Here is a 140,512-nt window from a genome sequence, read left to right on the forward strand (position 1 = left end):
AGGCCACACACACACACACACACACACACACAGATATATGCACAGATGCACAGACACACGTTCTCTCAGCCTCTCGCACTCTCTCTAATACACACAAACACACACACACACACACACTTTCCCTCTCTCTCTCTCTCCCTTTGTCCTTTGCGGAGCGGTGATCGCCCCTCCCCTCGTGCCCCTGTGTTCCCCAGGGGAGGCCAAACCTGCTGTGCCATCAGAACCTCATCGCCTCTTTTTCTGCACCCCCCCCCCCCTCCCTCAACCCTAATCTCATCATATCTCACGCACTCGTCTTCCCCGTCATTCCCTCTCCTCTCTTCTCCTCTCTCCTCTCCACTCCTCTCCTCTCCTCTCCTCTCCTCTCCTCTCCTCTCCCCTCTCCTCTCCTCTCCTCTCCTCTCCTCTCCCCTCTCCTCTCCTCTCCTCTCCCCTCTCCTCTCCTCTCCTCTCCTCTCCTCCACCAGGATTAGGGACTATTCAAACTACTCTGTTGATTTCAGTCCTGTGACCTTCCTCAAAAAAAAAAGTCCTCCCTGTTTCTTCAGACAGCCTTATTAATCCGTTTCCCCTCTCCTTTCTCACTTTTCTTTCTGACTATTCAGACGTAATGCCCACTGTCCTGTCAGAAGACTCTGCATAGGAATGAAGCGGGGTGTTTTGTGCCAAAGCGAGGTCATTTCAATGGCAATATGGCTGCCGGTATCTTAATTTTGGCCTAGAATATTCTGCGGCAGCACATTCTCGTCTTCTGTTTCCTTTTGAGTATTTTAAAACACAAAGAAACACGACGTACAGTACAAAACAAATAGGTTTTGTTTCCAGCACTGCTACAGTTCACTGTCCATGAAAATACAATCACATCCTGAAATTTACACGGTTTTAGATCCCAGCTCCAAATCAAATAGGAAACCAAAACAAATGCAAATGAGAGGTTTTTTTTAGTTTTTTTTATTATGATTTCTCACCGAGGCTTTTCGATGTACACCACCTGACTGTATCTCAATATGAATCCATGAAGATGGCTACTGCCTTTGTAAAACCTGAGGGGATTTCAGTATCACGTCTTGACAGCAATTAGTGGCACAATCTGTTTCATGCTTGCTGATATAACTAGGCTCTGGACAGATCTCAACGATACTGGAGCGTTACAATATTCTGTACATCTTAATATTATTCAACTGTGGAAGAGGAGAAACACACGTGATTCAGCCTACAAAATCGACTGTGCTTTTTGAGCAGATATTTCAATCAAAAAAAAATAGATAAACATGATTTTTCACCTTACTGTGGCCTTTCGTGTAACAATCTGGAGTTTTTTTGTGTCCATGGCTTCCTATCTGGGGTGTTAAAGAGATATTTATATCTGTGACGTTTTGGTAAAAAAAAAAAAAGACTAAATAAATGAAAGAAATAAATACACAGAACGCAAAGACAAACGCAAAGACGAATTAGGTTTTAAAGATTCCGCTTGCTCTCTTCTTCAAAGCGAAAAAAAATTCGGACAAATCAAACAAAAGAAAACATATCTGTAACATTCACCAAAGCCTGTGATGCCTGTTTTAAATGATAGATTCTTGTACAAAAACATATGAAATAGCAGAAAAGACTTACAGATAAAAACACAAAATGAAGACAAGAAATGCCTTCAATATTCCGGAGGGGAGGATTTAAAAAAAGTGAAAGAAATGCTTCTTTAAGAAAATGTGTATGTTTTTTATTCAATTTTCTAGTAGTTGCAAACAAAAACTTGGTGTTTTTTCTCTTTGTGTGTCGTGTCGTCTTAATATTTGAATGTATTTTACTGCAGTGCGAATTTGCCAAAGATATCATATCACTTGATTTCTCTCCTTTGTTTTCTTTTATTTTTTGTTCTTGAATTGTGACCAATTTTGTTCAGAAAACTGGAAATAAATGGTGAATTTGATATTATGCTTATTTTTTATATTTCTATTGTTAATATTATTGTTATTTTATTTCCTGGGGTTAATTTTACTGTGAAATATTAAATTGCAGTTTGCTGGATGCATCTCTTCATAACCAGTCTGTGTACCTGTCCATCCGTCCACCCGAGTGACTGTTGTTGGTGAATTATTCCATTTATGTACCTGTAATGTGAAGCTAAGAAGTAATTATTTGTAAATATTTGCCATAATTTTATTGGTCCTTCAGAATAAAAAAATAATTTTTTGGAAGTTCAAAGGTTCTGTGTCCATGCTTAGCTGCTCATGCACACATGCGAACACGCACGCAAACATCCAAACATATGCGTGTGCATTCATGCAGACATACACATACACACATATATTTATGAGAATGCTGTAAATCCAACATTCTTCCACGCCCGGCCTTACACACACACACACACACACACACACACATATACACACACACGCACACACCCCCCTCCTCTTTCTCCTTCTGGGTGAATGGAGCGTCCCAGTGCTGCAGTCTTGGCTGGTGGCCCAGTCCAGGAGGGGGCAGAAGAGTGTGTGTGTGTGTGTGTTTGTGTGTGTGGAAGGGAGAAGGGGAGGGGGTGGGGGGGAGTGATAATAGGACACAAGCCACGACACGGCGACAACACGCCACACACACAGAAAACAGAACATACCCAGCTTGAGACACAGGCCAGCCTGTCCGCAGCTTGGGTGCATGCCCAGGACACCAGAATGGCTGGGCAGTGTGTGTGTGTGTGTGTGTGTGTGTGTGTGTGTGTGTGTGTGTGTACATATGCACAGTTTGGTGCTTTGCCAACTAAAGGCAACCCCGAGGCTCTGGCCTTATCCTGGGAAAATCACAGGGTTGCTGTGTGTGTGTGTGTGTGAGTGTGTGTGAGTGTGTGTTTGTGCACGTGAATGTGTTTCTGAATGCATCCTATTGTGAATCCCATTGTGTTTGTCTGTAACAAAATATAGCATCAGAGAGGAAAAAACATCTTAGTGAAAGTTAGTGATCACAATTTTACTCCATAAAATCTCTATTACGCCCCATTCAAAGTAAGTTTCTGTTTGAAAAGCACTGGCCATGGGCTAGTGGGCTACTGACATGTTGCCATATATTGAGTACAGTCAGTGACAGTGTGATTCTCCCTATGCGTCCACACAGTGACCTCCCCTAACTCACAGATACAGACACCACTCATATGAGGGGTCGACGGTGCTTAAGTTAGTTAGTTAGAAAGCAGCATGACATCTCTGCCCTCTCCACTCTCCTCCCATTGCTCTAGATTACATAACATGACTAGGTACTGACATGTTCTACCCCCCCCCCCCCCGCCCCCTTCCCCCTGCCTCCTCCCCCTCCGCTCCTGGCTTCCTATACAACAGGAGAAGACAGACCACAGTGGTACTTATGGAGGGCAAGAAGTCATGCAAATTAACGTCAGTCAGCATCGGTACTTTTTGGCCCTCCGGAGCCCCTGTAGAGAGGAGGCGCCGGGGCAACTGAGTATAATTGGGCCTCGGCTGATTAGCGGAGAAGGGGTGCTAACATTGAAGAGGGAGACGGGGGATGAGGAAGAGAAGATGTTGAGGAGATGTTCGGAGTGAGAGAGACCAGGGCCTGACGGCCTTTGAATGAGAACAGAGAAGGTGAGAGAGAGAAACTCAGAAAACAGATGGAGTATAGCTTGGATTGCATATTTATGACTTTGGAGAAACATTATTGAAGACGTGCAACAGGCATTTTTATTATGTTTTATTTTTTAGTTCCCTCCTGTATTTATGGATCTTATTATCCAATGCAGTTGTGCCTTTGCTTGATTTTATTTATCGTTTTGAGATGAAATGTTGGTTTAATCAGCACCTTGGATGCTTCTATCACACCTGCACAAATAAGCAATCGCATCTCATCTTTCTGTTTTTAACCATCATACTTCATCACTGTATTTTTTATCACTTTTCTATGATTTATCCCTGTGGAACTCATCTAAATTTAAGAAAATAAACCTACACTATAACTTCTCTGATGGCTACATCAGCAGTCTATCCTCTCTGGCGGTCAAGCTCATCAAAGGCAGAGAAACTATCTGACACACTTACAGCTCAAGAATCTGCTTTGACCTTATCACAGGAGACATTTGGACCTCACAGAATGGGCCTTTACATGCCTCTCATTGCCCTTTACAGCAACGTCCATGTCCACACACACACACACACACACACACACACGCCATGAAGTTACAGAGATGCACTGCACAGTGACAGTGCGCTGTGCTAAAGATGAGCGAGGCATGTACAGAGTGCTCATGTGCTGCGTTTAACTCATTAAAGCCTCCCGGGCGCCAGAAATGACGAGACACGTAGTTCCATGTAGTGTTTTTTTCTCCCTCGGTCCGTCACTCACAATCACTCCCTCACACAGATACTACGTGTAACAAATGTCAGACGTGAGCGCAGTGTGTGTGTGTATGTACGTATGTGTGTGTGTGTGTGTGTGTGTGTGTTGGACCATTGACAGGCATGGAAGCAGCTTGTTGAACTAATAGCCTAACTAATGTGTCTACATTCCCTCCTTCCTCCCTCCCTCCCTGTTTCCTCTGCAAAAACTGACATCTATGAGCAGAGGAGGGGCGAAGGGGGTGTGTGTGGGGGGGGGGGGGGGGGGGGGAGGGAAAAAGAGGAGAGGAGTGGGCTGACAAGCGGCAGACCCTCTCGCCCTCCCGTCTGACTCTCTATCCTCCTCCCCCCCCCCCTTCTCCCAGAGGGTTTGTCTCTGAGGATAGTGCTATGATGAATAGGCCTGTCTCAGCTAACCTAGCAGAGACCAATTAGAGAGAGAGAGAGAGAGAGAGAGAGGATGAAAGATAGAAACAGAAAAACAATGGGAGAAACAGAAACAAAAAGGGAGAGCAATAGACAGAGAGGGGGAATGAGAGAGAGAGAAACAGAGAAAGAAAGTAAGGGCAGATAGGTTAAAACAGAGGTAGGAGGATAGGGGTAAAGTGGAAAGTTGAAGACGATGCATGTTGGGAGACTGTTGTCTGTGTGTGTGTGTGTGTGTGTGTGTGTGTGTGTGTGTGTGTGTGTGTGTGTGTGTGTGTGTGTCTCGGCGAGCTGTCAGTGCTGAGGGAGAGGCAGTGTGAGAGGGGCCTGCCTCTTAAGTCTTAACCTCGTCTGCTGCTGCAGGAGAAGCTTTGACAGCAGAGACACACAAACAGGACCGACCCTCACAAAAACACTCCCTCCTCCTCCCTCCTCCGCCCCTCCCAGGGAAGCTGCCCTCTCTCTCACTGCTGCACTCCTCGCTCCATGTTCCTCTTCTTCTCCACGCTTCCTCTTGATTAGCTTTTTTATCCCCAAACTGAGCTATGAAAAACATTAAACTTGTAATCTGCAACATTTTCATACTATATGTCGCTTTTGCTACTCTCCATCACTGATTGGTAGAATACAGTAGTGATTCAACTCATACCCAGTTCATGAAAGCTTTTACATTTGCTGTTCTAAACACCTGGTGTCTGGTAGGACTTTGCTGGGAAAAATCCTCTGGCGCACAGGAGGTGATGTTTTTTTCTGCTAGCAGCAACAGCGGTTTGTTTGGAATAAACAGAAGAAGAACTGGGTAGTCAACTTGAGCAGTGATAGCCACCATGGCTGAACAAAGAAAGAGCGCCACCTACAGAAACTCAAACTGCATCAACACGAAAAAGACGTCAGTCTGACCACACTGTTTGATTGACAGGTGATCTCTGGGAAGTGCAGTGCAGAAACACCATGGCAATGAGCGCTTAGCAACAAAGATGTTGCTAAAACAAATAAAAAATGTTACCACTATGACATTTTTTCTTGCTTTTGATCTTCCCCTTTCCTCATTGGGAAGGTAACTTCCTACTTCCTTGATAGGACCCTTCCTAATACGGTTCCTTGTTTGACTGAAGGTGAAAGAGAAATAAATCGTTTGAGACAGACAGCCTTCATAGTCTAGTGTAGTGTAGTGTAGTGTAGTGTAGTGTAGTGTAGTCTAGTCAAGTCTAGTGTATTTATATTGCCCTTTATCACAGTCAGGTCTCAAAGGGCTTTACATGCCATCATATACATGTCATATACCATACTACATCATACATATATTCCTCATCATGTGACTGCAGCTATTGTTACACTCCACCAACAGCCAATGTGACCACACTGCTTTTTCAAAACAGATTAAAAGAAATGATAAAATATGCAAGTTAGCTTTGTGTACTTGTTGCCATGTAGTTTTTATATATACAGTGGACACTGCACAATGTTAAATTACTGACCATCAAACTGAGCCTGATGCAGTAGCAACAGTATCGCTAGCTAGCTAAACTAAGCCAAGACGCTCTGATTGGTAAAATTAATTTCAGCAGCATTGCAGAACCAACTGACTGTACTCAAATTAAAGGTAATATGATTCCGTATTGACAATGTTCATAAAACTGAATGAAAACGTTTTTTTATGGTCAGGTTCGGTTTTTAAAACTTTTTGTCAAAGCGGGGACTTTCTTATGCCATTCGCTGATGGCAGTTTCATTCTTCTTCACTGATGTTGCAAGATGTTGTGGGATGTCCTACTCCGCCTGAGGAACCACTGTATGCTTCCTTCAAAATCAAAACAAGGAACCTTAAAAGGATGCTTCCTATGTGTCCTACCAAAATGAGACAGTAGCCTACTACAACTTGAAATTTCCAACATCCTACCTAGAAATGCTACCTAAATAGAAAGCTTCCTGGGGTTTGAGAGACAGAGCCAACATCTTCCCAAATCCCTTGCATATTGTATGTAAAAGAAAACTTTAGTTCCACATGTTGGCCCACACTGGCCTGGGATCAAATCCCGCCAGAGCTTCCTCGCCTCTGTCTGCCAAGCTAATTTCCCCTCTGTCAAAATAAAGAATAAACATTTGAAACATGCTCTGCCCGCTCACAAAATGAGAAAACTCTCTCTCTCTCTCTCTGCATCTATCCTCCTCTCCGTCCTCCAGACTATCTCCAGCCTCCTCTGCCCATCTCTGAGACAATTACAAACATCCAACCCTTCCATTTATCACCAACAATTAAACGGCACGAGCGGCGGCTACTTCATAACCAGAGAGGAGAACTGGAGACGAATGCGAGTGGAATGAAGTAGAGTCAACAGTGAGAAAGAGAGAGGAAGGCTGACAGCACAATTAAGGTTTTTAATTCTCTGCTTGAGTGGGCCGGTCCAGTCTTTATGCTAATTAGGATGCCACGGCCATGTAATAAATCTCTATGATCCAGCCTCATTTCCCTTCTGTCTCTCTTTCTCTCTCTCTGTCTGTCTCTCTCTCTCTCTCTCACACACACACACACACACACACACAAACGCTCACACCAACACAGAAAGTTTACCCCTTACTTTTAAGGTTACACCCTTAGGCTGGAGTGTTATTTAATAGTTTTGATAAGATGTGAAGGCTGCGAGTCCATAGAAGTGTTTGAACGTCTGCACATACTGTTTACTGGTTGGCCGAGCATTTGCTGTCTTGGTTCAACGCCTACCAGTTGTAGTTTCTCTCCCGGTTAACTCCCGTTATTAGTCTTTTTCAGGAATGTGGTTTGCATGCCTCAAGCTGCTGGAATGCACCGTGCATCCACATTTAAAGCCACTGACGCATCGCATGCACAACATTTTCCCTTATCCCTCTCTCTCTCTCTCTCTCTCTCTCTCTCTCTCTGTCTCTCCCTCTCTCTCTCTCTCTCTTATCCCCTCATCTCCATTTGACAGACAAGTCTAATGATAACATCTGTAGATGAAAAGAAAACAGCGCAACAATCCGCAGATAATTGGGGGGCCAGAGTCTAAGAGAAAGAGAGAGAGAGAGAGAGAGAGAATGAGGGAGATAGATAAATGGACAACTGTAGGCTGTTGGTTAAAGTGCTGGCTAGCAGTTATATTTTCACCCTCATTTAGGTCACAAGGACACACACTAATCAACACTTTCTCTCTTGCTTCCCTACCAAAGTGTCACAAAACCAATTTATACACAGAATCTATGTAAAAATCAACCACAGCACACACAGTATGTTCATTAAATAAATGGAGGTAAAGCCCAGTCCACCAAGACACAGAATGAGGTTATTTTTACTCCGACATATACACAGTACAACATCACTTGGTGTTACTCAGCCTTGCTGCGTAACTCTACAGCCGAACATTCTCAGTCCAGTCCTCTCCACTTTCTTCTGCTGGTTCGGCGCCTTCACAACGGCGCCGTCGGCCATTTTGTGCCGAGCGAGGGTCAAAACGGCCACCGCCACCAAGGCCAGGTGGAGCAGGTAGAGGGCCACGTGGAGACAAGTCAGCACTAAGGAGAGACAGAAGGTGGCGACGCACCACGGCCCGGCCAGCAGGAGCAGGACGGAGTTATGGAGAGAGCGGAGGACAAGAGCCGGGGCCGACAGGACGAGCCTGACCAGCGTGGAGGTCAGCCAGGAGTACAGAGACAGAGGAGACAGGAGGAGAGACGCCGCGGTCTCGCTCACAGACGGAGCCTGGACAGCAAGAGAAAACACAAGTGTCTGCTATGGCACATGTAGTTCTTTTTCCATTCTTTATCAATTTTGATCAGCTTACCTCACAAGGGTTTCCGTCCAAGACATCATCAGACGTCTGTGCCTTGCGAAGCCCTGAGAAATGACGAATAGACAGATGCACAGGGAGAGGAACAAAAGGAACAAAAGGATCAGATATGTGATGCAGCTGCTTCACATAACAGCAAGCAAAACTGTTGGTTCATATCACTGCAATGGCACTGCTGTTTAGGAAATGTTAACTTTACTCACACAGGAAAAGAAGAATGAGAGCAATCGCCAGCAAAAGCCTCATTTTCCCCCACCACCTCTACGCTCATGAGCCTGAAACCCCAACAAAACAATTTCTATTCAAGCTTTTACATATGATTGAAGGATACTGTCTGCACACTTTCATTCCTGGATCAAAGAAGTTTATAGAGGAAGTATATCTCAACTCACCCAATGCTGCTGCCAAATCTTTTCCCAGCACACGCCTGTCCTAGCACAAGAGAAAGTCCCACTGTAAAGAGATCAGGGTTGTACACTGCTTGATATTCTGCTAAATTCTCAGCTTTAATTCATTAATCCTCTTGTGGACATTGTGCAAGAAAGACTCTCTTGCTGTAGTTCTCAAACAGGAATGGACTGAACTGCACAGCTTGAGTTTAGGGATTGCGGCGCCCCCTGTTTGTTTGGAGGGGAGAAAAGTCACATAGAAGTCACAGGACAGCATGAGGTTGGCAGGCATTTGTTCAAAGATATATACATTATATGCTTTTATCTGCATGCAAATGAGGGTGGCATCGGGATGCAGCTTCTAGCTTTTCATAGTACCCGTCTATTGACCCAGCCTGGGCCACCAGGTGAGAGGAATCTGGCTCAATTAATGGCTCTATTGATCAATCAGTTAAGGTTAGGGAAGAGAGCCAGTGGTGCTGTGAGGAACAGAGAGGAGAGGAGAAAATGGGACAGAGGAAGAGGTGGGAAAAGAGCAGAGGTGAGAATCTTTGGTACATGTGAGGCGGGTGACAGGTGGCATTTGGTCCAGCTGTTGTCCCCCTGACCCCCCCCCCCCACACACACACACACACACACACACACACACACACTTACTCACACACACGCAAACACACACGCAAACACACACCTCTGATCCACCAACCTCAGCCCAGCAGGAGTCATTACCACCGCTGGAATAATGGGGAGGTTGGGCTGGGGAGGGTGGTTCACTCCTCCACGCCCGACCTTCACCCCCCCATCCTAAATTACCATCCCACCCCCTGCCCCCGCCCCCCAGCCCTCTCAGCCTCCATTAAGGTTAACCCACCTTATTATCACCTCAACCCACCATTACCCTTCTCCTCCCTGCTGAGATGCCAAGGAGAGCCTGCCACAAACAACTGCCGATCAGCCACAACGATATCGCACGATATAAAGTGGCATCATCTCTTCTAATAAATGATAAGAGAACTATATGGGCTTTTTTATTTCATTCTGTTCTGACATTGCAGTCAGCTCTTCACAGCAGTCAATACCCAAAGCAGGCTTCCTAAGGCAATGATCATCATTACTCAGTCATTCAGTCAGTCATAACAATCACGCCCCTACAGCCGTTTCTGCCATAACTATGATCATCCACCATTTCTAGCATCAAAGCTCATTCATTAACCTTCATTGTGGTTATAGTTTAAATTGAGAATATCACAGAATATCCTTGTAGTTCAACGATTCAATGTGTCAACTTTAAAGTATAACATATGGCAAAGCTTTAGCCATATTCCATTCATGAAATATGTGCACTACTGCTGATTACAAAAGATGTTGTTTTTTTTAAGAAGGAAATGCACTGACATGCAGCATGTATCCTTAGAGCTACAGAATCAAAGTGACTGAGGTGATGAAACATTGTAGACATTTGACACCTTTCTCCACTCATTTTACTGGTGGTAAATTTTAACTCAAAGCAATGCTGTTACTGTTGGCTAACCTTAACTATCACTATCAATCTCTGAACTAAAAATGATGGAAATGGGAGCATATAAGGAGTACAGTACAAGACAGAATGGATGGATGGGTGAGGAGTGTAAAAGATTGTTATAGGACTGCTCCAAACTGCTGAATAAAAAAAAATAAAAAAAAGAGATGATGATTTGAAGATTTGATGTCAAGGAAGCGCCTCAATCTTATATGCTCAGAATACTCAGAATGAACTCAGGCACTTTCCATTCACCAGAAACCATTTATTTTGTTCCTTTTACACTGTCAATAGAAATCTTACGCAGGCATACTCACAGACAGACAGACAGACAGACAATTAAAACAGAATAGCACCAACAGATGAGAATTAAAAAGGACACACTTCATAGACAAACATGTAAAAGGGCATGATAGAAGAATTGTAAACACATGTACATAAAAAAAAACAATGACAGTAAATTAGTAATGCTCTGCTTCTTTATAATGTTATTCAATAAAACTCAATACCTACGGGGAAGAATAGTAAGAAATGGAAATATGGTAATAAGCAGCTAGAAGGTAGAAATACTGTTGTTATATTTCTCACACACACACACAGCTAACCAATTCATCCCAGGAGGACTGAGAGAGATCCTGTTCAACATAATGATAATGGAAAGGGAAGTAAAAAGCAACAAATATTCCATGTAAAATCAGATGTATCATACAGGGTCCAGACATGCAATGCAAATACATTTAATACAACATGTATTTTCAGGGATTCTAGGCTGGCCTAAGGACAATTTTAAATACTGGCATTGCAACATGCAGCTAAGAATCTGGGGCACGGCAGCTGAACCTGGATCTGTGCTTTTAGTGTTAATGAAGATGAACATTTCTTCCTGGAGATGAACCAGGAAGTCTAGTGATGAAGAGTGAGTGACTCAGTCACTAACGTGCGGAGACTCTCCAGCACTATCCTATGTCTGAGACTCCACACATCAATCGCTAATCAATCGTCCGTCATCCTTGGACGCAGGACGGGGTGCGACGTCGCAGACAGGAAAAAGCCCGTCCAGACTCTGGAGATAAAGTGACACCGTTATCACCGAAGTGCTGAGCCCGTGTCGCTTAGATACTGGAGGTGGAGAGGATGTCTTCCACCAGGTGCTTGTAGACCCAGGCGTCTCCCTTCAGCCTCTGGCGGCGGACCCCCACCACCTCCGGCCTCTGCAGCAGACACACCTCCAGCTCAAATGCCATGGTCACCTTGCCGAAATCCCCCTGGGTGCGGCACTTCAGGGTGTACCTGGGCACAGGGTGGAGAAACGAAAACATTAGGATGTGTTGGAATATTAATGTGACACACAAGACGAGAGGTAGCATAACATGTTACGATACAGTATGTGAAGCACATTTTAAAAACGCAGAAACGGAGGTGTGGGAGCGGTAGGATTTGAGTAATATACGCTACCAGTCAAAAGTTTGGACACACGCATTTTTCTTTATTTTTTCCAATTGTCACATTTTAGAATAATAATAAAGACATCAAAACTATGAAATAACACAAATGGAATTATGCAGTGACCAAAAAAGTGTTAAATAAAACTATCTTATATTTTAGATTCTTTAAAGTAGCCGCCCTTTGCCTTGATGGAAAGAAATTCACTCATAGGCATCAACTTCACTATTTATATTTGTCTAAGAAGCAAATTTCAAGCATTTAAGCATAAGCTTTAAGATAATGAAATAAATGAAAAACACAGTACATTAAATCAGATGTGTCCAAACATTTGACTGTTAGTGTAGATCACGCACCAAAATGAAATAAACATCACAGAGAAGAGAAATGTGGAGTTTAGCAGGAAACACAATGAGGATGATGATGCGTCTTCTTACCCTTTCTGTGTGAAGTCGACGTGTTTCTCCGGCAAGATGGAGAGGATCTGGTTAAGGACCTGATCTGGGTTGGTCTGACTAGTCAGAGTCACGTTGTACTGGGCCTGGAGGAAGACACAGATACTCATCAGGAATGGTACGATGTGTGTTTGTAACAAAATGCATTTTTTTGAAAGTGTGTTTATGTCAATTTTGCTCAGTTTCCCTGCGCACACCTTGATCTTGCGTGGACCGTCCCGCAGGCCTCGTCTCTTGCTTGGGGTGAGCATGGTGATGACCTTGTCCAGGCCTCTCTCCAGAGAACCGAACATCTTCCCTCCTCTCTTCTTCTGCCCGCTGTCTCCTGTGCCGGCCATGTCCAGAGACCGAGACCTGCGGACCGACCAGAGTCTCACATTCAAACACTTTGAATTGGATTTGATCAAACTGCTCTCCCCTCTCCCTCCTACTACTCCAGCTGCCTTCCCAGTTTCAAGACACGGAAAACAAAAACAGTAACTCTCCACTCTCATGTCCTACACCATCTCTTTCTTTCTCTTTAGGCATTTAGCTGATGCTCTGGTCCAGACTGACTTACTGTGACTGAAGTTCGAGGCTGTTGATGGACACACACTGGCTTTCTGGAATAAAACCTATGACCTTTGAGTTATGGGTCAGTCTGTCTGGCCGTCAGTGTTGACCCCATTCTCCTGCTCACATACTCCTTTTTCTTCTCACTTCACTCCCCTCCTCTTCTTACTCCCTTTCCATCTCCTCAGCCCCTTCCATCTTCCTCCATACATTCTTTTTATCTCTCCTTGCCTTGATCTATTTTTCAATCCCTCCATCCATCCTGCCATGGCCGCACCCCTCCAGGCCACTTACCTTCTCTCAGGACTGAAGGTCAGTATCTCGATATTTCCAGGATCCTTGTTCTCTGCTCTCTTCCGGCTTTGCTCTTTAGAGCCACTGCCTCCACCTGCAACACACACACACACAAACACAAGAATACACACCATATTTGGTTCACAAAGGCTAAATTCAGACATGACACATCACTGATAAAATCATGTTTGTTCATGTTTAAATGTGAAAATGATGGGTATAGGCACGGTCCTTTGCTTGTATGCATGGAACTGGCTGGCTTTGACAATGGAGTCATGGACACAAAGGCTTTGGTGTACACAAAGACAAGTGGTCTCTCACACTCCCACACACACACACACACACAAAAAGAGCCAGGCTTTAGTGGCGAGAGAACACATGTCACTACAGCCCACGTGGGACAGCGAGCAGAGGAAAGAGACAGCTACACCTGTCACAGCACACGCCTAGGGACAGACACACACAAACACACACACAGAGCCCATGGTGTGTGTGTGGACAAGGATGTCAGAGGCGGCATGTCTGCACTGTAGCTTGGAGAACAGAAGGCTGTAAAGAGAGCAGGACCAAGCTTGATTCCAAGGGTTTAACACCAACTAGGTCAGACGAATTGTATTAGCCAGTTTACTGCTGGGTTTATACTGGAAACTAATGAGGCTGGACATGTGGTCAGAGAATTCACATTGACAAATAATTAAGACTTGAACGATTCTCCATTCATATTAGTGTCCTTCATTTATAGATAAGTGAATAGAATTAGCTTCCTGATAATAACCTCACCTTTGAGTTGACAGTGATAAGTGTGTGTGTATGTGTGTATGTGTGTGTGTGTGTGTGTGTGTGTGTGTGTGTGCTTTCAAAGGCGTAATGACAGCTAAATCAGAGAAATATGAGTGGCTTTGGGATAAAAACAGGCCCAATAAATGAGTTTATTACCAGAAGACAATTTACTTGCAAATGTGTGGCATGTGGATGTGGCACTTATGATTATGAGAGCAGAGAGAGCGAGAGAGAGCGAAGAGAGAGAGAGGGAGCTGGAGAGGGGCAGTTGGCTGATGCAAATAATCAAATAGATGGAGAGTGTACTTCCAGCCCTTGTTTGGAACAAATATCAATTAAAAGCCAATTACAATCAATTACAAGTAGGGTTGCAAAGGGGTGGAAAATTTCCGGTAAATTTCCGGAAAGTTTCCGGTAAATTTCCATGGGAAGTTAAGCTGGGGAATTTTGGAAATATTCCAAATTGGAAACTTTCCATGGGAATTATGGGAATTTATGGGAATTAATGGGAATTAACTGGGAATTGAGGGTAATTTAATGGAAAGGTATCATATCCAAGCATAAATATTTGTTTTGTTATAAGCAGACATCCATCCAAAATAATACAATTAAAACAGATTTATTTGTAAGTAGAACTTTATCAAGTGTTAAATATTTTATTGAACAATCAATTCTTTCATTGAAGAACAAAAACATGAATGTTGAGTTGCATGTAGGGGGCGTGGTCTCAATAGCCCTGCAGTAAGCAGTGTGCTATGTGCATGTGATTGAGGAATAGCATAGATATTCAACTGTACTTGCATGATATCTGGTTGTTTTAGTCAGGATTATGCTAAAATATATTTTCCCCAACTATATTTAAGTTCCCTATTAACAGCATACCTTCAATTTAGTAAATTCCTGGTTTATTCCCGTTTATTCCCATAAATTCCCGTTAATTCCCATAAATTCCCGTTAATTCCCATGGAAAGTTTCCAACTTTGAAAATTCCCGGAATTTTGCAACACTAATTACAAGATAGTCATATATGATGAACTATTCAAACTTTTCTATATTTCCTCTCTGCTATTTGTCGAGCAATATTTTCTTACCTTTCGGTGTAACTGCATTGGTTTTGGTGCCACTGACATTTTGAGTGGGGGTGGTCAACACATTCTTGGCGGGCCGTGCATTCTTCTTATTGGTTACAGGAGTTCGGGGAGGAGGCAACGCGAATATCTCAACATCTTTCTCGGGCACAGCAATATTCTCCTTGTTCTCACTGGTTCGCTCCTGCTCTCTGTCCCGCCTCTCCTGCCGGCGGTGTGGTGTTACTCGCTCCCTCTCCAGGTTTGGGCTGTGACCCCACCTTTTCTCCACTGATGGAGATGCCAGTCTCTTTAGGAAGACAGAGATGGGATGAAGGTGAGAGATGATGATGAGTGCATTACCCTGGCTTTTATTCATTCTCTGGCCCCTATCCCGCACCGCTACATGCCTAAACCAAATGTCCTTAAACTCATCTCCAATTCTCACTCTGACTCTTCCCTTACTCTGAATCTGCTCCTGTAAGGGACAGCGAAAACATAAATCTGTCACAAATTCCACAGACCGTGTTTTTGTTGTTGTTGGGGTTTGCGGCTCCGTCCGGCTGACCTCTGACGCCCTGGGGCGAACGATGTGAGAGTGAAACCCAGGGATAGTCGTCGATGTAGTCTGAGCAAAACTCCATGGAACCCAGAACCACGCCGTCCTCATCCTCACTGAAGTGAAGGGCTTGCTTAGGCTAGAAGAAGAGAGTGGGAATAGGAAGATCTCCAACATGTAAGTTCAACCATTTCTTGGCAGCAGAGGCCACAGAATTAAAATTACAGTGGGAGGGTATAAATAAGCAAAGTACAAGGAACACACAAACATCCAGCTGTGACCCAGATAGAGAGCAGAGCATTGTGGGAGTTGTTGTCCCCACCTGTAGTCCCTGGTGCAGTGGGGAGCACGAAGAGGCATCGCAGACCGGTGGTTCAGGCCGCAGGCGGACAGGCTTGCCTCTCTGCTTCTTAGACAGCAGCAGCAGGTAGGTCACTGTGGTCTGGTCGTATCGCCACTGTGGAAGTTAAAAGGTATGAGATTATATACCAAATAAAACTACGTAAAATATTACATTCATACATACAAGTCATAAAACAGGAGGACGTTGCGATGCCACTACAAACACAACAGAACCAATCTATATCAGCAACATAAGATCATCATCAACAAACATGAGACATACAGCGACACATAGCAATGCTACAATTCAAATGCATGCACACACACACCTCCTTGACCAGCTGGGTGGTGCTCTCTCTGGAGCGCTTCATGTTGACAGCCATCTCAGTGATGCAGTCCTCATCTATATGGCCCAGCTGCAACAAAGACAGAGTCAACTTACACAAAATCCAAGACAGAAACGACTTTTCTCAATTTGTATGTGTGAGCAATACGAGTATGAATCTCAGGAAAAAAAAGAATGGTCATATTAAGGCTTATGAAATTGTTTCAGGGAAGTTACTTGTGCGGTGACTGGAGCAAATTAAGGAAACCGCACAAAATGAATTCAGTCTCCACAGTTCAATTTTCCATCTTGAAATTAAGACAGACACAGTGAAGTAACGTACAATAAGTTTGCATACTGCTTTAACAAGGTTAACAGATGGGAGGGTTCTTGTGGTTGTGCATGTCTATATGCATACACATGTGTCTATAACTGTGTGTGTGTACCGGCTGCTTGCTGTGCCACTCCACTGGGCTGCTGTAGTCTTTCATCACCCAGGGATGGTCCAGCAGCTGTCTAACTGTAAGACGACGCTTGGGCTCCACCTATGGGACACACACGGAAACTACAACTCAATATGCAGAGCAAAGCCAACAAACTATATTTAACAATATTTACACACTGTACAAAAAAACAAATAATGTTCCAGTCAAGTAAAATGTTCTAAACCTTTATTGTACATTAAAATGTAATCTCTCTCTCTGTTATAGTGAGTCCATATGACAGATAGACAGGGCCCATCTGACTTCTACTCAATTTTGACTTGTGGGATAAATTTTCTGTAAAAATCTATGGCTGATGAGGGTAAGACATAGGGTAAGCAGAAAGAGTAACAGTGGTATGGAGCCCGGGAGTGGCCATTGGGAGACAAAAAAAGTTATATAGAGTCTACAATTTACTATAATGTGCGCACGTTTTAGTCCATTCATGCGCACGAGATACAATTCTTTCCCTCAATTTTGTTAAACTGTGCAATTTAGGAAAAAATACAACTTAAAAGGTACCTTTTAGGTATTGCAGATAGGCCTAGTAAGGATTTGGTATGTTAATATACATTGTCTGTTTACACTGAATAGACATATCCCCCAAATATTGCAACATATTTAACCACTTAACCTTCAGGCCATGTAAACACAATCAGGTGGCTGCAACACACCCAGGACAGCGCCACATTTAAACATAATCACCAATATGTGCACTGACTCTTTATAAGCTTGTGAAGAGCGCTATTATATACCGAGAGCACGATATCACTTCAAGGGCACACTTTGGCAATTTGTGCGCACGTAAAGAGGAAATCGAGGGAACGAATTGTATCTTGCGCGCACAAAAAAATAAAACGAGAGCGTGAATTGCATATCGAGTGCACGTTACAGTAAATCGTGGCCACGACATAAATTATTTTTCTCCCGATGGGCTCCGTACAGTGGAGAGTGGACTGTGGGGAAAAAAAGAGTAAAACTGAATGACTGATGTACCTGCATCATCTGGTTGAGGAGGAGGACACTACCTGGAGAAAGCCAGCGGGGGTTGTCAAATTTACCTCTCTGAAAAGACAACACATATACACACACACACATATACACACACAATAAAACAGTAATACACACAAGCATAAAGAGACAGATTTAGAGACAGACAGACACCAGGGTTTTCCTTTTTTTACACTGGCTTAATAGGTAATATTCTCTTTGGAGTGCGTTTGATCGTAAGACTGCAAGAGCACAAAATAACCATAAGGAACAGACATGAGACAATTATGAGCCATTTAGAAACACCATGAAATAAATTGCTGCAACGATTAATCGATTAGTTGTCAACTATTAAATGAATCGCCAACTATTTTGATAATCAATTCACCGGTTTGAGTAATTTTTTTAAGAAAAATAAGTCAAAATTCTCTGATTCCAGCTTCTTAAATGTGAATATTTTCTGGTTTCTTTACTCCTCTATGACAGTAAACTGAATATCTTTGGGTTGTGGACAAAACAAGACGTTTGAGGACGTCATCTTGGGCTTTGGGAAACACTGATCGGCATTTTTCACCATTTTCTGACGTTTTATAGACCAAACAACTAATCGATGAATCAACAATGAAAATAATCGTTACTTGCAGCCCTATTATAAATACATTTAATTTATTCAGGAGCCAGATTAAAAAAACAAAACACTTTGCATCTAAGTGATTTGGAGGAAAAAAACGCTTATGTTGGCCTCCAGAGACTTTAATATGCAGGGAAAATGCTGCAAACACAGCATTGCTCTTACCGTAATCTTTCTGTAGAGGACCATGCAGTTGTCGTCATCGAAGGGCAGGTATCCACAGAGCAGAGCAAACAGCAGCACTCCCATACTCCACACATCGGCCTGGAGGTTACACGACAGAGCATCAGCATCATACAGTAATATTTCTCCTGCTGCTTGTACATATTTTAAGTGTTAGATGCAGTGCGGACACACACATACCAGGGATGTGATCAGGACAATGAATCGTAATTAAAATCAAATGGGAGTTGTGCATTTTTAAAAAGAAAAATCATGACACCACACTCTTGAGAGATTTGAAAATTGTAAATGCTGTACAGTTTCAAATGTACAGAGTGCATTTAGGTATGCATCCACAGCGCTCTCTCACCTCTGAGCCAATGTATGTTTTTCCCTGGATGAGTTCAGGAGCGGCGTAGGCGGGGCTCCCGCAACACGTCATCAGCTCATAGCCCAGACCTCCCTAGGAGAGAGGTAACCACGTGATTCGCAGAACACACAAAATACATGCATATACCACACTTATATACTCAATACAGTATGTATGTATATACGTGCTCATATTCAAGTATCTGCCCCTGTCTCTCATCCCCTCTGTGATCACAGACAACAGTTTTGCAGGAAAGGGAGAAACAAAGAATCCAGGCTGTGATTGGTGGGAGGAGGAACGCAGGGGGGAAAGATGTTTTAAATAGAAATTAATTGGAGTGAACTGAAATCCTGCAGAAAAGAACATTATTAGCATCACTGCGGGATGTAGACACATGACTGAGGCTAACGGCTTACAAGTCCAACACACTCACACATAATACACACACAACAAGACAGAGAATGTACCTTAGGTTTGGCACACAAGCCAAAGTCTATGAGCTTCAAGTTCTGGTCCTCGTCTATCAACAGGTTTTCCTAAAGGCCAGAGAGACAAACAACATCAGAACACACACTAGACTCAAAGGTAAACAACGACACAGACAGGTAGACAAACAGAGAAATAACCTTGTAATAATGCATGTATGATGTATGATAGCATCACTCTCTCTCTCTCACGTAGAGAAATTGAATCCTGTCACTCTTCTCGCTCTCTTCCTTTCTCTGTCTCTCTCTATCTCCCATCTCTCACTCACACATGCAAGTGGTGGATGTTTTTACCGGCTTGAGGTCCCTGTGTGCGTAACCCTGGCTGTGGACGTAGGCCAGCGCAGAGACGATCTGCCTGAAAAACATCCTGGTCTCCTCCTCTGACAGGCGGTCCTTCGCTATGATATAGTCAAACAACTCCCCACCAGGACAGTACTGAGAGAGGGGGGAGAAAAGTGATAGGGAGGGAGAGAAAGAGAAACAAACTGAACGTGATATTATCATATTCACACAGGCGTGCTCTCTGTGTGTGTGTGTGTGTGTGTGTGTGTTTTTACCTCCAGCACCATGTAGATCTTCGTGGAGGTCTCTATGACCTGGTATAGACGACAGACGTGCTGATGGCTCAGGTTCTTCATGGCCTCTATCTCCACTTTCACCCGAGGCAGGTCGTCCTGGAGCAGGGGAACAGAGAGATGACGGAGAGAAGAGAGGCAAAGGAAGTTATTTATGATGGCATGATTTTTATATGAGTTTTGGATATATTTGGGTTCCTTGGGAGTATATGAAGATTTAGGCATCCCTGTTCAAATACAAAGATTTATAAGAGGTGCCACAGTCTGAATAGGCAGAGGGATCTCTTGGCGACTCACCCCTAAATCCTTCTTGTCCATGATTTTAATGGCAACCTTCTCTCCCGTCAGGATGTGCCGCCCCAGCTTGACTTTAGCAAAACCTCCTGAAAAAGTAAGGAGGCGCAAGCCACGCATGAGATCTTCTTATTCGGGCCTCAGCGGGCCCAGTAATGTGTGGCGGTGCCATTCTCACTGTTCCTCACTCCAATCTCACTGTTCTCACTGTAGAAATGGCACTGACAGTGTATGTTTTTCCCTCACAGTTTATCTTTGTGTAAAGTAAAGACAGCTTGAATGTTACCTGAGCCAATAGTCTCGTAGACCTCATAATACTTGTGGAGCTCGTCGGCTCCACGGGCGTCCGTCCTTTCTACTGGCATCCTCCTTACTTCAACCACACGATGAAAAACTTCCCTGCGGAGAGAAAAACGTCTTTTTGCAGCAAAATGGCACCCAATTCGCTAAAATACGAAACATAAAGCTCCGTGTTCCACACAAACAGCAGTTTATCATTCGCTAACACCGGCAGGCTAACGTCACGTACTGGAAAATGGTTAACGTTAGTTCGTCACATAAATTGGTCAGCAACAGTCGTTAACTCCACCAAGTAGAGTAAAATAAACTTTTAGCTACAACGAATTGAATGAGACACGTTCCAATACTGGGAACATACCTTGAAATATGTTGGAGTCAGAGGGTAAAGTGCTAAGACGTGTTAAAAAAAACATATGCCACTTCAAACAGACCTCCGGCAGAGATGTTTTGTTACAGAAGTTTGAATTTCCCACTTCGACGTTGACGGTATTTCCTGCTTCCGGTTGTGCGTCATGCATCTCCCTCTGTTGCTGAGCAGCGGTACTGCAGCATATAATATAATATAATATAATATAATATAATATAATATAATATAATATAATATAATATAATATAATATAATATAATATAATATAATATAATATAATATAATATAATGTTTTAAGAGTAGGTATGAATTCTTATATACATTAATAAAAGTCACTGTATTATTAAATATTTTATGTTAAATTAAATATCCTGATTCTAGATGGAGCTATTATTTACAGACTATTACATGTTGAAGTTAAAAATGCCTAAAATTATACAGCTTTGTTTCTCATTATTATTATCTCATTACTACTTTTGAAACATAGTGCAGATTAGATTGTAGAACCATATTAGGCCTATATATGGTTGTTATTATTACTATTAGTAGTAGTAGTTGTAGTAGTAGTAGTATTTGTATTATAACTATATTGCATATGGTTCACTGAAAGGTGTTGGTTAGTGGCAAGATTTACCTGCAAATATTCTTTCATGACCTAAGGGATGACAAGCATCCCGTCTGTTGACATTTGAAAACTGCTCTCCTTGACCCTGTAGGTATGTGGTTGCAGTAACTGACCAGAGTGGTGTGTTTATGGTGTCAGAAGATGTGTGTGTGTCTTCACCTGCACAAAGCCCCCGGTCTGTAATTAGGAAAAAAGGTGAGAGGTGAGCACAGAGACCACTGAGTGTGTGTTAACACGGCCCTGTCTACCTGTCAATCACCTGACCATGTAATCACTGTATGCCATGACTCTCACTGTCACAGTTGTTCTGGTGTGCTGTAAATGCCACAGCAACATCTCTCATACCCTCCCTCCCTTTCTCTCTCATCAATTAGCAGCAGTATATTGGCATTTCTCTCTTTCTTGGTCGCTGTCCTGCATCATCAAGTGACTACACCTGCTAAACTTGAGAGTATCCTCTAAATAGCTAGACATCTGGGTTTTAAAATGCAGACGTCCCGATCATGCACTGAAACCCTAGAACTCAGTGAAAACACTACATCCTGAAGCCGAGCAGGTTAGCCAACACGGACAGGCAGCTGCAGAGGAATCTTAGTGATTGATTGATCGGTGGTTCGCCTGTGTTTCACATGGTCGTTAGGGAAGGACCCGGTCGTTAGGGAAGTAACCGGTGGTTAGGGGATGTCCAGGTGTCATCGGGACGGCAGAACCCCTCATTTGGTTTCTGGGGCAGCTGGCCAGGACGGGACAGAGGGACATCAAACAACCCGCAGCTGGAGGAAGGGAGAAGGGGAAGGACGGGGAGGAGAGGAGAGGGAGAGGAGAAGAGGAGGAACATGGAGAAGAGAGGAAAACAAAGAGGAAAGCAGCAGGAGGTTAGGGGATGTTAGCAATCTTTTCTGTCCATGTTCTTCTCACTTTCCAGCAGCTGCTGAGCCCTCTCATGCTCGTGTTGTTCATTCTCTCTTTCGCCATTTTCTTCTCCTTCCTTTCTTTGTCTGCTTTTTCCATGTGGTCAGTCATAACACACACACACATACACTGATGTCAATTACTGACATGACAGAGAAATACTGGCTAAAGCATGTTTTAAATAGCCACATATGGTTGATCCTCAGGAAAGCAGTGGATAAAATAAAGACTCCTTTGGGCTTAAATAAGATTCCATCTGTAAGGGCTTTTTGATTCCCAAATCTGCATGAGATCACAATTTAACTTTTACAACATATTTTCAACATATTGTAACACCATGTTTAACATATTGTAAGCCAATGGGTGTTCACCCTCTCCATCCTAACTTTTTCAGATGATTAAAAAAGTAAAACTGGTTGTAATGTTTTCAAAAGTAAGTTCTGTTACAGTCGGTGCGTTTAACTGGCCACACAGGCCTTCCAAAACATGGCCTGCCTGTGTTAGTGTGAGGGTTTGCCAGCTAGTTTCATGTATACTAGATCCAGTACTGAATCATAGTCTGACATACTCAAAGTCTGTAGCTAAATGACTACAGTGTAGTTGAGGGTGTCACTGGAGCAAAAGGTACAAAACATGATAATCAAATCATGTGTATAAAACATTATAAACATTTATGTGCTTGTGTGTGTGTGTGTGTGTGTGTGTGTGTGTGTGTGTGCTGCTGTGCGACTTCCACCCAGTCTCAGGGCTTCACAGTATGTGTGCATAATCAGACATGGCAGCTATTAAGCTGTCACAGTGGAAAAACAGACGTTCCAGTCCTACAACGCTCCTCTTGGACAGAATTCCCAGTATTCCCAAACAGACTTGCGGAGGCTCCCAGAATGCCTGTGTCATCGCTGTGTGACTCTCAGAGATTCACTGCAGGGGACCGGCGTCTTAGACTTGGCTGTGTGCCAGAGAGAGAGGGGGGGGGACAAGTATGTGTGTATGGTATGTGTGTTTAGTGTGTGTGAGTGCGCTAGCATGCGGCTTGTGTTGGAGGACTTCAGTGCCTTCCTGCGCTGTGAATCAGCAGCATTGTGTCTGGGGTTCAGGGGGCGCAGAGCCAAACACGCACCCGGAGACAGACACACGGAGGGGACAGACAGGCGAGCAGACAGGCAGAGAAAGGCTGCGCTGGCGTCGGCTCCCTTCGCGGCCTTAGGAAGCTTCACGGAGCTTCGCAGGATCACAGGCCGCTCGTCTCTCGCACATGTTGCTTTCACAGTCAGCCAATCGATTCACCGTATATGGCGGCTGTCGTTCCTGCGACCTCATGGCACTTTATCCGCACACATGTGACCCCTGTATCGGTCTACAACACACGCACACACACACACACACACACACAGAAAGAGAGATTCTTAGAGAAGTCATGAAATTCTCAGTCCCAGCAATTTCACACCAGTAAAGCTGCAAACAGCTGCACCGTCTATCAACGAACACATATTTGGTTAGATTTGCAAAGAATTGTTTCTGGGACCCCATTACACTCCATACACATAATAGGTAGGGAAGAAATACACTGTGCTTCATCACTCCATCAGTGTCTTCACTGCACACCAACACACAAAAGTCACAATCTACAGTGGAAATAGGTTTTGAGATTTACACCTCTCATCTCTCCTCACTCCCCCAACAAGAAACAGTGGAAAGTTATAGAGCCAGCTATGCTACATTGTGTGTTTATGGGGCTAAAACAGACCTCTGCCCAGAACTAAAACATTCAGGCAGGGGAATATATTGCATCCATGTGTGTTTAAACTTCTCCAAATCATTTCTGTCCATACAAATATTACCATTACCTCTCTAGATGAAGCCTGGGGAGCGTGTTTAGTGTGGGGGTTTGACTCCTGGCCAGTGGACTTGCAGTCACTTCTGAATCAATCTGATTGTTCCCCAATATGATATGGTGGTGAACTGAGTCATTATGAAATGGGCATCCTATGGACGTGAATCACTGGCCACGGTCCAGACGCATGTGTTGACATGCTATCAGAGAGAGAGAGAGGGAGGGAGAGAGAGAGAGAGAGAGAGAGAGAGAAAGACAAGGATGTTTGAGGAAAGTCATTGGTAATGAGAGAATATGAGAGAAAGAACATTAGTATGGAGAAGAAAGGAGGGCAGTGGAGAGAAAGAGAATATACTCCTCTCATACATGATGTGATGCGATATTACATCTTTTTATTCCTCCATCTTTGTTTCTCCATCAACTCAGTGTTATTGTGGCATTTCCAGAAATAATTTCACATCTCATATATACATTGCTTATTTCATCTGCATCACTTTGTATCACAATATTCACACCCTCCTTCATTTTCTCCATCAGGAATGAAATGATAAAGGAATCGAAAATTAGTGACAAAGAGGACTTGTGAAGTGAAAGAAAGAGCGAGAAGAGGGCTGTAGAAGTCAGAGAAAGATCAAGAGGGATGTGTGTCCAAAGCTCCACCATCATGCATTCAGATTCAGGCAGAGTGATATTGGTTTTGGATGAGCTTTAGGATACACTACAGGAGGCTGTCCTCATGCCACACATAGACACACACACACACAGACACACACACACACACACAAACACACACACACAGACACACACATCATGAGCTGCCACAACATTCACACTGAGGTGTGAAACGGGTGTGCCCTTCGCTTTGGGACAATTTTTAAAAATGTGTCTCCGATTCTCAGACACTTTCTCCCAGCATGTGTTCTCCTGACATCCCTCCCAAACATTCCCTCTTTTCCTCCCACCCCTCCATCCAACCCCACCTCACACAAACACACACTCCCCGTCAGGCATGCACACACACACACACACACACACATCCCCTCCTCTGTCAGTGTGTGTGTGTGTCAGAGCGTCCTCCTCCCTCAGTCTCTACATGGCTGGGTTGTGGCAGCAGCTCTGCTCTCTGTGGCAGGGTCCAGCTCTAGCGCTCCTGCAGCTCACCCTGCCTCTCTGTCTGCTCCACCCGCCCTCGGGTGCTCTTCCCTGGGATACTGAAGCCAGACCACCCCTTGTGGAGGTAAGACGTCCACATCATCATAAAACAAAAGAAAAGTACAGACTGCTAATATTACTTTTTATATTTAGCCACATGCAAATGTCTTGTAGTTTAGCAGCATGTACAAATGTTCAGAGTTAAGTTAATGTGTCATAAAAATGATGTGATGTGGTAGTTTCAGTGTACTTTAAAATATCATAGTAATATATTAATGATTGGCTGACAGTTGTTGGCTTTGCATAAAAGACATGCTTTGCTGAGTTAAACTCTCATGTCTTGATTAATGAAAGAAATCTCTGTACTTAACATAGCACTTAACTTAAGCTTTATTTATTTGTTTTGCTCCTATGTGAATGAAGGCAGAGTGTAGTGAAACTCCTTTGTCATAATCTGGCAAGGGGGCATTACTGCACACCACAGGCCACCGGCTTGTTTTAGATTAGCTCTGTCTTTCTCCTCAAGCTAACTAATCGCTAACAGATCACATGGAGCTATATCAGATTGTCAATAAAGCATCAAAGGAAACGAACCAGAGCAGCCCATTAAGAAGACGAGACATGAAAAGAGCAGAGGAGGTGAACTCATTTGCAAAATGGAGATCTGTGAAGAGGAGGAGCAGAGGAGGGAGACCAGAGAGGTCCTCAACTCAAACCAACTGTTGGACTGCTCTGACTGAGCTGTGGGCTTTCCTGAAAAGAGAGAAGTGAGATAGTTGGAGAAGAGGATGTGATCCAGCAGAATTTATGATTACACTGTTGAAACAGATGACTGTGATGGTGAAATCATGGTACTGACTGAGTCACGAGAGTGTGGGCATGTACATGTCGGTGCAGATATAGTATCTACCTGTGGCATTGCATGCACATAAATGTGTATATGTGTGTGTTGGCAGGGTTATGAGGTGGTGAAGGGGAATTTCTCTCAGCTTTTCCTCAGCGTGGGCTACCATAAGATAGCAGAGATCCCCGCAGGAGCTCGCAACATCACCATACAGGAGACCATAAAGAGCAGAAACTACCTGGGTACACACACACACACACACACAAATACATTCTGAGCAGTCATACATTTGCAGCAGTTTGATGGATGGACATGGGATTTCCCTCTAGCTCTACGGACCCAAAGTGGCGTCTCCATCGTCAATGGCAACTGGGTGATTGACAGGCCGGGGATCTTCTCTGCTGTGGGAACACAGCTGACGTACCGACGACCCAATGAAATCCGCTCTCGTAGTGGAGAGTCTATCACTGCACCCGGGCCGCTAACAGAGGACCTGCATGTTTACGTGAGATGCAAACTGACAGGCACACACACACACACACACACACACACACACGCAACCCATGCGACTTTTCCTTGTCTCTTGTTCAAACACACAAATGCATACACAAACAATACCAGTCCATGTCATGATATTACCATTATAATTACGTATTTCTGCTCTCTTTCTCTCTCTCTCCCTTTCTCTCACTCTCTTTCTCTCTTTCTCTCTCTCTCCTACAGTTGATCTACCAGCAGCCAGGTCCCAGTGTGCACTATGAGTACAGCATGTCTTCACAAAACACACACCCGAGTCCTGAGCCAGATACACCCTCTGATATACTGTCCCTGGGTCAGTGCACACACAAAGAAACACACACACACATAGACACACACACACTTAAAATGGTATGAGCGAGTGACCCAGTCGACCACAGTGTCATTTTTTTTTCATACTAAATATCCTGCTCTGCCCCTAGGGAGCATAACACATAACAGATGACTCTCTCTCCCTGTATGTGCATGTGCGTGTGTGTGTGTGTGTGTGTGTGTGTGTTCAGTTCAGATCTCAGTGTAGGGTCATAGTAACCCAATACATATCCCTCTTAAAAAATGTCCTTTTGAAAATTTGATTATGATTGAGATATCATTCGATACAAGCAGGTCAGCCAAGCATTGTTCTGGCAGCGCTCTTACCACACACTGAGACGATAATCTGTCACTTGGGCCAGATTTCATTTCATTACCTAATATTTAACCTTCATTAGAAAGATTGCTTGATTTGTGTCTATCGAAGTGGATAAATCATGATATAAAGTTGAGAGATCTCATGAACAAACTCAAAAACCAAAACAAAATGCGTATGCTTTCCTTCCATCCCTCTCTTTTTTAAACCTGCCTCTCTCCTTTTTGCCCCGCCCCCCAAACCTCGCACCTCTTCCTAGTTGAGACAGTAGGTCCAGCCCACACAGGTAAGGATCTGCACCATGGTGACATCACTAGCAATGACATCATCAGGGAGAAGCCCCACCCCAACCAGGTTCCCGCTGACCCCGAGGTGACCTCTGACCCCCGGCCCGCCTACAGCTGGGCCCAGACTGGACACGCAGAGTGCAGCGCCACCTGCGGCTCTGGTGAGGAAACACACATAAACAATAAGGACACAGTATGACAATATCACAGACTGACAGACACACACAAATGCACTAGCTGTTACACACAGAGCAGAGCTTACTGGCAATCAAAAAAAAACAAAACACAGACAGGTAAGTAGATGGGAATATTGATGTTAGATACACCGTGACAATACTGTAAAGTTCAGTAATAAATACTACATCTAATATTTGGACCTCCTACTAGAACTACAGATTAGTATGACACAAAATAGAATTTAGTTTCTGTCAAAATGGTTATGGTACACATACAATCATACATGCAGACAAATACACTCACATGCTCACTGATGTCTTCTTCCTGTGTGTGTGTGTGTGTGTGTGTGTGTGTGTGTGTGTGTGTGTGTGTGTGTGCGCGCTTGCCAGGTAGGCGCCAGGTGCTCTGGGGGTGCGTGGAGACGGTTTCCCTGACCACTGTTCCTGTTGACCTCTGTGACCCCACCCTCCAACCCACAAACCAGGAAGAGGACTGCAACACCCAGCCCTGCCCTGCAGAGTGAGCCACACACACACACACACACACACACATAAAAAGTCCCACACAAATTATTTAACAACTACTCACACCAATAAGATAAGAAAAGCCTGTCGTCACATGTGTATCTGAACATACACACATGCACTTACATTGTATTAGTTCCACATGGAACTGTGACTCGCAGGGTGAAGCGTTCATCACTCACACACATTCCAGCAATAAGCTAGTCACCAGTCACAGTCAATCACACTGACACACTTTGGTGTGGGTTTGGTTTTCATGTCTCGTGGTAAATGCCGCAGCGTGGAGCTTACCGTCGCCAAGATGTGATGCGGTGTCAGAGCATTTATGTTTGGTTGTGAGTCTGTCAGATATTTGGCCTGCAGTGTGATTGATACAATGATCGGCTGTTAGTCTGAAATGTCTCTATGTCCCTGTGGGGAATGGCTCTAGGTGGAATGCGTCAGTAACAGACAGAGATGATTGCAAAACTGAAACTTCAGTAGTAACAGAAGAAGCAGAAACATCTGCAACTACTACAGCACAAATGGGCCGCTTTCACTTGTTCCATTTTACACCCCATTTGATGTAAACTAAATGCTTAATAATGGCCCTTTCACTCTCTGCTTGGTGTGAAAGTTCATTGCTTCATGTAAACACATCTGCAACGCAATGACGAGCTGTGAGCCATTTGTTATCATTATCACCTCTGACCTTCTCGCTGCCGTCTGTGATTGGCTGACAGCTGGGACCTGGGGGAGTGGTCAGAATGCAGCAGGAGGTGTGGGCCGGGCACCCAGCACCGCCAGGTCATCTGCCGCCAGGTCACCCGCATCCACGGCAACGGGACGGAGACAGTGGTTACCGTGGCGCAGGAGCTGTGCGGGCTGTCTGATAGACCAGTAACCAAGTCCTCCTGTCAGCTGAAGATTTGTAGCCAGTGGCAGATACGTTCTGAGTGGAGCCCGGTGAGAAAACACACACACACACATACACACACACCCTAGTAATAGTAGTGTACTGCCCTACTAAGACTAATAGACCTGCAGTTTGAGTGTGTATTATTCCCTGTTCATAGACTATTGTTCACCATGTCCATGCCATATTATTTTATCAATTAGATTTTTCAGTAGTCTCTCTCTCTCTCCCGCCCTCTCTCTCCCCCAGTGTTCGGTGCCATGTGGGGTGGGGCAGCGCAGCAGGGAGGTGGTGTGTGTGAGCGACCAGGGGGACGTGGAGGAGGATGAGGAGTGTAACATGGGCCTGAAGCCAGACACACTGCAGAACTGTGACATGGGAGCCTGTGCGCGCAGCTGGTTCACCTCCCTCTGGAGCCAACAGGTACGACGGAAACTGTGTGTGTGTGTGTGTAGGAGGAGGATGCAACACAACAGAAAACAAAGTGAAATCTTGCTGAATTCTTAGAATGCAATGCCACTGATTACGTGTGTGTGTGTGACATTCCTCAGTGTTCCGCAGAGTGTGGTAAAGGCAATCGAACCCGGACGGCAATGTGTCTGATGGATCATGTGACCGATCTCCCATTGGACAGCTGCGAAGGGGAACGCCCACCTGAAATGACATCATGTGACTCAGGACCGTGCCACAAACGCCTGGAGTGGTATACAGGACCTTGGGGACAGGTAATTAACACACACACGCACACACACACACACACACAAACATACATACACTCATTACCTGCACAGATGCACAAGTATGCACACACCCCATGAAAACAGTGTCCATTTGAAACAACACCTCACATCTGTCTGCGTGTGTGTGTGTGTGTGTCTGCATGCAACAAAGTGTTCTGCAGAGTGTGGGAATGGCACGCAGACCCGGAGCGTGGCTTGTCTTCTCCAGGACGACGGTCGCGTGGAGGTTGCGGACCAGTCAAAATGTTCCCACCTGCCTCAGCCAATCACGTCTCAGCCCTGCCAGCTGAAGCTGTGTGGCATCCAGTGGTATGTCACAGACTGGAGCGCAGTAAGTGACACAAACTCTGTCTCTCTCTCTCATACAAACAGTATCACCACAGACCTAAGTCGATGGCAGTAGAGTACAGTAGAGTGCATACATCCGTCAACACTATGCAGTTGTCAATATATGCCAGTTCCAAGTTGGATTTTCACCAAAAGTTAATACTTTCTTCCATGCCACATTACCAACTTGTATCTGAAATGGGACATCTTCCTTGCCCCATTACCAAACTAAGTTCCATGCAAATCCATTCAGAACTTTTGGAGTTATCCTGCTAACAGACAAACAGGATGAACGGGATGAAAACATAGTCCTCATCCAACTCCGTTGGCAGAGGTAATAACCCATTCTCCTGCTCTCTGACACTTAAAGAAGCCACAGGCATTAACATCAAATGCATCACTTGTTATTCACAGGAGCATTTTACTCATCTTGACCATAATGGACTAGGGGCATAGAGATGATGGCCTCCTGGTTTGGCAAACCAGTGCAAACAGTCCATTGTGTATTTTCATGTAACATTTATGGCATTATACTAGTATTTTAGGTGAAGTTTGGAAGTGTAGTGTGGGACGAGCTGTGGGGACTAAGTGGCATCCAAACAAGACTTTTTTGTGCAGCCGGTCCTCAGATCACATCATGTACACACAATTGTGAACATGTGTGACTGAACTGAACCCGTCTCCATCTCTGCCTCTCCTGACTCTCTCTGTCCCTTCAGTGTTCACGCTCCTGCAACAGTGGCTACCGCGTGCGTGAGGTGCGTTGCCTTACCGACAACATTATCCCAAGTGACCACTGTGACCCCAGTTTGACCCCGGAGAGTCGAGAGGAATGCAACACTCAGCCCTGCGTAGCCGAGATCGGTAAGTCCACCAAGCTGTGTTGTGTTGCGCACTGAGCACTTGAACTTGAGCTTTGGACTTGATCACCTTAAGGTGGCACTTTATTGATCCCCGTCGGGAAATTAGGTATTAGACAATAGGTACACATCTTTTCAGCATTACCCTAAATTTGTACCCAATTATCTGATTGGCTGACAATAGGCCTACATGTAGACTTAGGTGAGTGTCGCTGCCTGGGAGCAGGGATGTTGCTTCTTACACTGTTAAAATGTTTGTATTTTAACATGCTCTGTTAAAATACAACAGCTTTGACATCCAAAATTGCTTGTTCATTTTTGGTATACTTAAACACAAATCTGTTTCAGAAACCACCAGTATGAAATCCAAAACTCACCACGTCACCATTATAACCAGTAAACTAACTTTTAATATGACACGTGATTTTTTAAAATTTGTTCTAGCATGGATAAATTAATAACTCAAACTGGTTACTTGGACTCGAGTACTGAGGACTTTAGACTCGACTCAGACATATCTTTGGTGACTTGGACTCGGGCTTGAGCACTGAGGACTTGGGAATCGACTTGGGACTGGAGGTTTGGTGACTTCACTACAACACTGCCACCAAGACATGTGACCAGTCTGCTGGCTCCAAACAGTGGAGTGTAGTGAATTAAACTGAATCAAAAACTGAATTTGCCCTCCCCCCCTCCTCAGATCCATCATGCAGGGACCAGTACCACAACTGTATGGTGGTGGTGCAAGCCCGGCTCTGCATTTACCCTTACTACAGAACCGCCTGCTGCGCCTCCTGCTCCCGTGTGACGAAAACGTACCCCAACACAATCCAAAAGAACCACATCCGCAGGTGATGCTGCCGCGGCGAGGGCGAGTCCGCTTTGGCCTGAGCAACACAGTTCTGTGTGGAGCTGTGAACAGAAATGATGCCTAGCTATGCGTTTGCAAACTAAGCACCTCAGCATAGCGTAGGAGCTGCGGTCCTCCATCGGGCCTTTCTTCAGTATTCAAAGGTCACTCAGTCAGCGACAGGTTAACCCATCAGCTCCCTTCTTCTTCTGTTTGTGAACGCGGCCCCTAGACTCACCACAGCCTGAATGACTGACTGCTGTTTAAATGAGATGCAATTTCATCCGATTACAAACTGGATGAAGAATGGTTTGGGAGATCATTGTCTTAATCTCATGCCAACACATCCACTTTTGAATTCATTCTACCAGCTGTGTATAGGTCTAGTGAGTTTTTTCCATCCTCAGTAACTTTCATTTCTTAAATCTGGACTGCTCGCATTTGGTGATGTACTTAAATATTTATTCTAAATAAAGGCACATGGCTACTGGGGCTCAGTTGTTTTTGTTGTTGGTACGTATTACAGTGGTTTTGTGAAAAGCTTTGTGTAAAAGCCAGCGCAAAGGAAATATTTCATTGCGGTAGAGGTTTAAATTTGTTTTACACCTTGATGTGAACAATCAGCTTCCAACATTAGTAGCCTCTGTAGTCCCAGTTGGTTTTTATTCCCAATTTTCAATACTAATTGCAAAATTACTTCTTGAAACATTTGACATTTGATCACCGGAAAATTATCTGCAAACCATCAATTTGGTCTGCTAGAAATATTTTTTTTTTAGACAATTTTCAAAATGTAAGAAAATGCCATCACAACAGACAAAAACTGCTTTAACAATGACATCAAATGGTTAATGGCCTATTTATCTCCCAAAAACCAACATGTGTGCTGCTGGGGAATCAGGGTGGAGACTGTTTCAATTGGCAGGAATTTGATGCGACTCCTACTCCGTCTTGTAAAGTGGTGATTTGCTTAGATGGATTGTTTGAAAATGTTGAAACTGTTGATGAGGCACTTAAGAAAATCAACATAAAATGATGCAAATTTCCCACCAGCACTTCTCTGTGGAATCTCCAGTCATCCAATCATGAGTCAGTACAAAATGCAGTCTGCCAGGAATTTCCTAATTTTCATCAATCCATAAACATTTAAAAGTTAATTTCATCTATGCATCCATCCATCCAAGAAGAGATCACAGCAGTTCTCTGTTCATTCAAGATAGTAATACCATTGCTTTAATGGGACAGCCAGGCTGACAGCATGTAAAAGGCCATTATTCAATCACGAGAACTTAAAGCACAAAAAGAAACATTAAAAGAACACCGATGACAAATGCACATAGCATTCTCTGCTGTTCATAAAACAACTTAAAAGTAGCATGGGGACCAAGACTCTTGTACATACACGCGCTCTCTCCCATCCTCTAGCTATACACAATCTTTAACAAGGTTCACGAGGTGCTGAAGAGTCTGTCCGTGTCCGTGGATGCAAGGCTGCATTGGTAGGTCCATGCTAGTAGGCTGTTGAGGATGTGTGTGGTAGGAAGGAACAGTTTTTAGGGGTGAGCCTGGGCCTTTGGCATTTAGGGATGCAGGGTCCACATTCACCATCATCCATATCTGACTTGACTACATCACTTGGACACCATTACCCCAAAAACATTCAAGGCTCTCTCTCTCCGTGCTGACACTTTTTTTGTTTTTTAAAATCATTCACTCTCAAACCCCTTCTATATATTTTTTACTCTTAGACACCAAGCTGGGTTTTTGTGAACAGAGATGGCAGCCACAAGTCTTTTTTGCTTCTTTTTTTTTTCTCTCTTTTGATAGCTGTTTTCGCTTTGTCCTTGGCATTGGGTTCCAGACAGCAAGACGGGTTATTATTACCGAAGAGTTTTGCAATAGACTCTCTAAAAACATTATCATTACCTTTTTTTCCATTGTCCTGGAATTGAACAATCACTGTTTATACAAGTCGGTTCTGAAAATACAATGGCAAGTGACATTTTTCCCCACCAAATCTCATCGTGAACGACAAAAAATATATTTCACTCCCCGTCTGATTTGTTCAGCTTATCAAATGAAATAACTGGTTTGTTTTCTTTTAAGCATCGTACCAACATTCACTGATTTCAATATTGTTGAAGTTTTACAAAGACATAAATATAGTAGGATATACAATACAGTAAAAAATACAAAATAAAGTTGATATAGTTTTTTTTTTTTAAATGATAAATCACCAGAGGCAAACCCAGAAAACGGATCTTTGACACTAGGCAAAAACACTAGTAGAATTACCCCCTGAGGTCAAATGATAAAAGGATAGCCATGTCTCAAACCATACCTTAGTCCCCAGATAGTTCACTACTTTCAAGTCATTCAAAAGCAGTGTACTACATACAGGCCTACAGGCAAAATATGGGTGTCCTGGGTGAGACGCAGTCAATGTGTATTATGCGAGTGCGCTAGTTTGGGTGTAATTGCTATATTATCCGGACTGCAAGACATCACGCTAAGGAAAACTTGAAGGCACAAATATCTGAGGCAGCATATGCCCCAAGAATCAAACAACGCAACAGTTGTGGTGTCAAGGGAGTAAAATAAAAAAAAAGAGAAAGAAAAAAAGAGAGAAAGAAAAACAGAGTTAACACAGTTTCAGGTAAGCTTTAGGTCTGAGAACAACGAGGCAGTGAATCAAGTTAAGGCCAATTTACACAAGATCGTCCAATCAGAACGCTCCAACAGTTAAGATGATGTTAGACCTGACCAATCACACAGGTTTGCTATACGATATCAGAGTTTTTAATATCATAACTCTTCTCCATTTTGTCATAGTCTGGCCCGCTACATAGATATTTCTTCTCAAGGTTAAGTCAATTATATTAAACAAGGCTTTTTTTTGCTCTTCTTTCAGAGGTTGTTATTATGCACAATAATGTATAAATGTATGTTACAAGAATATACATGGGCTTCAGTCTATAATATCTCAGTAAGGAGTACATCCAAGCATTCAGGGTGAGGACTTTGGCTTTTGAAAGGTTAGTCTACATATGCACAAATATGAAACACACATAGAAAACGCACCATAGAAAAAAAGCACAAGTACATGGAAAATAAAAGGAAAACCAGAAATGGACTAAATGGCTCACACACTGATCTAATGTCACTTACGACCATTTGCTCACGCACAACCATTTCCTCACAAAAAAAAAGAGTTTTCAAGTTTCACCTTTTCACACCCCTCACATGTTATCTGTGTGTACTTGACCAATCACAGACTGCTATTCAGGGTAGAGAAAAGGAACAAGAAAAAATACAAAGAGAGGAACAAAGATTGGGTGTTGGAGGGTTTCAAAGGGTAAAGTTCAAGTTTGTCATTCCTCATGTGCAAGTCAATATAAAAATGCTACAACTCGTACGACGCTCTTGTCACCAAGACAGGTTCAGGGCAGGCCAAGTCCCCTGTAGAGTTTGCTAAATAAAAAGGGGGCTTGGAAATTGGCAGGACAGCTTGCTCTATCAATCAGTGACGCAATGCACAATCTCCACTCCCTATATTTTTTCTCCCACTTGCCACCTCTCCCTCTGTCCATCTATCCGTTCAAGCGAAGGAAGAGCAACTATGGAAGTCTGCATCACTACATCAAGGGCCAAAAACAAGATCTCCATCCTTCGTCTGTTCCCTCTGGCCCGGGAAGAGTCATCCCTCTCCCCCGCTCCGCATGCCGTTACTCACTCTTCTGTTCCTATGACTTCCACTTTGGTTGGCTATCCCATCCAGCTCTCCATCCCTCCATGCCTCGCTCACTCGCTGTCAGTCTCTAGGTCTGAGTCAGACCACTGCACTGGGCTCAGTTTCCCATGGCGCTGGGCATACTCGATGACTGCCGTGTAGCAGAAGTAGTACTGGTCCCAGGTCTGGATGCTGAAAGCCCTCTGCGTACGCATCCGCCGCACTGTCTGACGCACGTCCACCGTGCCAATGTCCTCCAGACGGGACAGGCAGATGTCCAGTGTACAGAACGTGCCTACCCAAGAGGGGGGAGGAAGGGATGGAGGGAGAGGGAGAAATAGCAGGATGGAGAAGGAGGGAAGCGTTAGACAATTGCTTTCAAATCCAAATGACAGGTTCATTTTACTCCAAATCAACCACAATAAAAAAAGATCAGCAACACAGGCACAACAATATGTATAGGAAAACCTAAAATTGTGTGCACTCCACACTGATGCATTCCACTCGAAGTGATCTTTCAGCAATATCACGGTGGAATAGTTTGTGTGTGTGTGTGTGTTTACCTGTGCGGCCGATGCCGGCACTGCAATGCACAACCACAGGGGGGCCCCCTGGAGGCCCCGGCCAACTGGGGCCCAGGCTCTGGACCGCCGCCTCCTGCCTCTGAAGCACATGCTCACGGAAATCCAACATGGCTGATGCACTCTTGGGCACACCGAAGTCTGGCCAGCTGACATAGAGGTAGTGGCACACCTCCCGCGTCTCGCCGGTCTGAGACAAAGGTTGTATAAGATTAGACTCATCCCTTTGAACTGGAAGAGGAGAGAGGAGGTCCAATTGGATGGGACCCCTTTGGGAGCTCAATGGCTTCCCCTATGTCCTACCTGTAAAAAGACATTCCCCACAATCTAGAGTCCTGAATATCGTGTATCTTAAATGTAAACTTTAGAAGAAGCTTAAACCGTCAAAGCCACTTTTAAGGCCATTTTAGCTTTCAAATTCCCAAACCGAACCAGATTTTCAAAGTACTGTTGCAGTTCATGGCTGTGCCTCACCTGTGTGTTGTAGAGCTCAAGATGGGAGAGTTTGAAGTCCTGGAACACCTGGATGTGTGTGTTCCTGACCAAGAAGTATCCGTGCTGCTCAGTCCTGCCGTCCTCAAGAGGCCAGTACTGACCACACTTGACACGCCCGCGCTCCACCACCCTGGGACACACACACAGAATTAGATAAACCCTTCACCTCGTCATCATCCCACCATGCATGTGACATTATTCAATCCATCGCATATACACCCTTTGTACCTCCCAACACCCTTGTCCAGATATCAAGACAGTGAACGAGTCTCACCTGGTGGTCATGACAATGATCAGCACCATCTGTTCCCACACCATGCGCCAGAAGTCACCAAAGGTCTTTGGCAGAGGACCTGAGGAGCACAAATTGCCGGTCAAACCACAGTCACACCCAACTGTGCCCTAGCGAGGCCCAGGGGAGAATAGAGTAGGGTGGGAGTAGGGAACACAGTGCATATAAATCACAGGAACAGTTCTACAAAGAAAAAAAAGAGTAGGCCTGCAGTTTGTCAACAGCAGGCAGCTGCTCACCCTGAGTAGCGATGTAGGTATTGCTCCTCTTGTACCCGTCCATGAAACTGGCATTGATGTAATCTGATGTCTGTAGAACACAGAGCACAAGAGGGGTGAGACTGTTTAGTGTGAGGATCTACCGCCCTCTGTAGGAGTACTTGGTTCAGTACTAACAACAACATGGACTGTCCATATTAATATCAGTTCTCTTCCCTTCACTCCAATCTTTACATAAGAATCTTATTATATATTTAAGAATCTGCACTCTATAAAGATTCAATCCATCTTGAGTTTCTTCAGCTGATGAGATGCATTTGGCTAACAGTCGGCTGACTGTTAGACAAATGCATCTTTTGTCCAATCTAAAAATCATGCCAACTTTTTCTTTTGTCCACTTTAACCTTGGACACAAAAGTCAATGTATTTTAAATTATACTATCAAGCATTACACTTCCCATCTATCACACATGTAAAGACAGACAGGTAAAAAATACTGAGCAGAAACGACCCAAATGTCTTCACATCTCAAAATAACTGATGCTGCAACATCAATTTCCCACAATTTTACAACAAAGATATAATTAAAAAAAAAACCAATAAATTCTTCATATGTGAAAATAGGATAGACAGCGGCCTCATCAAAAACATAATTGATATTGGCAACACTGTCACACACTTCAGCTGCAAACATTTAACAAATCATCTTAGAGCTACACATATTAGTTTAAGGGATGGGTTGGTGGTGATATATTTCTGTGAAATGGATGCAGGGATCACTGAAACATGAGAAGGACTGAAGTTTGATGAGTTAATTCCTACCTCATCCTCGTCATCACAGAGCTGGCAGAGTCGCACTCGCGATTGGTCCAGACAGAGGACATCACTGTACCTGTTCTTTATCTGATTGGACAGCTTCCTGTAAAGGCAGAGTTGAATACAGTTTGAGGTAAGATGAAAGAAGTAAATTTCAAGCTCATGTGTTTATCAGTCACATAATTTTCCTTCACCTGGATTCATAAACTGAAGAGAAGGAATGCAACAACAGAGAGAGACAGAAGCAGACAGAAAAAAGGAGGCGGCAGATAGCTTCTCTTATCTCTTACTTGGAGTAGTCAAAGGTGCCTGCTGGCGGCTCCTTGCGGATCTCCTCGTACTCCTGGTAGATCCCCTTCTTCTTCTTCCTCTTCACGTGCTCCACCAGCTCCTGCACTGTCATACCTCCCCGCTCTGGCATGTGAACGGACACCTCCATGCAGGGGTCCTCATCCTCAGGGCCCCACGACGAGGACAGGGGCGGGCACTGGGAGGATGGCTGGTGGGGAGGGCGTGGCAAAGACTTCTGGGGCAACGGGGGCACACCTTCCTCTTCTTCACCCTCCACCTCCTCCTCCTCCTCCTCCTCTTCCTCCTCCTCCTCCTCTACATCCTCATTCTGAGACCTGTGGCCAGAGTCTGTTGCCTTGCCAACTGGCGTATCCGCATCACCTTTCTGGTGAAGCGGGGTGTCAGGGGGGGTGTCTGACTGGGGAGGCGGCTGGCGGCCGCGGCCATTCATGTTAGAGTTGGGGCTGGTGCCACTAACAGCCATGTTAGCCCCACTCACCGCTGAGCCGTTCCAGTGTTGGTGGTTCCCCTGCGGCCTGTTAGCAGCAGAATGTGGGCTCTGCTGGTACTGGCCTTGGCCTCGAGTCCTGCCCTCCACCCCACCACAGTGGTTGTGTGGGTTAGCATTGCTATCATCGTAGCAGTTAGAGTTAGCCGTGGCTAACTCGGAACCTAATTGTGTATTTATATGGGTGTGGGATAGTGTAGCGCCCGCGCTACTGTTGCTGCACTCCAGGCTGTAGGAGCGCAGCAGGCTTCCCACGCAGTCGTGTGTGTCGTGCACATGTGTATCACCCGGGGCGGGGTTTGTGTCTATGTTAACACAGGACTGGATCCAGGCCACATGGCTATACTGGGATGTACCACCCAGATGCTCAGGGAGGGAGTAGACTGGGATGTGATTGGCCAACTCATGGGCTTTCACTGTGCACACCTGGCAACAAGATGAGACACATATTAAATATTACAAAGCTAACTCACATCTTATATATAACTCATCCTTAAAACCTACATTTAAGACAACACATAAGCACTTGGAAACAATTACTCATGTGTGAATGTCACTCACAGATGAACACAGAGACATACATACCCTTTCTCTCAGCTTCTCGCGGACAAAGAGGCGGAGAACAGCGAAAGGGGCTCGAAACCAAAGAGGCGATGACACAATGAAGACACATTTTAGACGAGCCGGAAATGCCCCCTAGGAAGTACAAACATCACAGGGTCAAAATTATGAAAAAGCTCTTCACTTAAATTACAGACAATTCTGACACCAAGGTCACAAGAAAGTGGAAAACTCCAGGGAAGAGGACATATAAGAGAAAAAAAGAGGAGATTTCACAGTTTTACCTTGAGCAAGTTGAGGATCTTGACACAGAGCTCATAGTCAAAGTTTCCATAGCTGGAGTTGGTCATGTCATAGATAAATATGAGGCCGTCTCTCTGAGTTTGCACACTGGGGAGATGAACAGAACAAGACATGTTTATCACAAAGTATAAGGCGATACTCTAAACAGAGGGTTCATAAACAATTTTCATCCTGGTAATTTTCTCAAAAGTCTCATCTTGGAACCGATTCGCCCACAATCTATTTGGGATCCTGACCCATTGTTCAAGAATCCAGGTACTATAGTAAAGACGAGTAGAAAGAAGAGTTTAAAAATGTAGGTAGGAGAAAAAAGAATGAAATGGAAAAAGAAATGTGGGGTGAGTGAACAACAAATAGGAAAAGGACAGAAAGGAGAGAGATGTGATGTGCAGAAAAGGGTGCATCACCTCTCTATGGCTTTGTCCAGCTGATAGATGATGGCCTGTAGCACAGCTTTGTGAGTAGTGACGTCTGGCCGATGGAGACGAGCAGTGAAGAGTGCTAGAGCAGCACCCTTTGCATCACGGCCAGGCTGGAAGGCACATTATTGGGCCATTATACACACCAGTGCAAATTCCTTGTGCTTCCATGCTATGTGATTGGTGAATTAAGGCTGCACTGATTTCTCATTATGAACATACACAACAAACTTCCAGACCATCCACATACAGAAGTCAAGAATATAAACAAAGTCAAAACTAAAACTCCATTTATTGTGTCCCCACTGTCTCACACTCACAAAGAGACACACAAACACACACCAGTCCTCTATAATGAATTGCTTGCATACCGTTTGTGTGTCTCTCAAGGGGTATAAATGTTAAGGGACAAATTCCAATTACTTTGTGTAACATGACTGACAAAATGCAATTATAATCCTGTATTGTATTTCAGCACTCACCAGGACTGTGAATTTGCCGCTCAACAGCTCAGAGCGTAGCGGCTCCTCGTCAGGGTTGATGTTGAAGATGCCCTCTTTGATTCTTGTGTTCTGATTGGGTACATGATAGCAGAGACAGGAGAGAAGTGATTAGCCTACAGCTAAACCAGCATTAGCATAATCTAGGCATTGAATGTCCTCCAAAATAACCGGCACCCTTAATAAAGACAAATCAAAAAAGCAGTAAAAAATAAAAATCACAAACGAGTTATATTCTATCCTCCAAAAACTGGAAAAATTTTGTTTTACTCCAAAGTTTTGAACGGTTTACCTCTAATATGAATTTGATGTTGCACCCAAAGGCAAGTGAATTCCTCCTAAGGTTCTTAATTATTGAAAAACTGATCAGTCCAGTCCTCAGTTACGATTAGTTTAGTCATGTTCGAAGCCGATGTAAAATACCCAATAGACGTGCATAATTGTGTGCGTTTGAGTAACAATTAATACTGATCAAAAATAACACTTTCATTGAACATTTGTGTTTGTTTTCCATGGTGTGTTACCATCGTTTTATAAAAGCTAGGCTGTGCTCAGCTTCGTGTTGAGCCTAACAATGCCTCTGAGCTGTTCAATAATAACTGTAAAGCACAGACTCTCATAGCTTATTACTTAAATAAACATGGAATATAAGTGTTTTAAGTATTGAAGATTACAATCATGACAATTATTGCATATTCCTGTGAAATGCTCTAACCAGCCATGACTACTGTTTACATTTGAAAGCATCTGCATAAAAAGCCATAAGTGTACAGCCACCACAAATCAAGACATTTTTGATGATAAGCCTTCTCTTAGCTATGTTTCTACCAATTGCAAAACACAATCTCATTGTAAAGTATTCATCACTATATGCAAAGTGGAAGCAGATTAATAGGTTTGGGATTTTTTCCCTCAAAGGCTCAAAATGTTATACAATGTAAGTATATAAGCAATTAAATTACAATTTAAAGCAACAGTGGAGAGTAATATGAAAGGTGGGAGAGAGAGATGGGATGAACATGCAAAATGGGCATGAGCTGGATTCAACATCACAACATAGTGAGTATATGTGTGCACCTTAGTCCACTGAACGCAAAAACATCAGGAATAAATACAATTTCTGAGCACAGATTATAAGATAGCTGTGTTCATCTTCTAGGCCTACAGACTTTTATTCTCATCTTCACCATGGGTGCCAAAATACCAGCCTTTGTTTTAGGTGAGAAAAAAGTGGGAGCAAGATGTGTATGAGAGATTACATGGTATGAATTGTATGGTATTAGGTAAAAAACACACACACACACATACATAGAAAACCCCTGCAACATTCTCTTGATAAAGGACAGAAAAGGTTGGCTCAGAGTGCTGTCACTAATCGCAGCGCTGTACCTTGTATGCTTGGAAGAGGTCGATGGCTCTGGAGACGTCAAACTTGCGGGCCATGAGGAACTTGACAGCTGTAGGCTGGGAGACAAGACCAGCACTGTGGGGCTGTTCTCTGCTCCGCACCTCACTCAGGAACTCCTCTACTGCCTGGGAGAGATGAGAAAGAGACGGGAGAGGGAAGAGAAAGGAGGAGAATAAGCAGAGGAAGAGAAAAGGGGAAAAAATACATTGATAGGTGGGAGTTAAAGAGAGCAGAGCAACAGGAGACAGGGACAGAGAGATGATGGGGAGGACGATTGACATTACTGGGTGGGAACACACACGCAAAGCTGTCAACTCCAACTCTTCTCTCTCTGAAAAGGTTACAATATGAGATATGGATGTTAGCAGGCTGTCATTCTACTAGATGCATTAGATCAGGGCCTCCATACACCAAGTGGCAAAATTAAAGTGGCGTGTGCCGATCCTCCTAACATGTAACTATCACAAGGAAGTCAACAAACTAACTGATCAGCCATATGCAAAACCTATGACTCTACTCTCTGATAGATAAGGACAAAGAAGAAGAGAGGGGATATGAAGTGAAAATTATCTAACCCCAAAAAACGTATGGAGTCATTATCATATCAGCATAATGGTGACACCCCCAAATATTTATATAGGTTAGGTATTTATTTAGGCACAACTATCAGACCTGGACAATATGCACACCTCTGACTGCTGCACTATTCTATCAGTCGGGACTAATCTGCATACTATATTTTGACAGGAGACAGAGTCAAGTTAAGTTTTCACACTCCAGTTAAAGAAACCCAAACTCGAGTGATAACAGTTAATTACTTTACTACTTCATAAACAATTTGGTGAAAGACTGGTGCATTGTATCAGTAATTGACTGACTGGCAGCTTGAGCATAGTTGCTGGCCTTCATGATGGTCAGGTAACAAGTTCGCGATTTTAATACCAAACAAAACACAGGACACAAGACAGTAGAAGTCAGTTACTGGATTACTGGAGCTAGGAAAGAGATGAGAAACAAAACGGCAAAATGGGGGGATGTTACTCTAGTCCAAGCCCCGTCATGTAGCTAACTGGCCAGTTAACTGTGTTAATGCCTGATGGCAATGACTAAGGCAAGGATAAAATGAAGCTGTCATCGGAAGCTCTGCATGACATTTGATGTTTGCTATCAGTGTCAGGCCCATCCCCTTTACTGGAGAGTGATGGCAACAACAATGCTAGGAACTACGGGACCAGTTCTGTGAATTCTCGGCCGTAAATTTGATAGGCAGGACATTGCTAGCTAGCTCATAACACTCGCGTTATACCATGAGACCCATGCCATTAACGTTCCATCTTATGTCATGGTTCACAATCACAAAAAATCATCAAAGCGATCCGAGGTTGGACATTATTAAACTTCAAAATTAGTCCAACATAAGTGTAACAGTAACAAGATAGCTGCCGAGCTAAGTCGCTGCAAGCCAACAATAGCTATCTAGCATTAGCGAGTAGCTAGGGTACATGTGGTAGCTAGCTAGCTAGCATTACCGTTAAAGGTACTAGCCACATTGGGTTAGCTAACGCTAGGCAACCAGGTAACGCTAAGTTAACGTTAGTTAACGCTGGCAAAATGAGTCTCTGTCTTCTGTCTGTGTAGGTTAACTAGGCTGTAAGTAATGCCGGACACACAGTCAGTAAAGTCCCTAAAGATCCAGCCTAACATTCCAGCAAACGCCATCATGCTAAAGCCAGCTAACATACACGCTAACTGCTGTCAGTCACACGGGAATCGGTCGACACGGGAGGGTGCGAACGGGCCAGGGCTGTTTACTGGGCTACATCGTTCCAGAGAACAATAACAGTACCGAAATTATATAACAAAAATGAATTGACAAGAGATGCAAACGATATGACAACTGTACACATTAAACATGTCACGGAGATGAGAGAAAATCCGTCGAGAGCCTTACCAGCTCCTCCTGAGTTGTCAGGGCTTCCGCCATCTTGAAGCCTCCGCAACGTCGCAACGGGCGCGCCCACTAGCCGCTCGCTCACGCCCTACACCCAAGTGGCAGAGACACGGGTCCGTCCCACACTGGGCGCAAGAAAATCTTTACCATTCGTTTTACCAAAGACGGTTCATAACGCAGGTTCCATGCTCATAATCTGACTGTAACAACTCGACTACCACAGGGCATTTCTTGTTTTGTCATACATTATTTTTTGTGATGCTTAGTTAAGTCTGAGGCAGAAGCCAAAGGTGCCTCATAATATAGAACCTCCTTGGTGCCTCACCAAAGATGCCTTCCAACTTTTTGCGCTAAAACGCTTCGTGTTTCGTGGAAACACTGCGACACTTTTAGTTAACTAACCAGTTAACGAATTGTTTTCTAACTGCTGCAGCACCTGGGTTAATTGAGACAGTGGAGTAGCGGGTAATGATTGAAATCCACATTGATGTAGAAAAAGACCTGTATAATGATAATGACAATCACAATAATAATGATAATAATAATAAGTCTTTTATAACTCTTCAACGATATTGACTGGTTTTATAGGAACCATCGTATTTGAGCGTTTGTTCCATGGATCGGACTGTTTTTGTGAAACACCGGGGCGGGGCTGATAGAACCTCCTTGGGCTGGCGGAGCGGTCTTTTTGATTTCCGACGTTCTGCTCAACAAGAAGTTGTTTACGTTTAGGTACCAAAATATTTCCACTACGGCGGCGCTTCTTTTCGCTTATTTGTTTTCTTACTCATAATAAACATTGCCTATAGTTTTATAAACACGCGTTAACGGTCAAACTGATGTCATGTTAGTTAATATCAAACTTGTCACGCGTTCGTCAAAGTCAGTAGCACAAGTCTTTAAGTATGAGCACCTCGGGTCCTCCACCAAAAAAGAAATGCTACATGGGGCAGCACCAGATCATCAAGAAAAAGAGGTCAGACTTTATTAAAGCACTGTATTGATTCATATTGCCAGCTGATTCAGAAGGATTGCAATCAGATTCGTCCTGTTGCTAGAGGCATCTTTCAATCCTTTCAACAATGTCATGCATGAACATCAGTTTTACCTGACATTATATATTTTTTTTTCTGAGCACAGCTTTCAAGACCCCGATGAACCATTACCAGGAAGAAACTCTAACCTGTTGCAGAAGACCCGTTATCTGTCAGACAAAACAAACCGATCAGACTCTGAGAACCACAAAGTCCCCAACATGGTGAGTTTGACAGCTGGGGAGAAAGTCTGTCTCTCACTCTCTCTCTTTGTCTCTCTCTCACTCGTGGATTACAAGTGACGTTTCTTTGATTGTGTTTTCTGGGTTTAGGGCAGAGGGTCGTTATTTCCTCTGGGAGAGTCCTCCTTGGCTCTGGATGAGGAGATGCTGCAGGCACTGGATGCTCTGGACCCAGTGAAGCCTGCAGCCCACAAAGGTCCTCCAACACCAGCCAACAGAGACGCAGGGGAAGCAGCAGCTCCACTAGCTACTTCTGCCTCTTTACAGTCTGCTGCACCAGTTCCAGACAATAAGAGGAGAGTATGTGGGCGAAGTGGTGATGGTGAGAGACTGGGGTGGAGAGCCTTGGGCTGCAAAGACCTCGCCCAGAGGCTTCTCTTCAGCGAGGACTCGGAGGAAGCGGAGCACGCTCAGAGGGGCCCAGAGAGCCGCCAGTCAGCGCCGGTTCCTGCCTGCATCAACGAGATGTCCCATCATGAAATACGGACCAGTCAGCGAGCAGACATCTCCATCTGCGGGTGAGACTTTGCTTACACACTATCCTCCAGTTTTTTTTTTTGTTCTGGTGGTCTGTCGCAGTACTTTTCCGCTGCTGACACATCTTTGCGTTTCAACAGACAGAAGCCCAAGTCTGGAGAAAAGAGCAAAGACAAAGGCGGACCGAATGTGAGCGCTGATTCGCCTCTGAATGTCTCCAGTAACTACATCCTGTTCAGCCCCACCAAGCTGGCAGCGGCGAGGAAGAAGGCTGAACTCCAGCGGTCATTACAGAATCAGTCGGTCTCTGTGCTCACAGTCCCCACCGGCTTAGAGCTCAGCTCTATCAGTGACTCTTTACCTCAGCCAGGTAAGGCCGATGTGTTTTGTGTCTGTACGTGAAGAGGAGATACATCAGATAACCTTCTGTTGTTTCTGCCTTTATTTGTATTTCTGTGTGTATCTTTGGTCCTCTTTACGCCTGGCTATGTGTGATTTAGCTGAAATACATTACACTTGACATTATAATGCGTTTCCAGTATACAAATGGAGTCCTGTATGTGTGCTCCACTGTAGGCGTTGCCATGTGTGCCCCTGTGGAGCAAGCTGAAAAGCTGTTGTTATCCAGCTGGGGTTTACCTAAGCCTGTCCTGGAGCGCTACCAGAAACATGGAGTGTCGCATATGTTTGAATGGCAGGCCCAGTGCCTCACTGTCGGACAGGTGCTGCAGGGCCGTAACCTGGTCTACTCTGGTAAGGAACTGGAACGATTCAAGGGTGACTCTATAATAACTTTGGACCCTAAAGTCACAGTTATCTCACTTTCACTGTTTTATTCCTCCGTCAGCCCCCACTAGTGCGGGGAAAACCCTGGTGTCAGAGCTACTGATGTTGAAGCGCGTGTTGGAGACCAAAAGAAAAGCTCTCTTCATTCTGCCATTTGTCTCTGTGGCCAAGGAGAAGATGCACTACCTTCAGGTGAGGAAGAGATGGACGGATGGATGGATGGACTCTGTGTCTATCTGTGTGTGTATACCTGTATGTGACTGACTTGTATCACTGTCCCTGCAGAGTGTATTTGAAGAGGCAGGAGTTCGCGTGGAGGGATATATGGGCAGCACCTCGGCCGCAGGAGGGTTCACTGCTCTGGATGTGGCTGTGTGCACAATAGAAAAAGCCAACTCTCTCATTAACAGACTCATTGAAGAAGACAGTGTGGGCCTACTAGGTAATGCACAATGTTTTTATCAACACATTTACACATTTTGGTTGTGTGCAGCATAGCATCTCACTGTGTGTAATCATTTTGCGTACATAGGTATGGTGGTGGTGGATGAGCTGCATATGGTTGGTGATTCTGGAAGAGGATACCTCCTGGAACTGCTCTTGACCAAAATCCGCTACATCGCCCAGAAGCAGAACACCACAGGGTCGGTTTGTCCGTCTACCTTTTGTCTGTGTGTCACAGAGCGTACTGACATGCAGCGTTCAAAAGTCTTATTCTGCTGCTGCATGTGTGTTTTCTGTGTCTCTTCACACAGGTCCCTTTCCGATGGTGTGCAGATAATAGGCATGAGCGCCACCTTGCCTAACCTCTCCCTCCTGGCTGGCTGGCTGGGCGCAGAGCTCTACCAGACAGACTACAGACCTGTACCCCTGCAGGAGCATCTCAAGGTGGGCAGCAACATCTACGACAACAGCCTCTCCCTGGTTCGGAAGTTCACTCCTGCGCTCCATGTTAAGGTAATTGAGGTGATGGGTATTGTCCAGAGATTATCTAATGCTTTAATATATCATGAGTGATATGTACTGTGTCATCACGAGTGATATGTAATCATGTGCTGTGTGTGTGTGTGTGTGTGTGCACTTACATAAAGGGAGATGATGACCACATCGTGAGCTTGTGTTATGAGACGGTGAGAGACGGCCACTCTGTGCTGCTGTTCTGCCCCTCAAAGAACTGGTGTGAGAAACTAGCAGATGGCATCGCTAGAGAATTCTACAACCTCAGACACACTGGTACTTGATTACAAATATTATCTTAAAATCGGTTACTATTAGCACATTTCCCAGAGTGAATTATAAGTAAACTTGTAGCTTATTAACTGTAGGGAATTTGTCATGAGATATTAGAATGGTTCTTTGGCCTGAGAATCATTTTGGAACCAGATTGCATTGCTAATATAATGTAATCTTGTCTGGTAATTGCCACCAAAACAATATCAACATTTTCAATTATACAACATGGGAAGGATTTTGACCAAAATATGAAAGCTGTTACAGTTGCCCTTCTAATTTCTATTCATTAAGCATATTATTCTTTTAGCAGTGACTACATTTTTCTGATATACTGTACGTGTGGCTATTACCAGAGAACCAAACCATGCATGCCAGTTTCAATTGATTCTTGTATAACATGAAAAAGTAACAGGAGTTATTCGTTAAGTCCTGATTCTGGTCTCATCCTTTTAGAACGTCAGGGTGAAGCGGAGCCCCGGGCAGTGTGTCTGGATCAGGAGGGACTAGTGGATGTGATAGCCCAGTTGAGACGCACCCCAGCCGGGCTGGACCCCATCCTGCAGCGCACGGTGCCATGGGGGGTGGCCTTCCATCACGCTGGTGAACACACCCATACAATCCTTTAATCACAACAGCCTGAGTGCTGAACGGTACGGCTTTTTAGTCCAGTGTGCTCTCCGGGTGAAGCTTGTCTCTCTCGTGTCGTCTCTCTAGGCCTGACATTTGACGAGCGCGATGTGTTGGAGGGTGCTTTCCGTCAGGGCATGGTCAGGGTGCTGGCTGCCACCTCCACCCTCTCCTCGGGGGTTAACCTCCCGGCCCGCAGGGTCATCATTCGAACCCCTACGTTCAATGGACACCTGCTGGACCCGCTCACGTACAAACAGATGTCTGGACGAGCAGGAAGAAAGGGAGTGGACACTACAGGCAAGGAGGGAGGAGAGGGAATGGCGAAGGGAGAAGTCAGGAGAGAGTTGGCAGTTATTCAGGAGTCAGGAATTATTCTGTTCTGTTCTAATGCATTGAGCACATATTTATTGAAGGGTGAGTTTAAAAATCCACACTCTGTCCTTTTGTCTCACATTTGTTTGTGTTCTTCCTCTGTCAGGGGAAAGTGTGCTGGTGTGTAAAGAGGCAGAGCGTCAGAAAGGTATTAGTCTCCTTCAGGGTGCTCTTCAGCCAATCAGCAGCTGCCTGGTGAAAAGGGAGAGAGAAGGCGGCGTCACCACTAGCATGCTGCGAGCCATCTTGGAGGTATGATAGACGTTTACCTTTGACCTCTAGTTATACACACTAACCTAACTGGCACCCAGGGAAATGACATATAAGACTGTGAGAAGACTATGACTAATGCCTCCATGAAGAGCATCTTTCTCACACTTTTGCGGTCATTGATTTGTGGTCAGGTTAGTTTACCTCAGAGTGGCTAAACCAGTTGCCGTCCTATGAACTCAACATGTGTTTTCTTCCATTTCACATCCCTAATACACAGATCATTGTTGGAGGCGTAGCCAGCACGCCACAGGATGTGAGGTTGTATGCTTCGTGCACACTGTTGGCCGCCAGCATGAAATGTGACCACAGCCCATCTAAGGGTGGTGTGAAGACGGGGTCAGATGCAGAGACCAACAAGGGGGCCATCGAGGCCTGTGTTGAATGGTTGATGGAGAATGAATTCATCAGTATCCAGAAAGACGGACAAGGTACTGCCGCTTGTGTTTCTTATCTTATATCTTCCGCAGTCATTCCTTATATGAAAGAAAGCGAAAACAATGTAAGACAAAACGATACAGGCAAAATGTCCATAATCATTCATTTTTTTCTCTAGTTTTGCCTGAGAATAGGCTACGTCTTTTTATCAAAAATACAAATATATGCAGTTTAGATCCAAAAGATTAAACTTTAAACCACTTTGCCATTACAGTAAGCATTGTATATCCCCTCCTGTCTCATATCCAGAGGAGCGGTACTGTCCTACCCATCTTGGAGCTGCCACCCTCTCCTCCTCCCTCTCCCCTCCTGAGGCTCTGGGAATATTCGCAGATCTCCAGCGGGCCATGAAGGGCTTTGTACTGGAAAACGACTTGCACACTCTCTATCTGGTATACACACACATACTGTATCTTGTATTACTATATGTGTGAAGAGTTTTTGTTGACATCCCCTAACCTCAACTAAATTGTAATTCTAACCCTAAACTTAAATGGCCCCTTTTCAAAGTGAGGAGCAACCAAAGCGTCCTCACTTCACCAGCCCTCACAAGCGTAGTAATACAAGTATACAAGTATACTCAGTGTTGTGTCCCAACTCCACAGATCACCCCAGTGTACGCGGAGTGGACCACCATAGATTGGTACCAGTTCTTCTGTCTGTCGGAGCAGCTCTCATCATCTATGAAGAGAGTAGCAGAGCTGGTGGGCGTCCAGGAAGGATTTCTCGCACGGTCCGTCAGCGGCAAACTTGTCGCCAAGACTGAAAAGCAGCGTAGACAGATGGCTGTTCATAAACGGTACTGCACATATTTATATAAATCACACACACTATACATTTATAAAACATAGTATTGGCTCATAGTCCATTACATGCAGCTTTCTATCATTGAGTCATTAAGTAATGCAAAATGTGTATTATAATTGTAATCCATCTATTATTGTTATAAAAAAATATATATATATGTCCTAATTCCATATTTCAATTTCCATAATTTCAATTCCATAACGTGGGGTTCGGGGACCACCAGGGGTCCTTGAGGGGGTTTCAGGGGGTCCCCAGCAAACTGATGAATTGTTAAACTTCAGCATTATTTAATTTACAAGAAGTTAACACAGTTGGAGAATGTAGAAGAATGACTGTTCTGATCGATAGTTTCTCTGTTATCTCTCTACCTACAATACGGACAGTCATGGAGTTCTGGACAAAATCATATCTGACAATAAAAATAGATTTGGGTCCAAGAGACAAAATCTCATCAAATAGGGGTCTGTGGCTCTAATGGGGACTGAATTTGGGGTCCTTGATATGAAAAAGGTTGAGAATCACTGCACTATACTATATAGACAATTGTGCCTAAATAAATGCCTGAGACAAGAGGTGATTCAGGAAAGAAAGACCCAAAAATGAACCTCTCTTGTCTTAGAAGTGAAACAACTGATAAATAGTTATTTCGATCAGATGGTACCTTTTTGCCCTTCACATCTCCTCTTCATTATCTCTTCACAGGTTCTTCACCACTCTTGTACTGCAGGACCTGGTGAATGAGGTGCCTTTAGGAACGGTAGCATCCAAATACAACTGCAGTCGTGGGCAGTTACAGTCTCTTCAGCAGTCCGCTTCTACATACGCAGGTACATGCTCGAGAGTGCTTGGGTGTGAATGTGGGTGCACAGAGCACATCAGGGTGTCCTTGGCCAAGACAGCACATGGCACATTGCACTCTAGAGAGTTTGAATTTGCTTAATCTGCAGTGCTTTGCAACTCTGGGGAAAAAAAACCTGTGGCCTACTTCTGAACTGTTTAGATTGTTTACTGTTCAACAAGAGTACGGCAAAACCAAGTTGGCAGGCTACACTGTAATGCTGTATACATAGGCAGACATTCCTATCTTGAGCTGTATATAGCCTATCTCTATACTGTATCTATCACAAATATGCACAAATGAGTACCTGCATATGTGCACCAGTATTCTTAATTTCCCCTAATTATGTGTGTGATTTTGAGTGTGTGTAAATATGAGTTCTGATTGTGTAAGTGTCAATTTGAATAGGAGTGTTAGTTTGAGAGTGTTTATGTTGGTCAGTTTGTGTCTGTGTGTGTGTGTGTGTGTGTGTGTGTGTGTGTGTGTTCCATGTGATGTTCCAAGTCAAACATGACTCAAAAAGTTTATCTGGGTTTGAACCTGTGTCAGCCATAATAACAATAATATTTTTTCTGTTTTTCAGTTATAAAATGCTTTACTTAGGATTAGGTAATGTAAATACAAAAAGGAGATAACATAATAGTAAAATTAAAGAGTAATGGAACCAAAGTAAGAACAAAAAAAGTAACACATAAAAAGGGAGGTCAAGAACAATTACTAAAAGATCATTACTCAAAAGCAAGTCTACAAAAGTACATTTTATGAGGTGATTTAATGATTGCAATTCACATACACAGTTGTGCAGCTAACAGACACACAGACCTCGGGTTACACACTCTCTCTGCCATCCGTTAGGTATGGTAACAGTGTTCTGTAAGCGTCTGGGCTGGCACGCCATGGAGCTGCTTCTGTCCCAGTACCAGACCAGGCTGAGCTTTGGAGTCCAGAGGGAGCTGGTGGACCTGGTCAGGGTGTCTCTGCTGAACGCGACGCGAGCCAGAGCGCTCTATGCACAAGGCCTCTGCACTGTCGCCGAACTAGCCAGGGCCACTGTGTCTGAGGTGGAGAAAGCCCTGAGGAAAGCTGTTCCGTTTAAGAGGTAGGCCTGTGTGTGTGTGTGTGTGTCTGTAAGAGAGAGAGAGGCATACTAGGAGAATGATAACAAGGAATGTCCCATATCAAGAGAATAGCTGTTGCGAATCAGCAGCTGAGGGAAGCATATAGCACAGCAGTTAATGCCTCTAACGTAAGTCTTGGTTTGTTTCCACAATCAGCTTATGCACAATAACAAGACATTGCTTCCTCTGATGAAAAAAGAAGTTGTAATTGAACTCTCCGCCCTTTATCCCACTTAGAATAAAACGTATATCAAGAGGAAAGTCACAGATGGTGCCATCTGTTTTGGATTTTTTAAACTTCTTTATGCACAACTAATCAGCTGATCATCCATATCAAATCCCACCCATCCCCTATAAACATGCACCAAACCTTTGATTTGAAAAAGTCAGGGAGGTAGAAACAAACCAGAAGCCTGAAGTATTAGCATGCAAAAGCCCAGGGTAAGCCCCACTAGAGCCCAGGCTTGCGAATGTGCAACTGTTAAGCACTGCCCCCCCCCCCCCCCGCATTACACCTGCCTTGAGCATGACCGCGGACAAGAAGCTAATGGTGTACTGTCTGTCTTCCTCAGCTCCAAACGTGCCGTGGATGAGAGTGAGGTGGAGGCAGCTGAGAGGCGGAGCCTGCGCTGCGTCTGGGTCAGCGGAGGGCGGGCCCTGACGGAACAGGAGGCAGCCAATGAGATAGTGTCTGAAGCAAGGCTCCTCCTGCAGGATGACCTGGCCCAGTTAGGAGTTCAGTGGGACCCGGGGACGCTCCCTCCTGGGGCCCCCACCACTGATATCCCTGACGCAGACTCTGGCTCGGAAACCTCATCCAGCTCACCTAACGGCTCACGTGAAAAGCAGAGACACAACTCCAGAAACCAGCAAGAGGGAGACGGGTTCAAGAAAAGCAAGAGTAGAGATACTGACAGGCATAGAGAGGAGACTAAGGAAGAAAGTAAACGTGATAGAGGAATGGCTGACAGGGGAATGAGGGAAAGGAAAGGGGAGAAAGGGCGGCAGGAAGAAGAAGCCAAGAGAGAGCAAGGGAAGAGCGAGCTTGAAGGGAAAGTAAAGAGGAAAGTGGAGGAGCAAATAAAGGAAGACAGCGGCGGGACAGAAAGAAGACGATCAGGTAGTGAAGGCCCGGCTGAGAGAGAGACAGAAGCAAAGCTGACAGAGGAGAGAAATCAAAAAATGGTCACGGAAAATGATACAGAAAATCCGGATGTGCAAAGAGGAACAGAGAAGCTTCAGAGGTTAGAACAAGGAGGGGAGGAGAGCAAAAAAGGGGGGAAGACAAGTGAAGCGGTAGTCTCAGCCGGACCAGAGGGTCGTGAGGCAAATCGTTCTGTTCCTGAAAGGAGCCTGACACAGGAATTAGCTGAAATAGTATCCAGCCCCCTGCCTCAACCCCCGCCACTTCCTCAGCCATCCCCTTCCCCCATGCCTCCTCCTCGGTTCAGAGCCCCAACATCCCGGGCAGAGGAACCGCACTGCGTTTCCACAAGGACACTAAAAGGGGATGGTAGCAGAGGGCCTGGTGCGTCACCTGTGCAGCCAGCTAGACTGAAACACTCCAGAGCCCTCAGCAGAGTGCTCCACTCCATACAAACGGACAAAAGCATGCCAGGAAAGGTTGAGACTGCGCAGACATCGCACTCTTTAAATCCCACAGTAGTTGCCCTGGCCCAAAACTCAGCCCCTGCTACTTTTCCTGCTCCTGTCCCTGTGCGAGAAACTCTTCCCACCTTGCCTGCTCCCCAAAATGCAGACACATCTCAACCCATATCTCCTGCCGCGGCTCCCTCTTTTTCTCCTGAGGCCAAGCGAAGGAGGATAGAGGGGCGCGAGGCAGATAAGTTCTCATCCCCCGAGCTGTACGAAGGAGACGAGAGAGACGAGAGAGACGAAGAGTTTGAGGGAGATGCTAAAGAGGAAGAGGAAGGCTTTGGTGACAGCTTTGAATTGGACACTCAGACAGAAAGAATCATTGCTCAGCAGACGTACAAACACAGAGATGGGAGTGAAGCGGGTACGGGTGAGCGGGAGGAGACGGAGCAGGTAAGAGAGGAGGAAATGGAAGAAGCAGATGTAGAGCTGGGGGAGAACACACATGGGGGAAGAAACGGTCACGTCTCCCCCGACAACCCATGTCCCAGATTCAATATTTCTCTCACAGACAGCCAGATGGAGCTTATCCTGGACACCAGCCACCAGGTGAGCGACCAAGTGACACACACAACTGAACACATGGTTTTCTGAATGGCTTATGATGCCTTGCTCAAAGAATGTAGCTGCATACAATAGTAATCAAAAGTTTGTAGTTGATTGTAGATTGCAGAAAGAGCGTATTGTGTATTGATTTCAATCATTGAATGTATTCATATATTCTGATTCTTCAAATTCAAAGGCTGTAATCTTGTTTTCACAGATCTCTCCTAGACCCGGTGGTGGTGGTGACATGGTTAAAGATAAAGAGGAAGAAGGTGATGACGATGAGGCCCTCTGTGCCAATCAGGCTGCTTCAGAGAGTCTTAACAGAAGCAGCAGCTTCCTGTTTGATAGCCTGTATGACAGCTCTCTGCTGGCTGGTCTGAGCCCAGACCAGGACTCTGACCAATCAGAGGAAGAGGAATCGGTTAGCCAGGAGATCGGAGACAATTGCCACCTTCCGTCAACCCAAGAGCGACGGCGCAGTGAGCTTCTAGCCAACCAGGAGGCAGAACAGCAGGAGGCTATCCAATGGGGCGAGTCTTCCTTCAACTTATCAGAATGGGGCGACTCTCTATTGGTGGGTGAGCACTTCTTGGAGAGGCGGAGCTTGCTCAGACACACAGAGAGAACACAAAAAGAACAAGATCCAAGCCACGGTGAAGCTCAGCAACCCAACACAGGCCATGGTCTGAGAGAGCAACAAGTATCAAATTCACAACTTAAGCCTCCTCAGGCAGAGCTATCAAAACCCGACCACATCATTACACAAAAGCAGCACAAGGACAGAGCCAGCAATAATCAAGGCCATACAAACAAAGTTAAACAGTACACTAAAGCACCAAACAACAAACCAGTAAGCTTAGAGGAGGGAGGGAAAAGCACAGAGAGAGGAGGCGAGAGAGCAGTGAGGATAAATGAAGAGGGTGAAAATGGGCAAGAGGCAGAGAAGGCAAGAAAGGAAGAGAGGAGAAAAAAAGACGATTTGTCTGATAATGCTGCTTTCAAACATCCAAATGTCCAAAACGCATCCGAAAGCCCTCTTAACTGCAGCCCTGGACTGCAAGACATCTTTGACCGCTGGCCTAGTATGTCTGACCAGCCCTCACAACACGTTACGACGGGCCTCACAGGGGCTCGGGCACACACTGCTGCTGTAAACAAAGTGGATGTTCCAGAAATTCCTCCGCCCTCGATGCAGGTGGACGGAAAGAGGGCAAGGCTGAATATGCAGTCTGCTGCCGGTGATTCCCAAGAGAAACACCCCTCAGGACGAGAGACTGAGGATGATACCAGCCGAGAGAGAGCAGGGGAGAGGCCGGGCTCTGCCGGTGACCTTATTCCCCCGACTCAGGAAACGGCACCTGTCACGCCCAGAGTAAAACTGACCACCTCCTCCGTCCAGTCGCCTCTCACTGCCCAGCCGCGCAACCAGTCGACTCTCTCGACCCTCCTCCCAGGGCAACCAGCAGCCCCAAAATGTCCTAAATCCTGCCCACAACCCAGTAATCATCTCACACCTGCTCACCTCTCAGAGGCTATTTCTGAGGATGAGCAGCCTAAATCTGCATCAGATCTCAAGCACAAACGCCAGCTGGGACAGGAACCAAAGACTCTACCGGAGCCTGGGTCACACTCCACAGCAAACCCAAACTCTGTTCCACACGCGCACACCCAAACCAAACCCCTGCTGCACACTGGCCCGAACCCCGGTCGTCCCCGAGATCGCGCCCCTCCACTCTCACCCGAGCTGCAGCCTCGCTCTGATTTGGACTCGCCCCCGGCCGATGAAGGCTTCACCCTTCAGCTGTCCCAGAATGCATCGCTCTGTCCCAGCAACTCTGGGGCCTTCTCCATCATAGACGTGGCAAGTGACCGGCGCCTCTTCCACACTTTCATAAATGAGTGGAAAACAAAAGAGCGGTACTCCTTGGCTCTGGCCTGTGAGAGGAGGGAACACACACAGCAGCTTGAGGGAGGAATAGGAGAGAAACACAAGAGAGGTAAATAACACATGTACAAATGTGCTCAAGTGGCATCAACTTACCATAAAATGTGAGATAAAATTGATGCTGAACATGAACCCCTAGTCTGTCATCATCTATCATAAAGTTTAATTATGCTGCAGATAGGTCACCATCTTTCTCTTTGCATTTGAGTTTTGCCTTATTAACTGCAAAGATGTAACAGGTTAAATAACTATTGTACCTCAAACAGGATGAACATGGTTTATGCTGAATGCAGTCTCCTCATTCATGTGTTTTCTGTGCAGTGTCAGCAGCTCATCAGATGCCCCACAGGGCTGATGGCTTTCCAGTGAGGGGAGGTGACGGACTGGTGCTGATTGGACTGTCTGTCTGCTGGGGAGCCAGAGATGCATACTACATATCACTGCAACAAGAGCAGAGTGCAGGTATGGACACACACACACACACACGCCAAGCATAAACAAACACACCCCAAAAGTGCTCCCTTCGTTCAGCCTGTCCGTTACCCCACAGGTTTGAGCTCCAGTCTGGCCCCTCCTCCGCTGGATGCTGATTTGCCAGTGAGTGAGAGGCTGGGGCAGGTGAAAGCCTGTCTAAGCAGGCCATTGGTTGGTCACACAGGGGGCGTGGTTGTCACCTATGACATCATTCAGGTGTACAAGACACTTGTACTGAGCTGTGGCATCAGCTTGGAGGGAAGCTGTGAAGACCCCAAGGTGAGGGCACAGATAATTAATGACATGCAGATATACAGACCCGGCTCCTCTTTCTGTGTCCGGTCCTGCAGCAACGTGCCTGTGTGTTTTGAATGCGTACCATAGGTGGCATGCTGGCTGGTGGACCCGGGCAGCGAGGAGAGGACTGTAGCCAACATGGTGACGGTCTACTGTCCTGAAGAACTGCCTCTGCTGGAGGGACTTGGGAATGCGCACGCACACTGCCCCCGTGTTCGGGCGGCTACCAAGAGTGTGCTAGTTCACGCCACCATGAACCATCTCACTGTCCTGCTGGAGAAAGATGGAATGCTCGGTATAGGATGCATCCTAACACAGACATGCATACATTATTTCAGCAGTGACGGGAACTGTGTTGATCTTAATACTGTCGTGTGCGTGTGTCAGATTTATTCAGGCGCACGGAGATGCCCTCCCAAATGTGTCTGGCTCTGTTGGAGTTGAATGGAATGGGATTCAGCGTTGAAGAGTCTGAGAGACAGAAGCATGTGATGCAAGCCAAACTCAAGGCCTTGGAGTCCCAGGCTTACAACCTGGCGGGACACGGCTTCTCCCTCACCAGCATCGACGACATAGCACAGGTCTGACACCTCTCTTCTCTCTCCCAGCTCCCTGACTGCAGTAGTACATACAGAGTTCCCACACTCACATCAAATTCAAGGACTTTTCAATGACTTTCAAGGTCCTGTTTGGTGAAATTCAAGGACTCAAAATTGGGATGTTTTGGGGTAAGACATGAATTAGTCAGAATTAGACATAATTTTGTCAATTGTCAATTCAAGAATTCAAGAAACCCTGATGAAATCCGTAATTTTAAAACTGCAGATCTCAGACTTCAGGATGGGAGGTGTAGATCCACAGAGCTGAGGCATACTGATGAATTTGGGTGCTATATTTGAATTAAAAAATCAAGAACTTTCAAGCCCATACATCCATTTTCAAAAGCTTTTAAGGCCTTATTTTATTTTTCTCAAATCCACAAACTTTCAAGGCCTGTGGGAATCCAGTAAATAACAGTATTTGGGCATTTAGCTGACGCTCTTATTCAGAGCAACTTACAATAAGTGCAACTGCACAGAATGTCTTTTCAAGCAAAAATAGAAGGGACAATAATGCAAAGCAAGCGCTTCTAAAGGGCTAGGAGGAGATGAGAATATGTAACCTGAGAATATGTGTAGATATCACAGATCTACAAACCTGTGTATGTGTGTGCGCGTGTATGCTGTAGGTGCTGTTCTTGGAGCTCCACCTGCCTCCAAATGGTGATGTGGGTGGACCGAAAAATAAGAAGACCCTGGGCTACACCAGGAGAGGGGGTGGAAAAATTCGGCTTGGAAAGCAGTTCAGCACTACCAAGGTGAAACTGCTTATTATCATACATAAATTTCTTGATCCTGCCACGAACTACAGTGAAATCATTAGGGTTCAAACCCCGAAGGGGTAGAACCCTTCTAAGTTTGTGCCGGTTTATTATTATTTGTCTTCTGCCGTGGCTCAAATTGCCGTGAGCTGGAATGAGCGAAAACCATGAAACTTAACCCAGTAACTGGAAATGATGTGCAAATGCTTCCCAAGAAATATGAGCCCAATCGGCCAGATGGTGGCGCTGTAATTAAGGCCCAAAAATGCAATTTTGGAAAGGCCACGCCCCTCACACCGTAAGTCCGATTGACTTGAAATTTGACACACAAGTCCAGCTCAATGTGCTCTACAAAAAAGCCTATTGGACCATAAAAGTCTGCCATGATGGATTTTTTGCCAATTTGCATAATGTGAAATTTTAACCAAAATCTGAAGTGCCATATTGATCGGTGCAAGTGGGCGTGGCCTATCACATATTTGCTCATAACTCAAGATGCCTTTGAGCAATCCTGATTAAACTCACTGGAGACATCCTGCGCTCTCCTGAACATACACACTGAGTTTCGTTCAAATCCGATGGAGGGGGAACGAATGGCGGAACTTTGAGTGCACAATTATTGAAATGCTGCAGGCTTTGTGATGATGAAACAAGTATGTGATTGGTCTCGCTCCTTCTTTAAACAGAATTAAACTAGCTGAAGTGACTTTGCTCACCTTTGTGAAGCCTGACACCCGCTCGTTGCTGCTAGCGGCTTTAATTCTGGCCGACTGAGCTGCTTCCTTCCGTTAAGTGAAAAAAGGTTTGAACCCTCAAATTGCCGCTTGCGGCTATATTTATATTGTTGTTATGCCATTAGGGCTGATGGGTAGCCTTGGACTCGAGGCAGTAGGTGGAAGGTTTACACTAAATTATGAATCACTGAAACATGTTTAAACTGAATTGCAATGATGTCATCAGGATGTTCTGGAGAAGCTCCGCCCTCTGCACCCACTGCCAGGCGTGATTCTGGAGTGGAGGCGGATCACCAACGCCATGACTAAAGTGGTGTTCCCCCTGCAGAGAGAGAAGCAGCACCACCCCTCACTGGCCATGGACAGAATACATCCCATCGCCCAGACGCACACCGCCACAGGTACCCAACACACACACACAAACACACACACACACACACACACACAGACATTACTGCATGGAGAGACATCTAAATATCATTGCAATTTTCATACTATGCCATACGCCTCATATTTTTTTATTTACCTGTAAAGCATGCAGTCACCCAGACCGTTCTGTTGTCAGGTAGAGTGAGCTTCACAGAGCCCAACATCCAGAACGTCCCCAAAGACTTTGAGATTTCCATGCCCACAGTGGTGGGGGAGAGTCCACCTTCTCAAGATAGCCGCCACACTGCCACCAAGCTGGGGTAGGTCAACGCTTCTTTGGATGGAACCGATCGCATAGGAGGACAGGGTTGGGGTCAATTCATGAATGAATGAATGAACTCATTCATTCCAATTCAACTGAGGAACTGGAATTGGAATTTGAAAAACCTAAAGGAAACATTATTGGAATTTAATTGGAATTTCAGGAAGTTGAATTTGATTCAATGAAATTCTGTTTTTTTTTGGGGGGGGGGTTCTTACCACATATCTGAGATATCAGAGATCATAAGTATGTAGTTTGATTGTAGTTTGATGCATAACATGTAATTGTAATACATACATTAAGATTTAATGTATTTGATTTGTCTTTCATTTAATTCATAATGTTCGATTTAGCAAGCCAACCTCTCATGGAATTTAATGGAATTCAATTCTGTTTCCTGTCATTCCAATTCAATTCCAATGGTTAGAATCACAATTTTGTTTCCTTAGAGCTGGGTGCAATTCCAACTCCAGGAATGGAATTGGAATTGACCATGCATTCTCCATTCAATTCATGAATGGCTCCAACCCTGACCCCTGGGGTCCTGGAGGGGGTTCCAGGGTGTCCTCAACAAAATGAAACATAACTTTGTTTCACTATTGTTTAATTCACTAGAAATTATCCCAGTTATAGAATGTATAAGAATGGCTGTTTTACTCTAGGTTCCTCACTCATAGGTTTCACTCCAGTTGTTAAACTTTCCAGCTTGAGAACCAACTCAAGTAAATGTAGTTTCACCCTGGCTTATTAAAGCATGCTTACTCTTGTTACATGGGAACCTGCAGGCCCGTGACAGTTTGGACTGTTTTTGAGTAAACTATATATTGTTTACAATAATCTGGATCATATTTTGATTATGAAAGAGGTTAATATATGAAGGATAATATATGCAGTGTGCTGATATTAGCTTGAATAGTGAGGCATCTATACACCTTATTCCCTTTACTGTTTGTGGTGTGTGTAATTTCTGCCTCTATGGTAATATTCATAATATTCTGTTTACTCATTTGTACAGGGATAGAAGATATGCAAATGTATGCAAACACTACAAATACAAATTCACTGCACTTCAATTTAAATATTTCTGTTCCGTGAGGGAAATTTGGTTTTTGGACAGGGTTTTAAAATAAAAAGTAAACAGAAAATCAGCACATCATATACTATACATACAAGTGGCAATTAATAAGGCCAGAAACAGAGTCAATAGGTCCATACAGTGCAAAAGAACCTCCTCAGTGCACAATGTGCAAGCTGCTGTGTGTGTGAATGTATTTGATTCCATCAGTTTTCTGTTGACAGCTGAGTTGACAGCTTTTCAAGCTGACAGTGGAATTGATAGGCAGCCTGATCACTGGGAAAGCTAAAATGGGATAGTTAGTAATAATGCTTTTGATTCTTTGTACTTCTGTCACAGCAGGAGACGGCGCTCTGTGGTGCCTGCAGGTCCAGCCGGCAGTCCAGAAAAAGGCCCGGCCTTCTCCGTCAGCATGAGACATGCCTTCATACCTTTTTCAGGTTCTTAATTTAGTTACTCACCTTTATGCATGCAAGTGTGTTTGTCTCAAACTGTTCTACATTAGCCTTGTCTTCCCCTGCTCTGACCCTCTCCTCCCCTGTGCTGCAGGTGGGATGATATTAGCAGCTGATTATTCCCAGTTGGAGCTGAGAGTGTTGGCTCACCTCTCCAAGGATCAGCGCCTCCTGCAGGTCAGAGGCTTCGACAAGCACACTATAAATGGCTAGGAAACCTCATATAAATGATTTCGACTTAAGTGTGAAGACATCATCTCAATAAACTAATAAAGAAATGGTGAAACTTGTGTGTGCGGCAGGTGCTGAATGGAGGAGCCGATGTGTTCCGCTGCATCGCCGCTGAGTGGAAGAACATCGACACAGAGACTGTGAGCGACAGCCTCAGACAACAGGCAAAACAGGTAGAACTAGGAAAGAGACAATAACATGGACATGCATGCATTCTCATTGGTAAAACTAGTTATTCTACATGATCTGTACCCAGCTAACTTGACGTGTGTCTTTGTGTGTGCAGATTTGCTATGGCATTATTTACGGGATGGGAGCCAAGTCTTTGGGGGAGCAAATGGGGGTAGAGGAGAACGACGCGGCCTGCTACATAGAGAGCTTCAAGGCCAGATACAGAGGTGCACACTGCTGTTTGATCTATTATTCATTTGTCCTACTCGTTACTTCCTGGTCCCTGGTATATTACTGTTTGTTTGCGTGCATGTGTGTGGTGGTGGCAGTGTTTCCATATTCTCTAGAATCCCAACTACACAAGAAGCACAGTAGTTCATAATAGTTGATAACCGTTCAGTAAAATTTGACATTTTTCTTGATATCTCAAAATTTGGAATAAATCAACTTCCCAAATGAGTGCTTCCACAATACTTGAAACAGAAATACTTGAAACCATTGAATTAGTGCTCATTCCAGATTGGTTAACTTCTATTTTGCCACTCAGAAATATCCAAGTCATGTCCTGTCTCGTGTTTCAGGGATCCATGCTTTCCTTAGAGAGACGGTGAAGAGCTGCGTGAAGAAAGGCTACGTTCAGACTCTGCTGGGCCGCAGGAGATACCTGCCAGGCATCGCTAACACTAACACACACGCCAGAGCACATGTAAGTGTGCTTGAGCATCACTTGTCATAATTTATATCTAATGTGTGTGTGGTGTCAAAACATGTTTTTTCTGTGTGTGTCCCTCAGGCAGAGCGGCAGGCGGTGAACACAACTGTACAGGGTTCGGCAGCAGACATCGTTAAACTCGCCACCGTCAACATCCAGAAACGACTACGACAAACCTACCCCACAGCTCCACTGTCACACCAGCACACACACCCAGGTGAAACACACAGAGCTTCACCTTCTGTCCCGAATTCAGTTACCCGCTTTTATCATTTCAACGCACGCGTCATCATTCATGTCTGATTATGTCTAACGGTGTCCACCACACAGTCGGTCGCCACCGCAGGGTCGGGACATCTCATCTGAGAGGAGCCTACTTTGTCCTGCAGCTGCACGACGAGCTGATCTACGAAACCACAGAGGAAGACCTCATACAGGTGTGAGAAGTATTCCCTGGAACTGATAGTATAATGTTGATTAGATCTTTAAAGGTACAATGTGAAAGACTTGATTAGGATTTTAGAGAAACCGATGAATGCTCGAAGGGAAAATCCACCCAACACAGAATCCCCTTTTGTTATTTCTATGCCCACAGACAGGTTAGTCATAATTAAGTACATAAGTCTCTCCTAAAGCTAAAAACTAGAGAGCCATGACAGTGTGTGGTGTTATTCTGTGAGTTTCTCAATTAACAATGAAGCCGACACCAAATGTGTGCAATAATTGATTGAGCTGTGCAAGATCATAGGCATAACAAAGTGATTTAAAAAAAAAAAATGTTTAGGATGAATTTTCCCTTTAAGCTGTCAAACTTAGACAAAGCAATGCACAGGGTATTCCCTACATATTCTGAAGTGGGGAAACAGGGCAACTGTTTGGAAAAGACTGAATATATTCATCACTTTTTCTGTCTATCCCTCTCTGTCAGGTTGCTCAGATAGTCAAGCGGGAGATGGAGTCGGCAGTAAAGCTGTATGTAAAGCTAAAGGCCAAAGTCAAGGTGGGACCCAGCTGGGGAAACATGCAGGACATTGATATATAACTTTATGCATTCTTGCATGTTTTATATTTGAGACAGAAATTAAATACCTTGCGGTTATTGCATGAGATCCAGAAAATAATGTAAATAGAAATAATTGTTTTACAGTGAATGCAAATGTGAATTCCTCAACACTAAAGTAATTTTTTTTAACCACTACATTGAATGTAATGAAAAGATGAAATAAGCATACAGTCATATACTGTGATTGCACTATGAGCTGTGAATGAATTTAATATGGGTATGGGTTTTATTTATACTTCAGTTCCCCAGTGCACACTGTTGTCAAAAATAAATTATTTTTGTAAAAGAAATTTACAATTTTAATGTGCTGTGATTCTCCTGTCATAAAAGATTATATTGTGTATGATAGTTTGCCATGTCAATAAATTAAAATCTGAGTTGGGTGCTCTGTGCTCTTTTTTTTTTTTATTTGACAGCTGTCTTGGGTTTTGTAAGCTTTTGATGTTTTTAAACAAGGAGTCACAGCAGCTTTGGTTTTGAGGACATCCTGAAAACTCACATTTTATTGGACCATTGGTTGAGTTGTCTGTCACAACAAGAACATACATCATTATCATCGTCACACTCGTATAATTACACTGCTTTTTTTATTTATTTTTTTATTACATTTATGACATCATTCATTGCGCAAGAACTATTGTCAGTATGATAGACATTTTTTGTGCAAAACAAAATTGGCCAGCTCTGGTTTTCAGGGAAGGAATAAATGTGGTAGAGGAAGAATTGTGTGCGCCTTCAGTCAGAATTGTCTGGCTACAGACCAGAAGCTCAATTTTAAGACAAGGATGAGAATCTTTTAGCCAGAGGACTCTACCTTCAATAACCTCAATACAACTAGGTGACTTTTTCCATTTGATCTGAGCCCCGATAAAATCCAATGAAGAAAACGATCTCAACGCTAAGACCCTTTTGGGAACCTTTAACCTAAACAAATGAGGGGGCAATTTAGACCACTGGATAAGCACCCGGGGTTGTTGATTAACAATTAACCAGTGCACCATGACTCAATCAACAGAGCTCATCAACACAGGCTCAGTTTGACACTAAAAAAACAATATGGTGACAAAAATGACTAACAAGTAAATAAATACATGTCATGGACAAACATCCATAAACAAAAGTCAACAAATAAACTGTGAACAGCAAAGACTTTTTTTAAAAAGGTTTCTAAAACAATAGGAGTGTGATCCCGGTTGCTGCTACAGATGCTTCATGCCAAAACACAAAGGCGTTTTCTGTGGAGCAGCCATTGAACCCATGCCATCACTCAGTCTACTAAAGTACATTTCTACCGTTTACCCAAACGTGATAACTGATTCCTTTCCAGCCATTGCCTAAATGTTTAACAACATAGGTAAGACTACCAGCTAGGTGTAGTTGTTGGTCTTGCCTATAGTGTTAAATGTTTGGGTAATAACCAGCTCCTGTGGTAAAAATATGGTTTTATGAGGCAGTCAAAGTGCTCATAAAGAGCACAATCATGTGCAGACACAATGATAATCAGTATCTTTGGTGGTTCTGCCATCGTCCTCTAACCTGTTGCACCTCTAAAATGTGCAACAAATGTTGGCTTGACCTGTTTCTAAGAGGCGAGACACCCAACAGCTGGCATATTCTGTGGCTGCCAGTGGGAGGACTTTGTGGAGGAAAGGAGGCTCCTGTTGATGTGACACCTGCCAACTAGAAATCCACTTTATTTATTGCTCCAACTCTCCTAACCCCCCCCCCCCCCCCCCCCTCCTCCCCCATTGAGTCCCTTCTTTAAGGGCTTTCCAAATAAAAAAAAGAAAAATGGGTCTGTGTGTTAGGGGATTATGCAGGTTTCTGTAAACATAGTTTTTAGTCAGAGACTCACTGCCACAAACAGAACAAGGTTATTAATCAATTAAGGCATTTGACACAGGCAGAGCTGTGCGTTTCACCAGAGTAGAAAACTGAACAGAGAGAAAATATGTACACAGTTAAGTGCTACTCGAGCCGCCTCGTGGTCCACTGGCTAGGGCTGAGGCGAGAACAACTGGGACCAGGACTGGCCTTCCTTGCTCCATGAAGTTATAGAGGGGCTAGTGCTGGGGCCAGGAGCTTTGCCCCTGTCAGACCGCATCATGAGGAAAAGCTCTTGGCCCTGGCCCAGGTTACTGGGGTACAACAGTATACATGAAAGATGGGAAATAAGGACACAAGAGGTTTGAGGACGATGTTTAGGAAGGTGTCAGGGCGTCTCTCCGTCCGCGTCGCGGCTGAAGTAGTACCTGACGGGGGGGCCAGGGAGGTCCTCGTCTCCATCCGCCTCCGGAGCGAATGACACCGTCAGATCCACGTAGCGCCGCTCCACTGACGGCTTGATCAGCTTGTGCATCCTGCAGAGAGAGTCGGCGGCAGGGTAGAGTTAAGAAGTTCAGTTCGGAAGAGGGATGAATCATTTCAGAGCGAGTAAGCGGGCAGAATCGGGTCAAAGCGCTTTACAAGAGGAGAAAAGCCAGCTGAGATTTGGGAAGATTTATTTCAAATTACTCATAGATTTAGGGTAAGAAGGCTCCAATACACAGACACTTAAGAAGAGGGCAGCAGGTTGGTGTAGTGATAAGGGAGACTGTCCATCGACCTGAAGGAACAGGTTTACTCCACTGTGACAGAAAGCATCCACCCTGCTGAAGTGTCCTTGAGCAAGACACTGAATCTTGTAACTGACCCTGACCTCTGAGGGGAAAAAAGGGAGAAGGAAATCAAGATGTAAGGAAAGTGCTTTATAAATATAGCGCTTACGTCAGTTTGAGTCTCTTGCTGTGTCCAGGCATCACAGGCACATAGAGCATCTTCACACCGTGGACCACCATGATGGGCTCAATCCCATACTTCTCCTGAAATAGAAACAACAGGTCATCAGCAACATGCTGTTTGACAAAGGTATACTACAAAGAAAAGGGAATTACTGTAGGTACAATAATGTGGCAACTGAATCTGACAACTAAGAGGTCTTCATTATAATTTCAATATGTGTCAGCAGTGTTTCTCACCCTCACTGCGGTCATGAAGTCAGAGAGAGTGAAGTCCTCGTGGCCGCAGATCGTCCAGCGGTCCCAGATGGAGAAGTTGATGTCGTCCCTGTGGAGGAGATCATGAAGCAGTCAACACACAGCATTAGAGTGAGAGAGAGTGAGAATGAGAAACTGTACATATCCCCCTACCTGATGTGTGTCCGTTTGACAGGGGCAGTCTCAGTGAGCACCACCACAGGGATGGCTAGGTTGAAGAAGCAGTTTTTGAAGGATTCAAACCCGTAGCCTCCAACCACCTTAATCAGCTCTAGAGCCACCTGAGTCGGTCGAAAGAATAAGGATAGAAAATTCACTTCCAAGCTTGACATAGGAACCAATTTCAACAATTCAATGGGGGGTTACAATTCTCAATTAGTAACTTTTACATAAAATAGGTCAAGCCAAACCATCAACATCATATTTTAAAATTTTAAACATGCATGTCAGTACAAAAATCTGCTTTTCTTCAATTTCTGAAAAGTTGACTTCTCAGAAATACTGTTTGAGTTTTTGCAGGGCACACGCAATACACAGACACGAGTAATGATGAGTCATGACGCGAATGACTGTACTCACCAGTCCGGCCACAGCAGCTGTTGCCGTGGCAATAGCGGGGATGATCTTGCCGGCGATGCGTTTGGTCTTGAGGCGGTCGGCGGCCTCGATGGCGTACATCCTGGCTCTGAGAGCAGATGCCGACGCCACAAAATCCATGTGGCCGTTACTGTCATCATCCTTCTCAAACTGCAGTGGGCTCATCTGTAACCTCTCTACAGCATGCACACAAACACACATTTATGACACAGATAGTTCCAGTGTTGTGCCAAAATCTGTATCCCATACAAAATGTTTTTCCCTGGTGGTGTGTCCTTGTTTTGTCCTCAGTGTGTGTTGCTTTGCCTCTGCACAAGGAAATTACCGTGGGAGAAATGCCCTTTATAAATGACAAGCAGACTAATTTATAGCCTGAAAACTTCCTTGTAGAATCAATGGATGCTAATGGCTTGAGATAATAAGATCCAAAACAAGCGTGATCTCCGTTCATTATGAGGCAGCTAGGTAGGTTACGTTCATTCTCTGTAATCCTGTGAAATGTTTTATCGGTTGAGAAGCCAGCAATAGAAAAACAATTCACAAAAATTTAAATGGTATTGTTTTCTTCCCTGGTGTGAAATCAAGGCGAAAATACACAGCCAGAGGAAACATTTTTTTTAGGGGAAACAAATTTGGGCACAACACTGGTCCTCAGTTCTAATTTGTTGAGACTTGTTCAAAGCCATCGTAAAATATTCGATAATTCAATATCTGTAATGCTTGGCAAAGGAGACATTACATTGTTATTTAATTATTAAGAACAAAAGATTTACTGAACATAGTGAACATTCCTTCTCCACCACGCAGTGCGACAGTGATTTTAAAACAGCTAGGAAGGTTTTTCTAAAAGCAGGTTCTGTTCTAAAATCACTGTAAAGGCTTACTGCTCTCACATACACATGCTTAAAACAAAGAGTTATTTCTATAATTGTTATCTTAAAATTAAACTCTCATCTTGAATTGCCTGCAGTGTAGAAGTGTTTTAGTGAGTTTTTGTTGTGTTCACATGTACCTGCTGTGACGTTGTTAGCAGCAATGGCCTCCTCCAGCTGTGTGATGGCCTCCCTCTCCTCTTCACTGCTCAGAGACAGCTTCATGTGATCTGGCTTCTTAGCCGTCTCATCCGTCTCTATACACTGGAAGGGACAGACGTAAAATAATCAAGAGGTTTAGGACATTAGTCGTGCACCGATGGAAATCACCCATCAACCACCAGATCAATGAATACGCCTACTTTCTCTGACGGCTGGTACTCTGGGATCTTGACATCACAGAGAATCCTGGCCACTGCCTCTTCAGATAGATCCTGAAAGGGAAAAACATCCTGTCAATCCTGGCAGATGAGTGTGTGTGCGTGTGTCTGTGTATGTGCGTGTGTGTGTGTGTGTGTGTGCGTGTGTGCACATGGCCTACCTTTTCTGAGTAGGGGATGTTATAAATCCTTCCAACGAGCCGGGCCGTGCTGACAATGAAAGTGAAGTGCCTGATGGGAAAAGGGGAGGGTGTGGCAAGCTTAGATGTGTTTAAAGGAAAGAGACGGAGCCGCTTACAAAGGGAATATAGGAGAGCATACTCACAAAGAGTCTTTCAAGTCAAATTCAATGGGTGCTGGAGGTCTTTTTGGTGACTGCCAAAACAAACCTAAGGAACAGGAGAAATAGTTCACAAAGTTCCTTGCCTGTATGCAAACTTGATTGAAGTATTATGAGACCATTTGGTCCCTATATACGTAGCTGTGTGTGAGACAAACTTACTTCCATCTTTTAACCTTGTGTCCAGGGGGAAAGAGTGCAACAGCTGTAGGGCCTGCATGAAGAGGACATCAATCATATGTCACACGTATGCACTCACACAAACTCTTCCTTATTTGATGAATATGTTGAGGAGGAGAGGGATAATTTATATAATTAATTACCTTTCTCTTGAAATACTTGTCGAATTTCAGGCGGGCCAGAGTAACGCAATGTTCCCATTGGCTAGGCCGCCTGCTCAGTAGCTTAATGACCTGGAAGGCCCCCTCCAGACTTTCCCTCGCCTGCATCCTCTACACACACACACGCACAAATTATCTTTAAAAGCATTGTTTTATTGAGTATAGTATTACACTGCTGGCAGGGATTTACACCAAGGCTATGTTAATGAAGTCAAATGCACCAGTTATATAAACCATTACCTGTAGCACCGCTTCAGCTGAGGAGTGGGTCTGCCAGAACAAGTTGTAGATGGAGGGCTTGTGGACAAATGAACTCTCGAACTACACACACCCAGAGGAAAGAGTTCAAAATTAGTACAGTGCATTGACACATACTCTCTAAAATCATGATACTCAACTTGGAACAGGAAAAAAATAATGCTGTGGGACTTTGGGCTGGCAGACCTTGTCCCTGGCCCATTGGATGGTGTGCTCTATGACAGCGGGGAAGGACTTCAGAGTGCAGAATGGGATTTCCTCTTCTGGGGGGTCCCTCTGGAAGGTGATGGGAAAGATAGAGTACTGTAGAGTACACTCTGTGTCTATGCAGTAACAGTGATGGGAACGTGATAACACAGGGATTTAAGAACAAGCTAGAGCAAAGACACAGAAAACATGGTCACACAAACAAACTCCCAGACAGACTCACATGGCTATTGTATGACTCTGTCAGGTTTGGCACAATGATTTCTGTGTGTCCTTTGGTTCCCATGGTGCCAGAGTCCAGGAGAGCTCTCTGATTGGATACACTGCGACTGTGAATTAACCAATTACAGACAGAGCAACAGACAATTTCAGCAGCTAGTCAAATTAGATTAATATCATGAGAATGCTCTCTCCAGGTTTATAATGATGTAACACTAGGCAGTAACTAGACAGAAACTGTAAAATCTAAATTGCTGGGTCACTCAAAGGAGATCGAATTCAGGTGACTGCATAACCTTCACTGACCTGTGCATGCTAGATCAACAGACAGCTTTACAAAATCCTATCTCATTACAGTGGAGCTAAGAAAGCACAGGCTCCTCCTCACTGACCTGTCCACATATCTACGGGCCTCCACGTTGTCCAGCGCCGTCACTACGAGTTGCAGGCGGGAGTAGAAGGAGTCGTTGTAGATCCCCTCGGTGGCCGGACACACCTTGTTCAGGTGAGCGTCCACCTGCACATCTGGGTTGATCTCCAGAGTGGCTACAGCTGCTGTGGTGCTCTTAGGTTTCTGAGACAGAAAAAGGCAGGGAAGAGGTCAAAGTTCAGTGTATATTTTGGTCATGTGGACCCACTGAACAGTTTTTTTGTTTGTTTAATGGCTCTACACTGAACCATTTGCAAACAAATCTTTGTGATCAGATGCACTGAAAAAACTCTCACACACAAATAGTCAGGAAGAACACAAAACATCTCCCTGTAGGTGGGATGTAACGAGAAGTTGTCACATGTTCTAGAGTGTGAGAGGGGGGAGGTTGGAGAAGTAGGAAGATTAATGGGGAGAGAGAGGGTGGTACAAAAGGAGGATGAGGAGGAGGACATTTGTTCACCTGAATATGATGTGGTCTGAAAAGAAACTGCCGGTTGAGGTTGGACTTTTCTATAAGGTCTGGGTCTGTGATGCACACCTGAGGATAGACAGACACAATGCACAAAAACTCAGTAAATAAACAACACCGAGCAGCACAACACCATCTAATCAATAACCACTACATCATGTAGCAAAGTTCAAATGAGGGAGAGAGAGAGAAGAAACACAAAGAGAAAGAGACAAAGAAAGGCAGATAGACACACAGAAATAGATGGAAATATAGACATACACAAAGATATAGTCAAAGAGGAGAGAAAACGACAGGCAGGCAGAAACCAGGAAAAAAGGAGGGAAGACATTAAAGACCCCCACCTCTCCTGAGCTCCTGGTCAATCCCACACCGAGCAGGGCGAAGTTTTTCAGCATCTCGCAGCCGATAGCACCGCAGCCCACCTGGGGGAGAAGACATTTCAGAGTGCAGTTAGACATCAACAGAGCTCAAAACACAAGACATTTTCAGTTCTTATGTGCTAAGCAACCCTCACCATGAAGACCCTGAGCTTGTGCAATTCCAGACACATGGATTCGCCGACGCAGGCTCGTAATCCATCGTACCGATCGCCCCTGGGGGAAAACTCCTCAGCAGAAAGAGACTGAAGTGGCTTGACTACCTCGATGGCATCGAGGTAAAACTAGACACAGGAGAGACAGAGAAGAAGAGGGAAAAAATGAAATAAGAACATCATTGAAATCCTATTACCAAACAACAGACATCATTAATTGCCATTTCTTGCAGAGATAACATGTAGAAGGGATAGATGCATAAATTCTAAATAAAAAAAGGCTTATATAGCATATGCACATTATGTTGCAGCTGAAAAGTTTTTTGTAGATTGAACATTCCTTATGCACAGTTATATTACTTGACAATGAGGCATACTGTTTAAATCTAGGTCCTTCAGAGGCACGACCTACCCACTGCTGCAGGGGCGCAAATTTCCCAGTGAGCGCCTTGAGAGCCTCCTGACTGGCTAGGCCTCCTACGGCTGCTGCTAACGGAGGGAGGGCTCCTCTCGCTGTCCTGGACAGGCAGTGCACCAATTCAGCATTCACTGGAGCCTGAGAGGTGACAGGGGAGAGAGGGGAATGGAGACGAGATGTTAGGGCAATGGTGTGTATGCATCGTTAAAATGATCTGTCAGAGAGCATGTAAGATCAAGACAATGAAAGCAAGTGTGACAATGGGAAAAAAACTCACTTTGTTCCTGAGCCTCGCATTTACTTCCTCAGTAAGCTTCAGTAAAACCTCAGCATCCTGTAAACACCTGATGGCATCAAAGAGAAACTGTTTACAGCTGAACGTGTTACATTTCGATGACTCTCTTGTCTCTCACTCACTCTGTGACAAACACATCCAGGAGAAATTCTATCCTCATCTATTGATGAAATGATCTGCTGCTTCAAAAATCTACAAGTGAACAAATACATGCTTTGTTTGGAATGCAGATAGTACAGAAGTAGAGTGGATCCAGACAATGAAAAGTGGGGACAGGCTTTGGTTACCCAATGCTGGGAAGTCTGCTGTGCTGCTCCTGGAAGGTGTCCAGAGCCAGCATGGCTGCATGGATCTGTAGCGGGGCCTGATGGGTGGATTCAAAACAGGAAAGTGAGGAGACTGCTGAAACTGCTTCAACTCAAACAGTAAGGCATTACTGAACTGGACCTGCTCTGAACTCTCACCTCTGGTTTACTGAAGTCTGGGGTCAGGACCTGAGGATCACACAGCTGTCTCTCCATTGTCTCCTGAAATGTATGTGTGCGCACACACAGAAATATATTTGTTTTGAGCAATATGCATTCTTTTTGATCAAAGCTGATATTTCTGGTTGATAGGACAGCAAGTTAACTTACAAATTTGTAGGTCCTAGGAGTTTTCACCAGGACAAAGAAACCTCCATGTGCATATGGTTGCAGGTGGGATGTGTCTCCTATAGCAAAACTGTGCGGGGAAAGGACTGATCTCACACACACACACACACACACACACACACACACACACACACACACACACACACACACACACACACACACACACACACACACACACCCACACACCCACACACCCACACACACACACGGATATGAATGCCAATAATGAACAAAACAATTTGAAAGAGAAATTCCTTTGAATTTATCAGATCTCAAGGAGTTCAATGGTTTGATTGGAACCATTGTTGATAGGGTGAACATGCACATCCATACAAAGCAGGATACACATCAAATAATTTTGACAAAACCCTCTGCCTAACTGTAAGAAACAAGCTACATACATAATGACTCTGCATTCTGACATAAAGGTTACATCATCACTCCACTGAGCAGTACACTACATATCACCACAACGACACTGCACACCAAGATGAAAACATGGATTAACTTCCTTTCTCCTGGACTAGTTCAGAAATTCTGTGGCCTTTGATTATTACATTGCCATGTCATCATACAGAGAATATCACACCACTAATCTGATCTATCAGGGGATTTCAAATTATAATTCTAAATGTGACAAAAGTAACCAGCATGTTATGGAGAACATATTAAGAATTCTTGTTTTACATTATATATAGAAATATTCATAACAAGCGTATTCTAAGTGTAGTGTACACCTGTGACCTGATGTATGTACTGGCATAATACAATTACAATAACAAGCTTACAGTAAAAGCTGTGCAAACCTAAAATATAGTGAACTGCAGTGTAGGCCTATACCTGAAACCGGCCGCGCGGTGCCGTTGAGCTCCTCCATGCCGTTGACCTCTCTGAAGAGGACACTCTGGCCCGTCTGCAGGCCATGGGTTCTGTTGTCCATGCAGGTTACCACCCCCGGGTTGTCCTGAAGGGTCAAAGGTCAAAAGGGGAGGTTAATGTTCAGGATAGAAGTGGACTGACAAGGGTAATTTGCCGTTGCCCCTATTTCCAAATATTAAACATTAGGAGGATTAAGGAAATGAAAAAATCTGGCAACTCCAGTTTACTCAGTTTTTAACACAGCAATGTAGCTCATTATTAAACATGACAAAAAAGAATGAAGTGGAAATAATAAATTCTCTACAACTGATTGAAATTGAAACAGAAAATCAGACAGACATCTCCCAGAGAAAAATGAAAGAAAGGATGGGATTATTCATTGCGGGACTATGATGGGACCTAGAAGACTGCTTTGCACAGATGTCCAAAGTCTTCAGAATACCTGAGTGATGCTTTGGATGAAGATCTCCTTAGGCTCCTCCCCTGTGGGGTCTGACACCTCAAACTCCTCCCCGAAATCACAGAACACCCGCACACAGATGCCATATAAATCACAGCCAATGAACTGGCAGGGACAGACGATAACACGATTTGGTTAATATTTGACTGTTTCTGTGTTCAGAATGTACAGTATGTGAGATGGTTTAGCCAATGCTATGTAATGTATCATCTCTGCAGGCAATGTAAACCTACTCTGATGGGAGGCTGTTGTGAATGGCAGAACTCATTCACTCTCTTCTGCAGGCTCAGTCTGGCTTCAGTCAGAATCACACACTGGAGGAGAGAGCAGAGCACCACACAGTCAGTCAGATGTTACCTGAAAAGTTACCTGTGGTGATGCTGCTGCTGCGGCAAACAGTGCATTTTTGTGCTGAGGTGAACTGCAGTTTAGAACCAAATGACACCAAGTCAAGTTTTCAGCTATTCCATTAACTAACAAGTAAACATGTTGTACGCCACAAACGATGCAGGAATGATGTTACTGACTGGCAGATGCATCATCCCTCCAGGTTTCATCAAAATCAGACTGGTGATGTAGCAGTTAGGGCCTTTTAAAGTTTTCAATTTTGACCTTTAATCATAATAACCCCATCAGGCCAATCAGCATATTTTTAAGCACCAGAACACAGTGACAAAAAGTTTCATCCCTCTAAATTTTGTCAAAATCAGACCAGTGGAGTCATATTTGAGTTCAATATTTTGTCCTTTAATTATAGCAGCCCCATTAGGCGAGTCAGAGTGATTTGTAAGGATAGCTGGGTGTGTGTAGTAAGTTTCATGTCAATCGGACTTACAGTGTAGGAGTTAGGGCCTTTCAAAGTTAGAAATGTTCACCTTAAAATTATTGCACCCCCATCAGGCCAATCAGTATAATGTTTTTAAAATCCAGGACACCAAAATGCAATATGCAATATCCCTCCAAGTTTTGTCAAGTCGGACCAGTGGTGTAGCAGTTATGGCTGTTCAAAGTGTGAACTTCTGACCTTTAATTATAGCACCCCCATCATGCCAAGCAATCTAAATTTTTACGCTTGAACACAGTGGGAAAATGCATCTTCTATCCAAGTTTTATCAAAATAGACCATTGATGTCTCCAAAAATATCCCTATTCATGGCAGTCATGTGAAGTTGACCAACAGTATAGATTGTCTTGTCTTGTGAACTAGGTGCTCAGATGGAGGGTGGGATGGGGGTTACGCATGATTGGAGTGAGTGAAACTACGTTGACTTTAAAAACTCTTTAAAAACTTGTTAACAAAATTCTGAACAAAACATCAATAATAATTCATCCACTGACTTAGAAAATCATAGAGCTACTTCATGGTATGTGGATGTACAGCACACCAGCCTCCAGCTGGTTGATGCTTGTTTGACCTCTACCGTACTGCCTGGTGTACAGGTGCACACTGCATTTCCCTTATGCAGGGCTCTGCGCAGCCTAAACCATAATACCATACCATAATTCCCCTAAGTAGTGCACAATGCTAAAAGCATTACACCCACAATCAAACACAGAGCCAGGCTCTTGTTGAGATGCTGCTCCTGAACACCTAATAAAAAGAGAATATTGGTATACCAGTAAACATACTCTATCTTAGCACTTCAGATGCTTTTTGGCACTAAAGTCAGCAGAGAAACAGCCTCTTACCTGGTACTTTCTGAGGAAGCTGAGATCACTGTTGTCATCCAGAGTAGAGGACGACATGTCAACATGGACATAGGGGTTCAGCTCTGCAACCCGAGGGTACACTGCCTCCACCCTGAGATAGAGGGAGAATGAGTGGGTGTGTGAGTGTGTGTGTGTGTGTAAGCGACAGAAATAGAGAGAGGGAGACAGAATAGGAGTGTGCGTGTGTGTGGTTTAGAGAGAAAGTGAGTGTGTGAGAGAGAGAGAAATAGAAATATTAATAATAAACTTCATTTAATTAGCACTTTTTTTTTTTTTTTTTTTTTAGTTTTAAGTGCTTTACAGAGAAATGTAACAAAATAAAATGGCAGACCATAAAAGTAAGTTTTGAGACATGATTTAAAAACATCAACTGAGTCAGACATTTTGAGACTAAGAGGAAGGGTATTCCACAGTTTAGGGGCCACAACTGCAAAGGCTTTGTCACCCTTTGATTTGAGCTTGGATGGAGGTACAGCCAAAAGATGTAGGTCAGAAGACCTGAGGGGCTTAGTGGTCTCATAAGGAGTTAAAAGTTCAACAATATATGGTGGAGCTTAATAAAATAGATACATAAAAAGAGAGATCAGTATAGAAAGAGAAATTAAAAAGAGAGCTCAGTAAAGAAAGAGAGATCTCTTCAAAAACAGTCCAGCTCCCTGGTCTGCATTACCTCTTCCTTTGGCTCAACACATCCTCTTGGCGGATGAAGAAGTTGGAGCCCAGATCCCAGGTCTCACACTGCTTGGTGTCATGTAGGGTGACTACCTGTAGATGAATTCACAGACACACACACATGCAGAAGAACACACACAGACACAGATATGTGCACACACACAAACGTTAAAGCTATGGTCAATCCAATCCTCAAGGTATTGCACATGAAACACTAAACACTGTTTTGGTGTTGGATAACTATTGTATTTAGTGAGAATGCGTACCTTTACACCAGCCAGGACAATATTCTTTGCTGTGAAACAACAAAGTTACTCAATCACTGTTGTCTTTATGAGTCATATTCAGTATTACGGCATCAAATCATTTTACAGTGCTGTGGCGTAACAATATGTTAGTTAACCCACCTATCTCTACTCCCAGTCCTCCCATTCCACTGAGAAAGACTGAGGACTGGGCCATCTGCTGCATAGCATTGTCTCCCAGCACATAGCGCTGGCGGCTGGAGAGAGAAAGAGGGAGGAAGAGTACATGTGAGAGAATGTGCTGGGGAGAGATCAAGAGGAAAACTGAGGCGCCTCAGTTACAATAACTGCACAGATTGTAGTATGATGCACAGCATTGTACTTCCTCTGTCAACTGCTGTGTAACGTTACCTCCCATTTCAATGTGCTCTAGTAAGTGACTACAACCATTATAGCAATCTGGCTGGCTGTGACACAGACAAATGGCAGTCTTGCCTGTAAAGAGAGTCGTCAATCTCCATCGAGTCTGCAGCCATGGTGGGAGGGGAAGAGGGGGGAAATTCACCAGTCCAAGAGACAACTGTACCTATAGATCGTAAAGACAGTACAGAGGTGGCAGACCTGAGAGCAGGTGATACCTTAAATGATTACACTTTTTGGTTGTTAGCTGTAATAACTCTCTGCAATTAACCCAGACAATCTTGCAGACACCAGTACCCTGCTCTAGATAGCTAAATTAGCAACTGTTGCTAGCTAATTAATCACGTCAGCTAATGTAAACTCTCGTTTGCTGTAATTGTCATCAATGTTGACCTGGCAACTGTCAACTGCCCGCCAAGCTAAAGTAACTGTTGTTAGCTTTCTTGAACTAATAAGGTGGAGTTTACTAACACCAGCCAAAGAGGACAATAGTTATTTTGCTACACCTACCAGGCTAACATAACGCTGAAGGAAGCGTAACGTTAGCAACTACAGCTAGCAAAGTAGCCCTGCTGCCTGGTGCCGGTTTCTAGCTAGCTAAAACACTTGTCATAAACTTGCTAAAAGCTATGACACACAGGCCACAAGTAACCTCCCACATTAGAGAGCTATTAAAGTCAAATCAGATTCCCCAGAAATATGAAAATACGCAATATTAATAACATGAATCTTATACAAAATCGACTAGCTTACTACCTGTCAGTGTGCGCGAGGAGCTGTAGCGAATGAATGGCTCTGAATGGTTAAAAACTTGGAGTTGTTCCGGGTTACCACGATCATGTGACCAGGGTCATCCAATAGGTGCTGTGTACCATATTTATTAATATAGGTCTGTCATAAAACCTCCTTGGTCTGTCTACTCTACAGTCCACCAAAAAAGTGTTTGAACTTAAACAATGCATGTCCATTTTAGCTATTATGAAAATATGGGTGTTAGGCCTATATGTGGCAGAGATTCAGATGTTACAATTGGAGGTTTTGGTAGCCTGCAGTGACTCAATTGTTTGATAGACCTAATGTATGATTTGATCATAGCATGTTATTGAACTAAAATCCAGGTGGGAACTTGGGATAGTAGGTGCTATAGGCTGTGAGCTACTTGAATCTGGCCAGGGAGATGAAAATACAGAACACATGTTGAGACCCCCACTATTTAAAGAGACAAAGGTCAACAGCTAAGTGAAACATTGACATAATACTGGGGGGAGGGATGTAACAGAGTAACCCAGTTCAAAACAGGTTTAGAGCTGACTTTAATACATTCACATAATTTGTGTGTGCGCGCACACGTGTGCGTGTGGGGGGGGGGGGCGGCAGAGACACACAGAGAGAGAGACAGAGAGAGATTGTGTGTTTTTGTAGGTCTGTGTGTCTTTGTGTTTTTAACTCCACTTGGCCTGAAGTTATTAGTGCCTAATTTGCCTTTAATCCTGAAGCTCTGCAAGGATTTGGTTTGGTGGCAACATATCCCTTAACCTCAGACCCAAGAGAGACCCTCCCTCTGTTCATATTGGTCAAAAGCACACGCTGGTACCTCCCCCTGAACTAGAACCCAACACATACACACACAAAGGTCTCTAAGTTCCAAAGTACCAGTTTCATCTCTCGGACACCTGCCCACAGACGTACTCTCTTTTGGCAATGTGGTGCAGTCGTGTGGCCCTGCGTGGGCTCCAGCGGATCGCTGTTGCTCCTTTAAATGTTAATGGGAGTCTACAAAACAGCATGCAGAAGGACATGTCAACCCTGCCGAGGGTGTATGTCACCCGACAGATCCCACCCGAGGGCCTGAAGATCCTCCGGGAATCAGGACAGTGAGTCATTTGAAATCAATGTTTTATCTATGATTTATAAAAAAAAATATGATACATTTGTTGCCTGCAGTAGTTGATTTGACTGTGATAGTAGTTTGAATGTCTACTTAGTGAAGTTTATCATTTACTCTGAGTAAACAGGACAGCCAGAGTTTGCCCTCAGTCCAGTCAGATAAGGCTGAGGTTTCCCCCACAGTAGGGTTGCAACTGTCTCACCACTCACTAATGTCTCAGTTCCTCTATGAAGGCCTACAGTATATACGCCATACGTTTTGTTTTCACTGTATTAAGGATCTCTGATATAGCCTAAATGTTCTCCTCATTGGATTAATTGTCCAGCTGACTCCTCAGTCAAAGTTCCTAGGGATGGGATGATATGATTATCTTACGATACGATTCAATATGTGATATGAGGTCCATGATGCGATGCAACCACGATACGACGTAATAAGTAAAAGTTCAATCAAACAAAGTATGCCTGTGCAGAAATATGTCTGAGCCACACATGTTTCTAGCAATGGCATTGACTTGCTGGAATCTAAACAACAATTAAAAAATGTCATTGCAAACTGCAAATAATATAATTTAGATGGAGAGGTTGTGAAACTGTGATGGGCAAGCCATCTCATTTGTGATTACTAAAGTAGAATGAAATGGAGCTAATTTTGTCATTAATTTGTATGCCCCGCCATATGTATTGTCACTTTTTTGCATTGCGAAATACTTAATTTGGATATATCATCCCGTCCCTGATGATTTCTGGTTTCCCCAGAGTGCAGTTTGAGCTGTGGGACTCGGACGACGTGCCTGTGCCCAGGAAGGAGCTGCTGCAGAAGGTCAAAGGGGTTGACGCCCTGCTCTGCGTGCTGACAGAGAAGATCGATGCAGAACTATTGGACGCTGCAGGTCTGATGAACGCCCTGATGTCAGTTGACTGATCTGAATGCAAAGAACAACCTCTCAAATGTATATGTGTGTGTGGTTTGCTCCTGCAGGTCCAAACCTGAAGGTCCTCAGTACTATGTCAGTGGGTTTTGACCATCTCTCTTTGGAGGAGCTGAAGAAAAGGTGAGTGATTTGTATCTCGCTACTGTTAAGTTTTAATTGCTGTAAGATTATAGTTGTTAATTGTGTGTGTGTGTGTGTGTGTGTGTGTGTGTATGTGTGTCCAGGGGGATCTGTGTGGGCTACACCCCAGACGTTCTGACAGATTCTGTGGCTGAGCTGACTGTGGCTCTGCTGCTCACCACCTCCAGGAGACTCATAGAAGCTACGCATGAGGCCAAGACGTAATGTTACACACAACACAACACACGCACACACACATACACTCACACACACACACACACACACACACATACACAGACATGCAAACATGCTTAAACCCACAAACCACATGAGCAAATGCTCTTTATCTAAAATCTGAGAACAGAAGACTGGGGTTTTGATGTCATTGGTTATCTGTGTGTGTCTGTGTCTCTCTCTCTTTGTTTTGTTCTTCTCTCCCACACTTTGTTCAGTGGAGGCTGGGGCACATGGAGAACTCTGTGGCTGTGTGGATATGAGCTGGCTAACAGCACTGTGGGTATCCTGGGCCTGGGGAGGATCGGTGAGCATATCTAACACACACACACAGCATGTTCACTACCCAAAATAGCTTCCCAGCAAGTGCCAATCCCGTCAGTTTGATACTTCCGCTAACGTGTGTTTGTGCTGTCAGGCGTGGCTATCGCTGAGCGCCTGGCGCCCTTCAAAGTGAAGAAGTTCATCTACACAGATGTGGCCCCCAGGCCCGAACTGGCCAGTATCATCAATGCAGAGTACGGTAAGGACCGGATCCATGGTCACTAGGAGGCCTCATGCCAGCATTATGATCAGTTGACAAGGTGGATGGTGGAGAGGTTTAATGGGGATTTACTGCATTGGCTAAACAAAAGCAATGGCCATCTCATTTCCTTTGACCTTTCACATCCTAATCTCAGACAGAGTGTGAAATTGATTCTAATGAGAATTGTAGCCTTGCTTTTCCATGCCATTTGATAGTATGTAGATAGGTTTATATAGAGGGGCACACAGTGAGACTATTAGTCTCTCATCCCTGTTGGCCTAAAATCTGCACTAGTGGGAACAAACTTTCACTAACAAACATACAAACCGCTGGCCGGTGGGTTTGCAAACTGTAAATATGATCATATTGTCTTCTTTCTCTCATTCTAGTCTCTATGGATGAGCTGGCGAAGCAGTCAGACTTCCTGGCTGTGTGCTGTGCTCTCACACCGGAGACCAAGGAGATCTGCAACAAGGACCTGTTCTCCAAGATGAAGAACACCTCCATCTTCATCAACACCAGCAGGTACACACACACACACACACACACACACACACACACACACACACAGATAAACACACATAATGGAGAATCACTTTCACACACATACACTACCAGTCAAAAGTTTGGACACACGCTTTTTTCTTTTCTTTTTCACATTTTAGAATAATAGTAAAGACAACATCAAAACTACAAAATTACACAAATTGGATTATGCAGTGACCAAAAGAATGTTAAACAAATCAAATCTTTATATTTTAGATTCGTTAAAGTAGCCGCCCTTTGCCTTGATGGAAAGGCAAAGGCTTTGGAAAGAAATTCATACATAGGCATCAACTTCACTATTTATATTTGTCTAAAAAACAAATATCAAGCATTTAAGCATAAGCCTTTAGAACAAAATGGCTTTAAGATCATGAAAAACATCAGCCATTCAATCGGGTGTGTCCAAACTTTTGACTGGTTCTATACAAAACACAAACAAATATTTTAGAATAAAAAACTTGACTATGAATAATGTAAAACCCAATATGCACTGCAGTTCAGCAACTTTTGCTTTTGACACGTGTGTATCTCTGCTGTGTGTCAGAGGAGGTGTGGTGAACCAGGACGACCTATACCAGGCTCTATCCACTGGGCAGATCGCAGCAGCCGGGCTAGATGTCACTGTCCCGGAGCCCCTGCCCACCAGCCACCCCCTCTTCACCCTCAATAACTGCGGTGAGTCTGCCAACCTGTGATCTGTCTGGCCCGGTGGATTCCCTTGATGCTGTCAACGTCGGTCCAAATCATTAATACGATTTTTCAGACAAAAATCATTCTTTTAACAGCTATAATGTTAGCCAATTTATCAAGTAATCTATCTAGGCCATCTCGGAGCATGTTTTGCCTTCTCTCACTTGCTCTTGTATTTCTTCCTCCCACAGTGATTCTGCCGCATATTGCTAGTGCCTCCTACACTACCCGTAATGCCATGTCTGCCCTGGCAGCAAATAACCTTCTCCTTGGCCTGCGGGGAGAGCCAATGATCAAGGGGCTCAAGCTGTAAGAAGGAACCAATCCCTTCCAAGCTCTGGCCGAACACTGGACCATTAGTTCTGCTCTCTCTCTATTCTTTCTTCAGGGCTTTAAGATAAAACCAGGGCTTAAAATTTTGTAATGGTATGTTTCCTTGTGACTTAGCTTTTCAGTCAACATATAAAATCAGACTCAATTCTTGTAATTATGCATCCTTGATACCTTCATCCCTATTTCAGAAAAAATGTCAGACAATAAAATAAAATTTCTCTTTTTAAATTTTATTCATTCTATACAACAACTGAAAATACTGTACGTCCTTCTTAACCTTCAACAGTAAAGACAAACATTTAGTCCTCTCATGGATACACTATGTTAGGTGTACAGAAAGAAAACAGAAATCCTTCCATTTTGGCATATCAATAAAAGCCCAGCTTTTCAAGCTAAAGGGCGTAAGGCAGAGACTTTGATCATCAACTTAGGCCTTTTACATTTTTTAATTTTGGCATATTCATACAGGGGTACTACATTAACAATATGTCAGTGCATTTTTCAGAGATTCACATAAACTGTTTATGCAACAGTTGTAGAAGACAGCACCATAACTCAGGCAACTATGTGAGACATGGAAGCCATTTTGGATGATTGAATCTCACCTTGGTTCTGTATCTCCCCTCCCCTCCTAAAACAAAATATTTAAGAAGAAGATATATGTGGCTGGTTCTATCACAGCGTCCTCTCTCCTGAATGTGGAGGGATGTGAGGGGGGGAACACAGAGGAACAGAAGTCAGATTTGAGATTTAACCATCAGTGGTCATTTTAAATACTCCGGACAAGCTGAAAAGTGTCCTCAATGTGACTTAAATACTATTGGTTCTGTATAGTCAAGAGTTACTTGTGAAGAAAGGAAACAGTAGGCTAGCTTATGTTTACAGTGAGAACATCCTGCAAGGCAGTTATTTTTCTAGGAAGTAAAAAGGCAAAATTATCTGTTTACTTGTCTCAGATAAAACTGTCAGTTCATTTTGTACAGACTAACAGTGTAACGACTCTACAATAAGGTGCCAACTAGGAATGGAAGCAATGACCTTGTAATAGTGACAGTGTAGGTGACACAATACAGCAAGAAATAAAGTATACAAAAAGGCAAACAGGTAATTTGAATGTTTTTTTTCTCTTCGGTTCACTAAAACAGAACTCTACAGCACTGCATGAGGACTGATCTCAATTACCCAACTTTCTACCCATGAAGCCACTTTTATTTTCAATCAATTATCAATCCTGTGTTTTACACATTGGACCATGTAACCCCACCCTTGCTACAGAGAAGGAGCCATAAAAATACAAAACAAACAAACCCTCCACCCCCTCTAATGTTCCATTACTTCAGAGGATTTGTGAAATTCTTTGCTTTTGGATTTTCCCTGACTGGAATATGCCTCTCAAAATTCAAAGACATTCCAGACTTTCCAGCACCGGTGGGAAGCCTGCGGTGAGACGAATACAATGCAACACATTCACTTTGGCTTGTAAATCTATCCTAACAGTAGGGTAACAGTAAGAGAACCTTTCAGAACGAGAGTTGGTAGAGTTGGATAATTGGAATACAGCAATATTTTCACATAGTTCAACATTCCAGTAAACATATTAGTTTTTTTGGTTATCATAAAAAAGAAAGATTTGTCTAAGTGCTTTTGTTATTGATGAAACATTTGACATATAAGAGACATGTAGTAAGCACTGACAACAAGTAGCATCGCAAACTTTTACATGACATTTAGATTATGTGTTGTTTGTTTTTTTATTTCTCCTCCAAGAGAAAAATGATAAAGCCATCACGAATGTGCCATATTTACATCTCTACAGCACTCTTCAACAAGTGCTGTACCTCAAAAATCTGCTGTCAGCTTTGTTCGATCGACTCTGCCTCTCAGTACAATACACTGTACTCAACTTCATTGCCCTTTTTAAACACACACGCGCACAAACACACACACACACAAAGTGCAAACAAATAAAAGTCACATTGGCTCATCGCCATCCATCCGAAGACCTTCTCCTAACACTGCCTTTATTTGGCACATTTTTACTCTCACCATGCGATCAGACAGCGAGCGACACAATCAACAAGTCACAAGAAACAACAAGCTGGCTTTTCGCAGTCATCGGCCATCAACAGTCAATCGGGAGGGACTTGGGGCCCACCTGTGACATGCAAACCCATAATGCTTTGCGCCTGGCTGGGAGCAGAGTTGAGCCGAAGTTCACCTGGCTGTGAAGTGGTAACCGTATCGCTGACTGAACTGATGCATGAAAACAATGCTGAATGGTGGCTGTTAGCTTTAAATAAAGTTAAATCACCTGTACCCATCACAATATCAGCAGGGCTGAATATTATAATGAATGTAAGGAGATTGTGGTAACATAACCAACTAGTTGCAAATTTGCAGTTGTATGCAACAACTGTCCAGCATCGGCTCAACTCGGCTCCCCGCCAGGCGAGCAAAGCACTATGGGTTTGCACGTTGCAGGAGGCCTCAAAGTCTCCCGACCAATGTGACTTTGTTCTATAAACTGCCTGGTACGTATAAAATGGGCAAAGGTTGATTACAGCCATTCAAAGCTTCCCAATTTCTATTTGACAGACTACAGCATTAAATGTTTCAAAAACGATGCTTGGAGAATGGTTGCATCCATCGTTGGGGTCGATGGTAAGCTTGAAAGTAATCATTATAATGATTACTCAATATTAGTAGAGAGCTTTTTTCTGTATATTTTTCAATTAACGCTACCTAATGCTAACTATATTAACTTGTTACAATGACATAACGTTATGACAGGCAATACCATAGCAGCAAAAATGCATGATTTGCCTGTTCAAAACTTTGCATCTATGTCATGGTCTGCAGCTACAATCAGAGCCTCTCACAACCGGTCAGAATAGAGCGACCCATCACCCACGTCACTTGCAGTGTGAACGCCCTGTCAGTGCAAATTGGATTTTTTGCGCACAAGAACTCAGACACTGATTCTACACATGAAAAGAGCCACCTAGAAGATATAGTAGTTCCCCACCTCTCTCAGCTCAACAAGACTATTGGTAATGTTAATTCAAAAGGTGCTTGGACTGAAAGGCAACTTCAGATGTCAAACATCTCACATCGATTTGACTTGATTTAGTGGAAAAAGAGGGGTGGTCCAACTCCTTCTCATAAATATCTTTGTTAAGGTTCCACACTCACGTAAGTAAAGGAGATAGCAAGCATCTCACAGGATAGAGTCTGACTCTATCCACCTCTTTTTACAGTACACAGAAACATCAAGAGCACACATATCTATCAACAGTTACTGTAACTACAGTAACTTACACAAGTTTAGATGCTTGGAGCTACTGGATTAATACTTCCAATTTAGAAGCAATATACCTGCCACCCATATCTGAAACAAGGATACCTCCAACTGGGCTTTACAGCATCCAATAGGAGATGCCCAGGAGTTGAGCAGGATTCAAGGTCCAGAGGCAGTGGAAGAGTAATGACGGGCAAGTTCTTAGAGGGGGGCGTGGTTCCAAATATACATCAAGGCTGTCAATGACAGCTTCTGGATGATACCGTGTATATGTGTGTGCATGTTGGGAGTGGTATATGAATGATAGGCAACAGGCAATGTAGGCACCACTGTGGCTGAGAGCTTGCCTGGTTAATTCCATACCATGATTTCTTTTAAGAAGCCAGTAAGTAGATGGTCTTTTTCTGCAGTCGTCTCAGTCCTATAGCAGGGCGTTGGGCATGTTGCTGTTCTGCCAGCGCAGACAGGTGGTCTTGGAATGCTTGTATAGATGGGAGGACTGGCTGAAGCGCTTTCCACACTTGAGACAGGCATAGGGTTTCTCTCCTGTGTGGACGCGGATGTGCTTCTTGCAGTCAGTCAGGGTGAGGAAGGTTTTGCAGCAGATCTTGCAGGCGTATTTTCGGGCTCCCTCGACTACCAAGACATTGTGCTCCGACAGGGCCTTCTTACACTTTGACAGCACATCGGCCGAGGCTCTGGTCAGCTGAGGGGGCAGGGAGGTGGGCCTGCCGCTGTTCATCTCGTAACCACCGCTCTCGTTGAGAAGCAGGGGACCCGCCAGACTTGATGAGGAGGAGGCGGCATCCTGGAGGACAGTACTTACTCCTCCTTCTCCTCCCATGGCGGTGGCCATTTTGGGAGCGATCCGTCGGTAGCCTGGGTAGCCCAGAGAAGCAGCAGCAGCTCCTCCGGCCCCTCTTGAGGCTCGCGCCAGGGAGTGCAGCCCCAGACTGGAGTGCTGGAAGTCCAGACCAAAGGGATCTACCCCTCCTCCTCCTCCACCACTTCCTCTGGGGCTTCCCAACCCATCATGCAGGGGGCGAAGGAAGAGAGAATCAGCCTGGAGGCTGTCCCCAAAACCGCTATGACTCTCACCATTGAGCGAGCCCGGTTGCAGAAGGGACGAAGAGGCAGAACCTGACGTCCCAGCAGCTTCCTGTCCGAGTAGGAAGTGATGTGCTACTGCATCGCCCGTCGTCGTGTTGGGGAGATCATCGTCCCCGGCAACCAACCCTGCCCTGCCACCTCCGAAACCCTTAGGGCTGAGGAAGCTAGAAATACTGAAACCAGATTTGCCATTCAAGCTGTTGTTACACCCAAAACCTCCTCCACCTCCTCCGGCCCCAGTGCCTCCCCCGACGCTGGTCTTGAGGAGGAGCTGGGAGCTGGGCTGGAGCAGCGTGTCAGAACTGGGCTGGGGGTCAGAGGTAAAGCTGCGGTCGCTGCTCTCTGGACTCAGCTCCACCTTCTCCTCCTCCTCCTGGCCCCCGGGCTCAGCCGGGTCGCTGCCTTCTGCCTGTGATGTCACGTCACTGGTTTCATCAGCTGGCTCAGGGGAGCTCAGTGGCTCGCGTTTTACCACCACCTACGTAAAGCACAGGAGTTTCATCTCAGGAGGTTACAAAGGAAATGTAGGTTTTCAAAAAAAGGTCAAGGAATATTAAAGGAGCATGCACAGAACACAGTTAAGTTTGAGCAGCGTGACTTGATTGTGCATGTGTGTTAGATGATTTGTAATGTGCAATCATTAAGAGTTAGTCATTTTGCCACAATAAGCAAATCAAGCCATAACTTTACCTTCTGTTCCTGTGCTTCCCCCTCCTCCTCCGTCCCCGACTTGATCTTTGCGCCCGCTCTGTTGTCCTGGTGATCCCCGTCTTCCATGTATTCCTCCTTTCCCACTCCTCCCTGCATCCTCCCTGAGTCCTCCCCCTCACAGTGTCCACTGTCTGATTGGCTGGGCATTTGAGGATCATCTTGGGACACCCCGACAAGGCCAGCGATTGCAGCATCCAATTTTGATTCATCCCCCATCTTGTGGGAGTCCGGGGAGAGTAGTGCTCCTTCATCTCGCTCGCCATTTACCCCTTCCTCTCCCAACAAACCCCGGGGAGGCGCAGAGGGGCGCTGCCTCTGCCTGGGTCTGTCCTCTGATAGGCCGAGGGCAAGAGAGGGCTTGCGCTTGTGGAACCGTCGGATAGGGAAGGAGGCTCTCTGTTCAACCACTCCACTGCCGACCACGCTGCCCACCCCGTCCTCCTCCATTCCCCCTAGGGCAGAGCTCACCAAGCTCAGCCCCAGCTGCTGCAGCAGGAAGGAGCGCTGCAACCTGGATGTAGCAGCATTAGCTGCTAGGTTAGCATTAGCTGCTAGATTAGGATTCACTGCTAACTCTGCTACTTGTTGCTGCTGCCTGTGCCTCGGCTGGTCCTGCTGAGGGTGGTGATGGGTGGGTCTGTCGGACGAGGGCGACATGGGCAGTGTGCGGGTGGTCAGGTAGTGCTTGCAGGCCTTGACTACGTTGTTGAGGTGCAGGTGTGAGGCTGCAAGGAGGATGTCCATTACATTGCTCTCCCCCAGCATCAGTGTTGAGGTGTACATCATGTCCACCAGTGCAGCAAACGCTTCAGCTGTCACCACCTGGAAGTGCCCAAATGGTCATTTGATCTGTTACTGTCACAACATTGCAACAGCAGCAAGACTAATAGATTTGCCAGTAGTTTTCACTGAAATATCATCATCACTATCATTATCTTCATTACCACCACCCAATCATCTTACTATTCTTCCTGCACTGATCACCATGACCACCCTCATCACCATAACATTATCAATGCCAATTATCAATGTCTATGACTTTAAGTGACTATGATGCTAATTCCTATGACCAGCAAATTCATTCCCAGTTGGTGACGCTTTCCACCTTAGAGAATATCTAGTTATTCATTACTATCATCCTAACCCTCTTCCTCATTCTTATGATGATGATTATTATTACTATCATCCTAACCTCGCTGTCCAGCTGGATCATGTTCATGCTGGCATCTCCCTCAGCAACGGTGAACAGGGCTCTGAAGTGGGTGCTGCAGGCTGCCAGCACTGAGCGGTGGGCCTTAAAGTGGCGGCTGCCCACCACGATGACACAGTCACACAGCTGGCCATGGACACGCTGGTAGTTCAGCTGCTGGAAGATCTGCTCAAAGTGGCCTGGGAAATCCATGATCCTAAAGAGAGGAGCAGGCAGAAATGAGGAGGGAAGGAGAGGATGGGGAGCGGTGATAGTGGTGGTAGGGAGAGATTAAATGACAGACAGTTGAAAGTGGATGGTGGCACAAAACATGGGGAGGGACAGAATAGATGGGGGTAGTGGGGGGTAATTATAGACTTCCATAGTGGATTATCGTTTAGCCTTAGCCAGTAACTAAATTGGTACTATAGATGCTTGATGATGTGTGGGGTAGTTTCGTCTGATCAATATGCATGACCACAATGTTATTTCAAGATAGCTAAGTTAGTAAGCAAAAACTAAAAAGTGGCATTTTGTTAAGAAGCTTACTCGCTGTCCAACTCCTGCTGAAAATATGTAACAAAAATAAATAAAAAAATAAATAAAAAAAAACCCATAGCTAAGGTTGCAGCTGTATTGATAATATAGCATAGCCCTCGAGTGTAACCTGCACTGTAATAACGTTAGATGGTTAGTTAGCAGCCGGCAAACCGAAGTAGAAAGCGTTAGATCAGTTACTGTTACTAGCAAAGAAGACAGACGTCCGCCCAAAACACAGGCTCTCTTATTACCTTGAATTGTCCGAGTCAGGTCCGAAGGTAACAAGAAGTCTTGTGTGAGCAGAACAGGGCCCCTGACCACCAACTAACAAAGCTAGCTGGCTACTGACTAGTAAGCTAGCCTGTTAGCTAGCTGAGTTATCACTTCTAACCAACAGTCACATACGGCCCCCTGGACTGATGTTTGTGTACCTCTAAGCTACTTTTATCAAACCTAACGTTTATCCCGCTCTGTTCTGTGTCCACCGCGGGCTACTATCCAATTTATTTGCAATGCATGGTCTGGATATGGGGGCGGGGACTGCCAGTGATGTGAGTCCACGATGGATGTCTGGTCTGGCTGGAGCAGCTAGCTGGTTACAGCTGTGCGTTACGCCTTCAGACACTGACTGACAGTCAGGGGTCCGAGTCATACTTTAAGCAGATATCCACTATGAATCACGGTAAGAGACACGATAGCCCACTCTGGTATGGGTATATGTGTGTTATATTTTCGAAGAATTTTCCCCACTCAGACGGTTTTTTACAACCAGACTCACAAGGTGGCGCTGTGCTTCATGTCCATGACCTCGCCGAGGTGAAAGGTTGCAGTTTTATTCCCCACCACAGGGCGTCGCTGCGGTCAGACTCAGACCGGAGTGGATCCAAAGACTCTGCTCAGGCTCAAGATACTTCACTTCCACTCCACCGGACGGAAACCTTTGTCCGCTTTAATAATAAGAAGAACACTTTATTTGTATAGTAGTTATTTAAAACAAAGTTCACAAAGTGTTTTAAGAATAAAACAAAAGCAAACACCATTCTCAAAACAGAAGGTATAACGCTGGAATAGTGTCCAACCGTCTACAATTAGCTTGCGGGATATTCATTACTGACATCACTACATTATCATTTGGCTACATGCATAACCTTCTCCATCATGATATTACGCATGCATGAAAGACAAACTAGTTCTCAAAATGCTAACAGTAACTTCCTAAAAACTTTAACATTACGCTCTGCGGTGAAATCAAATAGGCTACTCCTCTCAACCGACAAAGAAGCGGTCTAGTTTGTCCGGGATATAAGCGAAGACGGAAGTAGACAGGAGTGAAATCTCTCGTTTCGCCTGGATGCTCCCTGGCAGCGCGACTACACCTCTTGACAACAACTATGGCTGCCGCCTGCTCGTTAGTGTGTTGTGAAGAAGAGAGAGAGGCAGATAAAGCGGTTATTGGTAACTATCTCGCATTTGTTGTTTCGTGAAGTTCATTTTAAGAAGGATAGTACTGAAGTCATGGTAATGAACGACAGGTCGTGCATGGCGCCTCCCTGTTAAACACCCATTTGTACAAGTATACCCAGCTGCAGCCTCCATTTGTACAGCACACGTGGGTGCTTCTTGGCTAGTTATTTAGTTTAGTGCTTCCTAGAGTGGGGTCCCAGGGGTCCCATTACGATGTGGATTATTTTAATTTCACTCCTTAGAAGCTGACACACTAAGAAACTTCCAACAGATTCGAGACATGAACTAGACTAATCTTCTTGGGTAACGAGGAGGAAAAACTCCCCCTTAACACTTTTAGTTGTTACTGTTTTACGTCGAGGTAGGGTTAACTCAACGCTGCACATTTGCACACATGCTGCAAACTTGTAGATTTACAAACAGTTGTGTATGTCAGCAGTCAACATAGCGATAGTTCTTTGAAGCCAAAAGTAGTCATGTCTTAGCGTGACGAAGATGCTGTACCTTTCTCTTTTGTTGTAATTATTTCTTGTGCTGTTTGTTGTACTATCTTCTGTTATTGTCTACATCTTATTCTTTACTGCCGCAGTGACCCAGTTTCCCTAGAGGGAAACATAAAGTTTAATGTTAACTAATTATTTAATCTACTCATGATGGCAGAAGACACTCTAATGGACAAGTTCCTCATCATTTCTCTCAATCTTACAGTCCAGTTTTCCAATGGCAGCGTTAAAAACACAGACAAGTTGGATTTCACCTTCTACAAGAACACAGATGAGAGTAACCCGCGGAAGAAGAGCAGAAGGATGTTGGTGAGAAAGACGCCTTGATTCTCAGCATTATTGTGTGTTTGCACTGAACTATGCTGCAGTGGGATTCATTGTTAAATTAATGTAATATGTGTTGCTTATTTTTCTCTCTCTCTAGGTTGCTGAATCAGACAGACTGTCCTATGTTGGAAATAATTTTGGAACGGGGTCGTTGAAATGCAACAACCTTTGCAAGTAGGTGCATGTTGCATATTTTGGAAACATGCTATCTACAAAATGTATCTGTTGTGATAAATTGTGACTGGGGCCACAGCCACTGAGGTGGGTGAAGAATAATGTTTGTTGTCTGTAGGTATTATGTAGGAGTGTTGGACAAACAGACCATGCAGATGGAGGTGCACAGCGCTCAGCTCTTCAACATGCAGCCTGTTATACCAGGTAAAAAAACAAAACACTAGCACCCATTGATTAGGGCTGTGTTCAAGGAGTCAATAGTTCATCTGAGTTACTGAACAGCATCCAAAAACATCACCATCCTCTCTTAAACAACAATGTTAGATGCCTTGCTTCACACTGCTTTTGGCTTGAACGCCACTGAGATTTTGTCAGTGCAATTGTGTGACTTTGTGATGTTTTTTCACCAGGGGAGACAACAGAGACTGAAAAATCCCAGGACACTAGTCAGACCTACAGAGATAAGGTATTATGATCTACAGGGATGCACCGATATGGTTTTTTGAGGCCGATATCCAATATTTACCCACCCAGAACGGCCGAAACTGATATGCATTTTTGTAAGAATCTTAGTAAAAATGCAGGTGCAAAACAGGTTAAGCTTTTCAGGCAGGCGCATCTTAAGATAACTAAGTGGTTTTTAAAACAGTTTTTATTTTGTTGCTAATTTGACAGTTGTATTGAGTGGCACACTCCTAGAAAAGAAGGTCACAAAAATGGCAATTCCACAATCAGCCAAATATCTGCACTAAAAATATCAGATGATACCGATATTACTTTTTCAAGCTGATATTGGCTGATACTGATAGGCTGCCGATATAGCAGTGCATTCCTAATGATTTCACCTATTTTCCACCCCATCAGAGATATATGCAGCACATTTTGGATGTCAGTGTCCCTTTATTTGACTGTTTAGAGTTATGTCCCTCTGCATATCAGTATGTTGTTCTACTGACACACTACCATTGGAAATGCTGCTATGGCATGCTATGTAAGACTGTTTTTAGTGATGTTTTTATCCTGTTTTTAACTGTGATGGGATTTTCCTCCTTAGGTGGACTCTCTGATTGAGGCGTTTGGCACCAACAAGCAGAAGAGAGCGCTGGTCTCCCGCAGACTGAACCAGGTGGGCAGTGAGACCCTGCATCAAGCTGTGGCGAAGGCCGCCAACACTGTGATTGACCAGAAGGGCCTGGAAGGTAATGCACACAGTCACATTATCTCAGTCATGTGGTGGGGTTTCAACAGACTGAAATCTTTCTTTAACATCCACTGACCCTCCTTGTAGAGGTCTGTAAGAAAGGTTAATGGAAAACAGTAACTTGGGACCCAACCCTTTGATTTGTTGTACTCGTTTTCCCCCGTCCGTCTCTTTCCTTCCCTCTGTTTCTCCTTCATGTGTGTCCTTTCTCTCCACGCACAGTCTTCCTTCTGTTCTTCTCTCCCTCCCATCTGTTTCTCATCATTTTCCCATCTGTTTTCCTTCTCTCTCCCCTCAGCCCTGCAACAGGAAGTGGCTCAGACAGAGTCCCAGGGAGACCTGGCTCTCCACCTGCCTCCCTGCCACACAGACGCAGACAGACCTGAGAACGTCTACCTGTTTGACGATCGTATCCTTTATTGCCTGTGTGTGCATGTCAACAAGGACAAGACAGAATTGTAGAGGGTGGAACAGATAGTAGGTGTGTTCAAAGCTACAGCTCTGTTTGTTTGGGTTTCTGTCCTTATCAGTGTCCACAGTCCTGAGTCCAGTGGAGTATGAGGCTTTGGAGGCGGCCGGCTCCAAGATGGCTGCGCTCACTCCTGCAGAGCTGCAGACGATGAGAGACAATGGAGGGTACGACACACACACACATGCTTAAAGTTTTATCAGGCTACACTTTATATAAACTCACAGCATCATTTCTGTTTGCATGTTCTTGTCACTGCAGGTGTTTGTGTGTAGTGAAGCAGCTAGAGACTCTGCCCAGTGACGATGAAGCCAGAGAGAAAAGGACACGCTGCACCTATTACCTTTCTCTGCTCCTCAAACTGGCACGGCAGAAGAGCATCACCCGCAAGTGTGAGTACAGATCTTTGCCATTATCATACATGTGTATCGAATGTGTTCTTTCCCGTTTGGGCCCAGACTAACGGTAAATAATTTTTTCTATTTCCAGTTGGGCAGGAGGAAGGCTGCCCTCGCATCATCCAGAACAAGCTGATGAGAACGTTCACTGTGGAGACCTTCAACAACGGCAGGTATGTTGGCACTAAATCCGTTTCCTTTCTCACATCTAGCTCGCTTTTTTCAATTTCCACACGCACTGCATTTTGCAATGCAGATACAGTATATAATTAAAGACCCCGTAAACATATTCAGACTAGAATAATCTTTTGTCTAGAATATAATTTAGGTGGATTAAATTTACACCTGAACATTAAAATGCATCTTTAGTATTCATATTGAAATTGTATGTCTTTCCTTCATCAAAATTCCGCCACACACATAACTTCCTCTTGCAATATTTACGTCCTTTAAAACTGAACTGAACACATCATCTCACTCGTTCCCTATCCATGAGGATCCTGACCCTCCATCTACTTGCCACCTGTGCGATTTGCATGGGCTTCCTAATCAGATCCGCACTCAAGTCCTTTGCATTTGCACTTTGTGTCCACCTACATCTGACCACTTCCAGAGGTGGTTTGGATCATTGGCTCTTCAGTGCATCTTGGGGGAGTTAACACCTGCATTTTGTGTTTTTTGTTATATCCAAACACAATCCGATCACCCAGGGCACATGTTAATGACAGGTGTAAATAAATGTTATAAAAGTATTATTATTAAGGTATTTGCTGTTGATTTTATTTAAAATACCTTTTCTCTGGCTTGGTTACCATTTGGACCGGTTGAATTTGGTCTTCCTTACATGCCAACACACATTAATGCCCCCATTTCATTGCAGGGTCCAGAACTTGGTGTCATCATCAATGCGTGCCAAAGTGGCGGCATACTGCCTAACGCTGCTGCTGCATATCAGTCACATGACTGCTGACCTCACATTGCTGCACCGTGACCTGGGAGTCACCGAGGCCAGGTGAGAAGACGAGGCCAATGGTGTCAACATTTACCACTGTGACTTGTATTATTCTGTTAGGTTGAAGGTCGTATCCAAATGATTATTAGACCATGTAAAGCATTGTCAGTATATAAGGCACAAAAGGAACAATTTGCCAGTCTGATTCATGTATGCGTTTTCCTTTAGGATGGTGGAGTTGGCCAAGTCGATGGGGCTGACCCTAATTAAGCCTGCCCGGGGGAAGGCTGACGAGGCTGGGCCGCGAGACGACCACAGGCAGGCCTCCCTTGTTCTCCCTCTGGTCAAATACGAACAGCTCATCGAGAGAAGAAAACGCAAGAAAATGCGCTAGAGACTGAGAGATGAAAAGACAGGACTGGGATAGAGGAATGGGACTAAAAAATTGGAAACGCCTCGAACAAGAACTGTGTGTGTATCAATGTATTCGGTAGACAAATAAAAAATGATAAACTTTGAGTTAAACATGATACCATTGTTTTATGCTCGCTGTACAAGATACAAAAAGCTGTGTAATGAGCTGTAAACAGATTCTAGATGGCTGAAAACATCTATCTTAGACAGTCAAAACGTATAGGCACATTTGTAGACATCACATATTGCACATTCAACATCTTTTTCGTTCTATAACTGGCTATCACTATTGCCAGGTGAGTCTGTGTGGGTGTGCATTGCTGATTGTGCAGATCTAGCCTGTGTTCAAATTGTCTGGAATGATAACTTGGCATCCCTCATTGAATATCATGAATGAGGTCATAGAAAGCAAAAGAGGGTCACATTTTCAAAACAAATGATATACAGGACAAATTGAAATTGCCATGATGCACATACAGACTCACCAGAGAACAGCACAGCTCTGTGCAAGGGGCTGAAGCTAGGGTTTGGTTTTGTTTTTGATTTGCATATACACTTCACATTATGAAAACTCCCCTAGCAACAATCAGTCCATAGATAAAGAACTCAAACAAGGCACAGCTTTACTTCGTAATATGCTGTTAAAAGTGGGCATTTTTTGATGCCTTGACTGCTGCAAGGATTTACAAATAATGTCCACTTCCAAACTACTTATGTTTCAGAAGTGCATTGACGAAACCTAGGTCTACAGCAGTCATGTACATGAATGTGAAATCTGCATATGAAAGTTAGAAGTTGATGAATACAGTTAAATACAGTTAAAGCTTAAAGTATGAAGATGGATGTTTAAAATGCAGAACCACACTGCTTAAATGTGTTGTGCTCAATCTGAAGCAAGTTCATTAGTCTTTTGTCCATGTCTGATGAGTGCATTGGCAATTTATCATAGGATTACAAAAGCTGGGTTTCAGATACACAAGAGTTTGTGCCACCCTAATGTGATGGGAGATGGGTGGCTCCTTTAGTGGTGATGCGCTGTCACAGCTTGGTGCTTCTTGGACGGTCTCTCCACTCCAACAGGAGGGCTTCATTTTGGATAGTCTTCTCTGAGAAAACTCAGAGCGCTCCACATGTATACACCATTTCAGACATGACCAGATGCTGGCCCGCTCACAAAGTTGTTCATAGTGGTTTGTAAGTGCATGCCAATATTCACAGGATGGAGCAGAACATACTGCCGTTGTTATGGCACCCACTTTCCACGGTGGCGCTGATCCTGGTGGTCATGGAGATTGCAAGTCGGGAAGGGTATCGGGATGAGGAGGGACCAGAAGGAGGGTCGGCAAGTGGACGAGGGGAAGGGTTTTCCAGAACCCAGGGAGGGACTGATGAACAGCTACAAAGAAATAAAAAGATTGTTGAAAAGATTGTTTTTGATACATGAAGCCATACCTAAGAACTGCTACAATATTGACAGCATTGTTTTATACACACAAACCATGCACAGGGGTGAATGGGAGGTGAGAGAAGAAGTTGCAGGACAAAGAAGTTGCAGATGGTAAGAGGAGTGAATAGCAGAAGAAAAGACAAGCAGAGTGCAAACACCAGAGCTACTGATGGTTTCTACAGCTCTGGCACATTTTGTTGGTTGCCTAGCTACCTGTTACTATGCCTCAGAATGCTGTTGTTGCGTAACACACAGCTCTCATTGCCAGGGTCCATGTGTAGCAGTGGTTTTTTGTTTCCAGGGTGTCCCTGGAACAGGAGGTTGTCATGGACAACACCCTTTACTGCCCCTAGCACAGCGATGCCACACCCCAGTGCAGGCTGGACACGGTTACGCAGTACCTAAAGTATAACAATGGTACAACCACAAAATATATAATGGTAAAAGATTAGAGCAGGATAGCATGTATATGTATGAAGTAACCTGGGCATTGGCCATGCTTCTGTTAAGATCATAATAGGGTTATAAGCTGTTTGATACCCTGCAATTGAGTACACACAAATAAACAAGACTAAGAGTCTAACAGCCCCATGACATTGAAATTTGTGGAAGCATCGCTGCTGGGAATCAAACTCGGGTCTCCTGCTTGAGAGTCTGCAGTCTAACTCCCTGCGGGCCACGTGACCATAAAGTGGTGAACAGAGCGACTGCCCGACAATGCCATCCATAGAGCCCCTGCTGTCGCGGGGATAAAAACAAACAGGATTTTGCTGTAAGCCTGTGATGTCCTTCCCACAGATAGAATGATCCACCAGCAAAAAAGTATGAAAAGGTGCACCGAGAAATAGTAAGTTACTTCTAATACATGGGAAAGAAATGATGATCCCAATATTAAGTAAAATAAAAAGTAAGTGCTGCTCAGAGAACGAGCTTACCCAGGTTATTCCAACCAAGTTATTACGTTTGCACTCAGCAACCCAAAACCAGGTTACTTGTGTAACAATACTGTGTGGCAATACTCCACTTAGTTTTAACATGGGGGTTATTCGGCAATTGACCACCATGAAAACCAGAATATAAACTTCTCACCAAGATCAGATGCAGCTGGGACAAGTTTGTAGCGTTTGAATGAGGCCACGAAAACTCACATTTAACACGTTTGTGAACAGATTCAAAAACAGATCCTGCTTTTAAGACAATAAAGCAGTAATTGGTCTGTCCTCATTTTGCATTTCTATTCTTAGTTTACACAAAAATTTGTATTTAAAAATAAAAGTAGATCCGGCCTCCCAAACAGGAGGTATCGCTCCTAAATGGTATCCTTCCGCTATGTTCTCTTCTATCAATAAAAATGCTAATTGCCAAAATTATGTTTTGAAACGCCAGACCAAAGGTTTCATTGGAAATCACAGTAGTGGGATGTGTTGCTGAATCTGTTCACAAACGTATTAAATGACAGTTTTCAGGCTATTTTTGTGGACTCGTTCAAATGAATGGGAAGTAAAAATCTGAATGCTACAAACTCGTCTAGCTGCATCTGCTCTTGGTGAGTAGTTTATATTCTGGTTTTCATGGCAATCAAGTGTCGAATAATCCCCATGTTAAAACTTAGTGGAATATTGCTTTAAGTACAGAAGTCTACATATAAATGTAGCCAATGACAGCTCTTTAAGTGATGTGGTTGTGTCAATATTTCAGTGAGTAACCATGTAAAATTTGGGCAAAGTATGTTTGGCAATAAGTGAAAAGTATGAGAGTGTTTGGTTGTGTGTTCATGCCTTAGTCCAACTCACCTTGATATCAGCGTTGCCAGAAACCTGAATCCCGTATCCTCGGTTACTAACCACATCATTCTCCCCAATCTGCCCATCGCCACAGAAGCTGACGCCGTGGCCACCGTTTTCGTAGACGCCGTTACCACGAAGCTCCACCCGGCAGTCCTTCTCCACCGTGACACCACCGCGACTATTGTCGAGGACACAGTTTGTAACCAGTCGGGTCAACTGACTGCTCTGTAGCACAGCAATGCCAGTGCCGCGGTTACTGTTCACAAGGTTAGCAACAACATTCAGTGGCTCGCTGCTCTTCACATACAGACCTACCGCTAGAGGGAGGGGGAGAGAAAGACAGAGAGAGAGAGAGTGAAAGAAGGGGAGTGAGTGATCACTTGAATTTGGCAGGTTATGTAATACCCAACCCCTCAGGACCAAAACTGAAGCTTAATCCAAGCAGAGGGTCTTTATTACCTCCATTGTAGCTCATGCAGTTGCTCTCCACCAGGGCCACGCTGATGGAGCGGCGGGCAGAGTGGCGCTCGTCCTCGCTGTCCAGATCGCTCTCCCACGCAAACAGCTCTCCCTCTTCGTTCAAGTTCTCCTGTCCTCCTCTTCCGCCTCCCTCTCCTCCTCTCCTGTCCCCTCCGCCGCCGTTTCCTCCTCCTACGCCAACCCCTTCCTGTCCCGGCCGGTTCCCCTCCCTGCCCTCTTTGTTCTCGGGGTCCTTCCGGCAGAACACGGCCAGCCCATACATGCAGTTGTGGGTGATGTAGTTGCCCAGGAGCTGTGGGAGGCTGGAAGACATCACCCACACACCACAGCCTTTGTTACCTAAAGAAACCAGAGGAAGAGAGGAAATGAAACATCAGTGTAGGTACAAGACCAAGAGAGGAGACCTAGATAAGGGCATGGATGATGAGAAGCTATGATATTAAATTTTCAAAATGAATTTTTCCTTGCTTCTCTTCATGAATTACAAAGACCTTGCTAAGGCTGGTGAAGACAAGATCAGTGGGTCAAACACAGCAGTAATGTAAGGATGAATTCAGAAGATATCACCATGAACAGGATGAGGTTACTCACAGTAGATGTGGTTTCCCTCGATAAGTCCGCGGCCCCTCTCCCCCACCACCACCCCGTCCGAGTAGCCATGGCAGATGTAGTTGTTCCTCAGGACGGGGTCACCTCCTCTACGGATGTCCACACCCCCCCACTGGTTCTCTCTGATCACGTTCTCTGGGATAGGAATGCGTTACGGTGTAAAAATACAGCGTTCATAAATAACTACAAGTGGTGCTTTTACCATTCAATAGGTGGCAAAGTGGCGAAGGACAACAAAGAACACATTCGGCATGTGGACGATGAGGTGGGACACACCCACTTACACACCTGTTATCATCCCTCTGCCATTCTCATTTACAGCAATCCCTGCTGCCTGGCCCTGGTAGATGTGATTCCCACTAAGAGAGAAAGTGAAAGACTCGATTCAAGAGCAGGGAGGAAGCAAAAAGTACAAAGTGTGTACAGATGCACATGCATTTGAGGCGATGACATTAATCACAGTTATATCAATGATCTAAACTGTCTGGCTCCCTAGTTGGTCAAGTTCCCGGAGATAAGTTCTCACATCATTTGACATCATGTGAATTTCATTTGAATACCAGAAGAGTTGTATGAAAATTTTGCAGCTATGAATAATCATTTTATACTACTGCCAATATTTGTATGAAATAGACTCTCTTCAGACATTAAGTCTTCAACAATATAGCTTTGACTTGATGTACTAGGAGAACAAACTGACTTTTACAGGTAAACATTGACATTTTCATACACATTGGAAAAATAAATACCTCCACACATCCACACAGTGACTATCCAAGGGATGAGAATAGTTATGCATTCCTGTGTAAGTCAGAACACTTTGGAGTCCCACCTACCTGACCACAGGATTCCCGCTGAAGAGAATATAGACACCCGCCTCCTTGTTGTTGTAGATCTGGTTGCTCCGGATGGAACCCTTTCCATTGCCAAGGACAACAACACCAGAACGCAAACCACTGTGTATCCTGTTACACTGTGGGGGAAGACAGACAGAATTAAGAGTAGAAAGGGAGTAGAAAAAAAGGAATTAGGAGATATACTTACTGCTGTGAGTGTAACATCATTCACATCAAGTGAGAGCCTCCATGCATCACCATCAGTGCGTGGTACATAAGGTAACTTTGTACATGAATATCTCCACTCAGTATCCAGCTTATTGTGTTTACACAAAGCAGCTCGCTGAGTCACATACTGGAGGTTGACAAGCTCTGACGTAATTGTCCGATTAGATGTAATGTAGCAAGTGTGCATGAATAAGAAACTGGGTACATTGTGCTAGGGTGCAGTGTGAGCTGGGATGTAATTAATAAACTGTGTGACCAGGCTAATAACATGCACATTATGAGACTGTAGAGCAGCAGTTACCAAGATGATGGGGTTAGCCCCTTTGCGGATGTCCAGCCCTGCCTCCCCATTGGAGTGGATGTTGTTTTCTGCGATGAGACCTTGTGCAGAGAGCCGCAGGAACACGCCCGACGCACGGCACTCGCTCACCTCGTTTCGCAACATCACTATCTGAAGGGGGTGAGAGAGAGAGGGAGCTCAAATAACAGATCAAATAGGCAATTCCTGCTTAATTACTTTTGGTCTTGGCTACTTCCTGTTGTTGACATTAAATAACTCTGAACTGATTGGAAAAAGTTATTCTGATCCTATTTACTGTGGCGTTCTGGATACAGCGGACAGCATAGTTCAGCCCACGGAACACGTTCCCCTCCAGCCGAGCCTGTCCGTAATTACACAAATGCACGCCGCCCTTCCCCTCCCGGAAGAGGCAGCGCCTGAGGATGCAGCCCTGGACAGACGCAGCCAGCATCTGAGCCTCCGGGTCCCTCTGCAGTTCCTGCTGAAGGGAGAGGGGTTCAGGGGTCACAGAAGGGGGGTCAGGGGAGGAGGCCGGTGGCAGAGAGCCATCCGGCCGGGGCTTGAGCAAGTGGGACAAGCCGTGATGGTCACAGGGGAGTTTGTAACCCGAGGTAAGCGGGTGGTTGATGTTGCTGGTTCTTTCTCCCTCTTGGTTCTCCTCCTCTCCCTCGCCGTGCTCGCCATCGCTCCAGCCGTCTTCGATCACCGTGCCCCGACACACTGCTTCCACCCCGGTCCTCCTCTGCCAATCTTCCTTGCTCACGTGCTCCACTATGACGTTAGAGCGTGGAGGTTGGGGCGCGGCGGTGGAGCCAGCCGGAGGGCCTCTGGATGGGCTACTATTCCCAGATGAGCCGCAGGACGGGAACGTTCTGGCCAGGGCGGCCAAGTGTTTGCAAGCCCAATTCCTTTCTGACACCGGGGGGCCTTCAACAGTCACAGAGGCTGTGTCACTTCCTGAGAAGTCACAGCTGTCCAATAAACTGAGGGCAACGCCCAATAAGTGAGCAGAGCTGCCCTGTGAGAAGGAGCAGAAGCGGGCCTGGCAGGTTCCTGGGCCTCGGACTTGCAGCTGAGCCCCCTCAAAGTTACAGTTATCCAGCTGGACGTGACCCCATGATGTCTAGAGCAAGGGGAGAGAAAGGTGGGGGAGTCAGACAGACACAGCCAGAAAGAGATAAATATGAGAGAGGAAACAGTTAGGATATTGTACAATATAATAGTAAGCAGACTAGTTCAAGTAATTCCATCAGGATTATCTATCCACAGAAACAATCATGGCAGCCATTACTTCTTCTCACCTTGTAGACCACGGTGGAGAACCAGGCTGGCATGAACACCAAATTACACAGCCTGGCGGTAGGGCACTGCTGCTCCACACACACCAGCAGGGACACCTCGCCCAGCTGGCCCAGCCCGACCAGCTCCACCGGCACCTTCAGCGCCACTTCAGCCTGCTCCTCATACACCCCCGGGTGCAGAACCACGCGGTCATACGGCCCCGCCACCCCGAGGGCCCCCCGCAGGGTCTCAAAGTCACATCCGGACCCCACGTGCCAAACCCTGCGGTCCTTCCTACGCCGGAAAAAGTGGAGGCAGGCGGAAGACTGGAGCTCTGGCCCATTCTGGGCCCAGGTGCGGGTGGCCAGGGCGTGCTGCTTCAGCGCCTCCCTCCAGGACGGGGGCTCCAGGTGGGGTCGGCTGGGCCAGTTGGGGTGTCGGCACTCCGGGCAGCCCAGGCAGAGCTGTCTCCAGCGGGTGTTGTCCAACGAGAGGATGAGCTCTCTCCAGGCGCGGCACACCAGGCAGCAGCGGCCCAGGTCGGGGAGAGGCAGGTAGGCCAGGATAACCCTCCACAGCTCCACAGGGAGGCTGCCCACCTCCATGGCAGCAGAGACACCGCCTCACCTCACCGGCTGGGGAGAAGGATGGGGGGAGGGGCACCTGGAGACACGGAGGAAACAACAGGAAACCGCTAGCGTCAACCGTTATACAAAGACAACAAAAATAAACATGCACAGGAGGATCCAACTAACTTACACGAATAGATAACGACTACGCGACGAGGAGGTTTACTTTACCTTCTGACGTTTTACCTGGAAAACACTGGGAGAAATCACGAGAATGAGCTACTACACGTTTGACGCTTTGTAGCGCCTGAACATTACCCTCCACAATGTGTATTGTAAAAGTAATACCTCCGTGTGCAATGTGGTTGTTGTTAGTTACGATTAATGGTAGTTATCTTCGAAAACGGGCGTAAACACCACGCAGCAAAAGCAGCGGATACGTCGGTATTTTGATGTCTTACCTTTTACCAGCTGGCTGGAAATCAACACATGTTTGTTTGATATTCAGAGCGACTACATGTCGACGATTGCGACTTTTCCCTTAATGCTTTCAGAGTCGATAACAACCCATCATCGTAGGTGTGCGGTGCCATCGAAGAGGAATTCAGACATTTCCTCACACTTTACGGCAAATCCATGGACCAAGATAAACCAGCCTAAAAGCTGGTCCACCTTCCGGTTCGCTAAAGTGGGCGTTAACCCTGAGGCTTGGAGACAGCAACCAGATCATATTTGTATATAATAGATCAGTGATTCTCAACCTTTTTCATATCAAGGACCCCTAATTTAATTAAAGCCACGGACCCCCATCTGATGAGATTTTGTCTATCGGAGCCAAATATGAGAATATTTGTATTATACATGACTTTGTCCAGAATCTGTATTGTAGGTAGAGAGATAACAGTGAAACTATGATGAAAATAGTAATTCTTCTACATTCTCTAATTGTGTTAACTTCTTAACTTATTGTAAATCAAGAAATGGTGAAGTTTAACAATTAATCAATTTGCTGGGAACCCCCTGGTACTCCCTCAAGGACCCCCGGTGGTCCCTGGACCCCACGTTGAGAACCACTGTAATAGATGTTATAATACTGTATAATAGTACCGTGCATAGGTTGGACGCTGGTGCTCTCCTCTTCCTATTTTGCCTCATACTTTGCCTCCACAGTCTCAGGCTATATTTGATATTGATTGTGCAAATATTTTATTTCATTGTTTTATTGTTGATGTTCCCTTGTATTCTAAACTTCATTTTAATAAAAACAAAACTAAATATCTGCGATTGGACTGGTACAGACCCCCACTCCTCCCAAAAAAACAAACCAAAACAAAAAAAACTACTCATCACAAAAAGGCCTCTGTCTCTTCCACTTCTCAGCAGGCACAACGCTTGAGGGAGGATGGTGACCTTACACAAGCCAACCAGAATTAAAAAAAATAGATCAATGAGCTCACACAGTGGGCCTACATAAGTGAAAACTAGCTTAGTGCCAGTTTCAAGTTCGCCACCTGCTTGTGTGTGAGGCTGATCAATACCAGCTTAAATAGCCTATCAAACCCTAGTAGCCTCCCAAGTAGCAAAATGTGTTAGGCCCATATCTGGTCACATATTTTGCTTTCTTCTGGCCCACTATACGCCCGGGTCCTCGGCCCAAGTCTGGCTCAGGCTCACATACAGCATAGCAATCAGATAAAAGATACATGGGCCAGATCTGGCCCTCTGTGTTTCAGACAAAACTAAATGGCCATAGTCTAAAGTGGTAATTAAAAGTCCGGTCCGGCTCTGGCCCATATAGGCTCCTGTATACTGAATGCAAAATAAAAATGTACTGCTGGCCCGAGCCTGACCCACATACTGCAGAAGGGTGGCCAAGTTGCCACCTACAGGTGCTGGTACATAGGTGGCACAGTGTGTTGATGAATGAACTCTAATGAAACTACATTAAAATTAATTATAATACAATACAATTATAGACTACAAGTTCAGTAACCACATTTAAGTGACTGAAAACAGAAACAGACGATCTATAAATCTATTATAAAAATATTTGTATACAAAAACTGACAAAGTTGTCTGCAAGAAATTACTTAAAACTACAACAAAACGTGTATGATTTCTAATGTACAGAGCTCTAATTAAAATCAGATAAGCAATCACTTCGAAATACATCAGACCAGAAGATGATTTAACCTCAAACGTAAGAAATTATTATATTTTTTTAATGTTTCTGAGTTGTTTTTCACTACTGCACTGACTTGCTTGTAAAATGTAAAAGTCGAAGAGCACACTGCAATATTATTTCTGAGTGAGAAGACATTTCATGGCAGGCAGCACAAAGTCAGGAACCCTATTCACCGTCTGCAGAGCATCCTCGGAATTAACATGCAGGTACACCACTAGCCCCGTGCACCTTCAGGAAGCACCTTGTTTCAGCAGAGCATTTAGCATTTGTCCCTGGATCTGTTGTGTCTGCTTCATCTCTTCAAGTACCGTCAGTATGCGGTTGAGCATGGCCTCTCCCCTGGTTCCTGGGGCACCTACTGCAGGGCTGGAGATTCCTGGACTTCCATGTACTACAGGGCTGGGGTTTCGTGGGCTTCCTTGTACTGCAGGACCGGGTTTTGTGGACTTCCTTGTACTGCAGGGCTGGGCTTGGGTTTTGTGGACTTCCTTGTACTGCAGGGCTGGGCTTGGGTTTTGTGGACTTCCTTGTACTGCAGGGCTGGGCTTGGGTTTTGTGGACTTCCTTGTACTGCAGGGCTGGGCTTGGGTTTTGTGGACTTCCTTGTACTACAGGGCTGGGCTGGGGTTTTGGACTCCCTTGTACTGCAGGGCTGGGCTGGGGATTCCCGGGCTTCCTTGTACTGTATTAAAGAACGTGTATTTAAGGATATTAGCCGTGCCATTTCAAGCTTGCCTGTAACGAGTGTCAGTGTAGGCTCCATTCCTCACATTCATTTTACAGTGTTCTCTGTGTAGTTTAGTGTTCATATGCGCGTGCACAAAATGAAACTCACGCTTTCCAGCAGCAACATCTGTGGGGACCAGTCCAGACAGTATATGGGCGTGATGGCACTCCTCATAGGCGCACATAATTTTAAAACAAGACAATGATTATCTAGTCTCTCAGTCAAGGTTTAGTTACAACTCTGGACTAATGCACAATGGAAAGCAATGGATTGTCATTGACTATTGATTAAATATTGAATTTAAAATGTTGATTAGCTGATCATACTGGGCAATATGGATGCACATTTCTCAGTAAATAATAACCATCAAGTATTCAGCCAAGCCATAGTATATAAACATCGAACAAAAAGTTCGGAAATTTGTGTTTGGTAGATTATTTCTCTGTTGTAACAATGCTTCTTGGCAATACATTTTATACCATTGGAAAGCCTGTTTATTTCCCTTTTAAATGGTGCCCCATTTGTAAGGAACATGCATTTGTGGGATGAGCAGCACAGCTGAGTATGTGGGTTGCGCTCATGAAAAATTTGCCAAATCTTCTCTGCCAATGCCAAACAGCTTATTCTGCTGTTGCTATTCGCTCTATGAGCTCGGACACCGGCTCCTTTAAGTAAACGATGGGAGCCGGCTCCCGTCTGAGAGCCGATTTCTTTTTTTCTTTCTTTTTTTTTTTTTTGTAAATTAATACAAGACAGAATAATACGATGATCTTTTCACCACACTGCTCGGCCACGCGCACTCCATGCACTGACTGAATGTTGTGTTGATGTGTATGTGCGTGCGACCAATCACGTGTGATGACAGACAGAACAGCAGAGAACAAGATGAGTGACAGTCGCTAAAGAAGTAGCATTTGGATGCATTTTAATAACATAGACAACCTAAAGGCAGAATTTAGTGTTTGTATTTAAGGTTTTTATACCAAACATAATGTAAAATGATGGTATTCTGGAAATTATAAGGTTTAGTATAATTACATTGAATAATTTAAGTGATATAGGCTATATGCACACATACCAATCATAGGTCAAAACATTGCTAAATTTGGCTGAATTATAAAAGCCAGAAGTGGTGTTCGGCTTATTGATTCCTCGCCTGACTGCACTCGGCTCTCGTCTATTTTCCAGGCGTGCAGGTAGTCAACCCCGGATCTCAAACGAGCCTATTGTTAGAGTCTGCTCCAGCAGGGGTTGTAGCCAATTCAGTGGTCTGTCCACGGACCATGGTCGCTAACACGGACCACTGGTTACTACCACTAGAGGCGCTGAAGCTAGTGGTCGGTTGTGGTCCGGATCAGTCAGTGAGTGGTCTGTGGCGTGGTTTTTCTGGTCCTGATCCACCTTCTCCCTTCTCTCTCCTCCGTTGGCCGTGTTTGCAACACTTTTGTTAGCCGAATAAATCTCGGAAATCATAATCCTGTGTCTATTAAATATATTCTATTATCGATTATGCCTATATTCTTATTGTTGCATTGTATTTTGCAGTTTGTGTGGATATATCGATCTATTTATCTATTTTTTTTGTATTTTATTATTTTATTTATTTCATATTTATGTCTAAATGTGAGGTGAACCAGTGGTTCAAGGTGTGGTCCTTGTGGTCCGTGGAGTGTGAGTGCAGGTGAGTCATTTTCATTTCGTGTGCTATTTTGAAGACAGTCTTAATAACAGCTATAAATTTATACTGGTCGGTGACAGCGTGGGCTAATGACAGACCACACCACAGACCACTCACTGACTGATCCGGACCACAACCGACCACTAGCTTCAGCGCCCCTAGTGGTAGTAACCAGTGGTCCGTGTTAGCGTCTGTTCTCTACTGAGCACATTTTCCAGGTTATCTTTGTAATAGTGGGAAGAAATTTGAAATGTTAAATTACTTTTTCCAGTTGTCTGACAACAGAAAAAGTCGGTGACAACACTTCCTACAAACTACTACTATCTGTATGAAACTGGTGAGCTATGCTCGTTGTGGTCTGCAGGGCTGATTTGCCGCTGCCTCGTCCGTAGACTGGATAGCGGCAGCACAACCCCGAGCCTCTGCTCGTCACGTGACCGGAACCCTTTAAAGCAGTGCGGCGCGGCTGAAACCGAAACGCGCTGACTCTCCCACTCCCGGACAATATTACCCGGAGCAGGAAGCGACACAGACCTCGCTGTACATCGGTGAAGAAGAGCTGGGAAAAGCAAGACAGCATGTACATAGTTATTGAAGACGAGGTAAGACTTTAGTAGACATCATTGATAACTAAATAATTAATTTGCAAGGCTGCAAGTCGCCCTGCCCGCCGCCACGGACAGGGGTTTCCATTCAGGAGTAAAGACTTTATCAAAGCTCTTTACTTTCGATGCTGATGGCTAGCTCTGTTGCTAACGCAACGCAAAGTTTCACTATTACACGTCGTCGTTGTAACTTGTAAGCGTTAAAGCACAGGATTTGCTGTCATTTATTGTAGTGGACAATGAAACGGTCTTTTAGCCTTAAGGAAACTATGCAAACGGGTTTGACTGGAAACTCTTTCAGTATGAGTCAGTATGAGTGTGCAGATTTTGACAAGACTTCCTGCAAGCTTCGTGCAGCTTTGTGCAATGTCAGTGTGGTCTTAAAGACAAGATGAGGGCAACGTCCGATCTGATTGTGTCCGTCTCTTTCATGGTGTTATTGAATCAAATTGGCTTTTACTGGATGAAATCATTTGTCCACATTTTTTTTAAATACTTGTACTGCGTAGATGTAGAAAAAAAGGCAAGTCCAAATAAAAAATATTTTGAAACTTGTCGTTGTGTAATAACATTTTTGAATGTAGCCTAACAAAGATTCAGGGACGTGCACAGACATGAGGGGCTGTTGCTCTAACCTGAAACCCCCCCCCCCCCCTTTAGGTGTGTGCAAGCTCAGCGGAGTTCGGAGATGGAGCTGTGTCCGAAAGAAACGTTTTAGTATAATTCTGCTTAAGTTCCATAATGTACCTTTTAAGAATACCATTGTCCACAGCATCTATCTCTCTCTTTATCCCACTCTTACTGGCATGGCCCTTTTTATAGTAACTCTCTCACACTCGGCCATTACCACCCTCATATGTACCTGTCTGATGTGTCTCCTGATGCTCAGCATGCTCTCCCCTCACTCTCTGGTCTGGAGCCTTGTGGTTGTGCCTCATCTTAAATTGAATTATTAGAATCAGAATTAAGAATACCATTTTCCATTCAGAATTGCTTGGGCATGGTAGAACTACTATTTTAAATAGCAAGTACCTTATATATACTTCTCACTGCAAAAAATGCACTAAGACAACTGAACACTTTAGTGTAGCCAGTTGAATTTTCATGGATGTGATGCTGACAGTGGCTAGACTCAATGATTCCTGGTGAAGCCCAGAAATTAGACTGGAGTAGGCTATATCTAGTTTTGTATGTAAAAATATGTACTAGAATACAGAATAATTACAAAATGTCATTCATTCATTTCATGAACATATTTTCTGGCCTTACCATCCCATATTTCACTATAGCTATTAGAAGTATTTTACTTGATCACCAGGCTCTCCAACGCTCTCTGAACTGGAGATTTTGGGGTTAGCCCCGTACAGAAAAGCAGTCTCTTTAACATTATGTTAAAGATAAAACTCATTCACAATACTATGCACAGATATAATATACTGTGCATTTATCATAGATTGAAATGTTCGTTTTTAGTTAGTTATTAGCCTACTCCAACTTTAAAAAAAAATGCTTCAGAGAAAATAGGCTTACTTCACATTAAATTAATTATGTAGGAAATGGTTGCTTGACATTTCTATCATAATGCTTCACCTGCTGGCCTGCTGGTAGTCTGTATCCAGCTCTGCAAATTTGCACTCCCCTTAGCTGCCTCCCTCAGCTCTTTCTCTCTCTGCTGTAGTCTCCTCCTTTTGGAAGGCATTGTAGCCTACTGTAAGCACCCAAAATTAACATTACATTAAAAAAAAAAACATGCATTACATTTTAACCAATTTGAACATTACAAGTTATCATCTCATAATGAAAAATAAGGCGACTTCTATCAGCTACATCTGCTTGTTGGTTGAAAATTCATCACAACCTGAATGAAGCATGTTCAAGTACATAGCTAGCAGCTCATGTCACAAGCTAGCAAGAAGCTAACGTGGCGTTAGGTTGATCTGTTTGCACACGACACGTAGCTTCATATTGACTGTAAACAATATCTAATCTAGCATGATTAAACAGTCAAAACCATCAGATCCCTGTATCTCTACAGAACGCACACTTAATGTAATGGTCGTAACCGTGTTTCATTTCTCCTCCCTCCTCCATAGGCGGCCTTTAAGAAGGCTCTGGCAGATGCAGGAGACAAGCTGGTGGTGGTGGATTTTACAGCTGTCTGGTGCGGGCCCTGCCAAATGATTGCCCCTAAATTCGAAGTAAGTTTTCTACCAACAGCTGTGCTCTCACCAAGTCTGGGAGGGCCAATAAGTGAGATTTTTACTGCCACATAGTTCAAAATGACCATAATACTGTATATCTGCAGCCAGATGCTTGATAAGGTTGTTGATCAGTACCAGTGACTCAATGATAAACTTCACCAGGTGCCAAGGTGCAACTCATTTTCAGGCCCTCTGTTGTGGAACAAAAAATCCCCACCCATTGGAATTTCAGGACACTCCTAGCCCCCAAACCCCTTTTTTTCCTCTTTCTAATATATTACCTTTATAGCACCCCAAAATGACTTGGTCTGTTAAGTGAACTGATTGAAATGAATTAAAAATAGTAGCTGTTCATATAGTCCTGCTTAATCACTGTTATCACATTATTCTTCACTCTAAACTTGTACATGCATCACACAACTGGTCACTGGGTGTAAGTCTGTTGCCAACTAGAGGGCAGTATTCAAAGTTACACTGACAGTTATAATTTGGTTAACTTTGCATAAACACACCTGTTCTGGCTTTCAATGCTCACTTCAAATTAAGCCAGTCAGACGCCATACAAGACTTCCAACACGCATATGTGGGTTACCTTTGTACGGTGAGATGGGTTTGCTTGTAGGTCTGATTGTCCAGATGACGTGAATGAATGTTTGAATACTATGTGAGTGAATGTGTAGGCTATATCTGTCGCAGCCCCGTGTCAAGTTCACATCAAACTAGGTTAAAGAAAATTATTCAAAACGAGTTCAAAGTATTAAATCAACAAACGGTAATAAAAGATAATCAGCGTGCGGTGAAAAAAGTGTTCTCTGTGGTATCTTTCTTCTTTGTTTGTTGCTCACCTGGTTCAAATAAGCTATGCCACAGGTATGTTTCCTCATGTGTAGGCCGGTATCAGTCTCAGCCAGCAAAACTACTTAGAAAATATTTACAATATGCTCATTGAATGAAATGGCTCCAACAATGCCCTTTGTTAAACAGTAATTCTGTTTGCAGGGATGCAACTGCACTCTGACCACCTGGTGCGTTATCCTAGATGCATATAACTATTTTGTGAAGAGAGGGTCGCACTGATCACTGATCACTGATGAAGGCCGGATGGCCGAAAACGTTCTGTGACAGATGAACAATTAAATCAAGTGAATGATATATTTCTGAGTGCGACCCTCTCGTTGTTAAACAATACCATGAGATTGGGAAATGTGACTTCTATTACACTGGACCTTTTAAGGCTTTCCCTTGTTGAAACTGACATGTTCAGTAGGGCTCTCATGCACATTATCTTGAGTGTAAAACTGTATAGGTGACATTCAATTTATCCTGCAATTTACCCTGCATTATATAACAGATATATTTAATTTGTCCAAGTTTTCATCTGTGATTCATTATTTTTTTTGCCTTTTTTTTTATTTGCACATTTGATTTTTAATGTAAAATATTCCAGGTCTTGAATTACTGATGCAGCACTTAAATAGTTTTTGTTAATTCTGTTGATTTAGCAAGGTAGGACTTTGAATTTGGAAATCAGTAAATCATATTCACGTGGACACATCGTCTCACATGAAGACAGACGTGCTTTGGTACCTACTGCTCAGACACAGTTTAGTAGTAAGGACTGCCAGTGCTTCTAGCCAAATCATTCCTTTACTTGCCTATCATCAAACTCTACAACGTCCTCTCTCTGTCTCCTCTACTTTGTCAATCTCGTTTTTTTCTATTTACTGCATCCCTAGTATCATGCATTCCCTTTAGAACTACTCTGCGATACTTGTTTAATGGATTCCCCCCCCCCCCCCCCCCCCCCAGGCGCTGTCCAAGGAACACACAGACTGTGTTTTCCTAAAGGTTGATGTGGATGATGCTGCGGTGAGTGATGCACATAACCATTTAGTAACAGTAGCAATGCTTTAACAGCCTGTATAATGTGACCATGGTGCGTCACATACACTTGATACACAACATCTGCTACATGTAATATCTTGTGAGCTGTATATAACAAGTAACCTGTGTGTTAATGTGTTGACCAGGACGTGGCTTCTGCATGCAAAATCCAGAGCATGCCAACGTTTCACTTCTACAAGAAGGGAAACAAGGTAGGAGCTCTGAGATGCTGTGGTAGTACTAGCATCACTTTGGCCTCATCCAGCACATCAAGCCCATGAACACCCAGTTATTATTCCAGCCTGTTTCTGAAAGCCACTTTATGTGTTGACGGTTTCCAGCCAGCTACTATTAAAAAAATGTACTTTTTTTTTCTCTCCCTTACAGGTGGGCGAATTCTCAGGGGCAGATGCCGGCAAGCTAGAGCAGATGGTGAAGAGCCTCAAATGAGCTGCGTTGAACGGGCACCTATATAACCATCAACCCCGATTCCTCTACACCTCTCCCACTGTATCCCCCTCTACTTCATGAATTTACCAAGGTGTTACTCACAAATGCGTAAATGGACCAAACACCAGAATGTCTTCCATCATCATTCATATCCATTTACATTTCTGGCTCTTAAAGGGATTTCACCACTATAGTCTGCTGGGCATCTATATTGCTTACTCGAGGTCATATCTTATTATCTTAGGATTCAAACCCTACAGATTGGATGCTAATAAATACCAGTATGCCTTTCATCCGCTTTCTTTCTCTTCTTCTACCTCCCCCATATCCTCCATATAAACTCCCTCAGTGATGGCATGACCAGATATTGTTCAACAACAACAGCATGATATAAAAACTACAACTTGATTTGTGGTGTTCATTTGTTTATTTTCTTCCTCCTCTCTGTATTATTAATAAACAATATTCGGGTTGTAGGACTGGGGAAGACGTGAGATACCCAGTGGAAGCATCAGAAAACCATTAGCAAGGTCATTTGGGCTATATACTGTTGAGGTAGGGAATAAAATCTACTCTATGGGGCTAGATCACACCCTGAAGTCCTCAGGCAGCGGTCACACAAAGAGGATCAGGATCAATCCAGAGTGGGGCAGAGAGAGGGACAACAGGGTTAAATAGCAGGGTTTAATTAAACTGAGTGTATGTGTGGCATCTCTAAGGTGGTTCTGCCTGGAATAAAGTGATAAAGATAATGATTCTGACTACCTAGGAGAGTCATAAATGTCCAAGGTAAACAGCTGTAGGTTTGTACAGCCTGTAATTCACTACAACATTCACCATAACTAGCAAATATTTGGTATTTTACTTAATATACTGTGTATATGTATGACTAAAGCAAGGCTCTGATGTGGGAAAGTGCAGCGACCCACATCAGGTGGTCATGGTTTCTCACTCGCGGGCACATGTACATGGTAAACAGAAACAAAGCGGGTTAGTCCCCAGAAAGCAAAATTGGCCCATACCATACCCAGTAAGACGGGTATGGCTGAGACTCACCATAGCTCTGATCATATGGGGAGCTGGCCTTGCTTGATCGCAGTATATGAGAATTCCTCTGAAATATGGGAGATTACCAAGGTTAATAATGACATCATAGCAACGCAATAGCAGAGAGTTAAAATAAGGGATTGCATTTTTCTACCAGAAGCAACACTCCAGATGATACTGATGTCTTCCATGTGGAATACACGATCTGTTCAAGAGCAGCAGATAGTGACACTGGAGCCAATAGCGGTTATATATCACCACACTGCCATCTTCTGGTAGTATAGCAAAACAACATGCTAAAGTCTTCTAGCATAAAACATGTAGAACTTATTATAGCCATTAATGTGGCAGTTAATGACCTTACTAAGCAAAGTAAGTGTGTGTGTGTGTGTGCAAAGACATTTTGCTCAACAAAATTGTTGAGCAAGATAGTTTCCATTTCCATTTCCCAGCAACTATGTAAAACTCAACAAAGATCAACAAACAATCACTAGGCTATTAATATTTACGGGGAGGCCTAATGACACTGTTTACAAGCTAGTGCTGGAAATGGGAGTGTGTGTGTCTGCGTCAGTGTGTTAGTCATGACCTTACTTCTAAGACAAGATAAGATATAACGCTACATTTACTGTCCCCGTGGGGAAATTTGTGTTGGACCCTGTGTTGCTGTGACATTTAATAAAAACATCAGTTCCATACAGCATACTTCACATCATACATACAATCATACAATACATCATCATTCAAAAAATACATACATTTTGACATACATATTCCTACATAGCAATAAATGAATGCAAAGCAACCCATTGCATCATACTGTGCAACTACTGCACTGACCACACAACCCCTATAGCCTATTACCGATTTATTCAATTATTACTGAATTATTGCCCAACCTCTCGAGCCACAGTTAATGTAATACTGCACAACCCCTATAGCTTGTGAACAGTGAACAGCAGAGTTCACACTGGTCGGAGTCCTGGTGGGATTCAAAGCCTGGAGGTGAAGGGACAGACTCTGGTGTACAATATATACATTCAGAAGAAAGAAAAAAGCAGCCCATACTAGACAACCTTTTAAAAAATATAATCTTGTGCTATATTATCCTATACTTTTCAACAATTTTTATTGTTTTCGGGTAACAAAAATTGCACAAATCCGATAGTGACGCTGTAACAAGCAGCTTTACATTTTGGCCAATAACTTATGAACCATTTAACTTAGAAACTTTTCCATAGACTCTTTGGATCAAGCCTAATCAGGAGCACAATCAGGATTTTCTGTGATTTTGCGTTTCACAAAAAATTGTTCTCTGCCTCTTGTTTTTCAATTTTAGATTTTTTCCTCCAATATTTGTACAGCACACTATCAGATCCCCCTGATCGGCTTAACGACGTGGCCACAATTAGCTAACGAGCTTGACGGGGTACATGGCTAAGCAAAAAAATGGCCATAACTCATCGACTGTGCATCCAAGTTTCAAAAACACTTTAAAATTTCCAAGGGGTCCCAAAATTTTGAAAAATGTATTTCTCGCAACCAGATGTAGCAAATCTCATGGAATTTGATATACATGTTAAGTGGACAGGTAATAATGGAAATCCAAAATTTGGTAAAAATTACTTCTGGTGGGCGTGGCCTATGACATTTTAGCTTAGAACTTGGCTTGTGATTGGACGAACACTACGAAACTTGCTGAGCTCAATAATCCTATTTGGAACATTCCTACAAAGGTTCATCCCAATGAATGATAATAACCAAGTCTTTCATAGACTTCCATTGTATTTATAAGTCAGCCAATGAAAACAGCAGAAACTCCATTCAACTCTCTAAATGCTCATTATGGCACACTGATCAACTGTATAATATTTCAAAATGAAAGCTTTTATAGTTTGAGTTATATACATTGATGTAAATGAGCCTCAAGTGTCAAGCACTGTTTATAACCTCCATTAAAATGCTCAGTGTGATATGATCAGCTGTTTTCACAGTCATAATGATAGCATTTACACTTTATAAGTTGCACATGTATGTCATTGAGCCGTTTCCACTGCCATTGTGGCATTGTTTACAGCAGAATCCTCATTCAAGTTTGTAAGTACTAAGTATGGGATCATTTTCTTGCTGTTGTTGTTCTTCTCCGAAAAGTTATCTTCAGTCATATTGACATATTGTCCCCTGCTTGGGACCAATTTTGCTGTTGTTGTTGTTTTGTTGTTCTACAGAGAAAGGCTAACAGAGGAATTGACAGATATGAAGTTATTTAAATAAGTGAGATCAAAATCGATTTGCATTCATTTTCTTATTTATTTTTTAAAAAAATAGAAATGTACTGTATATATCCCTTTATCAAGAAGTAGGCTACACATGAAGTACATTATTTCATACATTTATTGAATTATTTATTGCAATTCTACGATGAATAAAATATAAATAAAGCAACATGTGTGTCAAACTACAATGTTTGGAGGAATGGAAACATTTACATTTTTATAACACTGCAATGATTTTCAAGGTTGCTTATAAAACACTTTTAAAGGTCTCACATTTTTATTTAAGGATCAGAAGGATGAATCTGTCTCACTATGCCGTCCTCTCTCTCTGACCCTCACCACAGTGGAAACCTGGTTAGTTGATCCAACACAAACCTCCAGATACCATTAAAGATTCTCCTCACTGAGCAGCACTGCTACCACATTAAGCTGTAAGTCCATCAAGAAAAACAAGCCTCTGTAACAGTGCTCCATTAGTGCAATGAAATCCACCCGCTCACTTTGGATGAAGTCTCTGGATGAAGTGGTGACGCAAATCTCTCAAAAAAGTTGACTAGCAACTTCTTTCCATCTCACATATGAGCCATATCTGTGAAGGTATGCTCCTCAAGGTTTCTTCCTACAGAGAAAGACAGCCTTGTTTTAGGCATTGTCATCTGATACACACACAATATGGAAAGAGGTCAGTGCCAGCAGAGATTGTGTTTGAACTGAATTGCATGAGTTAGAATTTATCATGCTCATATTAACCTGTTGAATTCAAAATATGACTTTGTTGAATTAATGAAATTCAAAAATGTAATTTGCAAAACACAATTTGAAATTAAATAAAATGGCTTGACATTGAATGTGATTATTACTGTGTTTCAATTTTAACTATAATTTAATTCAGAGTGTCGACTGGAAGGCAGCAGCTTCCTCGAAGGCTGTGAGCTCAGTCTGAATTAGGAAAGCTGAATTTGAAAATAAAGATGCACTTACCCAACCTTTCTCTTCTCAAGGACTTTTTTGACCCAAGTAACATTTGGGTCCAAGCAAATCATCAACCCGTTCCCTTTAAGAGTGGCACTGCAGGACCAAAGACAGACCAGAGACACAGTGAGGCGGGGCTGCCAGTTCTAATTTAATATTACACCAGACCCATTAAGACCCAGACAATCATCTCTGGTACAGTTAGTGATTGTTTAGAGGTTAACAGAGCGGTGGTTGAACTTACATGATCTCAGTTTCCTCGCAGTGGGAGTTAGCGGGGATCACCTCCAACTTCTCTATGTAACGACCAATGGGCTTTTTCTCCTTGCTGATGCATCGGCAACGCAGATTCACTCCCTGCTCCCCAAGACCCATATCTGGAGGGGGGTGAAAGGTCACAGGAGAGGTCAGATGCCACCGAGGTCAGCATAATCGAGCGTAAAAAAATAAACGGGCATTCGATATTGATGTTGACACTATCAAATCACAATGTGCATGGGTGTTGGCATCAAAGAGACTGCAGTAAGACATGTTAATTCCCTAGAAAAGAATTTCATTCTCTAACTGTAGAAAACAGATGAGACTCACCCACAGTGACGGTCAGGAAAGCCAGGAGTGCCACAAAAGAGATGGTAGACATATCTGGAATGAATAACAGCACACACTAACACACTCCTGAAGACTGCAGATGAGATTCTCTCTGCAGATTTGCTTTGACACACTCACTTTCCGCCTGTCTGATTTTAATGACTGGTGAATGCCAGTAGCCTGCAAAAGTATGAAGTCAATCAGCTCTTCTCTCATCGGCTGTAAATCTTGAAGTAAATCTAGTCTGCCAGCCTTTTTTTTCTATCTCTATGTTTCCCTCTCTCTTTCACTTACTCTGATGCACTGCTCTGTGTGTGAGGAGGCGGCTTATAAAGAGTGAAGTAGTCTGGTGGCTGTTGCGACATCGTTGGGATATAAGGAAGTTTATTCTGATGATGGAGTAAACACCACTCCACAGGAAACGAGATATCATTCTTTTATTAGTGCAAGACAGTTAATGTTTGAGTTATGGTAATTATACTGACTGGAGCAAACCTCTTGTTGCCATTTCAAAACTTTCACATGATGATTCCTAAACAACTTGTTTCTCCTTTTTGTGTCTTTTTTCTTTTAACAGAATTCATTTTGTTGCTATCTGTAAATTGGTGAATGTGAAAGAGAAACAGTAGACCAATTATGTTGCATGTTAATGAGATCACTGTTCCTCTGCAGCACTTTACACTTCAAGGGCCAATCGGCATGCCTATGTGAAATTTTGAAATGTTTGCTTTGATTTGCAGGATTCATGCATTCATGCATTGTTGGTAGAAGTTTTGACCACACATTTCTGCACAATCTATCACAATCTATCAGAGTCACACACTGGACACTGTAATATCCAGTGTTCAAAGCAGGGAAAGAGGAAGTCTGAAGCCATCTGCATACTTGAATTCAGAAGTTACTCAATTTATGAGTAAGTACAAGTTAGTTGGAGTATTGTGATTCACAGCAGTGTGACTATTAATCCAAACGGTTCATGTGCTTTGGCACAGAGCATCTTAAAGCCATGGAAATCAGAATATGCTAATCACCAAGATCAGATGCAGCTGGAGTTTGTAGAGTTCACATTTTTACTTCCAATTCATTTGAATGATGCCATGAAAAACTCACATTTAACATGTTAGTGAACAGATTCAACAGCAGATCCCAGACACTGTGATTTTCAACTGATGTTTGGTCGTATTTTTCACATTTATAGCATAATTTTACCAAATAGCATTTTTATTGATAGAAGAGAACACAGCAGAGGCATGTATCCCTCCAATATGTTCTGTCTATGAATAAAAATGCTATTTGGCGAAATGATGCTATCTTGGTGATTAGTTTATATTCTGGTTTTCATGGTGGTCAAGTGCCAAATAACTCCCATGTTAAAACTAAGTGGAGTATTGCTTTAAGTGGATTTATTGCCTTCATCTCATATTGCATGTTGTATTCTATCATCAAGTGTAATTTATTGCTTAATTTATCACTTCAACAAAGCTTTGCTACAGCATTGAGCAACCCCACTTCTATTTTTCTTCAGAACAAATCTTGTAAAAAAAAAAATGAGACAAGGTAGCATTACATATTGATTCTTTTCTGGGTAGGAAATGCATATAGAACAAGAACAAGAACATGAATAAGTTTACTACTAGGAATTCATTACAGTCCATGCTAATATACTGTACGTTTGGCAGCCATCCGAACTATGTCAGTGAGTTTATGACAAGCCAACGAACTTGCCCAGGCACGGCGCTTGACGTCATGAAGACTCTCTTACACACACACAGGTAGATTTCAAAGTCCTGCATGCAGGGCAACCCAGAAACCCTCCAGACCCTGACTCGAAGATGTGGAAAAAAGGCTTGCTTATCTTCAGCCCCCCCTCCAGCTATTTGCAAAGTCAAAAAAACCTTTCCTGGCATTTCCAGAAATTCCCAGGAGCTCAGAGTCATGCCTTGGCAGTTCCTCCTTTCCACATGTTGTATATCAGAAACATCAACAACTTTTAATGCACTTCTGCTTCCTTCTGATGCGTAAATGCTGGTAGAAATCAAACAGGTGTCGAGTCCAATCCCGGTTCTTACTGAAACTCATTGTTTGCTATTGAATGCATATCACAATTACTCATTCTATAGGCTCAAGTGTGCCTATCAGTTTACCATTCAACCACAAAGGAGAAAAAAGGAAAGGAGCCAGCGTGGGCGATGACAAAGCTAATGATTCATTCTTGATTTTCCCAGCACCTTTCTTCTCTTCCTCATTAACTCAACCCGTGTTTACAGTATCTGTGTGTATTATGTTGTGTTCTGTGTGTGTGTGTGTATGTGTGAGATAGAGAGAGGGTGTATGTATGTTAGCCTGAGAGTCTGGGTGCATTTTGTATTTGCATGTTTGTATTTATGTGAACATGTGAGCAAGTCACAGGTGAAGCAGGAAGTTATACGTGATTCATCACACCTGTAGATATATCTCTGTGGCCACTCATGTTTACTCATATCTCCCTGACTGGGTGTGTGCCCAAAAGGAAGGGTAATATCCACCTGTTCTCACATACAGGTGCCTGTATAGAATCTAATATCTGTAGCTGAATCTAGATTGATTATACTGAACTTGCTTTCAAATATTCCTGTCTTGCCATTTCAGATGACTTTAATAATTATTTTCATCTACATAAAAAAAAAATCAAATTTATTAATTGAATTATGTATTAATTTGCACATCTCATAGTGGGCAATCAACAAGTATCCTGTTTTCTTTACTTGTTGATTGCCAACTATTAGATGAAATATGATGCAAAAAATGTTTTATTTTGTTTATTGGTTTTGCTAAGTTTCATACATCTCACTTAGCGCAGGATAAACTTAGAGTACTCAGAACAAAAACACGATGTGCGTCAACCACAACGGTCTTTCTCAGGCTCTGCTTCGAGTGAGATGTATCACACTTGGTAAAACCGCGGTGATTAAGCTATACTCACAGTAAAAAAATTTTTGCATCATGTTCAAGGACGCTCCTCTTTACTTTGTAGAATACTGGTCTGCTCAGCCTCCTTTTGTAGTCCACTCTTTTCCCCACATCTCATAGCCGGACATAATGTAGCAATGAGGCTGTGGCAACTGTGGACTGTGTTGTTACAAAAGATGGTACTTAAAACACATAGTATGAATTGTAACTTTTACCGAAGTTTTCATGGCATTGGTCACAATGGAATGTTTATATTATTTTGAATCATGGAATATTCCAAGGGGAAATCTTTTTCCATGGACAAGAGTTTAACTGATTACTCATATTACATCCTTTTGTAAACATATATCTTTAATATTGTCTGGTAAATCATGGTTGAGATGTGTAAGTATTGCAGTTTATGATATAGGAAGAATGCAATAATAAATAACAAAGCAACTTCTATACTATACTACTATACTATACTATACTATACTATACTATACTATACTATACCGTATCATATAATATACCATACTATACCCAACTCAACTCAGCTCAGCTCAGCTCTACTAGAATAGAATAGAATAGAATAGCAAACCTGAAGTCATGATACTCAATGAGAAAACATGATAATGATACAGGGCTGATAATGTTTACTCTACACTCTTGTATTCTGCAACCCTGAAGGTTTTGCCTGTGGTCAGTGGAAGTTTTAGAATATGCAAACATGTATGCATCATACTGTCAAGGGAGATTTCATCATACTTCCTTTGTGATTGATTTCCTGCATGGGGTCAAGTCGTGTTTATTTCTATAGCCATTAATCACAAAAGCCTGTCTCAAAGGACTCAACATTCAGTCGCAAAACAAAATGATGTAAACAAAATAAAACACAACGAAACAAAAATAGCATGTTGAGAGACATAACAGGCCTACCTACAGGTTTGTAGCCTTGTGTTCTCTTTACAGTACTGTATGTGTGTGTGTGTGCATGTGTGTGTGGAAAAAGTATCAGGATCTCTGGTCCACCTATTGAACCCGCTCTGCGAAATGAAATCTTGCATTTTCCATTGCAAGACACTACATTGTGGGCATTCAAAAGATCCTCTGACATCAGTACAAAATTTGGGGGAAGACCGAGAAGTAAGGATGATCATGTTTCCAGTTTTCTGTTCGTCACATGCTGCCTGTCATGCTATTTTCCACACCTATCTCACGAGTGATAGTTAAAATTCTTGGTAAATGTTAAATTAGGTCTTTTCCAATAAGGTTCACCACTTCATATTCACTTCCTTTTTCTCTTTCTGGAAAGCCTATGGAAAAAGGAGAAACAGAGTGACATAGATTCTAGACTAGATCTCCTCTCTTGCAGTCCGTCTGAGATTTCAATGCTCTTCCTTGACTTAATTTTGTTTCCAGTCAAAATTGTTCACCCATCATCTATTGTTCATTTCAAGTCGTGCAAGAACTGAACAATTAAGTTGTCTAAATGACAAGACCAACCACCAGAACGTTTAAGAGTTACAACACACTTCCTTCTGCTTTGTGAGAGCGGCTGAACTGGTGGCGTCATGAGTCAGATGTGTTTGAGCATGTTGAGCTTGCGTCATCCCAGTCCCATGAATACAGGCCCACTGTTGCTCCAGGAATGCTAAACGTCTGAGCCAGCAATGCATGACTTGATCATTTGTGTCACCATTTGCCTGCCTGCAATAATGCACTTTTTGATCAAGGATAGATATATCTGGTTTATAATATCAAGACTTTGTCTTTGCTATGATTGTTCGTGTTAATTTACTATAGCTGCACCATTTAAACTGGCAGTGTGTACAAGTGGTTGGAACGCAGACAAAAGCAAAACACTGATACCACATTCTCTCTGTCTCTCGCTCTCTCTCTCTAAATATCAAAGGAGCACTTTAAAATCTCTATGGGTTTTAGTGCACATTCAAAAATCATTTTACTTATGTAGTTAGCTAGTTGTTTATGAATTATCTTTTAGTCTTTGGTACACACATTTGGTACACACACCTTGATTAACTTTTATGAGTGAAACGGCAGCTCCTGTTACTGAGAAATGATGGTATGTGATATTGATTTGCCATGTTGTGACTTTGACTTGCCTGGTGTGCAGCCCCCATGAATCGCAGTCTTTAGCACTTTTTGAATTTGGCAGGCGATTCATAGGGGTCTGGACCATAGACTGTAAAATAAGATGGACGTGGTGAGTGTGACATCACCCATAGGTTTCTGAAGGGCCGTTTTGAAGCGATCGCTGCCATGTTGACATTGCAGCCAAAGCGAGGCAGAGGTTCATCCACAGAGCCACAGCGCCGCCTGCTATTGGCCTGCAATCGGCCTGCAATCGGCAACCTGTCAATCACTAGGAAAACTACCCCGTTTTTCATCCGTTATATCCCGTTAATGACACAATTATTTTGAAAATCGCCATATGGATACATATTAGAAGGAGTGAAATTAGCTATTGAGACCATAACCTCTTGTCGGAAAAAATTATTGACTTATTTATTTTGAGTGAGAAGTTTGTTTGTGGTCCCATTGACTTGCATGGAGTTGGGCCGGGTTTGGAGTCTTTTTGGAGCCGACCCCTAGCGGACGTTAGAGGAATTGCCGCTGCCAACACTTCCTTATTGGTTTCAAAATTCACCTGTGGTATTGGCTGCTTGGTCTGGACGCAAGCCTATCCACGACTGATTCACTGACGTCATTTCTCATGGACATGGTCTGGACACCAGTCAAGACTGACTGCATTATACCCTGAAAACTATTTAAGCGGCATTGAGGTGAAGAACGTTACAGCATCCTGTTGGTCTTGCCTATCTTCTCAATCATGTGTCTTAATTTTCCATTTCACTATTGTGTTTTAATAGCTGCCCAGCTGCCAAATGTCTGGTCCCAGTATTTGAGGGACGTACAACAAAAAGTCCATCACTGGACATCTGGTGTAACATACTGTCATCTTTGAGGGCATCAGATGCTTTCTTGAAATTCCCCGTCATATAGGTTAAATGTTGGATGACAAAACGTGGGGCAGCATATGTCAGGCGCTCATCCACAGATTGCATCCAACCGTTCATTTTATTAAAAGTCATCTGTGAGTCAATTGTCGACTGATCAAGTTGCAATCCCTTAGCTTGGCGTGAGCAGCGGTGCCACACACCTTTCACATCAAGCAGAGATCTGTCATTGGCAAAGGATTTTTCTCAGCATTCCAGTCTCATCACTCCATTTATCACTCTACTTTTCAGTCACTGTGGTAGTTTTCCACCTTTGTCAGAAATTGACTTTCTTAACTCTATAGTGACAAATGCTGACCTGTGAGTGCTCTTGATAAATCACGGATGTATGTCAACCTGCTTATGAACCCCTCATCAGTGTAAATTCCCACTGATGACAGTCCCAGCTTGCGCAACACTCTGGGGGCGGTGACTCATTTCCAGACGATGCCTTTAAAAGGAGAAGCTCTCCTCCTCAGCGGCACATTCAAACAACACAAGAGAGAAAGCAGCCAAGAAAAGGAAAAGGAGAAAGAGAAGAGAGAAGGAACTGAATGAAAGACAATTATAGCAGAACGCAAAACGTCTTCTGTGTTTTACTTGTGACCAACTTAGTGCTTTAGTCTTCATCGGAGGGCTTTCTGAAGGACGTCTTTATCATTCAGTGTTTTAGTTGTAACAGAATTTATAAAAGTGAAGATGATGAGCAGCAGAGTCGGCGTCACCTCTATTGTGGTGCTCCTGGCCTTCCTGGCCATCACTGAGGGTAAGTCTCTCTTTTTTTTTTTACATCAGTTTATGGATCAAATGTAACAATAATGGGCTTTGTGGTGAATTCATGTACTCTATGTTCATTTTTGCCCTCATCAACTGAGTTAGGGGATCAATATCAACAACCACCATGGCAATATGTGACCGTATTTGACTCTTAACAGGGATGAGCCTGAGAAGCCTGGGGGTGGAGCTGCACTGCCGCTGCATCCAGACGGAGAGCAGACCCATCGGCCGCCACATCGAGAAGGTGGAGCTCATACCTGCCAACTCCCACTGCGAGGAAACTGAGATCATGTGAGTCCTAATTTCAAAGCCACCATCCCATCTCAGTTACCATCATTGACTCAGTGATGTTACAAAAACATCAAGGCGATTTGGGGATTTGGAGATTTGGTTACCTTTTACCGTTCCTAGTGTTGCCCCTATTAGCTTTGGTAAAGGACATGAGGTGCTGATCAAAGTTCTAGTTCTGACTGCATCTCTGCTTTCTGTTTGGTGTTGCAGTGCCACTCTGAAAAAGACGGGCCAGGAGGTCTGCCTGGACCCTGAGGCTCCCTGGGTCAGTAGAGTGATTAAGAAGATCCTGGACAAGTAAGTACAGATCAATCACACATGGGCAGTCAGACTGAGAGAAACAGTGGGCTATAATGAGGTTGGAATGGCCTTAATCTATATCTCAGATGCATAAATGAGTCTAATTTAATGAGTTTTGCTTGTTAGTTAACTGGATCATATCCCTTAACAAGTGGCACAAAAGGTCTCAATCCACTTTTGATGCTCAAACTAATTATTCTTCTCTGTTTATTTTCTCCACAGCTCTAGGCGCTGAATAGATGAGGAGAGACACTTGTTGCCTGACTGTTTCAAGACAAATGAAACATACCAAAAAAGTATTCATTTGATCAGATGATAGAATCATCAAATTCATTTTAATACTGGCAGACTGCTTAATTTAATGTACTGGTCAACTGTTGAAAATTACAACAGAGCTAGACTTCTCCCACTCAGGTTATGTTTGTATCAAACATGTTGATTATTTATTGTCTGAAGTCTTTGCATTATTTATGTCTTAGTGTTTTTTGTATGTCATTTCTGTAATGTACACTTATCTCTTGTTGTAAAACTGAAGTACTGTTGTCTATCTATTATCTATCATTGACAAATAAGTTATGTCTAATTATTTCACTTATTTATTAATGTATTTAATATATTAATTTAATTTATTAGTTGTCAATTTATTTGAATTCAGTTGTGCAGTTCTGTTGACAAGCTATCTATGAATAAAAAAGTGAACATGAAATGAATGGAATTGCACTGTATTGTCTTTCTTACATACCATTAAATGTCTCTTTATCTGCCCTCTCTTCCATAAGGTCACCTGACGTAAGATATAAGCTTTTCAATTGCCTGAACAAGATCCTCAGTTGTGCAGACATTTCCTGAAAATTTACTGGAAGAAACATTTCCCGACAGTCATGGCATGCACTTTTGGAGTGTATTTATCTTACAAATGGAGCTTAGAAAAACATAATTAGCCTGCTATTGTGGAGTGTGGGATAAACTGCAGGATGTAGGAGAGATTGAGAGATAAAGAATGCATGTTCACACACACACACACACACGCACGCATGCGCACACACACACACACACACACACACACACACACACACACACAGACACACACACACACAGACACACACATTGTAGCTGGCCAAGTGGAGGCGGACATGTGTTTGGACTACATAGCCTGAACTTGACTGTCATTTACTGGACTGTTACATCAGCAGTCAAAGCTCCACAGCACTGTAGCACAAGATCCTGGTTGTTTAATAACCCTGACCCTTACCAGTGCGTAAGGCCAGGTTCATGTTAATAAGACACTATTCTGTAATGGGGCCTCACCCCCAGTGACCTCTCACGTGACAAAGTTAATTTGATTGTATGGGATTGTATAGTACATTGGAAGCAGACATTGTCTAATTGCACCAACATCCCCATGGTGTTTTCTAATGGCAGACGGTCCATCAGTAAACTTTAATGGCATCATAAGTCATAAATTGCATTAACCTTCCATCCCCCTGCAGATGTTGCTTGTGTGATAAAGCAACAGCAAAGACTTTGATTTATTACCGCCGCCAGCGGAGTTGGATGCGTTCGCCCCATTCTGTCTGTTTGTCTGTTAGCAGGATCTCTCCAAAAGTTATTAATAGATTTGCACTTTGTGGAAAGGTGGGTCATGGGGCAAGGACGAACTAATGAATTTCTCACACGGATTAGCTGAGGGGGCGTGGCAGTGGGCGTGGTTTCTACCAAAATGCATATAACTTCCAAATAGATTCACGTACCACCATCAAGCTTTGTGGCCTATCAGCAGATATAAGAAGAGGCAAACCCTCCATTATTGGCCCATCAAACAAGGCACTGGAGCTCATTTCCTGTTTAGACATAACTGACCTGCCAATTTCTCCAGAACTGACTGAAGTGCTGATTGGCCGCAGTGGGGTTGTGAAAATGTGGCTGCAATTTGAGCATGCAGATCTATGTCCCATTTCAGGTAGCCTGCTGTCATGAAAATGTGTGCATCTCCTCCTGATGTGAAAGGTAATGGGGCATGGAAGGAATTATTAACTTTTGGTTAAAATTTAAGCTTTATTTAATAAAGAACAAATTCTTAAGTAATAAGTAGTAATAATAACAATAATAATAATCATCATTATCATCATCATCATAAAATGAGGAAAGATAAACCTTTCTTAATTAATGTTTCTGTAACTAAGTAGTAACCCACTGAGCACCAACCGGGATTTCAACGTTGATTTCTAGTTGAAAACTGGGTGATATTCGGTCTGAACGTCTAAGACCTCTTTTCGCCATCTTTTGAACCAGCTAAAATGCGGTTATGTTGCCCCCGTGACCTAGTGGTGGCCAGGAGGGTGTGTGTGAGGATAAATCCCTGTAGTTCGAAAACAAGAGACACACATCAGAAGCTTGTGTTAAGCTTGACCGCAGGATTTATTCTGTGTAATTATTATGCACACAAGAACATTTCTTTCATATCATAGCAAACTCTTGACTATGACTTTAAACTTATGACATTTACCTTGACTAATGACTTTTACGGAAGAGGATTAGGGCCACATGTGAAAAATTTATTTGAGTTCTGAGTTTAAAGTCAGAATTCTGAGATTAAAGTCAGAATTCTGAGTTTATTCTCAGAATTCTGACTTTAAACTCAGAACTCAAATAAATTTTTCACATGTGGCCCTAATCCTCTTCCGTAGACTTTGACGCCAGAGATGTGTAACTCAAATGCTCTATGACAGTACAAAACCAAATAGGGTATAACTTGTCACTCTTTACATTACTATGCAATAACCTATACTCATATACTCAGGAAAATACATTCAATATCAGTATAAACATTGTATCAAAAATGAATGTCTATGTTTCTTCTGTTTCATTGTTTGAAATATCCCTTTAACACAAAATATCAAAATAATACCAAAAAGTGCTTAAACAGTAGAAACTCTCTTGTTCAATTCGGTCTTTGAAAGTATGTATTTAGTCCTTTCATTTTAGTTGTGACACTATCAATATATCTCAACCACTTTCTTTGGTTTAGTTCAACTTTACATTCACTATAACATAATACATTAAAACAAGAATACAAAAAGTGCAATAATCCTGTTAGTTCTTCTTTCAATTTCCTTTACACTCAACAAGTTCAACTTAGCTTAATACATCCATCAATAGAAAACACATGAAAACATTACGGAATGCTCCTTTTCAGAAACAGAGTGAACATGAAACGTTCTCAATGCGCTTTTTAGACACGGTAAAGGCGCCATGTTTTCGCCATCGTGTTTCCACGCTCGACATTGCCATTGTGCCATAAATACACTATCCATAAAGCCTTAGAATGAATCTATAAACCCTTAACAATTCCCTCATTACACATCAGAAATCACAACTCATGTGAATGGCTTGAGCAACCGAATTGTGTTGACTGTAAACTCACTCTATCATAAACTCAATAGGTTCGCTAGCTTAGCACATTAGCATGTAGCTTAATGTTCTCGATTACACATATGCACAAAACAAATGCTACTACTATTACTCTGACCGAAACTGATACACTCATGACCTAAACAACATGCTTAGCTTTCAAATTAGGTTATGCTTTTACATTTTGGGCGAATATCAACCCACCTGTAGTTCGAAAACTAGACACATAAAAGCTTGTGTTAAGCTTGACCGCAGGATTTATTCTGTGGTGGTGCGTCTCAATGGTTTTGTTTACCTCCCAAGCGCCGCGCGCCCCCTAGTGACCTAATGAGATACGCTCGAGATAGATGAGAGAATGTACAATGAAATTACATTTCCTTAGCCTAAAACCAAAAAAATTAAGGGGTGTCTATTTATCTTCTTATAAATCTTAATCCTTTTTTAAATTCACATTTTAATAATGCATATCAAATTTTTAACTTTATACTCCATGAACCCCCAGCAAGCAATTTTGCGTTTAAAAGACGTCTAAAAGCCGTGTATACGTAGACCTGACGTCTAGGCTAAAACTCGGCTACATTTGGGCTGTCAGTGAAAGTTTAGTAGACGTCTAACCATAGCCCAGGTATAGCCTAGCCATCAATTAGACAGCTATTAAACGACTAGATATATACGTCTCATAGACAAAATAGCAAGCCAATCTCGCGTTTAAAAAACGTCTAATAGGCGTCTATACGTAGACCTGAAGTCTAGGCTAAAACGCAGTTAAATATGGGCTGTCAGTGAAAGTTTAGTAGACGTCCAACCATAGCCCAAGTATATAGCCATCAATTAGACGGCTATTGAACAACTACATATAGGTCTAATAGACAACAAAATAATGGCTTAAGGATTCTTTTTACTCAAATATAACATGTTCTGATAATAAATGTCAATCCTTCCAACAAACAACAACAAACAAGATAAATATATAAAGCATTTATTAAAAAAATTACATACATGAACATTTTAAACAACTTAACATATTAAAACATGATACATATATAAGTAATTCATTACAAAAACTACAATCATGGAACATTTTAAACAACAACACAACTGCTAGGCAGGCTAACCGCTAAGGCGAATGCTAACGCTAACAGGCACGTTTTGAACGGGCACTGCACTAGTTTTAGGAAATAACGTTACAGAAACAGATGCAACTTGAACTCACATCGTCTGCTGCTGTGAAATGTGCATGAATATTGTGCCAGCACATGTGCTTTCTAGGTAGCATGTTAAGCTAACCACACTATGGCTTACTCACTGCTAACTGCTAAAAATGGCACGGTTCCTGCACATGATAACAAATAATGTAGATACATAATGAACACATGACAAGACAAAAACACAGCGACTTACAACATAAACCAAATAAGCCGTAAACGTGGCGTGAACTGCTCAGTTCTGCTCTGCCTCTGACTGCTTCTTCAACCGGGCGAAGCATTACGCCTCCTAACTGTGGAGTCTCGCGTTGCCAGTCGTCATGTCTCTCAAGCAGTGCAGCTGCCCTCTAGCGGTTGAGAATCGTAATTGCATTTTGAATTTACTTGTAAAATGAAAGAAAGTCAAATACGGAGAATGGTGTATATGAATGTGTAACAGCAAAAAATAATGCTAATTCAAAGGTTAATACTAACTTCGCCGGATGGGCTAAAAGCAGACTACACGTTGCCGGTCCAATTCAGAGCTAAATCGTGGCTACACATAGACCATGTCAATGAAATGATACTAACACCTTGTATTTATTATTGACATTGCAAACATGATGTGATATTATCCATCTCACAAGCTGCCTAGGCAAAAACTACAATTAAACAGTTTTGGCTAGAAGTGGGCTACAAATAGCCGGCCAATTGGGAGCTAAATCGTGGCTACGCATAGACCATGTCAAAGAAATGAAACTAAACACCTTGTAATCACTGTTGACTTTGCTTACATGATGGAATATCTTACATCTCGCAAGCTGCGTTGGCAAAAACTAAATCTAACCAATTTCAAGATCACTTTGGCTAGAAGTGGGTTACACATAGCCGGACTAAATCGGGGCTATATCTAGCCGAGACTTTGAAATGACGTCTATTGCTTGCTGGGTTGCTACTAATGCTTAGAAACAAATCAAGAACTACAGTGTTAAACAAGATATAATGAATTGTTTATTAACACATTAGTTTCTCATTAACTCTGCTGCAGCCTTTAATTAATAATAGGTTGATGAATGTTTTACTTAAAGATTTTAATTTGTTTTAGCTGTCTTCCAGTTATCCTCCAGCTTAGTTAGTTAAAACAGATTTCCAGGTAAGTTTCCTTTAAAAAACAACAACAACTGACTAAATGTTTTCCTCTTTCACTGTAAATATAGGCTAATGGTCGATTAAAGGGCGCATTTCCCTCTGGAGCTTGACCATGTATTATCATTATTATTATTATTATCCTTATTATTATTTTTGTTATTATCGGCCTGTGAGAGGATGCGGGCGAGGGGCGGGACTGAGCGCACAGTCGGGGGTAGGTGCGGTAGTGCGGCGTCTGATGCGCGCAGAGAGACAACAGTCGCACTGGGGGACGGACGCACCAGAGATATGGAAACGCACACAAAATGCTGCCTTCCCGAGCTGTGACAAGCCACCGCATGTGAAGACAATAAAGGGGGGGGGAAACAACAAACAAAAACAACAACAACAACAAGGCTGGAACGACATCTCTCATCCGGCTTCTAGCAGTCACGGAGACAGCCTTTGCCGCAGAATCATCCTGCCAGAGCTCTCGCCGATGCGGTTCAGCTGTGCATGAATCCCCCCGTTTGGCTCGCAGGTTCAGGACAAAACCGGGCGGCGTTGACGACAGTGTGTGGACACCGTTTGTGAGTGCACCTCGACCGCGTCTCCACACGCCGCAAGCACCTCCATCAGGATGGCGTTAACGATCTGCACGAGGTTTACCGACGAATATCAGCTGTTTGAGGAGCTGGGGAAGTAAGGGCGCATGTTTTTTTTTTTTTTTTTTTTTTTATCATCGGGCATCATCATCCCTGTATGAAATGTCAGCCTCTTATGTAATAGGCTGCCTTGGCTTAGAGGCGCGGATTCCGGGCTGTGGGTTGGTTGGGGTGTGTGTGAGTGTCTGTGTGCGTGCGTGTGTGTGTGTGTGTGTGTGTGTGCGTGCATATATGCTGCCGATAGTGTAGCCGTGCAACCTATGATGCAGGCGGGCTGAATACGCTATCATTACGGTAGGCCCGTGCAATACTCTCCTATTTGTTTTAATCCCCGTACCGGAGGCCTCGCTTACGTTTTTGGCCTCGCGGAAGATGTCGAATCGAGCGCACCGTCATTTGCCTCCATCCTCTACACTGATGTAGCATTTCGACCCGGAATCCATATTCAGATGTGGGGACTGCGCGGGGTGCCACAGCAGGGCGAGGAGCTCCCGTATACTGTAAACTGAACCGGGGGGGAATGCATCGGGATGTGTGAAATGGTGAGATTCGGTAACCCTCCCCTCCACCCTCCTCCTCCTCCTCCTCCCCGCGCGACAGAAATACACACTCGGTAATGCGACAGCAGACCTTGTAGTTGGCGATGACACATTCTCAGGCCAGCCACCGAGCTGCGGTCAATTATCAGGCACAGGCAGGGAATTCCTCACCCCTGAGAGAGAGAGGGAGAGAGAGAGAGAGAGAGAGAGAGAGAGAGAGAGACAGAGGGTGAGAGGATGTGTGCCTGTGTATGCGTGTGTGTCCGCGTGTCCAAGCCTGAGCATTTGTGTGTATTCATCTTTATGTGTCTAAGTGTGCATTTGTATTCCTGTGTATGTGTGCCTGTGTGTGTGTCTATGTGTGTATGTGTATTTCTGTGTGTGTGTGGCTGACTGACCTGCAGTCTGCCCAGCGCCCTGTGGTCAGTGTACCCAGACGCCTGCAGCCTGGTTTGACATTCAGTCAAAGCAGAGAGAGACAACTTAGTATTCTAACTGGAGGAATCGCTCTCCCCCTGTCCTGAACCCTCTTTATGGAGGCCTGCGTGTCCCAAGCTGAGGACCAAGAAGAGACCCCCTCTCTATAGCTTTAGCCCTCTGTATTTATAGATACTACTCTACTGTATCCGTGTTACACCATCTGGCATTAATAATGCAGCCTTATGGCTCGTATAGAGCTTTTAACTCACCTCATCCCTTACTGTGTGCAACACCTTTTATCGCAGCACCCATTATTCATGCAGTGCGACAATAAATTTGGTCCAGGTACTCACTGAGAAAGCATCTCTTAAGCCTCGTTCACAGTTGACTTTTGCATTAGGTTACGGTACGTCGGACGTCCATCCATTCCTGTGGCTGACAATTCTGACGGAGTGACAACGGTTCACAACGGTTCTGTTGGCAGTGGAGTGAAGGATTTGTTGGTAAAAATCCAACTTTTAGTTGTTAACTTAACCAGAAGTTGTATTCATGACTAGATTCACAACTTATTTTCAGATTTTTAATACAATAAAATAGCTTACAGTAAAAAACATAGGCTACTTCACTCTAGATTAACTATTTTAAATACTGAAAAAATGTCTGATTTGGTGACAGTGATAACATTACGAAGATGGTGACTTGTGTGTATAATAGGCTGTTACTTTGCGTTAACAAATAATATAAGTTCCCTCCAACATGTATTTTTAATGTTAAGTTTAAAAAACGATGCTGCGTGCTTGACTCGTCCAGTAATCCGACCAGCTGGGGACATCATTGCGTAGGAGGCCCCGTTCACATGGGACAATATCATGTATTTCAATGCAACTGATACGTTGACAGATGACATGGATTTACGGAGTGCAGTGCGTCAGAAAAGTTTAAAGTAGTTGAACTTTGGACGGAGCGCAGGTAAACATCATCTGCTGACAGACTTGAATTAAATTTGTTCAGAGGCGGTTTCTGTCCATGCGGGTTCTGTAATGCCCTGCTCGGAAAAAAACAATGGCGGAACAGATTATTACTGCGGTTTCTGCAACAACGCAACCTCGGTGGTTTCAAGGCATACTTCAGCGCAAATTTGACGGATGCCAAATTTCCTATGTGAAACACATTAATACCCTCGAATTTTCTTCAGATTTTTAGTGTAGCAGACCCTTTTTCAGTGTGGTGCAAAATCCTTTTTTCCCCATAAGTCTAACATGTATGGTTTTGTCAAAAACTTTATACGTAAGAAAATGCAGAAGTAAAATGAACATATCAAGGGTTTGGTGCGAAAGCTTTTGTTGAGCTCTATCTGATGGCCAAAAGAACACATTAGTAACCGTAAACACAATTAAAAGGAAGGGGAAAAGCCAAAAGACTCAAGGGAAAACAAGAGGGTATAACTGCAACTTATGGCTTGTAAAATATAGATGTTTTTTAATCTTCATCTCTGTGAAAGGAACAGTGGTTCCTATGTTATATTTTGAATGAAATAGATCATTTAAAGTTTTTTTTTTTCTCGGCCATAACTTATGCCTCTTTCTCGCTAAACCCTCCATACAACTTGTTTGTGTTGACCACCTCTACTTTTGAATAGACCTCTTACAACTATGGATATTGCATAATTTCATTTTGGAATTTGTTCTGCAACTGGATCACTTTTTGATACATTTACCACATAGGATTTATAGGATTTATGTTTTTTAATATGTGTTGGAGCAAAAATGGTGGTAACTGCATATTTTGATACCTAAGAACCCTTTTGGAACCCCTATTTTTCAGAGTGTAGATTAATGCATCTCACATATATATTCACAACACAGGGGCCTTGTAGCAACCGATAATGTAATAACTGCCGGATAATGTAATAACTTAAGCATCAAAATGCAATAAAATGTCTCTCTAAATGGGTTGAAAATGTAATAAAGACTTAATGTAATAAATACTGTAGTGACATCACATTATTACATTAACTGGTGATTATTACCCCTTAAGGGGGTCTAACACATTTTTAACTGATGATGTAATAATCATAATTTTGACCAATGTAATAACTCATGAATACTAAGAATGTAATAACTTATTACATTATTAGTCCATTTTATTATTACATCATCAACTAAATCTTATAAAGTAATATTGCTGGATAACGTAATCATTTGATGATACAACATTGCCAAGCAATTTACGTTAATAGGTTTCATTACATTTTTGACTTCTTTAGATTGACATTTTTATGCCGTTTTATCTGGCAGTTATTACATTATAGGATGCTGCAGTCCTGTCATATACAGTATATTTCAAATCATTTTGTAACTAACACTGCAGTGATTCCACTTCCTCATCACAGATTAAGTTCAGCAGCCATGTTTGCAGGCCAGCCCGCTCATACTCTGAAATACAAAACACAGGTTGTTTTGCTGTGCAGCTACATGCAGCCTGGCAGGCCCTTACAAAGGCTGTAGCAGTTAACATATGCTCTCATCAGCACTACACTTAACACTGCTATGCCATATGACTTTAAGGGCACAGTCAAGTATGAATGTTATGTAACATGTTATGCTATGATAAATTCCTTTACCAAATCCCCTATAAATTAGAGGTAAGCTCTAACAGCATGCTGCTCACCCCAGAGGATGTTAGGTAACATGTTTATTGTACACATTCCTGCTACACCCAGTGGTTATCTAATGATTACATAGCTGTAAAGCTTCACATCGCTTCTCATCTTTTAACATAGATTGAAATGCCCCTATTCACTGTCTGATTTACCATATCATACCAGATAACGTAACATTCACAGTAAACCCGTCGTTGCATACACAGAACTAGGTGGAATAACTGGGTTCATTTGAGGTAGCGAGTATTCAAGCATCTTCTTTCTAGTGTCTGCCCCCCAGCACTTCTAAATGTTTCTGATATCTCTGATGTTGTCTGGTGCTAAACAGGGATTTTTTTTTTGCTGTTAAAGAGAACAGATTCTATTTAAAGGAAATGGCAAGATGGAGGTTGAATAGCAAAGCAGGCCTGGATGGCTGCAGAGCAGAGTGGAGCCGAGGCGGGCTGCGTTCAGAGATGAGAGATGCAGCACAGAGCTCCTCTCCTCTCTCAAACATGGCTGACCTAGTTTTCTGATCGTCATACATGTGCCTGAAACACCAGAACAACACATGGCTGACAGGGTGGTGGGCTGGAAGGCGCAGGGTTGGTCTCAGTGGTCTCATATAGTGATTTTGGAGCCTTTTGTGTGTAGTGTATGGATACTGTGTTTGTGTGTGTGTGTGTGTGTGTGTGTGTGTGTGAGAGAGAGAGAGAGAGAGAGAGAGAGAGAGAGAGAGGGTGCATTTGTTGGTGGGTGTGTGGGTGAGTGAGTGGCTGTATTGCATCTGCATGCACATATTTTCTGTTAAACCCCTATTTTTACATTTTTCATACATTATACTGTAGTAGTATACCTTGTATATCTAATTTTTAAGTTCACAATATTCAGTTTATGGTGGGTAACAAAAAAATTGACTATTAAAGCATCAATTTTAGGTCAGCCATGTTTATAACCTGTGACATTAGATTTTATACCAGGTAGTGTGGAACATGGCTCACATTGTTAGTTTGACCTCTTGCCATAACAATTATTTGTTTTGTGTGTGTGTGTGTGTGCGTGTGTGTGTGTGTGTTCCAGGGGAGCATTCTCTGTGGTCAGGAGGTGTGTGAAGATCTCCTCTGGACAGGAGTATGCTGCCAAAATCATCAACACCAAGAAGCTTTCTGCCAGAGGTAGGCAACATACACACACTCACACGCGCACACACACACACACACACACACACACACACACACACACACACACACACACACACACATGTACAGACAAACATGCTCCAAGTGACACTGAGTCACGTGCGGATGAGCTGTGAACATTGCTGCCCCTGGAACAGGCTCTGGGGCTGTGAGGGGGATACAGAGGGAGAAAATGTGTGTGTGTGTGTGTGTGAGAAAGAGAGAGAGAGAGAGAGCCAGACAGACAGAGGCAGAGACTCATCTGGATTTTGGTTGATTAAGTGCGCTATACTAATGTGCACCCAAGAAAGAAGTGAATACATCAGGTAAAGCTTTAGGTTTAGTGTCTGATGGTTTAGCTGTGTGTTTGCCTGGTTGCATTTTTTGACGTTTCCCAGCATCCATGCAGAGCAGTGGTGGTGTGGTGTGCATGCATGTCTCCTCCTCTTTCTGTGTCATTCATATTTGTGTGTCCTTATTTATATGTAAATGTTTGTGATATACAAGCTTGTGTGTGTGTGTGTGTGTGTGTGTGTGTGTGCACGTGTGTGTTTCGTATTGATTCAGGGCTCTGGCTGGTCTTGTCGTCCCAGGGGCAGATCTCTTGCGAAGCCGACCCAGTTCTTTCACATCCGTCACTGTAATTGTAGCCGCTGGCCTGGTTGCCTCAGGCTTGGGACACACATACACACACACACACACACACACACACACACACACTCACAAACACACATCAGCACACGCAAATTCTCACACACACACACATGCACACGCACTTACACACATGGCACAAGAACCGCCAACAGCATATCTTTTAATACTAACCAATGGTGTGTTGCGCCTTTACTGTTCCGCCTTGTCTCCAGCCAATGACGTGTGTTTCTGTTGTTGCACGTTTGCCTGCGATAGCCAATTACACTTCTCGTCCCACACAAGGTGTCAGGCTTGGGTTAGATTAGAGCTAAGTCAGTCATCTAACTGAACTGAATTGAATTTATAGAAAATTGCAAAGCTGTTATTCTGTTACTGCAATGCCTACAAGTTCTGATAATGGTTTCATTTTGATGAAGCAAGTATACAGTAGGTTGTAATGTTGTAGTGTGTGTCTATTGACAACCCCCCCCCCCATCCTCCTTCTTTTTGCAGAATTTTAGCCTTCACTCCTTTCCATCAGCTCCGATTCTCCCTCCACTAGATGTTCCTTCTCTCCTCAGCATCCTTTCTCTCTACTGCCCTTTTGCATTCACTCTTTCGTTCATAACCTTTGCCTTTACTCTCAAGACATTCAGTCATGCTCTTTCACCAGGTATTTCCACCCCCCCCCCCACCTTGTCTCACACATTTTCTCCCCAAAACCCCACCGTCTCTCCGTGCATTCATTTCTCTTCAGTTCTCATCTCTCCTTTACTTCGCTCCCCTCACACTGTCTCTTCTTTCTTCTTTCTCCCCGTTTCCTCTCTCTTCCCTCACCCGTCTCCTCGACTCCCCCCCCCCCCCTTTATCTCCTCCCTCTCTCCCTTTCTGCCTCTCTCCCATGTTGACCCTCCTACCCTAGTTGAGTGCAGTGTTTGTAATGGACACCTTGGCTGAGGCATCAGTGTCTCACCACTTGCATGCTGGGACAGATTTTCCAAAAATACTGCAAAGGGTTATCTCACCGCGTACGCATGAACGCGCACGCACACACACATGCACACACCGATACACTCTCTTTTTTCTCTCTCTCTCTCTCTCTCCCCCTCTGTGTGTGTGTGTGTGTGTGTGTGTGTGTGTATGGAGGTTTTACCATACCAGGCATGCTGGCGTGTCAGATATGGTCTTAGCCTCTTTCCGTGATAAGCCCTGGAATTGCAACTCTGATTCCCTTCTCTCTGGCAGGATCATGACCCCCCTCCCTCCCCCTCCCTCCCCTCCCCCCCAACCCACCCACCCACCCACTCCGCCGCTCTGTGTGTGTGTGTGCGTGTGTGTGACTGTATATATGTAATTGAAAGGGGTTTAGGGTAGGATTGGTGGCTAGAGTGCGGGCAGATCAAGGCTATGTGTGTGTGTGTGTGTGTGTGTGTATGCGTGTGTTTCCGTGCGTGCATGTGCCCATGTGTGGAGGGCCTATAGGACGAGCCACAATCCCACAATCTGCAATCCTGATTATGCAGCATTTCATTAAGAGTAGCAGATCAGTCGGTGAATGAAAGTGAAAGCAGAAGAGTGAGAGGGGGAAAAAAAAGATAGGGACCAGAGAGAGAGAGAGAGAGAGAGAGAGAGAAACAGAGAAAGAGAGGACAGAAAGTCAGCACTCAAGTCAAGTGTGTGTGTGTGTGTGTGTGTGTGTGTGTTTGTCCTCCCCCCTCATGCCTGCGTCAGTGTCCTGTCACTATGACTCCGTCTGCTATCCTTTGTCACTTTGTATTTGTGTTTGTTTGTGTGTGTGTGTGTGTGTGTGTGTGTGTGTATGTGTGTACATGTGCTTGTGTGTGCATATTCCCTCGTTTGTTTGTGTGTGTGTGTTCACGTCCATCTGTGTGTGTATATGCGTGCCCTTGTATGTGTATCTGTGTGATAGCCTCAGTGCCAGACTATCTGACCCTTTCAGCTAGTCTTAACGGTTGGATAGGTTAACATTGTTGAATCCGTTGAATCCAATAAACATGTGTTGAAGTTCAAAAAGGCCTGCTTGTATGACTGTAAATATTGCGTTGCATTGTGGGATTGACAGGGTGATAAACCGATAGGGTAAAGAAGTTACATTTATAAGGAAGGGAAAATTAAAACAAAAGTTAATGCATTTTAACAAGGACTTATGGGTGTCATGATGCCCTTCCTTCCATCATTCAACCCATTGCCCTCCAACAGGGTCTGAATGTTAATTCAAATTCAAAATGCGTTATGATATCTTTCCTTTTGAAGCAGACGGTTGCAGCTGTCTTTACTGCACCCTTGAGTTTTGAATGTTAAGCGTTATCGTTGTTGTTCCAGGCTTGATGCCGTTCTAGTTCACCGTTCCGTAAGTGACCCCGTTCGATAGTGGACAGTTTCTATGGTAACAGGGGTGTGCCATTGTTTTCTTTCTTTTTTTTTTTGGCACCTTATGTGCAGGTGTCATGGTAACAGAGAAGATGGCTGTTGCTGAGGTGTAAGCCAGTCTGCCTCAGTGGTATGTGTGTGTATTTTTGTATGTGTCTGTTTTCTTTTTGTGTATCATTCCTCCTGTAGTTTCCTCCCTTACTAGGCAACATAAACAGATGCTCATCCTCACTCCTTCATCCTCTCCTCTCCTCTCCTCTTCTCTCCTCTCCTCTCCTCTCCTCTCCTCTCCTCTCCTCTCCTCTCCTCTTGTATTCCTTTCTCCTGTACCCACGATGACCCTGCCTCGTTCCCCTTGACCGTGTCGTTCTTTGAAGCCAAGTGAAGCGAGGGAGAGCAGAGAGAAAGAATGGAAAGAGATAGCAAAGGAGAGAGATGGAGAAAAGGGAGGGAAGGAGAGGAATGAGGGCTCAGTGGGAAGAAGGGGGATCACATGACACACTGGGTACTTGAAGGCTAAAAATAAATGTTGGTCACTCGCACCAACGCACGCGTAGGCACACACACACACACACACACACACACACACACACACACACACACACACACACACACAGACACACACACACACACACACACAGTACTGAAAATATTCCATCTTCTGAAAGGAGCCTGGTCTTTGTTCTATTCGATGCTCACCTGCCTTGCCAACTGGCCTGTTGGTGCACGCTGGGAGAGTAACACGTGACATTAAGCCTGCAGCTGAAGGTATGCAGGCGCGTGTGTGTGTGTGCATGTGTGTTTATGTGTGCGCGTGTATGTGTGTGTGTGTGTGTGTGTGTGTAAGTGTGTGCGTAATTTTGATATTTCAGTGAAACGAACCCCCAGTTTGACTAACTGGGGCATTGGACTCTGCGGAGAAAGCTAGGGCATTCTTAATTAGAGAGTACTCCATCTCCTCTCTCTCTCTCTCTCTCTCTCTCTCTCTCTCTCTCTCTCTCTCTCTCTATCTCTCTCTCTCTCCCTCTCCCTCTCCCTCTCTCTCTCTCTGTCTCTCTCATGCTGTCTGCCTCTTGCATGTCCTTTCCAACCTCTGTCTCTTTCGATCTATTTGACTTACCCTTCTCTCCTAACAACCCTCTCCCCCTCCCCCTTCCTCTTTCTCTCTCCTCCTCTTCCTCCCTCCATCCCTCCCTCTCTGACTCCCTGCCAGTCTGTTGCTCTTGGAGCGACGGTCCATGTGTTTCTTAATGAAAGTCTTCAGTCTGGTGTCCCTCCAGAAGTGTTTAGACTTCACAGTGCCACAGACTCGCCTCCCCTGTTAAACTATGGCACAAGAAACAGCTGTTAGAGTCATTAGAAACATATTGACAGGCGCCCAATCAGAGGCCACAGCTATAATCGAAAAAAGGGAAAAGAAAATATTGCTAGAATGTGCATGTTTGTTTGTGTGTTTGCGCTTGTGTGTGTGTGTTTCTGTTGGTCAGGATGTCTAGACCACCACCCTCTGATTAAACCACTTTT

At 43.7% G+C, this 140,512-nt stretch overlaps 12 protein-coding genes across 15 annotated transcripts; 6 read left to right on the forward strand and 6 right to left on the reverse strand.

Annotated features, from left to right (window-relative positions):
• Positions 1-10,884: 10,884 nt before the first annotated feature.
• melk (maternal embryonic leucine zipper kinase) lies at positions 10,885-21,031 on the reverse strand. The gene is made up of 18 exons (XM_071529651.1): positions 20,941-21,031; positions 20,569-20,681; positions 20,286-20,371; positions 19,971-20,087; positions 19,705-19,848; positions 19,393-19,461; positions 18,926-19,018; positions 18,559-18,657; positions 17,769-17,837; positions 16,737-16,835; positions 16,295-16,381; positions 15,946-16,080; positions 15,589-15,762; positions 15,089-15,374; positions 13,218-13,311; positions 12,569-12,725; positions 12,354-12,457; positions 10,885-11,763 (listed from the first exon to the last, which is right to left on the reverse strand). The coding sequence occupies exons 2-18, from the start codon at positions 20,645-20,647 to the stop codon at positions 11,586-11,588; spliced, it is 2,070 nt and encodes a 689-aa protein (XP_071385752.1). The 5' UTR covers positions 20,648-20,681; positions 20,941-21,031; the 3' UTR covers positions 10,885-11,585.
• A 2,481-nt stretch (positions 21,032-23,512) lies between these two features.
• adamtsl7 (ADAMTS-like 7) lies at positions 23,513-32,146 on the forward strand. Its single transcript, XM_071529644.1, has 12 exons — positions 23,513-23,755; positions 26,429-26,558; positions 26,646-26,821; positions 27,040-27,148; positions 27,741-27,929; positions 28,335-28,464; positions 29,192-29,414; positions 29,614-29,787; positions 29,916-30,089; positions 30,256-30,435; positions 31,151-31,295; positions 31,992-32,146. Exons 1-12 carry the CDS (start codon positions 23,513-23,515, stop codon positions 32,144-32,146), a joined length of 2,028 nt encoding a protein of 675 aa, XP_071385745.1.
• A 771-nt stretch (positions 32,147-32,917) lies between these two features.
• Positions 32,918-44,253, reverse strand: ptpn9b (protein tyrosine phosphatase non-receptor type 9b). The gene is made up of 13 exons (XM_071529649.1): positions 44,215-44,253; positions 42,245-42,388; positions 40,838-40,927; positions 40,344-40,468; positions 39,918-40,023; positions 39,658-39,768; positions 38,564-39,498; positions 38,280-38,376; positions 37,479-37,548; positions 37,222-37,300; positions 36,927-37,077; positions 36,435-36,642; positions 32,918-36,166 (listed from the first exon to the last, which is right to left on the reverse strand). Exons 1-13 carry the CDS (start codon positions 44,245-44,247, stop codon positions 35,943-35,945), a joined length of 2,373 nt encoding a protein of 790 aa, XP_071385750.1. The 5' UTR covers positions 44,248-44,253; the 3' UTR covers positions 32,918-35,942.
• Positions 44,254-45,119: 866 nt separating this feature from the next.
• polq (polymerase (DNA directed), theta) lies at positions 45,120-64,090 on the forward strand. Its single transcript, XM_071529645.1, has 37 exons — positions 45,120-45,190; positions 45,355-45,472; positions 45,581-46,008; positions 46,108-46,337; positions 46,544-46,720; positions 46,815-46,945; positions 47,039-47,195; positions 47,286-47,397; positions 47,509-47,710; positions 47,845-47,986; positions 48,440-48,586; positions 48,701-48,913; positions 49,095-49,240; positions 49,479-49,689; positions 49,946-50,088; positions 50,302-50,495; positions 51,206-51,330; positions 52,197-52,440; positions 53,032-53,987; positions 54,030-54,664; positions 54,879-55,364; positions 55,860-56,661; positions 56,931-57,071; positions 57,160-57,362; positions 57,468-57,675; positions 57,768-57,961; positions 58,609-58,737; positions 59,701-59,875; positions 60,040-60,163; positions 61,580-61,680; positions 61,790-61,872; positions 61,998-62,099; positions 62,213-62,324; positions 62,679-62,803; positions 62,891-63,026; positions 63,140-63,246; positions 63,738-64,090. The coding sequence occupies exons 1-37, from the start codon at positions 45,120-45,122 to the stop codon at positions 63,849-63,851; spliced, it is 8,124 nt and encodes a 2,707-aa protein (XP_071385746.1). The 3' UTR covers positions 63,852-64,090.
• Positions 64,091-65,630: 1,540 nt separating this feature from the next.
• uba6 (ubiquitin like modifier activating enzyme 6) lies at positions 65,631-78,087 on the reverse strand. 2 transcript variants are annotated; one of them, XM_071529640.1, is made up of 32 exons: positions 78,067-78,087; positions 77,386-77,511; positions 77,053-77,147; positions 76,912-76,940; positions 76,644-76,738; positions 75,953-76,064; positions 74,497-74,577; positions 74,246-74,368; positions 73,765-73,888; positions 72,907-73,010; positions 72,736-72,798; positions 72,559-72,635; positions 72,254-72,320; positions 71,971-72,114; positions 71,541-71,687; positions 71,368-71,448; positions 71,015-71,092; positions 70,514-70,695; positions 70,126-70,231; positions 69,882-69,971; positions 69,678-69,758; positions 69,420-69,548; positions 69,259-69,310; positions 69,082-69,145; positions 68,918-68,987; positions 68,739-68,810; positions 68,517-68,640; positions 67,487-67,680; positions 67,061-67,188; positions 66,890-66,977; positions 66,639-66,733; positions 65,631-66,232 (listed from the first exon to the last, which is right to left on the reverse strand). In XM_071529640.1, the coding sequence occupies exons 2-32, from the start codon at positions 77,424-77,426 to the stop codon at positions 66,085-66,087; spliced, it is 3,084 nt and encodes a 1,027-aa protein (XP_071385741.1). In that variant the 5' UTR covers positions 77,427-77,511; positions 78,067-78,087; the 3' UTR covers positions 65,631-66,084. The 2 variants fall into 2 exon arrangements, with proteins under 2 accessions (XP_071385741.1, XP_071385742.1); XM_071529641.1 differs by having other exon boundaries at positions 77,386-77,476; positions 78,067-78,081.
• A 924-nt stretch (positions 78,088-79,011) lies between these two features.
• grhprb (glyoxylate reductase/hydroxypyruvate reductase b) lies at positions 79,012-82,709 on the forward strand. Its single transcript, XM_071529642.1, has 9 exons — positions 79,012-79,184; positions 79,957-80,090; positions 80,180-80,252; positions 80,357-80,473; positions 80,705-80,793; positions 80,905-81,009; positions 81,402-81,537; positions 82,103-82,233; positions 82,440-82,709. Exons 1-9 carry the CDS (start codon positions 79,012-79,014, stop codon positions 82,559-82,561), a joined length of 1,080 nt encoding a protein of 359 aa, XP_071385743.1. The 3' UTR covers positions 82,562-82,709.
• Positions 82,710-86,300: 3,591 nt separating this feature from the next.
• Positions 86,301-89,812, reverse strand: LOC139652550 (zinc finger and BTB domain-containing protein 5). The gene is made up of 4 exons (XM_071529656.1): positions 89,681-89,812; positions 88,893-89,106; positions 87,680-88,522; positions 86,301-87,467 (listed from the first exon to the last, which is right to left on the reverse strand). The coding sequence occupies exons 2-4, from the start codon at positions 89,100-89,102 to the stop codon at positions 86,301-86,303; spliced, it is 2,220 nt and encodes a 739-aa protein (XP_071385757.1). The 5' UTR covers positions 89,103-89,106; positions 89,681-89,812.
• Positions 89,813-90,799: 987 nt separating this feature from the next.
• On the forward strand, positions 90,800-95,421 carry polr1e (RNA polymerase I subunit E). The gene is made up of 12 exons (XM_071529655.1): positions 90,800-90,884; positions 91,602-91,705; positions 91,821-91,897; positions 92,016-92,101; positions 92,308-92,363; positions 92,952-93,096; positions 93,397-93,507; positions 93,638-93,734; positions 93,829-93,959; positions 94,057-94,138; positions 94,846-94,977; positions 95,146-95,421. Exons 1-12 carry the CDS (start codon positions 90,821-90,823, stop codon positions 95,309-95,311), a joined length of 1,251 nt encoding a protein of 416 aa, XP_071385756.1. The 5' UTR covers positions 90,800-90,820; the 3' UTR covers positions 95,312-95,421.
• Positions 95,422-96,461: 1,040 nt separating this feature from the next.
• fbxo10 (F-box protein 10) lies at positions 96,462-103,485 on the reverse strand. Of its 3 annotated transcripts, none has more exons than XM_071529652.1 (11): positions 103,331-103,485; positions 102,321-102,963; positions 101,315-102,142; positions 101,020-101,169; positions 100,491-100,627; positions 99,943-100,013; positions 99,637-99,789; positions 99,025-99,384; positions 98,572-98,882; positions 96,992-97,179; positions 96,462-96,727 (listed from the first exon to the last, which is right to left on the reverse strand). In XM_071529652.1, exons 2-11 carry the CDS (start codon positions 102,903-102,905, stop codon positions 96,544-96,546), a joined length of 2,967 nt encoding a protein of 988 aa, XP_071385753.1. In that variant the 5' UTR covers positions 102,906-102,963; positions 103,331-103,485; the 3' UTR covers positions 96,462-96,543. The 3 variants fall into 3 exon arrangements, with proteins under 3 accessions (XP_071385753.1, XP_071385754.1, XP_071385755.1); XM_071529653.1 differs by having other exon boundaries at positions 96,524-96,727; positions 101,020-101,165; positions 101,395-102,142; XM_071529654.1 differs by lacking the exon at positions 96,992-97,179 and having other exon boundaries at positions 96,547-96,727.
• Positions 103,486-107,923: 4,438 nt separating this feature from the next.
• Positions 107,924-113,007, forward strand: LOC139652545 (thioredoxin-like). Its single transcript, XM_071529650.1, has 5 exons — positions 107,924-108,061; positions 110,158-110,262; positions 112,075-112,134; positions 112,296-112,361; positions 112,537-113,007. The coding sequence occupies exons 1-5, from the start codon at positions 108,038-108,040 to the stop codon at positions 112,597-112,599; spliced, it is 318 nt and encodes a 105-aa protein (XP_071385751.1). The 5' UTR covers positions 107,924-108,037; the 3' UTR covers positions 112,600-113,007.
• A 2,957-nt stretch (positions 113,008-115,964) lies between these two features.
• On the reverse strand, positions 115,965-117,776 carry LOC139652543 (C-X-C motif chemokine 10-like). The gene is made up of 4 exons (XM_071529648.1): positions 117,483-117,776; positions 117,139-117,271; positions 116,904-116,990; positions 115,965-116,541 (listed from the first exon to the last, which is right to left on the reverse strand). Exons 1-4 carry the CDS (start codon positions 117,532-117,534, stop codon positions 116,529-116,531), a joined length of 285 nt encoding a protein of 94 aa, XP_071385749.1. The 5' UTR covers positions 117,535-117,776; the 3' UTR covers positions 115,965-116,528.
• A 6,152-nt stretch (positions 117,777-123,928) lies between these two features.
• cxcl8a (chemokine (C-X-C motif) ligand 8a) lies at positions 123,929-125,492 on the forward strand. The gene is made up of 4 exons (XM_071529643.1): positions 123,929-124,196; positions 124,366-124,498; positions 124,709-124,795; positions 125,021-125,492. Exons 1-4 carry the CDS (start codon positions 124,130-124,132, stop codon positions 125,031-125,033), a joined length of 300 nt encoding a protein of 99 aa, XP_071385744.1. The 5' UTR covers positions 123,929-124,129; the 3' UTR covers positions 125,034-125,492.
• The last annotated feature ends 15,020 nt before the right edge of the window (positions 125,493-140,512 follow it).

Source organism: Centroberyx affinis, unplaced genomic scaffold, assembly GCF_046629955.1.
Source record: "Centroberyx affinis isolate AG114_WGS23_722 - 3 ecotype Tasmania unplaced genomic scaffold, CSIRO-AGI_Caff_v1 ptg001823l_1, whole genome shotgun sequence".
NCBI lineage: Eukaryota > Metazoa > Chordata > Actinopteri > Beryciformes > Berycidae > Centroberyx > Centroberyx affinis.

Coding starts and splice junctions, on each gene's coding strand:
- melk (XM_071529651.1), bottom strand. CDS start 20,647: ATGCCAGTAGAAAGGACGGACGCCCGTGGAGCCGACGAGCTCCACAAG. Junction 20,372..20,568: donor CTACGAGACTATTGGCTCAG/GTAACATTCAAG, acceptor TTACTTTTTCAG/GAGGTTTTGCTAAAGTCAAG. Junction 18,658..18,925: donor AAACATACATTGGCTCAGAG/GTGAGAGAGCGC, acceptor TGTAACCTCCAG/GCCGATGTGTGGAGTATGGG.
- adamtsl7 (XM_071529644.1), top strand. CDS start 23,513: ATGCGGCTTGTGTTGGAGGACTTCAGTGCCTTCCTGCGCTGTGAATCA. Junction 23,756..26,428: donor TCGCACATGTTGCTTTCACA/GTCAGCCAATCG, acceptor GTGTGTTGGCAG/GGTTATGAGGTGGTGAAGGG. Junction 28,465..29,191: donor ACCCAGCCCTGCCCTGCAGA/GTGAGCCACACA, acceptor ATTGGCTGACAG/CTGGGACCTGGGGGAGTGGT.
- ptpn9b (XM_071529649.1), bottom strand. CDS start 44,247: ATGGCGGAAGCCCTGACAACTCAGGAGGAGCTG. Junction 37,301..37,478: donor TACCTACATCGCTACTCAGG/GTGAGCAGCTGC, acceptor TGTGCTCCTCAG/GTCCTCTGCCAAAGACCTTT. Junction 37,078..37,221: donor ATCATTGTCATGACCACCAG/GTGAGACTCGTT, acceptor TGTGTGTCCCAG/GGTGGTGGAGCGCGGGCGTG.
- polq (XM_071529645.1), top strand. CDS start 45,120: ATGAGCACCTCGGGTCCTCCACCAAAAAAGAAATGCTACATGGGGCAG. Junction 47,987..48,439: donor CTACAACCTCAGACACACTG/GTACTTGATTAC, acceptor TCATCCTTTTAG/AACGTCAGGGTGAAGCGGAG. Junction 62,804..62,890: donor ACACACACGCCAGAGCACAT/GTAAGTGTGCTT, acceptor TGTGTCCCTCAG/GCAGAGCGGCAGGCGGTGAA.
- uba6 (XM_071529640.1), bottom strand. CDS start 77,426: ATGGCTGCAGACTCGATGGAGATTGACGACTCTCTTTACAG. Junction 71,688..71,970: donor TTGCGCCCCTGCAGCAGTGG/GTAGGTCGTGCC, acceptor TCCTGTGTCTAG/TTTTACCTCGATGCCATCGA. Junction 69,146..69,258: donor CACAAGGTTAAAAGATGGAA/GTAAGTTTGTCT, acceptor CCTGTTCCTTAG/GTTTGTTTTGGCAGTCACCA.
- grhprb (XM_071529642.1), top strand. CDS start 79,012: ATGTGGTGCAGTCGTGTGGCCCTGCGTGGGCTCCAGCGGATCGCTGTT. Junction 79,185..79,956: donor ATCCTCCGGGAATCAGGACA/GTGAGTCATTTG, acceptor TGGTTTCCCCAG/AGTGCAGTTTGAGCTGTGGG. Junction 80,253..80,356: donor TTGGAGGAGCTGAAGAAAAG/GTGAGTGATTTG, acceptor ATGTGTGTCCAG/GGGGATCTGTGTGGGCTACA.
- LOC139652550 (XM_071529656.1), bottom strand. CDS start 89,102: ATGGATTTCCCAGGCCACTTTGAGCAGATCTTCCAGCAGCTGAACTAC. Junction 88,523..88,892: donor TGATCCAGCTGGACAGCGAG/GTTAGGATGATA, acceptor GGGCACTTCCAG/GTGGTGACAGCTGAAGCGTT. Junction 87,468..87,679: donor GGGAAGCACAGGAACAGAAG/GTAAAGTTATGG, acceptor TGCTTTACGTAG/GTGGTGGTAAAACGCGAGCC.
- polr1e (XM_071529655.1), top strand. CDS start 90,821: ATGGCTGCCGCCTGCTCGTTAGTGTGTTGTGAAGAAGAGAGAGAGGCA. Junction 91,706..91,820: donor AGAAGAGCAGAAGGATGTTG/GTGAGAAAGACG, acceptor CTCTCTCTCTAG/GTTGCTGAATCAGACAGACT. Junction 94,139..94,845: donor GAGACCTTCAACAACGGCAG/GTATGTTGGCAC, acceptor ATTTCATTGCAG/GGTCCAGAACTTGGTGTCAT.
- fbxo10 (XM_071529652.1), bottom strand. CDS start 102,905: ATGGAGGTGGGCAGCCTCCCTGTGGAGCTGTGGAGGGTTATCCTGGCC. Junction 100,628..101,019: donor GGGCTAACCCCATCATCTTG/GTAACTGCTGCT, acceptor CTTCCCCCACAG/TGTAACAGGATACACAGTGG. Junction 99,385..99,636: donor CGAGGGAAACCACATCTACT/GTGAGTAACCTC, acceptor TGGTTTCTTTAG/GTAACAAAGGCTGTGGTGTG.
- LOC139652545 (XM_071529650.1), top strand. CDS start 108,038: ATGTACATAGTTATTGAAGACGAG. Junction 108,062..110,157: donor ACATAGTTATTGAAGACGAG/GTAAGACTTTAG, acceptor CCTCCTCCATAG/GCGGCCTTTAAGAAGGCTCT. Junction 112,135..112,295: donor TTGATGTGGATGATGCTGCG/GTGAGTGATGCA, acceptor TGTGTTGACCAG/GACGTGGCTTCTGCATGCAA.
- LOC139652543 (XM_071529648.1), bottom strand. CDS start 117,534: ATGTCTACCATCTCTTTTGTGGCACTCCTGGCTTTCCTGACCGTCACT. Junction 117,272..117,482: donor TTTCCTGACCGTCACTGTGG/GTGAGTCTCATC, acceptor ACCCCCCTCCAG/ATATGGGTCTTGGGGAGCAG. Junction 116,991..117,138: donor TGCGAGGAAACTGAGATCAT/GTAAGTTCAACC, acceptor TTGGTCCTGCAG/TGCCACTCTTAAAGGGAACG.
- cxcl8a (XM_071529643.1), top strand. CDS start 124,130: ATGATGAGCAGCAGAGTCGGCGTCACCTCTATTGTGGTGCTCCTGGCC. Junction 124,197..124,365: donor CTTCCTGGCCATCACTGAGG/GTAAGTCTCTCT, acceptor GACTCTTAACAG/GGATGAGCCTGAGAAGCCTG. Junction 124,499..124,708: donor TGCGAGGAAACTGAGATCAT/GTGAGTCCTAAT, acceptor TTGGTGTTGCAG/TGCCACTCTGAAAAAGACGG.